The sequence below is a fragment of the Paramormyrops kingsleyae genome, chromosome 16 (assembly GCF_048594095.1).
Source record: "Paramormyrops kingsleyae isolate MSU_618 chromosome 16, PKINGS_0.4, whole genome shotgun sequence".
NCBI classification, from domain to species: Eukaryota; Metazoa; Chordata; class Actinopteri; order Osteoglossiformes; family Mormyridae; genus Paramormyrops; species Paramormyrops kingsleyae.
This window is the reverse complement of record NC_132812.1, coordinates 15,985,774-16,099,415: the sequence shown is the minus strand read 5'-3', so window position 1 is coordinate 16,099,415 and position 113,642 is coordinate 15,985,774. Positions and strand designations below refer to the sequence as shown.

Below are 113,642 nucleotides of genomic sequence, written 5' to 3'. Positions count from 1 at the left end.
TAAAAATGCAAAAACTCTTGTATTTTGCTTGGTTACTTATAGTTATAGTTAGGGCTGGGTAGGGCTTAAGGTTGTCATAGTAAGCGTTAGCATTTTTCCCACAGAAATGAATGACTGGTCCGCATAAAGATATGTTTACCCAACATGTGTGTGTGTGTGTGTGTGTGTGTGTGGGTGGGTGGGTTATGTATATATTACATTGCATTGATATTGCGGGGACCATATTATCAGTCAAACTCAATTCTACAAAAATTGTGTAAATGCGATCAAAAAACTAAAATGTCTAAAGTCTTGTATTTTTAGTTACTTATGATTAAGGTTAGGACAGAGTAGGGGTTAAGGCTGTCATGTAGGGATTACAGTTTTGCCCATGGAAATGAATGAGGATTCCCCATTTAGATAGGTATGCCAAGTGTGTGTGTGTCTGTGTGTATGTATTCCATAATTCCATAACCATATATATGCTGAAAGGCAGCTCATCCCTATGTACTGTACAAGTATCGAGAATGTTCTGGCACCTTCCAGAAAGTTCTGCCTGAAGCAGTATCTGTATAACACAGAGTTTTCAGCCGGGGCCAATGACCCTGCCCCTACATACACCCCTCATCCTGTGTAATGGTGTTTCCCTGCCTTCTGACCTATGCTGTCTGGGATTGGTCCAGCCCACCTGCCCCTAGACCCTGTACGGGAAGTCAGATGAGCATTTTGTGCTCACAGGTCATATAATAGCTGTGTGTTTAGGTGCATTTTCTACGCTCTTTAATGATTTGTTCTGTGGCATTAAATTGGAAAATGAAATTACTGCTTTTTGACTGAGTACCTGACTGTACCTAAATTAATACAGGTGCATTTGCAAAGAACACAAGCATTCAAAATACATCAGAATTGTATTTGGTATGCATTTAATTCAATTCCTTATAAGATATTCCCTAAGCTGTTTATATACATGTATGTATATATTTATATATTTATATATAGAACAGAAACATTCATATCAGCTGTAAAGAGTGCATTTTATAAAATATACAGTGGAAATTTTAAAAATGCATAAAAACAATTTTAAACATACTAGTTTTTAAAAGCAAAGACATTTTTTCTTAGCACAAGTTTGTCTAACCCATGTGCAAAACCTTGCAAATGTAATAATTTCAGTAAAAATTTCAATTCCTTTTCATTCAATGTTTTAAAATACCAAACGTTGCTTGCAGATCTAAATAGCCATTCCCAAAAGCGTATTAAAATCACAACACTATCGCTCAGCGTTTCCCAAAATGGTCCTCGGGGACCCAGAGGGGGTCCACGTTTTTGCTCCCTCCCAGCTCCCTGCCAGACATGTCCACGTTTTTGCTCCCTCCCAGCTCCCTGCCAGACAGTCCACGTTTTTGCTCCCTCCCAGCTCCCTGCCAGACAGTCCACGTTTTTGCTCCCTCCCAGCTCCCTGCCAGACAATCCACGTTTTTGCTCCCTCCCAGCTCCCTGCCAGACAGTCCACGTTTTTGCTCCCTCCCAGCTCCCTGCCAGACAGTCCACGTTTTTGCTCCCTCCCAGCTCCCTTCCAGACAGTCCACGTTTTTGCTCCCTCCCAGCTCCCTGTCAGACAGTCCATGTTTTTGCTCCCTCCCAGCTCCCTGCCAGACAGTCCACGTTTTTGCTCCCTCCCAGCTCCCTGCCAGACAGTCCACATTTTTGCTCCCTCCCAGACAGTCCCCGAGGACCGAATTGGGAAACACTGCATAGCTTAATACATATAAATAGTGCAGGTACCAGACCCATACTGATATTTCATGTAGAATGTTCTTAATATCGAAGTTTAGATATTTTTTAAAATACTTCCAGCTTCAAATTTATATACAACTTTATGTACCATCATAAATTTTCAATAAGTGACGGCTGAAAAGGTCAGTTCAATTAATGATGGGAGAAATACAGGTGACGAATTTAGGAGGCCCTAGTCACTATAAAACCACGTATCAAAATGACTAGGTTCAAATTGTCATGCCTGTAGAACTCTGACCGAACTGAACTGCCATTGTATCAGGCAGATTCAGACTTTTCATGCCCCTGCGACTATGACAAGACTTTCTGGGCATTTTCTGCTATGGTAATGAGTCTTTTTTATGGATTGTTCAGCCATTAGATTCAAGTAATTTCTAGAAATGAGACACTCTCTTCCCGTCCTCTGTGAGAGTGCAAATGAGTTGGGTTGGTTAATGTAAGTACCATGTGGCAGAAGTTTCAGTCTGTTTTTCTTGTCTCAAATTCTTTCGCTTTGAAAAAATTCACCGCATGATGTCCATTTCAGACAGTGAATTTCAAAACTGCCGTTAACCTTTAGATGGACAAAAACTCCCAATCCAAAGTACTGCGGGTGGTGTTAAAGGCTGGGGACATCATGCCCCCTACAGGACAAAGAAGGCAAGGACATGCGACTATCAATAATACCAAGTCAGTATATAACAATAGCATTATCAATGTGATAAAACAGCAGGGAAAATACAAATATGCTGGAGAAAGGTATAAATATTATGTACGATAACTCTCATGATATATCTACTAAGTTGAGGATGACATGAGCACTTATGTTACATATATTTATATGTTAAAATATATTCAAATGTATGTCTGCAGTCTGCTTTGTGGTTGGATGACATGTGTGTTTATATAGCACATCACGAAGGTCTTCAAGGACCATCAGAAAGGCTCAAAAAAGCATATCTTTGTCAAAAATGTTCTGCATATAGTTCATTGTTTTACATTACTTTAGGATTTTCTAAATGTACAAACGGCATACTAAAATTCCGAATCAGACGTCTTTCACCCTCTCAAAGGGAAGTGGAAGTGAGAAAAAAATATTTCAAAGTGTATTTTACAGGGTGTGAGTATACTGTACCCTCACTCTGCCTACAAGTATCAGCACGAGTATGATGCCGATATTCAAGAGTAAAACAGGCAAGCCATAATGAAATAATTTCAGACTAAATAACATACTGCAGAGTACAGATCATCCCCTGTCAAAAAGGGAGAGTGAAACATGTGGAATGTTTGTTTTTCATATAACAATTACATGAAAAAAACTTTAAAATGATAATGCAAAATCTGAAGTGCTATTCTCCAAGTATTAACCTAATCTCGATATCAGTGATTATCCTATTCATTTTTAACTCTACCAGTAAAAAAGGAATCTATTTACTTATTTTTGGCAAATGTCCACAAGAGAAAGAAAAGATAAATGCCTCATTGTCTGAAATTCTTAGGGTAATTTCCCCAGTTAATTCCTGTCAAGAAGAAAAATCGATATTATTGCTCATGTAGACCTTGGACAAAGGTGCAATCTCAAATGTAACCTGACGGATATCTTAGTTAACATGCTGTTTTTTTTTTTGTTTTTTGTTTTTAAAGAAAAGAAAGAACGAAAAAAGTGACATGTCAGTGTCTCCTGTGATATTGATTCATCATACATGTAGCAATTCACATTTACTGATTCTGTACTTTGGAATGTGGCGTAAGGACGGTAATTTGCAGCTACATAGTTTATGACTCTTTAGCAAGATTAACATAAGTGTATGTGTCCAGGCTTAGGCACAATATTGCAACGGTCTTTAGGAGCCTAAATTGGCTAAATATGTATTTTTAATGCAACTCTAATGCAATTCATAGTTTAAGTAATATATTTATAGTTTCATCAAAAAGAAGTGCATACTGATGAAAATGTATTTCAGTAACTTAATATTCAGTGCAAAAAAGACATGCCGATTTCAAATCTGATAGCCAGTCTTAAATATGTACATCATGCAAGAGAAAAAACTTTCAAACATGCATTTCTTTCCTGGACAGAGCATGTAAGGTCCATTGTGTTGATGGCAGTGTTGCATCGTAAATGTATGTACATCATAAATATAATTTATATACATACACTTTTTTTTTTTACATTTCAATGGTGAAACACCATTTAAGAAATCTAAAAAAAAAATCACTCTTTTCCTTTGCATATGACAATACAGTAGATTTCTCTACCCTGAGTCAAACTTAAGAGGATTTCAATTTGTTATGCTGAAAGACATAGGAAAAGACACACAGGAGGGTATATACACATAGATAAGCTAACTAGCAGGAAGACCAGGGTCAGAGACTGGTCTGTGGAGTCCCACCATTCTGGTGTCACTGAGGGCTGAATCTCCCAGCGAGGTCTCGTGGGTCGGAAGCTGGAGCGATTTGGACTTGTGCTGGTTGAGAGAGGCTGTTTGGTTCTGGTTCTGATTGTTTCTGTGCTCCGAGTACACAGCCTGCTCCAGCAGGGACGGCAGGTTCTGCTCTGAGGCCCTGTCCTTATGGATCAAGCTTAATAAGCATTCTTTGGATTTCTGGTGGGACTGTTTGAGGTCAAGGAACTCAGGACTCTGCAAAACACACCCACACACAAGCAAAAACGTCAGGTATGTTCTTGATGACGTCATATGCATCCCTTCAAATTGAAATGAGTGAGTCTGATACCGGCGATGAGGCGGCTATGAATCTATGGTCAGTGCTGATGGCTGAGACGGGCTGGACCCTGAGGGCGGGCCGGTGGTACTCAGGGCTGGCAGTAACTGTACTGTAGGCAGGGGGTCCGGAGGTGGACTGCCGTTGTAGGAGCTGTAGGATGCTCTGGATATCTGATGTCATCTGGGACTCCAACCTATTATAACAGATGTAAATGAATTGCTTGTATCTCAACAGTATATACGGGACTGTGCAAAAGTCTTAGGTAGCCAAACAAAATTATGTTTAAGTGATCTTTAGGCCGGTGTAAAACTGTGTGAGCTTAGCCAGTCCAAAACCTCTCCTGAAGTTACCCCAGTATTTGCAGCAATCGTCCATTACACACATGCTTTTTTTGACTTGAGCGCTACCCTGGCTCATGTGGCTAATCAATACCTCATTGACTTTTTAACCATTTAAATTCATTTAAAAACTGAGCTGGTGGTGAAATGTAACAAATACACAGAATGGCTGAGGTGCCCCTGAGAGGGGGTTTGGGAAAAAAATCTTTAGTTTTTATTGTGTTAATTTGCATATGTGCTTTTTGTTCTGAGCAAATAAACATTTAACACTCAAACAGCTTTAAACATTGTGTTGACTGGCTAAGACTTTTGCACAGAACTGTACATTCATCCATCATCAAAAATCTTAAGCACCTGTTCTACTAAGCAAATATTTATGATACTTTTGGCGATGACTTAACGTAAGATTTTGGAGGAAAAAGGGCCTTAAAACTAGGAATGGGAGCATCCACATTTTTTTCCGCTCCGATCTGATTCCGATACAGAACTGCCCATACCGATTCCAAGAGCTCTTTTTACTTTAACATTTAAGAACATAAGAACATAAGAACTATACAAATGAGAGGAGGCAATTCAGCCCATCGAGCTCGCTTGGGGAGAACTTAACTAATAGCTCAGAGTTGTTAAAATCTTATCTAGCTCTGATTTAAAGGAACCCAAGGATTCAGCTTGCACTATGTTATCAGGAAGACTATTCCATACTCTGACTACACGCTGTGTAAAGAAGTGCTTCCTTAAATCCAGTTTGAAATGTTCTCCTGCTAATTTCCACCTATGGCCACGAGTTCTTGTATTTGAACTAATGCTGAAGTAACTATTCAGTTGAACAGCATCCAAACCTGTTAGAATCTTATAGACCTGGATCATGTCCCCCCTCAGTCTCCTTTGCTTGAGGCTGAACAGATTTAGCTCAACTATCCTTTCCTCGTATGACATTCCTCTAAGACCTGGAATCATTCTTGTGGCCCTACGCTGCACCTTTTCTAAGGCTGCAATGTCCTTTTTAAGATATGGTGACCAAACCTGCACACAATATTCTAGGTGAGGTCTCACCAAGGAATTGTATAATCTTAGCATTACCTCCCTTGACTTAAACTCCATTAGGAACAATAGTGGTCCTAAAATTCAACCCTGCGGTACCCCACTATGAACGCAGGCCCACTGTGACATTATGCCTCTTATAACTACTCGCTGCTTCCTATCTGTTAACCAGTTATCAATCCAGGTCGCTACAGTTCCTAAAATACCTGTCGCTTTGAGTGTAAGAGCCTCTTGTGGGGGACAACATCAAAAGCCTTTTGGAAATCTAAGTAGATGACATCATAGGCCTTCTTATCATCAACTTCCTGAGTAGCTTCCTCAAAAAACTCCAACAGATTTGTTAAACAGGATCTACCTCTCCTAAATATAATATAATGAATATAAAATATATATTTATACTGTATATATTATTAACATTTTTCAACTATCTTAAATAGATAAAAAAAATCTTTAATTAGACATACATAACGTACTATACCACCTTGTTTGTACATCTTGTTTTAAGCGTTTTTGAGGCATGTGCAGTTCAATTTCAGTAATTTCCAAGTGAGTATTCTCAAGTGGCGAATGGTTAAAATGCCCCACAGTTTTTACCCAACTTGCAACAGCGTCACTTACACGTGATATAGATACCCTCATGTATCACAAGCTGTACTGAGTGAGCAAAAACGGCACAATCTATAGCGACTCCTACAGTAAATCATCAATTGCTTTTTTCATATTACTCGCGTTGTCTCGCACAATTAGGTGCGCTTTGTTAGTGTGATTTCTCGCTAAACGACACTTCCACCTGTCAAAACTTTGTTTTTACAAAGATTGCAAATCACCGCACTACTAGTTGCTTTTAAAAGCGTAAAATACTTCCAGATCGTCACCCAATTATAAGGTGTTCTTACGCTCCGGCTTCAAAGGGTTTGCGCATGACGTCACAGTAGGCGGAGGTCACTGCGCTCACACCCACAGTGGCAAAAAAAACTGACAGGCAGTACTAGCGTTCAGCTTGAATGGATCAAAAACACTAAATCTAAAATGGGAAAGCGAAAGCCGTGCGATTGTACAAATAGATTTAACGTGAAATGTGAGCTGTCTTGTTAGAGACTGCCAAAAAAAAAAGTAAATATCACACGTGGATCGGTCACGTATGTCCGTCCTAATCCGTCTAATATTCGGTGCATCTCTACTTAACCGTTGCTAAAGAAATATATTCAGTGACTTTGCAAAAATATCCATTCATATTCCAGCTGCTTATTCAGTTAATCATCCTGTACGAATTTGAGGTCTGTCTCAGGAAGCAGAAGGCACCACTAGTGAGAGGATACCCTGGACAGAACGCCAGAAAACATCCCCAATGGTAATCACACATTATGGGCAATTTTAAGATGCCAAATTGCCTAACTGATTGTTTTCGTTTTGTGGGAATAAACCATAATATCCCAGGCCTGGAATGGGATTAAAAATCAGATCTAGACGTTGAAATTCGTCACGCTGGAGTTTCCAGAGAAACCCATGCATCATGGGAATTACATACCTCCCTCCACACCCCAACACTGGGCAGGGGTGGGATTCAGCCCCCCAAAGCATTTCACTTAGTACAGCATATGATTTTCAGATCCCAGAATGTCTAGCTATGCTCCTGATTACAAAGTGAATTTCCATTCCAAGGTCCTGCAATTCATAATAATAGCACTAGGGGGAGGACTTGCATTTAACATCTCTATATTTTTTTCCTAATGGAGAAAAGAACAGCACATTGTGGACCTTATATACTAACAAAACAACATTTTTTTATCCCTAAATAAATCCCTAATCCAAAAATCCCTTAAAAAGATGTTTTTTAAACCAAAATATTCTACTGGCATCAGTGACAGCAGAGCTGCAGAACTGGATTATTTAACTGCACAGCTCGATTCATTAATTGCTGAATAATTCTGTAACTATCAAACAAACATTTAAGTAAATGCTTAAGCTATACAGATGAAGCTGGCAGTGCCTTTTATTTTGAACCACAATGTTGTGGCACTATTCAGTTTTTTTACTATTATTATTTAGGTTAATGTTTAGGGTAATGCGTCACCCATTCCTCTGCCAACCACTTAACTGGTACAGTGTCATGATGAGCCTTGAATTTGTCTCAGGACGTGCAGGGCAAGGGACACTCTGGACAGGATGCCGTCTCATTACAGGGGACTTGACACACCATAAACCTTTACTGTTGTCTTTCTTTTCTAAGTGTACACTTGGGGGAGCAAGAGAGCTAATACATTGTGATATAACTGTTCCATCCTGAACTGACAGAGTGCTACACAAAATCAATTTTTAGAACTGCATTAAAAATAATACATACACATCTGTTGACAGAACTGATAACAGAATAAGTCAAAGATGTGAAATCTACATGTCTAATTGTAATTCAAGTCTTTAATGAGGAGTTACTTAACGCCTTTGACTGTCTGTTTCTTAATAACACAGATGTCTAATTCAAGATGTCTGCTCTATTTTTTTTAGTGCATTTGTTTATTTTTGAATTAAAGCCTTTTATGCTTGAATGCTGAGTGATGCTTGAGACTGTCATCAGCCAAGCAGACCCAACCGCTTCTGAAACAAGAACGTCAGTGACAGCATTGGTGGTAAAAGCACCAAGACTATTTTCTCAGTTATTTTAGCCCTGTCTGTTTCTATTTTTGGTGGCTACTGCTCAAACGTATCAGGACAAGGGACTTGTTCCTGAAGAGGCTCGTCGAACAGAAGCCTGAGGTTTCTCCCGGAAGTCTTGGAGACTTGAGCGTGGGGTCAGACAAAATACACCAGAAAATGTGCTTCTGAAATGCAGAAAGACGGATTGCCGCCGATGTGTAGCTTCTGTGACATGATGTCACCTCACTGCTAAAAATAGCACTCGCATTTCCTCTAAAATAAGCCTCATCTGTTTATATGAAATTCATATAGATTTGGTAAATAAGCACCGTATGTTAAATTTACCGACGCAATTGATGTGCATAGAGCCACACGATATAGAGGGGATGACATCTACCTGTTTAGGTGTTCCTGAAGCAGGTCTAGCCGCTGCTCCACCTCCGCGTAGGTGATCTCGCTGTCAGTCTCGTGAAGGCCCTGTGCATCCTGCAATTTCACGGACTCGTCTGGAATCTCCTTTGGCTTCTCGAAGGCCCAGCGATCACCGTGTGAATCTCCTGCAAGCCGGACAAATATATAAAAAACAATGAAGAAACAAACAGCCAGGCATAAATAGGCTGGCCATTATTCAAGCACGGGGGAAGCAAAAATAGACGACTATTAATCTCCTCTAGCCAGCTTTATGGCGGCCTGCTGCTGGTAATTCATTAACTGGCGCAGTAATCTCAGCCATCCAATAGGAGACTAGTTTGCTCCGGGCAGCCTGGGAAATATCTCTGACAGGCACCTGCAAAAGCTCACTTCACCACAGCTATTGATGGCCAAGTGCTCAGCTGGACTGGAATACGCACAATGCACCCTGACGACAATCCAAAATTCTCTGTAGCTGCGGTGCCCATTTTGCAAGGCTGGAAAACGTGCATTTTATGCACCTTGGCACAGAACAATGCATAATTAAAATTCAGTGGGTAACCAGCTGCTGGCAGAAGAGTGAACTTTGAACATCCAAGATGATACGCAGCGCATTTTAGTGTGGGGGCTATGTCTTTGATAGGCTGTATGATGTCAGATGAAGTGAAATCTTAAATTTATGAAGTTCTGTTCCTTTAACTGCTAGCCAATTGCAGCTTCAATACAGGATATTTGCTACTATGTGAAATTAGCTGGTATAATGCAGTGCGACGAAACATGTTGATCATTTGGCTTTAAATGTATATGTGCCTAAGCTATATCTATATATGCCAAAGCATACTGGGTAGGCTGTTTGTAGAATAAATCACTTTCAATTACCAAGAATAATCTTTACCCATTCTTTTATCTGTAAAAAAAACTTTATTTGTCCCAAAACTGCATGCTAATGCAATTTTGTTTTCTCAGTAATAGTTCAGGTACATTTAACAAAAAATGCAATCTAATGAAAATTTAAAGCTTCAATCAGAACAATGGAAAACAGATACAGATATTCTACAGATACTGCCTCAGGCAGAACTTTCTGGATGGTGCCAGAACATTCTTGATTTTAGTGCATATGGATGTGCTGCCTTTCAGCAAAGGTCTCCAATTCCATAACCCTGTATTTTACATACTGTATACACATATAAACACACACATACACACTTGGCATCTAAATGGGGACTTTATATTAATTTCTATGGGAAAAAACCTAATCCCAACATGACGACCTTAACCTCTACCCAGCCCAAACCTGAAACATAAGTAACCAAACAAAATACATGACTTGTGGCATTTTTACTACTTTGCATTCACAGATTTTATTTTTTATAAAATTGAGGTTATCCAAACGGGGACCTGAACAATGTCCCCAAAGGTAAGGAAGTTTCAGGTTTTACCACATTTTGGGGACATTTTGTTCCCCAAATGCGATCTATGCAAACACACACTCATACACAGTATGACATCATCAGGAGGGAAATCAGGGAAGCATTTCCTCAGATAAGTTCTAACGCCAGGGAGGGATTAACATTGGAGGCAAAATGCATGCAAAGTGCATGCGAGGCCAGCGGAAACACAGAGGATTTCCCCAAAGCCTCCCTGCACTGGGAAGTCCCTCCATCCACCAAGACCACTATCCTACCAGGTACAGCTTTCCTCATGGATTTCCAGTTTAAGGTACCATTTTATCTAGGGTGCCTATTTTCCTCACACGATGTATGGACATTGCAGACTGCATGGCCAATATATTTTTGCCGTCAGGCATGAAAAAGTTATGAGATATTGCGCGGCCTCTCAGTAGCTCGGTGGTTTGGCTCCATCGTGATACATTTAGCCCAGTGTCTCAGGGTGTTTGCGAGCAATAAGCTTTCTCGCCTTCCTGCCAGTAATCACGTTATCTCCCCCAGGGCTGCATTAGAGCTGTCCGGCTGTGTTGCATGAGACCTGCGGCTTGGTTTAGTCCTACAGCCCATTTTAAACCGCTGAGGAGCCCCGATACACTGAAGGAATCTACAGCCCTTGCCGTATGCAAGTGGGAGAAGGTTGAGCGTTTAACAGAAATTATGTGGTAGATTCCCAGCCCCTAAATATCTTACTCTTTCTCTTAGAGTCAAGGCCAACTAAGCTCAAAGATGCTAAAAAAGGACAACTGTGAACTTTTACTGTTACCATCCATCTCCTTCCACCCCGTTCAACATCTCTTACCATCACCAAGGCCCCCAACCCACAAAAATCTTGGGCCCAAGCGTCACACTTGTTCGGGCGCTGATCTTGTCCCTTACCTTTGTACGGCTGACCTCTCTCTGTTGTACACTCTCTGGCCGGGACATCGGCGAGTCCTACACTGTGGTCCTGCACCAAGGGGTAACCCTGTATCCCGGAGCACACAGGGAGCGGCTCCGCTGCGGATACCCTCCTGCTCCCCCCCTCCTGCCTCGAGGAGGAGCATATCAGCTGGTCCGCCTCCTTGTCTTCTCCCCCTGTGGGACGGTTATTAGTGAGGCTTTTCAGGGAACGTGGTATCCTCAGCTCCCTCGGCGAGGACCAGCAGTGCAAAAATGACATTAAAGAACTTGGACGTGGACAAAATGGACTCAACGGGATTGTTAATACTCTGCCTTCCTCGCGATGTAGAAAGGAAAGCTCAGCCTAGCTGTCTCGAAACTGAATGGTTACACCACACTACAGAATTAACACTGAACAGCATTTTTAGCTACAGTAGAGTTAAAGACGTTTTTCCCTGACAGGGTTACTTCCTGTACCAATGTTCCTAACAGGTTAATCATTAACTTGTATAACAGCTAAGAAGCTCACGTCCGATTCATTAAACAGTGGTGTTTGTTTCTCCACCAGTAAATTGGTGCACACATCACAGCTCTTTTTACACATTCATCAACCATATTCAGATTCATTATACCTTTATTATAATAATTGCCGCAGCAGTTCAAACTTACATAAGTAATGTACATGTGCTGGATTTCATTTATTCTGAATATTTGGTTTCCATGCTCTCATGCACAGGATAAGTTCATAAGTCAGTTCAGAATAACGTTCTTCGTTAGATTATATGATGACTAAGTGTGTTTTGGTTTCCGATACTGTAACATATGATGAGGCAGCCTGATTTCAGGTCATTGGTGGTCCCATCTCAATAACAACAAAAATTGGACTGAGTGAGTTCTGTAAACTTGCTCTTCACTTAAGGATATGCCATGGTTAATTTCACAGCCTTATGAAATGTAGATCAAAATCTTACAAACACATTCCGAATTGAACAGAGACAGTCAGACCGTTTACATCTTAGCACAGAATGCATTTCAACTCACCGTGCGACAACTTCCGCCTGAAGGAAATCTTCCTTTTATATTTAGTGTCTTCTACATCCGAATCGCTTGATTGAGAATAATTTGTCTGGGAAAGCAGAAATAATTGACATTTAACCCAGTGCAGTGCAGAGGACCCAGTGCAGAGGACCAAGTGCAGAGGACCCAGTACAGAGGACCCAGTGCAGAGGACCCAGTGCAGAGGATCCAGTGCGGAGGACACCGATCCCATTTCACAGAGCTTTTTGCTGCACCCAAATTTCTAACAGATTAGTCAGAGCTTAGCTGAAAAACTAAATAAAATGTATTATATTGGAGTTGCATAAAGAGGAATTTTACTGCTTCACGGTGACCGATACTAATCAGAAGGTAGCAGGTGTGAGGCCTAGAATCATCGTAATGCTTCCAGTGACACATCCAGCTCCTTTGTGGGGGTTGGTGAAGTTTGCTAAACAATGCAATGCACATAGCAGGTGGCTGATAATTTAGCTCAGGATGTATGTTGGTGCTTTGGGGGTAAATCCACAAAGGGGTGTGTACATTTTGGTTCCCGTGTCTGGCTTTATGTGCTGGAAGTGCATGGCGGCTCAAAAAGAAGCAAATTCAGCATACAAGGACACTCAAAACACAGAGGCAATAAGGCACATACTTTACAGTGTGTGGGAGATACGTTTGTCATTTAAAAGATATATACACATGTAGCTTGAACTGCCAGTTTTTCATGACTTTTTTTCTATAAAAAGAAATGATGATACAGTTGTAATTTACAGTAATAAAAATTTAAATTTTACTGGTTTCATATTAAGTAAATGATTGCAGATTTTTATGTATTTTTATTGGTTTCCATTTAAATAGCATTGGTATATAGTGCAACATTTATTGTTAAAAAAACTACCAAATTACCAACATCAGAATTACAGATACACTGTAATCCTTATTTTATGAGTTTTATAAGTTTTTCTGTTGCCCAAACGTGCTGGGAAATATTAGCAATTTTTTGTTCAAGTGGTAAGAGATTTGCTATGACCAAACCTGATTAAATGCTGCTGGATCGCTGAGTAAATTGCTGAAATGCTTTCAGGGGGCTTCAAATGCAATTAACAACTGCAGAATTACAGATTTACTGTCATTCTTAGCTTATGTGTCTGATAAGTTTAACTCTTCCAGCTCCGACTTCCAGATTTGCATTATTTTAAATTGGATTATTTGATTCATGCATACATTTACACATAAAGAGAGAAGCGACAGCACTCCGTGTTCCCGGAATGTTCTTAATGTTGCACTTTCTGCTGATTTCAGTAGTCGTCTATTTAGAGTCTTGCTTTATTTGGAAAATGCTGTGTTATTCGGAAGATCAGCCTAGCTGTACATATGCCAAATCGACTCCTTGACAGCCATATGTCTGTGATGTGCCATTTGCCTCACTTGTACGTCACTTTGAACAATAGTGTTAGCTAAATAAAATTCATGTTAATGGAAATGCTGCAACTTGTGATCACGCAAAAGCTTTATAATTCACACCAGAGTAACATACCTTCGTAGTCTCATCCCTAAGGTTGAAGGTGAGCTCCAGATTAGTTAGGAAGTGGTCAGCAAACTCAGGATACATGTCAAGAACCTCCAGGAGTTCCTCCCGCTGGACTGTGTGCAGGTCGCAGTAACTCAGGGCTCTGACATCAGCGTTGGATTTCCCAGGTTTGGCATACAGATGGATCATCTCCCCAAAGATGTCGTTCTTCCCTGCAGAAGAGGAGCAACTCATCAAAGAGGTTCACCACTTATGGTATCTTATTCCAACTATAGTATTTTGATATTTATATATATATATATATATATATATATATATATATATATATATATATATATATATATATAAAGAAAATTTATATATTTTATTTAAACCATATTATGCAAAAAAGTGTCCGTCAGCATCAAAACTATATGATGCATCTATTTTACGTCATTTCAAAGATAAATCCATAAAATATAAAAGATTGATGTCGTCCTTCGTAATTGATAATAATTAAACACTGTTTGACAAATAAACTTGGTTTTGAATTAGGAACCTCTTGTTTGGTTTTCTATAGATTTAGTTTAAGGTCATCTTGTGTTTCCAAGGGAGCCTTCTCAGAGATGCTTGGTCTAGGTAAATGTCAAATGCCTGGCATTTTCATTAAAGTGAAATGTGAAAGGTCAGCCTGTCACATGACTTTGCATGTCACATGAGAGCAGCCAGCTGGCCATAACTGTTGCTGTGGGAGTTCACACCTGGCACAGCATGCAGGCATGCCGGAGCTTCTGGTGATCTCATTTTAGTCCACTGTGCTCCACTAAAGTCTCTGATACAGTACAGACCAATTAGAGTGGTCCAGGAAGGCACTCTGTGTAGTGCAATACAGACCAACCCATCTAAATCAGGACGGTCTTGGAAGGCAGTGTGTATAGTGCAACACAGACCGACCCAACTAAATCTGGGTGGTCCTGGAATGTGTAGTGAAAGATACTCCCCTAGTCACACTCCAGAGCCGTCAAAACACCATGACGATCCATTCCAGCATGCAGTTCATCATAAAGACCTATACAAACCAACCCAGCTAAATCGGGATGGTCCAGGAAGGCACCCTGTTTGGGGTAATGCAGACCAATCCAACAGAATCAAGATGATCCAGAAAGGCACTCTATATAGTGCAATACAGACCAGCCCAACTAAATCAGAGTGGTCTGGGAAGACTGTGTGTGGTACAGTACAGAGCTACCAAACTAATCAGGATGGTCCAGGAAGGTACTCTGTACTCTGAACCCAACTAAATCAGGGTGGTCTAATAAGGCACTCTGTATAGTGCAATACAGACCAGCCCATGTACATCAGGATGGTCCAGGAAGGCACTGTTTGGTTTAATGCAGACCAGTCCAGCTACATCAGGATTGCAGAATGGCTGGAGGTCCCTTGTGGAACGAGTTGAAAATCACAGACCACAAAAAGCTGAGTTCTGATTTTTTATTCCCACAAGGGTCACATACATCCCATACAGGAGCTGGAGTGACATACGCCTTGATCTTCGCTCTGGGATCTGGAGAATAAATGCTCAGCCCAGCACAAAACCCAGCAGGACAAGCTGCTGATGTACAGCTCTTATTCTTCTCCTCTACTTTTTCTCATAAGGAGAACTCCATCTGCAATGATTCAGAGTGTAGGTCATTTTATTTATTTCATTTTAACAGTAATAACGCATTTCCCGCTCACGTACAATCCAGTGACGCCGAAGAAGCCCGCTTCTGAAGATTCTCATTACACTTTTCCGAGACGAGAACAGCACGTCAGCAGATCCGCAACTTCTGCGGTTCCATTTCTTTGCAGAGCCCCTGCGACTGCGCACGAGAGAGTTTCAGTGTGTCTGCGTGCCGTGCTCAGATTTACGCCCGGCATCCTGTCCCGTTTACGCCAGCGGGTGGGCTGAAAAACCATCCACCACTTGAAAAATGGGCCGTTTAAATGAAACTTATCCCGTTGCAGCCGCCCGCGGCTTACCGCCTGACACGGGAGGGAGACACATCCTCCCCTAATCGCATTCCAGAGCCCTCAATAACACCAGAGAACCGTAACCATCGATTCCAGCATGCAGTTCATCATAAAGAGCTAGCAATTAGGCTCTATATATCTCCTTTTCCTCCAACACTCAATTTCTTCTCTTCTTTGCCGTAGATCAAAATCCCGCCATACGCTGTGACAGCTTTTATGTTGCGAAGATGCCAACCCCCCCCCCCCCCCAATAGCTGTGTAACAGGAATGTCAGGCCTTCTCCCATCTGACCAGTTAACATGTTTAAGAGGAGGATCCTCAGAATTCCCATCCTGCCACGGTGCTGTGTGAGTGGGGGCAGAGCCAGCTGGTAAAAATTCACGCCATTCAACGAGTGATGCGATTCAGCCCCTTTTAGGAACTCCGGCTTCCGGGAAGCGCGCTGAGTGATTTACAGCTGACAGCTGTTTTCCGAGGCCAGGGCTCTGAGTGTGTACCTCGCATGCCCCCCCCGCCCCGCCCCCCCGCATTCCCTCAGCCCTCCATCCCAGACCTCCAGCAGTGTAGTCACAACAAACCATCATCCGGGGACTGATGCAGCTTTTTAAAAAAAAAAAACACACGGAATGCCTGTTCCACAGCCAACCTCTGCCACTAGGTGTAAGCAAGTCCATTCATTCGTGTTCTGTAATCGCCGGATCTATTCTGGGTCGCGGGGGGGGGGGGGGCACCCCGCATCAGCAAGTAACCCCCATGAAAAAGGCACACCCCCCAGCAATATTATATTATATTATATATCATATTATACATACATTACTGGCCTCTGCAGGTGTATTACTTTAGGAAAAGTCTGGGCTTGATGATGTTTTATTGCTGCTGTCTTTTATACTTATCTGTTTATTATTTAAAGTGTATTGTGTATTAAGTATTCTGTCTTGAAGCAGAGTCCTACCAACAAAGATTCCGTTATGTGTACGCATTATGACAATAAAGAATTACATTCTATTTTAAGCTGCAATTAATGCATCACATATTAAAACACCTGCAATCACTTCAGGGATCTTATTCAAGAATTATGAAAACACAGGCAATATTCAAATGTGAACTAAAACTACATTAATTACTGTAGTAGCATTATCTCTTGATTTATAGATAAACGTTACATAAAAATTCAGCTAGCTTGGGAGATAGCGGCATACAAGTTACAAAGGGTATTTTTAAATGGGTGAGCCTGCCTACTCTGATCATGTAAAATCTATCAGAACCGTAGGCGGTCATTTTTTCTATCTCAGCCCCCTGAAAATGTTATCGTGGGAAAACTTGTTTGACGAATTTAATAGCGGGGTACCCGAGTGGGGGCATCCTGTAAGCCCCCTTACTCCTTGGGTCAAATTCTAAAATCGCCCCTGATCGAGTGACGGACTGGAACCACTGGTACCCACCCAATATGGCCACCACGATGTCGTCCTTCAGAATCTCAATGGAGCCCCGGGACAGGAAGTAGAGTGCGGTGAGGACATCGCCGCTGTGCACCAGAGTGTCACCAGGCGGGCAGTGGGTGCTCTTGAAGCGCATGGCCAGGGCCCGGAGGCAGCCCTTGGTGGCGCCCCGGAAGGCTTTGCAGTGTGTCAGCAGGTTCTGGTTCAGATGAAGGCAGATATCTGCCTGCAGGCACTCAGGAAATCCTTTAAGGACCTAAATACGAAACAGAGCCGGTGCATAGTACAGATGGCAACAGGTGAAACTGCTACTGGAGGCAGCTCAATAAATAACTATAATTCGATCAATAAGCAGACAAATATAATACAAAAACAGTGAAAAGCAGTGGGCATTAATAACTTCACACATTTTTAGAAATATCTGTCTTCCAACTGCTCATCCTGGGCAGAATCATGGGGGGGGCTGGAGCCCATCCCAGTCAGCACAGAGCACAAGGTCCCATGGCCAGAACACCAGGCCATCCCAGGCCACACGCACATGGACTCCTGGCATTTCAGAGACGCCAATTAGCCTGCTAGTGTGTCTTCGGACTGCAGGAAGAAACCGGGGCCCCAGAGGAAAGTCACATGACAGAGAACAGGCATGCTGTACACACAGGGGGGGGGAGGGGGGGGCTCCATTCCAACCCCCCACTCCTGGAGGCGTGAGGAAACAGTGCCAGCCACTGAGCTTATATTTATATACCCAGAAAAGCGAATATTTTAGAATTAAGTTCTAAGTTAAGTATCTTATTTTACTGCATACTAGTATTCATTTCCAAGATTATTCACCATGCAGTGTCGACAGATATGAAATACAAAATACTGTTTGGCTGCTTCTTTTGCACACATCACACAGCCTCTTTCATGCTCAATAAGTCTATATAAATGCACATGAAATCATTTCCATGCACAGTCAGTATTTACAAAGGACAGCTTGCTGGCTCTAATGAGGCAGGGTCATTCTGAGTCTTTGATGATGTGGGACTAAATACTGTAGCTGTGAAGGTAAATGAATAATCTCAGTCTTGCAAACGTAACAGCAGGCAGATGAAGTATGCGGGAGCGCGACCGTGTATTTCAGGGATTCTTCATGTGTTTCCATGCATATAATATGTTAACCATTAGCCCAAGCTTATGGTGATCAAAAATATAAAAAAGTTAATTAATAAATAATTAATAATCCATATGTTTGAAAAATAATGATAATTATTGTCTGTCCAACCCCTGGTGAAGGTCATGGGGATTTATTATTATGATTATTTTTATTTGTTTGTTTGTTTTTGTTTGTTTGTCTATTATTATTATGTTTTGTTTGTTTGTTTTTTGTTTGTCTATTTTTATTATTACTATTATTATTATTATTGCTAACTAATGGAGCCAGTTTCCAAAGAACCACCTACTCATACCTACTTCTCCACATCAGTAAAACTATATAAATCCAGTGCTGTAACCTAAACTCTACTGGCCATAATGTTTATTCATTTTACAAGAAAATGGTAAAATATTGCAGCTAAACCAACTGAACAAATGAACAAATTGATGAGCAACTTTCAGTGACTGTATCTTTACTCATAAATATTTTTATATTTAGTTAATACCGCTGTTCAACACTGCAAAGAAGATCTCACAGAATGCTGCTGTAGGTGAGAACTGTAAAACATTTATCCAAAGATAATGTAGCCGTGTATTAATGTGCCTGCTTCATGTATTTCTTTATGTACCTCTAGATAGGTACACATGCTTTGTAATAAGGCAAATAAGAATGCCTTACCTTCCCAGAGCATTTTTCCCGTTGTGACAGAGTGAGCATGAATACCACTTAATGCATTATAGCAGCAGTTAAAATGAGTGATGGGTTTTTGGCGCATTTGTTAAGCTAAAAAATCATTCTTTTCCAGAGCAGCCAGGCAGTGTCTGTATTCTGCTTTTTGTTCCTGACATGCTTAGTCAGCATGATTCATTAGCCTCTGATTGGACAGAGAGATAATGACACGTCTGAATGATATTCCATCTGTACGGGGGTCCTGACTTCTGCCAATTAAAACCAAGCTCCGTGAGTGTTTTCGATAGTCTCTGTGGACCCATGGAGCAAGAATTAGCTAGTAGCAGAAAATCTCATGAAAAGCTCATATTCCTGCATTTTTGTAACAGACCTGAAAAATTATGAATCGCAATAAATTTCTGTTGTGTTTCTCTGGTTATACAGATTGCTACTTTATAAACTCTGCTGGTGCTCCGTACACTTTTTAATTTGTAAATGGATATTAATCTGTCAGCTAGTACCTTCAGAGAGGTAAGAGGCAAGCAATGCATTCACATAAAAACAGCAATGATAATTATTTTAACACAAATACCTCCTGCTCTTACCAGAGTGGTGACGTCATTCCGTTTGGTGTGAATCAGGCATGAAAGAGACAAGTGTTTCATGAGTAAAGTTACCAGAATGGCACAAAGATAAGCCCATCATTGTAGGCTTCACAATCAAAGTTAATATTTCTGCTGCCATTGTGCTCTCAAAAAATAACTGAATTAATTAATCATCAATTTTATAATAATGTGAACATGAAATACACATTTAAATCAGTTATGCATTGAAGCACAAAGAAAATGGGAAACAGGGGGGCTTTGAATGGTGTAGTTTAGTGGTAATTAACGGGATTACTGTGATGGATGGTGCAATGGACGGGTTCTGCGGCTGACCCAGGCTCAGCGTCATTCACGCACCATATTCATGTCGATGCCGTTGGTGTAGGTCCAGGCGTGCTGGAAGTACTCCTCCAGCCGCTGGCGCAGTGGGTTGGGGATCTGGTGGAAGCGGATGAATTCCTTGACGCGAAGCATCTGCAGGTGGTACCTGGCCGTGCCAGAGTAGAGACGCTGGATGATGGCCGACACATTGCCGAAGATGCTGGCGTACATGAGGGCTTCGGGGAAGAGCGGAGGAGCCAGAGTCAGGATGAACATCGCTACATCGCCGATCGCGGCGCGTAAAACCGCAACTGCCATGCCGTCGCTGTCCAATGAATAGCACGTTTCTCAAAAACTACATTATTTTGGGAGTGTAAAAAAAGGCATTCCCTCAGAAACTGCATTACAAAATAAACCTAAAACAGCACATGAGACACCTTTAGCACCAGAAATAGAAACGTATCTTTACAGTAAGATACAAACTAATCTAAAGTTTATGCTCACAATTATCAAAATGATGTCTATTAACTAGCTATCCTGCTATCAATATTAATTTGTTAAAAGTAGCTATATAAAGTAACCCATACACATGACCAACATGAGTACAAAAGTTAACTAGTACGAACATAAATACTAATCAAATAGATGGCTTCATAAAAAATCTTTTCACTGGTCAGTTAGATGTCAAATGACATCACTAGACAGAGAAGAATGGGTGTGTTCCATCCATTAAAAATATTACAATCATCAAAAAGTGGACATAAATGGTTTTCAGCAGACATCAAACGTGGAGAGTTCAGGTTCAGAAAGTATGAATCCAGACGAAGATTTTGCTTCAGCCAGTTGAGCATAAAGAGTCACATTTACAGGGTACTCAATTGGCTGGTTGAAACAAAATCTTGGTCTGGATTTGTACTTTCTGAACCTGAACTTTCCACCTCTGTATGATATGCAGCCGTGGGTTTGTTTAGTAGAGGTGTACGCATGCAGAAATGCAATGAGGAGATCCAACGAAAAAACCAAACGTACAGCCAATTAACATGACGCATATGGAGAAGACCTTCTCTGAGTTGGTGTTAGGGGAGACATTCCCAAACCCAACGCTGGTGAGACTGCTGAAGGTGAAGTAGAGGGCCGTGACATATTTGTCCTTGATGGAGGGCCCGGAGTTGGGGTCACTGTAGTTGTAGCGCTTCCCAATGGACACGCCCAAGTTGTCCAGCCAGCCAATCTTGTGCTTCAGGTACGGCTTCTCCACGTTGCCAATGGCGTACCAGATGCAGGCCAGCCAGTGGGCGATGAGGGCGAAGATGCACATCAGCAGCATCAGCACCGCCGCCCCGTACTCCGAGTAGCGGTCCAGCTTCCTGGCCACACGCACTAAGCGCAGAAGCCTGGCTGTCTTCAACAGTCCAATCAGCGTGGTGGTCTGAGGGCACAAACACCATCAAAATGAGCCTGTAATCACACACCAGAGACTGTGGACACTGGGAAGTATCATTGCTCAGCCCCTGACATGATGCACAGCTCTTTGGCTTACAGTATGTTCAGTAACGAAGGAGGATGAGCGAAAAGCCAAGAGCAAGTGCCCATTTCCTGAAGTGTGACAGCTTGCGAACGTAAATGCAGAGGCACAGGAACAAGACTCCGTAAAGTTACATTTATACCACATTTTATAACAAAAAAGGTTCAAATATACAGAATCAGCAATAGGCTTTCTGTCATTGTAAACAAAATAACCCATTTGTGTGCAAATCCCATTAGGGTCTGCAGAATACCCTTTATTAGTTTCTTAGCGTCACACAGGTTGCGCTGATTGTTAGCTAGCTGTCAGACAGTTAGTTCCCAAAGTGGAAATGATGCTATCGTGTCCCCCGGAGCCCACATAAAGCAGGAAATGTTAAACACGGGGCTCAGGGAGTGATTCTGAAGGCCTGCCCTCCTGTCCATGTCGCTGTCCCTCCTGCACTTCAGAGAAAAGATAGAGAAGAGGACAGTTCTACCTGTTTCCTCCGATAATCAGCCCCTGCTGCTTTACAATCAAATACATGAATAGGAATCAATCAACAGAGCAAACTGTTCAACACATATACTGATCGTTCCTTGGTGGCAGTGGGCAGGCAGCCTTTAATAAGAGCAGGTTATCTGTCAGATACAGCTGTGGCGTGCAATAGCACGTCAGTAACACCTGTTTCATAGAATTTATAGAAGAAATAAAGCACAAAACGAGTGGATGATAAAACCGGGTTTCACTCTTGACATCTGCTGTTGACAATTACTCTTAAAAAGGGGGAATGCATCTTATCAATCTGAAGACTGTAGTGGAAATGCACATGGTAAAGCGATGGGATTGTGACGGATTTACCGCCAGTCACTGGAGCTGATATTCAGGCATAGAGCAGATGTAGAGCAGAATTCCTGGGTGTCTTACTGCTTTTACAAAATGCTTCCTATGACTCTAGAACTTTATTCTGTTATCATCTATCCACCCACTTATCCGGTGCATATTTACTACACTGTATTTTTCAATAAGCAAAATATATGAATGGGTAGATTCACTATATATCATCCTGCCGCCAAAATATACAGCATAATGAAGAAGCGGAACCAACTAATGTGGAAAGGAACCGTAATGGTTATCTATGCAACATGCCAGCTATTAAGCAATCAATCAGTCGATATGCATTACTCCAGTAATAAATATTTGAATGTTGTAGAAGTGCGAGGAATTGTAATAGAATGGATTTCATGCTTGATTAATTTGAAAATTTGAACTTGCGTGTTCTTGAAAGCTTCTACCTGCAAGAGTACACTTTTCACTTAGAGGTCCTGGCAGGATCACGCCAGTCATCATTAAGCCGGAGCCAATTTCCCTGAAAGGACAGCCAAAAAATGACTAAACAGCCTGCACTGGAATGCTGTGTCTGTATGCATATAAATAATGGCCCATTAAGGCAGTTTTTCCACTCTTGTGCCAAGAATGGATGAGGCCTGAACAGGAGCAAGTTTTATTTTAGTCTAATTCAGTCAGGATCTAAGAGTAGCTATTAAACGGGGGTGCCTTAGCAAAAGCAGACGGTTGACGACTGGGCCTAGTTAAATGATTAGTTAGTGACGGCAGAAGAGAAATGCCATCAGACATTTCAGGCAGTCTTAATTGCAGACAATGTACAAGGACTAGATACAGAACAATATTCAGATACCTGGGGCATGGTTCTTTGGGCCAGAACTATGCTAGTGAAATTGCTGCTGACTGTGTGAAATGAGGGTAAAAAATGTGATCGGCTAGAGAAATTAACTGCTGAGTCGGCAGTGTGATTTTAGCTGTAGGGTTCCTTGTCCACTCAAAATGTTTTCATGTCACTCGCGGACTGCCGAGCTTGTGGCAGCTACTGTAGGACACCAGTTATAGGATGAAATGGGGAATAGGGGCAGGATACAGTCGATATGAAGGGCACCAGGGAGATCCCAGTGGCAGCCAAACGAGAGCTGGACATTGTATGTCATGGAAACCGTGCATCTCCCCACCATTTATCCGAAGGAAAGACTGGAGCTGATCCCAGGTAGAGCAGGACATTAGGCTGAAGGCAGAAGCACACCCTCAATGGCATGTCGATCCATCATAGGATGCATGCAATCACACACTGTGGGCAATTTAAAGAGGCCAATTAGCCAATCGGCATGGCTTTGGACTGTGGGAGGAAAAGCCACATGACTGGGAAAGCATGCAAACTCCAAACAAATGGAGCCGAAGTGAGACTCAAGGCCGTGACACTGATGGTGCGAGGCAATAGTGCTGCCCACCAAGCCATGGGGCTGCCCTATTCGCTGAAAATAATTACACCGAACTGAAATCCCTTCACTGATATAATGGAAGAGAAAAGTCATTTGCAAGGCCAACCCCCTGTCCTTGTCACCAGAGGCTGATTACATCACTGGTCGCTCTAACAGGACCATACACTACACTACCATCTGTAATTTGTGTTAACAACAGCAAGGCACCTTCTTCTGAGGGTGACACAAGCAGAAGTTTGCTGAGCCAGCTGGCCGTGAACCAGCCTTACTTTCCTCCTGTACCTACTGCTAAGGATTTTATATTTCCAGTCCCCTGGCTAGTCTCCATAACCATTTTTGAGGGAAAATAACATTATCTTTCTATGCTCTTTTTAAGCCTGACTCATAATATTTTTTTCTTTGTTAAACATTTTGGGATGAATATACTTGGGATTCAGCTGAATTAAATGTAATTTTATAGATGATGCATATATATATATATATATTTTTTTTATTATTTTATTTTATTTTTTTTTCCCGATACTTCCAGTCAAACACCAACAAATTTAATTAAACCTATTTTAATTGACTTTTGTCATGACATTACGGTTTCGAAGACAAAAACGCACACCTGACTGGGAGAGGGGCTATGGGTTTTCTGCTTTTATCTGTCTGTATCTATATTTGTCACTGCCACTCAAGGAGCACTCGAGAGACGAGGGACTCCACTGCACGCGTGTCACGAAAGCGGGACGGAAAGCCGACTAATCGCAGCTCTGATGGAGGAAGATCCTCCTGCCTGTCAGATCTCAGCTCCACAACAACCGGGGGGAGTTACTCGTATCCGCAGCTACCGAGGGTCTCCCACGTTGAGAATCCTCTCCAGAGAGCCACAAATGAAGCTGATCTTCCTGATGGGGGGGAACCATGACCAGACACACCACTCTGCCTTCCCACTCCGTGGGATGATCAACAGCACTGGAAGCTGCGCCTCATTTAAATGTGGTATCGACTGCTGTTCTGTAGGCCATTAAGTCACATTAACATTCCATTTAATACTCTGTTAGCCATTAGCGTTGACTTAGATATAAGACCACAAAATTAAATTCTCTGTGTTCAGACTTTGATTAAAGATGAACAGTTTCCTTTTAAGGTGACTGTTTCGATTGATCTATGCTTACTTCCTCTGACCCAGATCCAAAAATGAGCAGGTCGAACGGGATGGCAGCCACCATGTCGATGAGGAACCAGCCCTTGAAGTAGTGGATGGCGATCTTCCCCGGGTGGCTGACCACCTCGTCGTTGAGGTTGACGTAGGTGGTGCGGAAGTTGATCAGGATGTCTATGATGAACATGATGTCCACCATGAGGTCCACCACGTTCAGCGGGTTGCAGGAGTAGCCGCACTCGCGCCGTTTCTGCTCCTCCCGGTCATTGAGGAGGAAGGCAGCGGAGTAGGGCGTGAAGATGGCTGTGTAGATGACCAGCAGGAGGATGAGCCAATCCCACACGGCCTTGAAGGGGCTGTAGTGGAGTATGGTGCACTTGTCGATGCGTGGGGTCTGTAGTTTGTACTCGGGCAACACGTCTGCACCTAATGAGAGCACCTGTAATGAAACAGGTAGACATTTTAAGCTATTTGCATTTACTTATTTAGCAGATTGCTTTTTATCCAAGATGACGTGCCATTGAGAAAGTTCTGTCTCGGGAGCAACTGGGGGTTAAGGGCTTTGCTCAAAGCCCAAACAGTGAAATCAACTCTACCAAGCACAGGATTTGAACCGGTGACCTTCAAGTCCTAAGCCACAGAGCATACACCACCCCGAGCTATTTTTGGAAGAGAGAGAGGAGAGGTAGGGAGCATGTGCTAACTACAGCATGTTGCCATAGCCATCACACAACAAACCACCTCAGGGATGAGAACCCATGACCCCAGCACCACACCAGTCCAAATGGAACAGTGTGAGTTTTTTCCCCCATGCTAGAGTGCCAATCCTGCCACCGACCCCCAAATTATTCCCTGTAAATTGGAGGCCCACCTTGCAGGGCTGGATGTAGATTAACTTCAAACCCAGGATGAAGCAATTGCAGGTTATGGGCCTTGCTCAAGAGCCCAATGGAGTAGGATTACACCTGGCATTCACAGGATTTGAACCAGCAACCTTCTGACTGGTGGCACAGATGCCTAACCTCAGCCAGGAGGATAAATCATGATTAACATTTCATCCATCCTGCCATTCATTAATTGTGTCCATTAATCTAGCTATGGATGTTCTGACCCCATACTCTCTGCCTTCCTTCCCACCAGCTGGAGTCCTGATTCAGTCCCATGGAAGGGTGCCATTGTGGACTGACTTACAAACTGCAACATTTTGGGTGCAGACTTCAATCTGCCACCCATCACAAGCCAGTATGGAGATCTGACCCAGTTGACCTTGATTTATTTTTTCCCTACTTTGGTTCCTCTCCTCCGTTGTCATCTGACTTTCTTTCTTTTCTCTGTCTTTCCTTTTCCCTGTTTTTTGTATCATTTTCTCTTACTGGTGTTGCATTGCATCACAACACACCCATATGAAGCACCTTGGGGCAAAATTGTTGTGAAAGGCGCTATATAAAAATAAACTGAATTGAAATTAAATCATCCATCTTCCAACCAGTTATCCAGGAGAGGGTTGCTGGGACTGCTTCATTGGCAATTAAAATATCACATTTTCTGAATAGTTTTAAAATATAAGATATAAAATATAAGATATAAAATTTATTGATATATTTTCTTTTTAGGTGTTTCTGTTTGTATTTCTCTAGTGTGTTCAGTATGATATTGTGCTTAAGGAACATATTTTCACCTTTACAGAAATCAAAAAACGCCGATCACTACTTTTGGTTTGGGGCAAGAGTTCAGATTATACTATGGAGTCAGACTATCTGCTTGTTTGCTGTAATTATGTCTATGCTTTTTAAGTGAGCAAGCAGCATAAATATTGCACAGCTTTATTACAGTCATCACACAATGCGTCTTATAATATACTATAGCAATTTTAGTGGAAATAGTGTTACAGTGTTACTTAAATGTGTTACAGCCATATCATTTCACCAGTTTTGCCTGTTCTGTGTGTATCCACCCTAATATACTGTAAAGCGATTGTGAATCTCAATGCAGCCTCATAACCCGCATAACACAAACTTGGGCTCACCAACTTTGCTCAGACATGTCTGCATACACGTATTCTTGTATGTAACAGTTTCATTACCTTGTAAATAGTTTGTAGGGCTTGCAAACTACCCCAACGGTTTTGATGTAGCCTATTTTAGTTTTATAATGGAATAATATAAACTTGCCATAAGATTTCTTGTGCGAGCGGGACAGTCTGAAAGTGCGAGTGTCACACTAGATGCGTGACAGTTGGCAACTCTGTGGACTGCTGTTCAGATTTGCTAGTGTGCCAAACATATTTAAATTCAGAAGGTAGTAGGCTATATGGAGCACTGTGGATCTTTTTGGCTGTGAACAAGAATGCGGATTACTGTGAAGTGTAACATATTTAACAAAGCAAGGGCAAGGGATAAGCTTATATGCCCTGTTTAGAACAATTACCATGGAGGTTTTGATTTAGTGTATAAATTAAAACATTTTCTGATGAGCAGGACGAGCAATAAAACCACCACTTTCTTTCACAGTGATACTGAGGTAATTACCATGGTAAGTGGCTGAGATGTTCGCCCCTCTGGCTGTCATTTCGCCCCTCATTTAGATAGCAGGTTATTACCGGAGCAATCCAGGTAAAGTACCCAGCTCAAGGGTACGGCGATAATTACGAGATGTGTGGGGATGCAAGGCAAAGCCCAAGAGCGCGTCAAGGCGTCCAGCCGTCTCTTTGCACGCTTCTCGGGACGGTGCGAATTTCATTTACATTACATTATATAGCAGAATTGCCTTTGCGTTACGCTTGTATTATTTTATTTAGCGGCTTCATCAAAGGAAGTATATTGAAACCAAACCGAAACTACGCGTCAGCAATCGCACACGAATATACAAGCGGTAGGGAATAGATAATGAGTTACAAAATAAGTGACAGTGAGACGCACGTGATTCCCTTTGTTAAATTCATGCTGTTTTATAAAAACTTTGCACCACGTCACACTTCAGGGTAGCTTAATCAGGCATGTACAGTAAGCAAAAAGTTCCAAAATAGAAGAAAGTGTATAGTAGAAATTTAAGTTGTAATGCAAAGTAAAGCTTGCTGAGTGAACAATTTATGAATCTAATAAGCATGTGGAAAAGTTGAGGGGAAGCAATCATCTAGAAAGAGACACTTGTGGGCTTGCATTTTAAAAATACGCAAAAATACCCTAGGGCAGAATTACATGTGAGGAAAAACACGTCATGTTTTGCACGTCATGTAAAAATAACTTTATTAATATGGGTCAGCAAAACATTTTTAATTACAAAGTAATAGCATCGGCTGTCATATTAATAAAAATGAAGAGGAATTACGCAGCAATGCCTTCTCTGCATGTATTACCAGGAATAACCTGTCGCTGAACAAATGTTGCCATTAATGCAAAGCGATTTTTTAAAAAAAATTCTGATGCATACAGTATATTTTCAAGACATTGTTTTTTTTTTTCATTAAATTTAGAGCCTGGCCTTTGAGACTGACGTACTGGATATAATTTTATATAAAATTTTAATTGCATCCAGACTGACTCAAACTCTTCTATATTTCACACTGGCGAGCTAAGTGCACCTACGGGTGGACTGAAATTAATGAAATGAATGATGTTCATGGGTATCTCTATAAGACTTGGGACCGTAAATGGTTGTGCCATTGAACTATTTCTGGGGGCAAGCTGTCCTTCAGCATTTACCTGCCTCTGTCACGTACCGTAAGTCCTCTGACTCTGTCCTCCAAAAAATTTTCAAGGCTGTGTCAATTTCATGCGTGTGTATATTCAGCACATTTCGGAAATCGGGAGTCATGAATTATACATTTGTTTTCCTATAGATTTCAGCCAGGACTGTATACAGTACGTGTCTTTTCTCGGCCAGGGGGAAGCCATTCTGAAAAGATTAAGGACCACATTCCTGAGTTCGGGACATTCCTGAGTACAAAAACCTGCCACCCGCTAAAGCATTTTCTCGGTTTAATAGGTTGTCATTGTCAAGAAAAAAAAACAAGCGTCACAGATGCCAAAGCAGTAAGGAAAGCCTCACTTCTAACTGCCTATGCAGACACTAAGCAGTAACACTAATCTGGAAAACAGCTGACGCGGCTTTACGTTAATGATTATATTATTTAAAGGCAAAAAGAATGGATTAGGGAACATCTAATATATAGCTCCCTAATGATGAGAAATAGCAGGTAGGCCTACATACAGTAATTAACTTGTGAATGCGACACATTCTACCAATATATTTCAAGTCACGATTTTATTTGGCATCGACATCTAGTCATTGTTTTCAGACTTGGCTACCGCAGAATAAATAATAATATGAAGTCCCTAAGCGGGTGTGGAGGCACAGGGAAAATGTCAGATTTGTTTGTGAAATCACGTAGCAGTCCATGAATGAACCACCAGTATTTTTGGAAGGGTGGGGGGGCGGAACTTGGAGAATGTTTTTTCTAGATCGCTCTTTGTATTGTGAGAGTATATTATGAACATAGTACATGAAGACGGTCTCAAAACAAAAAACGATTTGATACAAGTGTTCCTTCCCCCACTGATGGGGCATGGAAATGCTCAAAGCAGCATGTGGTTGGGCTGCAGTGTCTCAGCATCTTTTCACAAATCCCATCCACACACATATGTACGGCTGAGGGTGACGCTTAGGGTCTGAGCACAGGGTCGGCCCTTTATTTGGTGTCCCTGGAGTATTTCGGGGGGTTAGGGGCCTTGCTCAAGGGCACAATGGACACGCCACTATTCTGTACAGGAATTTTGGTTACTTGTGATTTATTTGTGAACGGGATGATACACAATCATAACTGTCGTTTAAACTGAGTGAAGCCAGCAAAAAAGAACGTGGCATGGAGATAATTCAGCTGCATAATGAATCAGAGTGCGGCACACGATGTGAGCATGTGACCGGAATGCCACAGTGGGCGGTGGCAGTGAGAGATGCTACACGAGTATCAGATTAGGACAGAAACTCATGGTTTCTAGAGGTACAACCAGCGTGTGGCCTTCATCGAGAGGCTCATCCATTTTACGAAGGATAAGTGAAGCAGCCGCACTCTGCTGTAACCTGGTGAAAATATCTGCATAAAGACGGGATCAGACCCTTTGCTGAAGCAGCCCTGTAGAATTAAGGAGAAATCAGCTGATGAATGTTGGAACAAGAAGGGACATAAAGTATATCGTTTATTTAGAACTTAGACAGGTCAAGCCACCTAACTTCATGTTTTTTGGATTGCAGTTGGAAAGTGGGGCACTCAGGGGGAAACAAAAGAACTAGAAAACCGGACATATAGAGACTTTACCACTTATGAAAGCACCTAATGTGGTCCAGTGTGCCATGGGGAAAACACAAGCCACCAATCATCAGCAATGGCTGGCTGCATCGACTCCTGGTAATTACCAAGCAAAATGTATGTGACAGAAGCCACCCTGACAAAAACATTCTTCACTTCATGAAAAATGATGTATAAGGGGAGATTGAAAAAGAATGAAACCACAGTTTTGGCTGAATAATCACAGGCTTGCCGGCGCAGTGTTACCTGTGTGACTTTGTCTGTGACATTGTGTGTTCTGTCCTTGACCTTTGGGGCGATGATGGTTTTTTCGGAGGACGGGGGAGAGACGGTCTTCTTGTCGTTGTTCGTTTCCGAGAAGTTCAGGGCGATCAGAGGGATTTTGTTGATGGTGCTGTACTTGTTCAGGTTGGAGTCAGAGGTGGAACCCAAGAGACTGGACTTTATATGGCTGAATGGACCTGGAGAACACAAAACATCGGGAAATGGGCACTGGGACAAATAAGAACATCCTCTGATTTAGCGCAGAGGGACTTTGATGTGGAGGCTAAGAAATACCCTCTTCACCTATCTGTCCCTGAATCCTGTTCCCTTCTCTTTCAACAGCCATTAGCAGGACTGCTACATTGACAACTCAAATTTGAGGCTTTCAGTGGGGAGTAGGAAACAACAAATATGTGTTTTAGGTACACAAGCATCTTAAAATTTAAAAAGTACATATTTAGTTTGTCTAAAAGGGGTTGGGTATGTGTATTGGGAACACTTTGAGCAGAAGCATACAGAAATGGATGTGAATTTAATTGAAAACGTGCTCTGAATTTGAATTAAACAGTAATATTACTTCAGAATTATATGACTTGAAAACAACAGTAAGACAATCCCATTGGCAAAGCTTGCAGATCCAAAGGTTTATATTCAACTGCACAAAAAGTCTTCTTCTAGGGCAGTGTTTCCCAACCCGGTCCTTGGGGACTCACAGATGGTCCACGTTTTCGCTCCCTCCCAGCTCGCTGCTGGACAGTCTACATTAGGGGTGTGCAATCTTATCCACAAAGGGCTGGTGTGTATGCAGGTGTTTGGGGTAACCTTTAGGTCAGCTGTTCAAACCCATGTGTGAGGACTCTTCAGCCAATCAGTCCTCTAATTAGTAATCTAATTAGCAAATTGTGGAGAAAACCCACATACACACCGACCCGTTCTGGGTAAGATTGCCCACCCTTGGTCTATATTTTCACTCCCTCCCAGCTCCCTTGGACAGAACAAAAATGCAGACTGCCTGCGGGTCCCCAAGAACCAGAATGAGAAACCCTGTTCTAGGGTATAGAAGAGGCGTGGACATCAACATCAAGAACTGTTTTACGGTACCAGGTACTGTCAACACAGGCGTTCATAACGGGGGGGGATGGGATGGAGGAGCAGGCAGCACATGCGGTTGTTGGAAGCAGTGGAGGATCTCCTACCCTGAGGCCCCACAAAGCCCTGCTTCACTGTTTTTAAGCAACCAGAGTATGTGGAGCATGAGTGGGGGAAGGACACACAAACAACGACGTCCGATGCCACTAAGGACCGCATGCTAAGTGCTTCAAACGATACACAGAGTAAAAGCTCAGGCCATACCCCCTGCCATCCAGGAACGGGACACTAGTGTTTCAAGGAAAAAGAAAGGAAAGAGAGTAAAAAGAAAGCTACCAGAAAAAAAAATAACTAAAAGCAAGCCGTTAGCACTAGCTCCGCATCGATGAAGAAGGCTGGAAGAAGAACTCGTGGGAATTTTACTTACACAACAATGTTCTCAGGGCAGAAGGAAAGATCATTAGTTCAGAGAGATAATCACTCAGATTGTAGAGCAGGTGGGTCCAAGCAACTAGAGAAGGCGAGACCAACCAATCAGATATCTTGGTCCCACATCTTCCAGTTGGTTGGACAGTGTTTCCCAACCCGGTCCTTGGCGACTCACAGATGGTCCACGTTTTCGCTCCCTCCCAGCTCGCTGCTGGACAGTCTACATTAGGGGTAATCTGATTGGTTATCTCTCTGAACCATTTTTCCTTTTGCCCTCAGAACATTTTTGTGTAAGTAAAACTTCCACAAGCAAAAAGAACTGTGGCAAAATTCAATGGGGTCCCGGGGTGTGAAAGTACTATTACTGTATTACTCGTGGGGACGCTATGTGGTGAGTGTGGTTTGGTACAAGCAAGGCTCCAAAGAGTCAGATGAAGGATACAGAGGACTGTCTTCTGTATTTACAAAGACGGACAAGCTCATGATGTTCCTGATGTTCTACTAAACACTGATACATTTCCCTTAGTCTACAATGCTCAGTCACACTGAGACACCAAATGTGATGATTTCCAGTAACGTTATTCTATCTTAGGTTTTCTGTTCTTTGATTTCCTCAAATTATGGGGCAAATTATGGTGTACCTAATTCCGAATTTTGAATTAATAGTAAATTGGAAATATAAATGAATATAGTCAGATCTAGTGTGAACCTGGGGGAAGGTTAGTTATTTTCAGTAGAGCCACTGGGCCAATCTACACCATAAGATCTTAACACATAATTGTTTTTAAAAACGTGACTTTATTACATGGTTACTTTTTAAATGTGGTTACTAATAAAAATGCGTTGTTGCATCATAATCACTACATTAATAGGTAAAACTGTTTTCAAATAGTGAAGGGATGAAGTATTTCTTGGCCACTTGCACATTATTCAGTGTCAAATGGCTAGTATTATTTAATTATTCATGAACAACATAATACAAGGGAAAGTTCTGCACATGACAGGACATGTTTAGTTACACGGCTTGCAAGCTGCTGTGTTTTTGGACAAACTGGGGGTAGCTGAATTTCTGCATTCCAGAGATAACTGGTTCCTTTTATGTTTACGTGTTTATGTGTTTACGTCTGAGAAAATGGCATCATAAGATGGATTACACTAAATAAAAAGAAAAACACCTACAAAAAAATCATACCAATGTCGTTCCTTTCATTTTGTCATTGTCACTGAAACTAAAGTCAATTTTTTTTTCAGACACAGTATTTTTGCTTTACTGATTTTGGTTTAAAAAAATCTCAAGCAGACCTTGTTTTTCTCATGTAGCTTTGAAAAAAGGGTCAAAATAATTACACTGGGGTAACGGGAACTTTACTTCAAGAACAATTTCGTCAGGAAAGACATAAAGACGCATGAAAAGCCTCCGGGAAGTTTCCTGAGAAATGTCAGGGTGTCTATCAGTTAGACGCAGCAATGCGGAGAACAAGCATCCGCTCTACTGTCAAGTCACTGCGCAATAAATTCATGCAGCCAGCCGGCCAGAAAGCACGTGCAAGAAGCGTATCTTTACCTTTGATATTGCGACCGTTGTCTGAAATGGAGAAAGACATGGTGAGAAGGGAAGGGAGGGGGGGTAATAGAAAATACTAGAGACAGATAAGATGGATTTCTCAGTCACTTTATGCGTCATATATTCTGTAACAGCCTCGGAGATAATTTATCGTAACAGCATGACGCCATTATGCTGCCATCCTTGAGGGTGATGTAAGTAATAGCGCGAAACCTTCGTCATTTTACGATAATTGGCAGGTCACATGGACAGCACTGTCTGTAGAGGTACCGCTGTCATAAATCCACGGGAAAGGCTTATCTGATGCTCTAGGAGAGAATGTGGACATGGTGTGTCCCTAGCTACCTTCGCTGGCGTGCCGGTCTCTGAAGGTGCTCTTCGAGTTGGAGCTGAACCCTTCCATGTCCTGGACGGAGGAGGCTCTTCGTATGCTACACATGCTCTGACGTGAAGAGGAGGGTCCCAGGCACAGGGGAGAGGGGGGCTGCTCCAGGTACAGTCTGTCCCACTGCCATTTCGGAGAGGAGTGGTCCAGGGGACCAGACTCGTTAACAGCAAGGGGGAGCTGTCCCGAGGCGATGAGGGCTCGACTGTCATCGGGGTCGGAAATGCAGCAGCTCTCCTTGGTGGGAGATTTAAGGTCCTTTGTGATGTCGACGTCATCGCTGAGCTTCGGGGAGTCGATCGTGACGCTGTCGGGGTCCTCCTGAGGAAGCGACTGCTTGCTGACGCCCAAAAGTCTCAAGGCGGGAAGCCGGAATCGGAAAAACCTTGACTTTCCTGAAGGGGAAAGACAATGGATATTATTAGCAAGTGGATGAACACTATGTCCAAAGCCCTTTTCATAGCTTACACACCCATTTTGTATAGTGGCAAGTCTTGTGAAGTAAAAGGCATGAGGTGAGATGTTACCTGCAGTTTAGAGTCACCAGTCCTCCTGAACAAATTATAGGGAACATGGGAGTTAGGAACCGAGCGGAATCATGCAAGCGCTCAGGGCTGAAGCGGCCATCTGGCATGCCAGCCGTTTTCATGGGGGGCCAATGCGTGTGTGTCCTCCCACCCCCAGTCAGCAAAATTCATCATGGGGGACCCCAATATCTAGGGCCAAATTTTTATTCCAGTCCAGACCTGAAAATGCTATAGATAAAGCAAGACCTAAGGAGGATTTTAGCATGTTTTTTAAACTGAAGGCATAAGAGGAGGCATAGTTTGCACACATGGGTCAACCTTACCATTAGTAAATGATATGACAAGGGAGGGACACTCTGGGGGCCAATTAGCTTTTGTCTGGGGCCAATACCCTTGTGGCTCCACCCCCATATACGCCCCAAGCAGGACCTGACTCATATCCTCAGGCTCCAAAGCACAGAGGAATGAGACCTCAGTTAAAACAAAATAGTGTTGGTGAGTATAAAGCTTTAGAATTATAATCACATAATAGAAAAACACATATTGACTAAAACAGCCTTAAATGGTTATATTTCTAGACATTTCTTTAGATGCACGGATCTTATTTTCCGGTTTGACCTTTCGAACAAATGCAAAGCTTTCGCCAGGAGGATGAGCACTTGACACTTGAATTATTTACTTCTCTGAAAAAAATGCACATATGATAAAAGAAAATAAGAGGTTCGACTTTTCTGACTTGTCGGGAGAAACCAAAAGAACCAAGGACTGTACTATACTGGCGTAATATCCTGCAGATGGAAAATTAGTCAAACCCTGAAATGCACTACTGACAAAATAGCTTATTGATTGAAGACATGATTATATGTTTAACATGATTTCCTCTTCTTAAATATGGTAATGAGAGAAATTAAATATGCTGTTTCTTAATGTGCAGACGTCACCACAGTGTAGACAGCAGGGTTCAGGCTGATGGCATCTTTTATCTGCCAAAGATATATCTGCATCAGAACTGCCATCAGCCAGTTTTGGAACATTTTCTACCCCTTTGCAGTTCGACAGCTCAGCATAGAGTGACAACCAGAGGTCAACACCATGGCAAATTCGGAGGGATAGAGTGACACTTTGCTTTCCCGTTTCAACCATTCCTTTCATTTATATTTATTTCATACATTTATCATTTCTTTTTCCATATCTTCTGTTACAGCAATTTCTTCTATTTACATTATATTTATTCCATAAATAAGAGTCAGGATCGGTCCCTGCCCTGTCTTGTCTGTCATTGCCCTGCTTGGCCAGTAGATGGCGGTGGCCATCCCATTCCTCATGTTTCAGTTGCCTTTAGTCTTTAGTGTTGGGTTGATTGTAATGGCTCACACCTGTTCCCTGTTTACCCTTGTGTGTATATACGTGCATGCCCTTGCTTTGTGCCCCGGGGGGTCATTGTCTTTGGTTTCTGCATGTTCTCTGATGTGTACAGGTGACTTGTTAGTATTGCAGTGATTATTCTAGGTGTTTTGCTTGTGTTCCCTCTCTTTGCCCTCACTTGTAGTTCCACCCTGTGTCACTCCTCGTGTATCTAACCTGCCTTTGTTTTGGCCCTTTGCGGTCCCTTTTGTTTTATGTGTTTGAGTTACTTTTGTCAGTAAGCCACACTGTCCTATTGTTCCTCTGTTATGCCCCACGTGACAATATGTACCTCTACAGTACCTACTCATATGTCTACATTAATGTTTGCGAGTGCCTTTGTCTTGTTTTGTGCTGTGTAATCTTGTTGGATGTTATGTTACACTTGGTACTTCGATCAAGAATTATTCAGTACTGATGTTAAAAATAAGGCCAATGAAAAATGTTGTCCTTTTCTTCTCTGTTAAAGAAGTGATAGTGGACTCGGCAAAGACAGGGCCGAATCTCAGGCTTGAGTTAATCCATAGCGGATGCATAGGTCCTGCTTATCAAATGTAACATTGATTCTGAAACGAACTGCAGACTGAGAGAGATCACCAGGCCTGGCAAAAATGCAGAACCGAAACTCAAGGCAAAATAAATGCTTCGGGGACATCCGACCCCTGTACAGGTGCACGTTAAGCGCCGAAGGCATCTGTAAAGCTGCCTGCGGACTCGGAGAGAGCTATCGCTCCGCCGTGTGCTCATTAGACACGACAGGAAGATGCTTCCTGCAATACATCACGAAGCAAGTGTCTCTTAACACGCCGCGGGGGAAGGAAAAAGACATGAGAATGCATTTTGGGGGTATGAGCCCAGAGTCTGATTAGATAGAGGAACATTCTATACTTTCTAGTCACTGTTTATTAGCCACAGTTTAGCCGAACTTTCCTGTTCCATTTTCCGAACCTCTTCCAAACAGCAGACCCGCCGATTTCACACATATCATCGCCACTTTCCACTTTATGTCTGGGTGCCGGATGCAGTAGCATGCCCCTTTCAATTATGCATGCTAATGCCCCCTTAGCATACAAAGCTAATTTATCGCTAAACTGTAACGCCTCGTCTCAAAAGACTCAGCTAGTGCCAGTTGAGTGTTCTAACTGAAAAAGGGGTGATTTCCCAGATAGCAGCTACGTAGCAAGCCTTCTGCGCCAGGAAACTAAGATGCCTGTAATGTTGCATGACTCATTTTGCCGTAAGACTGCAGCTGCAATGAAAGTGTGACATTCTCAGCAGTCATGTTGCTGTGGACAATATACTAAGGATCTAATATGCTTTTTTTAATAGTTCAATTCACAATGCAGCCATCATGAACTGACGTGAAACAGGCATATGCCATTAAGAGCCTTCTGGATCTTTCTGAACGTGACCAGCTCTCTTTTCATATTAACCTGAATAAAATCTGCAAGTCACAAACAGCTGATGGGCAAAATATATATATGATTAAACACTTTGCTGCACATAATTACACAAACCCATTATTTAATTACATTTTTATACAAGGGCAGGTGCTGACATTATAATACAAAAACTGGATTCGAGTTCTTTTAGAAGTATTAATAGAGGCAACTCATCAAATAAAAAGTACAACAATACACGATGCTATATTTAAATGAGATAAACACAAAATGTCTTAAAGGCACCAAGGCATCATGGGGAGGAACTGGGTGTTTGGGACTTGAATGTTTGTTCCTTAGGGTGGGCTGCTTATCATGTACAGCTTACATGCTAAGCAAAGTATGTAGGAATAAAATGTTTAATGACATGGATCTGCTGACAACAGCACAGCTCGGTGTTTTTCTTCTCTAATCAGTGGCCATCAGCCTCCTGGGCCCTCAGCTCACACAACGATACCCTCACTCATTACATATGCGTACATCCCAAAGTGAAAGTGAAAGGCAGGTTTTTACTGGTATATTTTAGCCAATGTGTGAGTGCGGCTCACGCCAGGGCCTCAGGCAGGGCTTATCTGCTTCCCCGTGTGCTAATTTCTCCTCTCCTCTCTGCAAATCCCTCTGTCACAGAGACAAGCAATTAGTTCTGATTAGCTGTGTTAACAGCACGTTCTCATTAGAGGCTTCCCCGCGCTGCGGGTGCTGGATATGGATTCGTCCTGCACTCTGCTTCAGCGTGTTGTGCTGCGCCGTGTTGTCCTGTGGTAGCAGGTTAAGCAAACTGTGCGTTGAGTCACTGCATTGGGCTTTGTAGTTCTCTTCTGTGCCGCACCATGCTGCTCTGTAGCGGGAGCTTAAGTGTGCAGAGTTTCCACGGTGTTTCTCACACTAGTGCCTTTATTGATAGTGAGATGTACTCCCAATGAGTCCCCAAGTAAAGGCTGCACATCAATGCACTGAAATCCAGGGGTCCACTGGACCCTACTTGCTTGGACCCCACTGCTTGGAGGCGTGTCTAAGCAACTAGAGGAGGTGGCATCAAGACATCTGATTGGTTGGTCCCGCCTCTTCTAGTTGCTTTAACCCATCTCCTCTACAATCTGATTGGTTATCTCTCTGAGCCAATCATTTCCCCTTATGCCCTCAGAACATTTTTCTGTAAGTAAATCTCCCATGAGCCTTCTGGGATGCAGGTCCCAGAAGCGAAGGGTAACTGCAGTTCTCTAAACTCTCTGTTTACGGTAGGGCCACGTAGGCTGAAAGCCGGCCCAGCGCTGCCTCACGCTCGCTGCTGACTCACGCCCAGCAGAGTGGGAACTCCGCCTCCACTCAGTGTTCAGCTGGCCTGATGCAGAAGTGAACTGAGAGAGCAAAAAAACTGCAGGGGAAACCCCTTGGCTTTCCGACTTACATAACAGCTTTTAGCCTCGTGAGAATAGCTGAAAATGTCCCGCATTAAAAAAAGATGCAGCGGAATAAATATTTCAGATTATTGCTTGCTACCATTTATAAAACCATCACAGCCAGGAACAAAAATCCCTTATAGCCTGGCAACATTTTGCACCTCGATTTTTCTGAACCTGTTCTCCAGACCATGTTAAGTTTTGCCATCCGATAGCAGTCATCCTAAGAGCTCTGCTCCATCCTCGCAGGCGAAAATAATGCAGCAGCTTTTAAAGTCTTTGGTGTCAGATCACAGCGTTTATGGAGAAAGTCGTGTCAGAGAGATTCTAGCGTTGAAGAGGGTAGAACACCCACTTCCAGTTATTTAGGTGATTTGAGAGTAAGGCATGAACTGTGAGTGCCCTCCAAACTTAGACTATCCATTTTACTTGCATGCAAAATTATCAAGGCTGAAGGTACACTCACGCCGAGTGTGACGGCGACAAGTTGACCTTGCAGGAAATAATGAATAGTAAGGAGAGTCCAGTTTTTGGAGCTAATACTGTACGTAGCTTCGCGATCACCTGCGTTTTGCGGAAAATCTACAGAAAGCTAAGCATGGACCTTCTGGGCTGGGTTCTGTTGTACAGGAGGGGGAACAGAAGGGGTTGGGGACACAGATGGGAGCTCGCAGACCCCACTGGGGAGGCAGGGGAGGGACTTGGCCTTGTTACCAATCCGCCAGAAGGAAGCAGGGGGGAAATGGGTTTGTGAGGCTTGGGAAGCAGAAGTTCTGATGAACTCTGGACCAGACCGCTGCCACGTCAAGGAGAGCAAGGGACACAGTAAGTTCCTAGCTTGGGTCTAAAAGCACACTAACAAAGTCCAGTCACTTTAATGATGAAACACTGCATCACATTTCCTTTTATATGGCTCTGCTTCCCACAGCAGTTCATTGCCTGACCTGCTGACCAAACGGAGTCATTTCTCTGACCAAAGCATTAACCACTATCATGCTTGAAATAGTTCTTTTGTCACAAATAAGTCTTTTTCTACAAAAGGAATTGTTTGCACTTACGTTTACCTTAGGAAGCAATTACACTGAGGAGAAAACAAATGATTAAAGACCTAAGTTTGAGCTAATTTGTTCTTGTAATTACATTTAATTTTCTGGATCTTGCAGTTAATCAGCAGGTACTGAGGACGAGCTATTGCCAGTCCAACTGATCTGTTTATTCCAAAATTTCAGTTCCATCAGTACAAATCTGCATATTGCTCAGGCATATCTTCTGAGAATCCGATTCTTCTGGTTGGGATTGAGGTAAGGATGTGTGGCATGATTTATCCTGGAACAGACTTAAGTCCATCACGATACTTAGTTATAATTGGAAAAATCTCATTCACATGCACACAGCTGGGGTGAGGATGTGAACTCACACTCTTACAGCTCCTTTGAGAGGACACTAAACGCAAGCCACCATTACCCCCTTGAAGACTTTCATCCAGATTTAATTGGTTTTAAGAGCCCCCAAGACAAATGTGGGCACGGTTTCGAAATCAAGTGTGCCCGCCAAACTCATGGGAGTGCGAGCTTGGCGCGGCAGCACCAAGGCGGCACTCACTAAGCTCACGTCGCCCAGGCGATGGCTGGTTCAGCTGCTCCAGCTGGTCACTGCTCCCCTCGTCGAGCACGTAGTCAAAGTTTAGGATGAACATCATCACCGCCCCTTCCTCATTCTTCACGGGGATGATGTGAGTGGTACAAAGGAAGTCAGATCCTAGAAGCGGAACAACAATTGCAGATTTGTCATATTAATACATCCATCTTCCATAACCAGTGGCGATTCTACCGACACTGGGGGCCCTAAGGAACAAACTCCATGGTGCCCTCCAACACACCCCGCCTGGCCTGGTAAAATTTATCACCATTATTTTAGCGTGAGGCCTAAATTAATAATATCAACAAAGAGATTTTAATAAACACAATTCCTTTATTTTCACTTTATTGTAGAAAAACAGAATACACAAATAAAGCAGATTTGTCGCTGCAGTGTAGTATGTAATCCAGCCAGCTCGGGGGGGGGGGGGGGGGGGGGGGTTTAATATAATTAATATATTAAACTCATATTTAATATATACCCTGTTTAACTGGCTCCAGACCCTCCCATCACCCTGTACTGGATGAACACTTGAAAGTGGGATGGATGGATGGATGGATATACTTAACCTAAATAGGACAATCTATCAGTTGAATATAACAGTGTAGACATGCTTAGCTGGCCAAACTGAATGTGTTTTTGGTGAAAAGGAGCAACATAACACTTGCAAACTTAAACATATGTCTGCACATCATACACTGCTCAAAATGATATGGACTGGGTAATGTGTTAGGAACAAAAGGATGCCACATCGATTGATGGAAATGAAAATTATCAACCTACAGAGGCTGAATTCAAAGACACTCTGAAAATCAAAGTAGGCTAGTCCATTTTGCTGAAATTTCAGTGCAGCAACTCAAAATCGTGCTCAGTAGTTTGTATGGCCCCAACGTGCTTGTATGCATGCCTGACAACGTCGGGGCATGCTCCTAATGAGATTACGGATGGTGTCCTGGGGGATCTCCTCCCAGATCTGCACCAGGGCATCACTGAGCTCCTGGACAGTCTGAGGTGCAACCTGGTAGCATCGGATGGACCGAAACATAATGTCCCAGAGGTGTTCTATTGGAATTAGGTCAGGCAAGCGTGGAGACCAGTCAATGGTATCCATTCCTTCATCCTTCAGGAACTGCCTGCATACTCTCGCCACATGAGGCCGGACATAGTCATGCACCAGGAGGAACCCAGGACCCATCAAACAACAACGAGACAGTCGGTAATTCGCAGAGCAGCGAAGTCTGTGACCCCTAGGAAAGCCGTAAAACCCATAATACAGTCGTGTTTATGTCATATGTTTTTGTGCTTATTAATGTAAGTATTTCCAAAGATTAATCTTGTGAAATTAATCTTAATCCCACAACAGTAATAAAATAAAAGCCTCGCTTTAACATAAATAGTAAAAGAATAGATCGCTTTAATCGCTATTACAGTTTGGTATGGGCACGCGGTCTTATTATTATTATTTAGAAAAGATACATTCCTTTTGTATTTGTCGAAAACTGCATTTTACTTCTCATTTCAAATAAAATGCAGGGCAGCTAATTTTAAGTTCAGAATGGAATAATATAGATTTGCCGTAAGATTTCTTGCTTGAGAGTCTGAAAGAGTTAGCAACAATGAACACGTGCATTATTTGTTTCACCTGAATTGATTTGTATAGAAAATAACCGAATACAGTTGTTAAAAAGCGAAAACTTCGACCAACATGAAATCATCAATAAACAACTAATATTTATTCAACATTTTATAAAATGCATACTACATTAAAAAATTTCCAGCTTTACGGTTTCAGGACAGAACAGTCACTGTTATGAACATTATGGCTTTTTGGTTGAGAGTGTTAGATTCGCTGCTGTTATTAACACTAATAACACATTAGGCTGCATGCATGCACCGAAGTAGGCCTTGTTCTTGTTTGTTCATTGCCGTGGGTAAATGTGCGGTTCTAGTGTTATTAGGGGGGCAATCAGCGTTACCTGCGAGATCGCTATTGTTTTTCTTTTTGCTGCAATTGCATGTATTCATTATTACTTTAACTTAACACACCACATCTTTAAATTCTCATTTTTGCATTAGAATATAGACCAGTTAATATTTTGATGGTATCTTATGTAGTAATGCTGCGTCATATGTTTTAAATTTACTACACACCGAATATTGAACTGAAGCTTGACATAAAAAATCATCGAATGGTAATCGCAATGTCTGTCAGAAAAATCACGATTAGATATTTTCCCCAAATCGTTCAGCCCTATAGGTATGTATATATAGAAGTATGTATATATTTATATAGTATGTATATATAAAATTATTATTTTGTGGATTATTTACCTGCACATTACAACCCATTAATGTTGGATACAGAGTTATCCTAAGTCATATACAATATAACACACCAGTGTACTTATGGGAATATGAATTGCATTTCATCTTCATTATGGGAAGGTAATAGGCCTCCTACTTATACACAGGTAATAAAACGCCTGCTATTAAAGATCGCAGTTGTGCGTTGTCGTGAACACTTACGCGTACAGTGGGATCGCTTAAGGCGAGGAGGCTTACACTGGTGATGAACTGATCTGAAGGGCTAGCCCTACGGGAAGCTGGAAATCCCCATTCATGCGCACATTCATGAAAAGGACTCAGGATCTGAGCCTCAGCTACCGGCGCTACTGCAGCAGCCACTCGACAAATGTTATTTGCGTTCTTCTGTAATTCTGACACACTTACATAGTAGTCTGTCATTTCTGAATATCAAGGAAAACCCACAGGCTTTGACAGATGTTTCCTGCGGCAGAATCCCTGTGCTTTATAAAGGATCCATAACATGCACAACGCAGTAAACCCAAAATAAAATAAATGTACGAAATTTTAAATTTAGTCTTTAGAGAGATACGGATGTAGCCTATTTATAGATCTTATGAGCTTATGGTATCCAATCGTGTAGGAGATTTACATCTGGATTACATGCTACGTCTGCTTTATAGTTCAGCTTCACAAAAACTAATACTGGATATGCTTTGCATGAGGGGAAAATACAAGGGTAACAGCCAGGGGGCCAATGTCTAGAGACCTCATCACTGGTGGCTTTATTGCAGAGACAACGATGAGCAGCAGACAAATAAAAATGTAATATTCTCTAGGTCCACCTTATGTGTTCACTAATTAAAGTAACTAGGTAAAGTAAGAAAGATATTAAAAATCCTTAAGGGAGAGCCATGATGGGGATTTGCATAAATACTGTTTTACTGTTTGCAGCTCTTCATTAGATTCTTACTCCCCCACCCCATTCTGCCTAATCTTGACGTCCCTCGAGATCCAGTGGGCGGGGCTTTACCCAACCTGCCAATCCCAGACAGGTACGACATAAGATACAAGCATGTATTTGTCCTTCAATGGGCACTCCAGTCAGAATTAAGTTTTTTGCTGTTCCTACACATAAATAATTTTGAGTTTTCCATTATAGCGGAAGTACATGTGACAGTAGCAATGCTAGTTATAGCACAAGTACCAGTAGCAATAAGAGTAGCAGAAGTAGTAGTAAGAGCAGTAGTAACACTAGGAGTGATCGTAGTAATACCAGCAGTAACACTAGCAGTAACAGTAGTAGTAACAGTAGTACCAGGAGTGGTAATGATATCAGTAGTAACACTAGCAGTAACAGTAGTAATTACAGTAGTACCAGTAGCGAGATTGGTGGTAATAGCAGTAGTAACACTAGCAGTAAAAGTAGTAATAATAGTAGTACAATGACAGTAACAGTAGTAATAACAGTTGGACCAGAAGTACCAACAGTACTAAAAATATAATAGAAAATTTCCTTTTCCAGATTTTTGGTTCGCAGTAATGGGATTGTTTCCTCGCATTTCCCTTCCCAGAGATGTCCACCCTCCCACCTCCATCTTAGATGTGGCAGCTGCAGTTAATTCAGACGTTTTGTATCCAAAGCATTACAGTATATCAGATCAACTAGGTCAGTACAGAAGTGAGAGCAGAGAGAGCAATGATTAGTGGATACTCTTAACTCAAGCTAAAATGACATCCATTTACTTCTTGAAAAGGCTGTTATAGAACATTATATATATATTATATAAATGCACAAAGGACTGTACTCTACTACTTGAATCACCAGTCATTTGCAGAATAGATTACTACATAGATTTGTAAATCTACAAAAATATAAGGGAAAAAACAGACAGCAGGTAATTGAATAACCATGTTATAAGATGTATTTTAAATGTACTGTATGACCAAAGGCTCATTGGATTCCACTTTAAAGTCCCGGCTGTGTCTGTGTGGAGTTTGCATGTACTGCCTTTCCCCACTTGGGTCACCTCTGGGTCGTCTCTTTTCAGTGTAGTGGTGTCACTAAATTCCCCTGCTAACGTCACGCTAACGGCCATCTAGGGTATCCCCCTACCCCAGCCCTTCTTGGGATGGTCTCCAGCTTCACTGTGGCCTCTACTGGATTAGCAGTTATGGAGGACAGATGGACACACATCCAGAATGGTGAGTAAATTAGCATTTTGGCTTCTGTGGTGGTACTATCTTTTCATTCCGGTCTGCAGTACAGAAATGGGGAGAGCCCATGGAGAAACTGCCAAGAGAGTACAGTTTTTTTTCCATTGCTGTACTGTAGCTGTGTGGATTTTTGAGAGATTCAGACTCTCCCCCATTCACTCTCTCTCTCTCTGTCTCTCTCTCATGCTGTTTCGGTCTCTCTCTGGCTCTTCTACCTCCAGGGAGGGAATGTGATGTGTCAAAAAGGGCAAATGAAAATAAAAACACCCAACAATGCAAATCACAAGGGCCTTTCCCCATCCTCTAAGGGCTGACTTCACATAGAGCCAAACAGTGGGGCTTGTTATTTAGCCAAACATCCACTGACTCAATATAACTGCCAAGTGCTGGGTGGGTTAATGGGACTACTGGTCCCTTCAAAGAATCTGTCTGTTCAGCTCTACGGAAGCTCTTTTATCATATAAACACCAGATACAGCATACTACTTCATCTTATGTGGCATAGTTCACTTTTATCAGCCTGTTTCTTCTAACATCAGTCAATAAAACCTACAGGGTCGGCATTTTTTGTCGCCAGAATGCACTGTTGTCAGAGTGCATAGCCTGATGACAAAGGATCCTCACTTCTGCCATAAACCCCACACACCAGTCTTGCTTTCCACCTCAACTCTGTGGAGCAGTGTTTCCCAATCCGGTCCTCAGGGACTCGCAGTTAGTCCATGTTTTTGCTCCCTCCGAGCTCCCTGCCAGACAGTCCACATTTTCGCTCCCTTCCCAGCTCCTGGTAGCACTGTCTTTGGGTCCCCAAGGACCGGATTGAAAAACTTTGCTGTAGAGTGCAGAGTGAATGATGAAGGACTGAACGTTGAAGCCTACAGACTACAGCACATGAGGTACTAATTTAGTCTCTCAGCTAAGAGTGAGATAATCGGGACGCCTGGTTTCCACTTTCTGAAACGTGTAAAGTTCACTATGTGACGGAGGGAGGGTGTGAAGGTTTCAGAGGTGCTCCAAAGTCACGTGATGCACCTGGTCATTCATTAGAAGCTGTTTTACTAATGATATAAAATTCTTCTGTATTCTCTCCTAGTCTGGACATACCAGACCACACACCCCAGCTTCATTACCTCCCCTCTTCCCCTGGCCAAAATGACTACCCTCTGTGTTTGTTCCTCTCCCCAGTTTGTTGAACCCCAAAAGTGCCCTTTCCATCATCACCATCCCTGTCTCACGTTGACCTGCTCACTGCACACCGACCACAGCACGTCTAACCCTCACCTTCATAACTGCGTTGAAGCCTGAGCATTTCTTAACTTTCATTACACCTCCTCCTTGTGGGCCTTCATCACATTAAAGGAAGAATGTTGCCACGGAGACACATCCGGGATTCAGTTTGATCTTAGATGTGCAGAAAGATAGAGGCAGAGCTGTTTTTCTCACAGACCAATTAGAACTGTGTCCTAAATACTTTAGGAAAAAAAATCCAGTCAAAGGAATTCTCATATAGTAACTTTAGCTTGTGATTTCTTTAGACTTGTATCTAAGAACAATTTGCCGCATCCCATACACATACCTTTCCGATCATACGCCCACAGTATGGATCTCCAATGTCAAATGAATAGCCAGGATTGCTGGCAAGATATCAAAAGCATATGTCCTATGACCGAGCCAGGGTTAGCTTTTAATAGATCAGTAGGAGTCACGAAACGCGAGGACTGGCCTTGTGTTTTCGGGAGCAGGTTTCAGACTAGAGCAGCTGTTAGTCCCCTTTGTGCAGTCACACTGGTAACTATCTTCTTACTTGCCAGTTGATTTATTAACTGCTCAGAAATTTTGGTGCAGCTATTAAATGTTGACCTGAGCATAGTTTCGGTGTAAATGCAAATACACGGCTTATATTAAGCCATCTGCGTACTGTGTGCTTTAATAAGATTCCCCTCCATGTTCCTTAAGTGAAAATCAATGGTTAACACATTAATCGCTATATACCGGAGGTGGTGCAGTTTCCTGGCTGAGACAGACAAGAACGGAAAAAAAAGAGCGTTGTTTGTGGAACTAATTTAACAGAGCAGATGGAAGAGAAAAGCAGTGCAATAAAAAGTGAACAACGGGGCACTTTTCATCCTGCCGCCCGCTGAATGTCACCTCTATTCAAATGCATAAATGCACTCGCCTGCGCTTAATGTCTGCAGAATCAGGTGAACGGGAGACAGGCACCCCGATTTAACGCCATTTTCCACAGTACTAATATTCTGGAAGGCTGTTGCAGAACATCCCAGTCTTGTCGTACCGTTCTTGTTCTATACATCAAACTGGCTGTTGATTGCCCTCAAAGCAATGCACTAGCTACCTGACTTAATTAGCTTGATGCTAATTTCTTTTTATTACATTTATGGTTTATTATACACACACCAACACAGTAGTGTGTGTGTATGTGCGTATGAAATACAGCTAGCTAAATGCTAATGGTTCATTTGTTTTGGACCCCGAATAAAATAGTGCAAATTATAATCTCTTTTTCCCCCTCTATGATACCTGCTTTTATATGAAAATGATACACAGTCTCCCATCAGTGAACCCTGTCCACGCCGCCACATGGATTTCATCCTACTACTGCCTCCCACCCATCTACCCATTTCTCCCGTGAGCTCTGTATATACTGGAAGGATCTGTTTTTGGACTACAAGAGCAGAATTGCCCATTTCTGTGACCAGGAGATGCTGCGGAACACATCTTGCCGATCACTCTCCACCTGTCTGAGGTGAAGCACATACTCAGATGTAGACAAACACACCAGGATGTCAAAGCCGAGGTCTCATAAGGTCTTATCAGCTTAAACATTTCCCTCTCAGCCTTTCCATCCTCCCTGAGGGTGGTCTTGGGTTTCACTGCACTCTTATAGAAGAACTTCCATTAAACAGACACATTAAACAGTGTACATTTCAGATGCAGGCCGCGGACCTGGACGGGGATGACCGATTCGTAACGCCGATGCACTGAGGAGTGGCCTTAGTCCTTTACCGCCTAAACCAAGCCAGCTTAGTTACCATTCTGTTCACTGATGCAGAATTATGGGCTGTAACGTCATGCTCTTTTATCCATTTGGATGAAATTAGTCATAAGCTTCACTTTAGCCAAAGGGAATTAGAGCGTTTAGTCCTGGATTGTTGAGTGTAATGTAGTATAATATTATGCACTACATAATAAAATTAAAAAAATTAATCCCATAACTGTTAAGTGAGTGAGTCTATACTAGGCATCACGGGGAACAAGGCAAGGCACCATCCTGAATGGGAAGCAAGATCTTCTGTGGACACACATTTGCGCACTCTGGGTAATTTTCAGGCACCATTTCATCTAACTGCATGTTTTTGGACTGCGGGAGGACAGAGGAGAATCTGGAGGAAACCCCAGAAACCTGAGGAGACCATGCAAACTTCACACACACACACACATGTACAGTAGGTATTCATGTCTTTGTGGGGACTCTAATCATTTCATTGGGAAAAACCATCATCCCAGCAATGGTGACCTTAACCATAAGTAACCAAACAAAATACGACTTTCAGCTATTTTAGTTTTTTTGATTGCAGTTACAGATTTTTTATGAAATTGAGTTTCCCCTTGTGTGTCACTGAGCAACAGCAGCTTTGCCCGATCAGGATATATAAAAGTCAAATATATGTTAGCTTTATTATTATGTGGCTCAGGAATACACGGTACAGACGCTTCTCTACTTACGAATGAGATACGTTCCAAACAGCCGTTCGTAACTTGAAGTGTTCGTAAGTCATTATTCAACATCATTTTAAGGGTATACGCAAGTACAAAGAGCTAGGATGCTGGGAGTACGCACGCTACGCTGCTGCGCGGCGGGATTAGCGGCCAGAAGTTGTATTAGGCAGAATTGGTGCACAGATAAAAAAAATTGATGTTGCGGACAGGAAACGGGAGCCCAAGGAACACAATTTGGACGTTCAGTCCTCTTCCTTCATATGTCTGAATGTTCGTTAGTTGAAAGTTCGTAAGTAGAGGAGCATCTGTATATTCAACAAAGTTGCAACTATGCAGGGTCTGTTAATATCATGTTGATGTTCAAGGATCATCCAGTCTATGGAAAATAATTATTGTTGAGAAGATTGTGTTAAAAACCCACAGAGGCACTTTACTCATCAAATAATTCGTATTATGTACATTACAGCAGGTGGGTAATTTGTAAAGAGTCTGATATAATTAAAACAGCAAATCATGAAACTGCTGATTCGTGATTTTTTTTTTGTTTTTTAAATCACCAGAACCATCCAAATGCTTTATAACAAATGATGACTGAGCGTTGCTCCAAATTCGGGCAGGGATTTGCTTAAAGACACTCTGAATCCATAGCAGAGAAGCCACGGTGCTATTATTAAACCAGACTGAAACTGACCTAATCCAGCAGTAGAATATGATGCAAAGGATAATCAGAGACTCTTCTTATGGAGGTACTGTGCAGAAACCTACCGACAGCCCCCAGAAGTATCTTGTAAAGTACAACCCCATTTCCAAAAAAGCTGGGATGCTGTTTAAAATGTAAATAAAAACAGAATGCAATGATTTACGCTTCCTCTGGGGCTAGAGGAAAGGGATCAACGGGCTTGTTATCAGCGCACAGTTAAAAAAACCAGCATCCGTGATGGTATGGGGGTGCATTAGTGCCCATGGCTTGGGTAGCTTGCACATTTGGGAAGGCATCAATAATGCTGAATGATATATACTGTACAGGTTTTGAAGCAACATATGCTGCCATCCAGACTACATATTTTTCAGAGAAGGCCATGTATCTTTCAGCAAGACAATGCCAAACCGCATTCTGCACGTATACAACAGCATGGCTCTGTAGTGAGAGTCCGGGCGCTAGACTGGTCTGCCTGCAGTCCAGACCCGTCACCCAATGAAAACATTTCACTCATCATGTAACGAAATTTACAACAAAGGAGACCCTGAAAGGTTGAGCAGTTGAAATCCTATATCAGGCAAGAATGGTACATTTCATTTTCAAAACCTCAGCAACTAGTTGTCTCAGTTCACGTTTACATAGTGTTGTTAAAAGAAGAGGTGATGCAACACAGTGGTAAACTGTCCTGGCTTGTTTGAAATGCCTCGATGGCATCAAATTCATATCCAGCATATATATGTCATTAAACAATAAAATATCTGTTTCAACATTTGATGTGTTGTATTTGTACTATTTGCAATTAAAATATTTGTTTATATGATTTGCAGATTATCGCATTCTGTTGTAATATATGTTTAACACAACGTCCCAACTTTTTTGGTGCCGGGGTTGTATGAATCGATAACTGGCATCACGTGTCACGCTTTTCTACGTTCAGCCAGTCAGTCGCTCCAGCAAACATATAAACAGATGGCTGCACTTACATCTGCTCTGCTTTCAGCTTGAGTGAAATATAATTAGACTTAATTTCCACCACCGCTAATTAATAAAAAGCTGCTTTGCCATTAGTCACGTGCTACTCCTACAGCCTCAGGCCAGGCCCACTGCACCTCGCACCCCTTCACCCCTCGCCCCTTCACCCCGCACCCCTTCACCCCTCGCCCCTTCACCCTGAGCCCCTTCACCCTGAGCTCCTTCACCCCTCACCCCTTCACCCTGAGCTCCTTCACCCCTCACCCCTTCACCCCTCGCCCCTCCACCCCTCACCCCTCGACCCCGCACCCCTTCACCCCTCGCCCCTCCACCCCTCGCCCCTCCACCCCTCACCCCTTCACCCCTCGCCCCTTCACCCCGCACCCCTTCACCCCGAGCTCCTACACCCCTCGCTCCGGCTGTTGCTCCTTTAAAGACGAGGCCCCATTTTTGTTTTATTTTCCCTTTTTAAGAAAACTGGCCAGAAATCGCTGAGGCATGGAGGTATGAAGATGTTCCAGAGCATGATGTGTGTAAACAGAGAAGAAGTGTGTGTGTGTGTGTGTGTGTGTGTGTGTGTGTGTGTGTGTGGATTAGGTTTATATTACATTGTGGGGAACAAATATCCCCCGCAACGGAATAAAAATCTGCTTTTTTGATATTGTGGGAACCATTTTTCAGGTCCCTGCAAAGATCTGTGAATGCAATCAAAAAAACTAAAAATGCCAAAAGTCTCATGTTTTGTTTAGTTACTTATGGTTAAGGTTAGAGCTGGGTAGGGGTTAAGGTCGTCATGTTGGGATTAGAGTTTCCCATATAAAATGAATAGAGAGTCCCCACAAAGATATAATTACAAACCAGTGTGTGTGAGTGTGACAGAGAGAGAGAGAGAGAAGAGGGGAGACAGAGATCAAGAGAGACAGAGGCAAATGATGTTAATCAGAGTTGAAAATCCAGTGTTTTGAGCCATTCAGCTGGTGTGCCCAAAGTGAGGAGCTGCACCGCGATGGCAGTTGAATAACAGACACCGACAGCAAGGCCTCCAGACTCTTTAAGCTGCCATCTGAGACTCTGCACAGACGCTGCATACATATGAAGGAGGCAAAATGGACTATGGGGTGTTTTCCCTCTAAACCAACAAACCCACGTCAGCCCCATTCTGTCAAGAGAGCTCTCCTTGAAAACCAAAAAAAAAAAACATTAAACAAACAGCAACCTAATTGGTCTCTCGTCTTGCAACCTGCAGCATCGCAAACAAGAGGAAATTTTCATATTTCAATAGCGGGAAAGGTTGAGCGCAGCCACCAACGTGGCGGAGGGATTTGGTAAGAGGCCAGGCTGAGGTACCCACAACAGGCAGCAAAATCAGCAGCTGCTGAAGCGTTAAGGCACTGTGAGGAAGACATGTTCCATGTGCAGAGAAAGCATTTCCGACAGTTACTATACAAAGTAGTCAGTCACGGGAAGAGTGAAAGGCTTCGCAGTCAGTTCTGCTGAAATGCGGGGCAGGTACAGGCCTGTGTGTCACTCTGTCACCAAACAGGATCTATTTTTACCCATGGTGCCATTCTATTTCCACTTTTATCGTGTAACACTGTCCGGGTGTCCAGACAGCTGCAGTTCCAATAGTTTTTTTATATATTAAAATGATGTTTGTATCGCAGGGAGCCTGGAGCCGATCCCAGGAAACACAGGGCACAACTATGATGTCAGCCCATCACAGGGCACAAATATGATGTCAGCCTATCACAGGGCACAAATATGATGTCAGCCTATCACAGGGCACACAGACGGTCAGAAGATGGATGGATGGATGGATGGACGGACAGATGGATAGAATGATGAACTGTTGGACTGATATGTCAGGAATCTGTCAGAATGCCTTGAAGCTGGTATATGAGTTAGGGATCTCCATATAACCTTGGATACTGGGTATCTCTCTACCCATAACCTACTCAATACTCACCCTCCCCCCACTTTTTGTCTTCTGAAATTAATTAAAACGTGACTGTGACTTACTGTTTACCTCGACGTGCCTGAGGGATGATAACCAAACCCTGACATTCCGCAGAGGCACTCACGTTGACTTTTGTGTCACTCTCTTTCATTATTTGTCTTTCGTATCCTCTGTTCTGTTGATCCCATGCGTTCCCATCCCTTAAAAGAAAAACCCCCCGACCCAATAAAACTATTTATCGCATCCCTTCCCAGTGTCCCAAGCTTCTCTTCCCCATCCTGACCTGAGTGATTCCGACAGTAACCAATAAATATTTCTTCCCCACCCCCCCTCGTAATCATATTCACCGTCTAAATTGATTTCTTTTCAAAAACCTTTGATTGATGGACCCTGTTTGTTGTCCGGCATTGTTGAGAAAGGCCGCAGAACTGCAGGGCTTTGCATCGTTTCCAAAGCAGCAACAAATCATTGCAATAAATCGTCAAGACTACCTTTAAAGGCTAATTTTAATATTTGTTATCTGCTGTGGTTATGGCTTCATGAAGAGAGTATTATATTGAATAGCAAGGAACCACAGAATGACATAATGTCATGTTTCTCTCCATCAGGCATCAATAATTATTAAAGGGCCTGATAAATACAAAATTATTAAATCTAAAACAAGACAACTGAGTGATGCACATATCTACAGTATACAGTATAGCCAAAACATTATGACTACCCCAATGTGAAGCGAATTATGTTTTCTCATAGAAACGGTATGTGTCAAGGAACACAGTATATATGACAGTAACCTAAGTTCATGGAAGTTTTACTTACACAAAAATGTTCCCAGTGCAGTACGCAAAATGATTGGTTCAGAGAGGTAGCCAATCAAATCGTAGAGGAGGCAGGTCCAGTGTCTCTGTCTTATCTGTGGTTTGTACCGCAATTCTTTTATCAGAAACTTTTGTCCAAAGCGACACACAAGTGAGGCAGATAGCACATTACAAACATGTGGCTGCCAGGAGGGCCGAGCTTGCGACAAATACCCAGGTACGAGAGCAAGCAGTCCGGGAGCAGGAGCTGCATACCAAATAAAGCACGATGCTAATAACGCAACTATTCAAACCAACATAACATTCAGGGAACATATTATATGATGCATACTGTGCATAAATAGATTTAATCCTGAGTATATATACCTATTAAATACCTACAGCAAATGTAATGTATTCCTTCCACACCCGAATGCATGTACTCAATATACAGCATAGCAGCTATAGATAGCGGCCGGTGGCTCCTGGCCAACCAGGGAGGGGACGGGGAGCACATCTCACGCAGAGCTGCCACGCAGAGCTGCCTCTCACCACAGAAATAAAGGCGAACTCTGACCCAGCAAGCGGACTGCCCTTCTAGTCCCTTCATTAGCTATGAGAAAGAGCAGGAGTACTGCGTGTGCTATACCCCGGCCCGCTCCACGCTGCACTCCTACCTGTATTAATAGACTTCCCTTTTCAATTTGTAGGTTCTGTCTTGTCTGTTTCTAAGGCTTCATTCTAAAAAGAATACCGTCCCTTTTTATCCGTAAAATGTTTTTGTCTTTTGAATTTTTTTTATTCAGCATTATTTGAAAATGAACTTGTTAATAAATTGATTGATTGATTGATTTATGTAACTCAAGTTAGTATGTTATATGTGCACATATATTTGTGAAATATTTAGGTTGGAAAGTAACAACAGGCCAAAATGAGAGAACTCAACGTGAAGAGCAAGCATTCGCAAGCAACATTTTAATGTTACTTTATGATATTTCAGGTCATTTTTTGCCATCATGGTCTCAGAGACAGCCGGGCAGCAGGCCCTCTGATTACCGTCTGCAAGGCAACAGACGCCTTAATCAAACAATTTGCTATCCTGGAACAGGTCTCTGTTCGGCTGCTTTTAAGTCTGTGAAAGATCTTAATAAACTTTGTATATCTGTCTATTCGATGGGTCCAGACAGACGAGTAGCAGCAGAGCAGCATTTTACTTCATGAGCCTCCTTTTTGCAGTGAGACAGGAACAGAGTGACAGGACACCACAAAGCTTTCAGGCAAAACCAGAATAGTTTCCATTTTGGCACCAACCAACACAGTCACGCGTTGCTGTACCAGGAGTCTCACACTGAACACCGCGAATACAGAACAGGTAGAACACATCAGTGCAGTTAATCCATGTTTCTTGAATCTCCCTCACCAGACAGTGACTGTGACACACACACACAGATTTTCATGCATAAAATTTTGTGTGGCAGACATTTCCGGAATAATAAGCCTTTTGCCTACTTTTTTCAGCATTTAGAAAATAATTGCAGATGAAAATGATAAGAGACCAGAACTGCAACCATAAAGAAAAAAATATTCCTTTGCTGTCAGAGGCGTTCATATTTAATAGATGCGATTTTCATAAGCATGGTTCCTTCTTGCGTCAGATACTTGGCTTTAGTTGCGTGGATGATTTTGGCCAAAGTAACTAGCGGTCTTTAACCACTTACGCGCCCCTGAAGTTCTCATCGTTCCAGCATCCCTCAGGTTGAGGAGACCCGCTGCTTCTCCATTAACTTCCTGTCCTTATTCATGCTTTACCTTAGTGTGACATTATGTAACAGGAACAGGAACAGCTTTTAGCCTTAGGTGTTCTGGGGAAATATCCAGCCACACAAAAGCTTAAACTCTCGGTCCAGTCAGTTAAAGGCATTAGCTGGACAACAAACTGACTTCCAACTGCTTATCTAGGATGGGGTCACTGGGAACTGGGAACTGGGCAGCACTGGGGTGCAGGAACACTGTGGACAAGATGCCAGTCCATTTCACAAACTATGGGCAATTTAGAGATGCTAATCCAGGTAACTGCATGGAGTATCTGAAGGAGTATCTGAAGGAGTATCTGAAGGAAATGCATGAAGGGTAAAACCACATAAGGAGAAAAGGTGGGATTTAAAACTCCAACCCCAGACCTGTGAATCAGCAAATTACTCAGTGCCCAACCATGTACTCCTTATTATACAAGGCCTGTATCGCGAAGCCAGATTTCTTACTTAGCTGGATAACTTGTGGGTTTTAAGGGACACCAGTTAAAATGGACTTTGTTCACTTACATTTACCCCAGACTGCTTGAAATCTGTCAAGTTATCTGGCTGAAGTCATGCTTTATGATACAGGCTCCTGACTAAACAATAATAATAAAAATAATAAGAATATTAATAATAAGAAGGGGATTTAGGGGATATTAAAGGGGGGGAGGGGGGCTTTCATTCATGCTCAGGCACCAGCCCCCTCCCCCACGCACAGGTGTGGTTAGTAGAGCAGCAACGACTGAGATGAACTACGTAGATCTACAGTACACCCTAATAGATCTTACATCCATCTGAAAGACACCGCCCTGTCTGATGTTTGCTATCTGCTGCCAAACTAAGGACACCAACCTGTGCAGTCATTCTATATGAATAAAAATGACTATCGCTGTGACTCTGATGATGCCTACACCTTGGGAAGGGAGACGACTGTTGCCATGAATAAGACAACGGAAGAGCACAATTCTATATTTGCAGCTGGGATTCTGTTGCTATGGCAACGTTATGCTGCACCTCCAATAATTGCATAGCGCAACTTTCCATTTTGCTGGAAACCTGCATTAAAGCAGCCGATGAGGTGAGAGGGCAGGAGATTCAACTGTATAAATGAACGTGTAAATTTGCTATAACTATGCAAATCAGGCGCAACAAATGAAAGCTTGCGGCAACGAATGAAATAGCCCATCAGTGGTAAAATTGTGTGTACTGAGGGTGAGTTCATCAGCGGACAAATCAGTTTTTACTGTTTCAGAGGAGCTCTTTTGGTCTTGGAGAGCATCCTGAGTCATGGTGAGACTCTTTTACAATTTTGTAGTCATCACTCTCAGTTAGCTCTCCATCATTGAGCGGAGATGTCATGCCCTGCAGGTGCCGATCCTCCTATGTGCCACGCCCCCTCATCTACCTCGTGTGGAATCCCTGTGTTACCAGCTGTTTCTAGTTATGTTGATTAGTCCTGTGTATTTAAGTCCGTGTTAAAGTATATTTCCCCAGTCTGGTCATTAACGTTGTGACGTCTTATGTTTCTACTGTTCTTTGTCGTGTTAATCCCTAATAAATCCCTCATTCCTCCATTCGTCGATGCTCTGCTCCTGCTTACCCGGTCCGTGCCCCGCAGTTCATAACAGGGGATGCATAATTAAAAAAATTCATCTTAAACCACAGAGAAAAGCAGTTTAGTTAAAAATAAAAGGCCTTTGGTAATTAACCCAAGACAAACTGGAAAAATTATTAAGAGTACATGTATTGTTGGAAGAACAAAGTAATTGGATTCATATCGTCCAGGTTTTCCGCCAAAGCAACAACTTGTCATTGTAACTATACATATAGTCTTTTTTTTTTTTTTTTTTTTTTTACAGGTGAACATTTATTTTACAGTGGGTGGCTCAGTGTGTAGCTCTGTAGATTCATACCCCAAGGTTGGGAGTCTTGATTTCCACCCACCCATGTGATTGTCTGGAGATTTTCATGTTTTGCCCATGTGATACTCCGGTTTCCATCCTACAGTGAAGTGCTGTTTTGAATTACCTACCTACCTCTGTGAGTGTGTGTGTGTCTGGGTGGGTGGGTCATGTAAAGATTACATTGTAGGGTCCACACAATGTGTTGAGCACCTGCTATTCTAACGTTGTGGGCACCATTTTTTTGGCCCCCACAAGGAAAACCTTAATTTCATAAAAATAAATGAATGAATGAATGCCTTTTATTGTCACTATACACATGTACAATGAGATTAAAAGCAGCTCCTCCAGTGCAAACATGCATGTAGAACACACAACAAACAATACACAATTAGCGCAAAAAGTTCTGTGGCGCTATATACATATGGAAGAATAAATAACTGTAGGTCATTGCACATTATTTAAATATTACACAGTTATAATGATCACGTGCAATGATTAGTGGATGTTGGACACAGAGCGATGATATCGTACAGTATACCGATATTGCACAGTTATTATCAATACCATTTAGATACTGGATATTGCACAGTTGATGGATAGAAGGAAATCCAGGGGTTGGGGGGTTAAGACTGTGTAGTCAGTGTATGTGTAAGTTTAGAGTGGTTATGGCTTTTGGGAAAAAAAACTGTTCTTGAGTCTGTTTGTCCTTGCTGTGATGAGCCTGTAGCAATCTGCAGTCTGTGACTGCAAACAAAAAACTATGTATATATACCACAGATATATTAGACTGTACCCACAATGTTATAAAAACCTGGTGAATTTTATAAAAATCTGTGACAGCTATCAAAAAACTATAAATGTGCAAAGTCTTGTATTTTGTTTGGTTACTTAATGTTAAGGTTAGAGCTTGGTAGGGGTTAAGATCGTCATTGTTGGAACAAGGGTTTTTCCTGTAGAAATGACTGTACAATTCCAACAGAGATATGAATACAAACATGTGTGTGTGTGTGTGTGTGTCCTGTGATAAACTGAACCACCTTCCAGGATATCCCCTCCCTTCTACCCTTTGGGATCAGGTCACCTCATGACCCTGCACAGGATGCCCAGTTTTGGATGACAAACAGATGAAAGAATTTATTTCATATATTAGCTGTCAAGCTGAAATGTTAAGCTATATGTCTGCGGAATTATAATTTCTGCTTCCATTGGTGAATCTAGTCCAGCACGACTGCTGAACTTCCACTCATTCAGAATGGTTTTCTGTGAGCAGTTTCCTGCAGAAGGCTTTCTGTAAACCTGTCCCCCTGCCAGCCCCTCTGAGGACATCCAGTACAGGCTGGAATGATGTCACTTAGGGTTCCCAGACTAGCGAGGAGGCCCGTGATTGGCCCAGGACAGACTGACTGACATTCTTCCAACCTGGAGCAGAACATATGTCTTGTATTTTCATGACGGACTGGGCATGGGCCTTCCAGAAAAGACCTTGTTGTGTCACCGTGACGAATAATTAGGTTAATGAAATTACATAAGTCCGTTCATTAAACCGTAGCACTAGCACAGTCGTTCTGATTAGTCTGTGAATAATTTTGCATTTCTTAAGATTCTTCTGCATCTGCCTGCTTGTAAGGTTTCTGTCTGATGGCCTACTATCCAGGAAGGCCATGCTGAATGCATGAGCTCAATGCAGAAGATGTGGCCGCAGTTAAACAAATGTATCTGTTTATCTTCATGATGTCCTCCACTCTGCACCTACAAGGGCTCTCCTGGGATTCGAGGCCAATGGAAACCAACAGCAATACTGCAGAGAGGTATTAATGTGAAGTATATTATCCCACTAATGCAGCTCAACGCACACAAATGTGTTCCCGGTCTGATCTCACTGATCTCACATCATTTGTACCAGCAGATGCTTCAAGGCAAAAACCTGAATTTTTCTGTGCACCCAAAGCGTCAAGGACAAACCTCTCGTGTGTGAACTGCTATTCTACATGCCTTCAGATTTTAACCATTTCATTTCATGCTGAGCACAAGTAAAGTTTAAAGCTTTTTCCACAGAAATGTTATTTTGTGTTTGAACATACCTGGTATCAGTTATATACCTTTATTACAGTATGCATGAGCAGGGGTGGAACGCAAGAATTTTCGCTACCAGCTAACTGGCCTTCAATATAAAAAGTGTCCGACATGCAATTTTTTTACTAGCCAGTAGGCTAGTGTTCAGTTTTTCCTTCCCGCCCTTCATCTAAATTACTCACCTCAGGCAAGTAGGCCAGCTTAATTTCCAGCCCTGTGTGAATACTTACTGTGTACTCTGATATATACTGATATAACAGCAGGTCTGCCACTAGTATTTGTTATATACTGTTATAAACTGATATGTGTGGTACATAAAAACAGTATATCTGTACATATCTAACCATTTCATTTACTTGTATATACTGGTACACAAGAAGTCTTTGATTTTTTAGTACCCCATTTTGCTCTCCATGGAAGACCCTGACACCTTTACTGTATAGAGAAGTGAGCAAGTCATAGTGATCAGAGAACAGGGTCAGTCAGCGGGGTGAGACGAGGCTCGAGGGCACAACAGTGATGCAATTACTCGGCTGACCACAGTATTCAAACCCATAGCCATCCGGATGTATCCACACATAGATATATTGGTATGAGCGCAGTGTCTGATACGTGCGATAACAATACTATTTATGAATGTAGATGGAATACTGAAAAGTACTTGAAGTGCATGAATATACCTGGTATCTGTTTATAGTGTCATAGTGTCCCGAGAGAGCCCGACACTCTAAATATAACATGCGTTGTTTTGTTTGCAGCTTTTCTGGTTATATGCAACCATGCACCTGCAGCTAGGTAGGCTGCGAGCCCTCAAAGGAAAGTCTCGAAAGCTCACCCCCCCCCCCCCAGCCGGCTACACCTGTCACGCTGCATTTGCCGCTGGCGACGTCTGGGGGTGAGACGTAGCGGCACGGTACGAGAGGGCACGGTCCGGGCGGGCGAGAAAAGCCAGAAGAGCGGCCACTCAGTGGGCAAACACTCCTGGAAAAGCTGCAGACATTGATGATTAAAGCAGATGGCTCGCCGCTTACTGGATCGCAATCAAGGTGTTCTTTCCCCCCGCCACCCGAGATGGAAACAGCCCACTCGCTAGAATATCCTATCTCAATTTTTAGAGCAAGCATATTGAGCGTCGCATTCCCCCATCTGCATTGTTTCCAGTGTTCTGACACGCCTCCTGTTACATATTCATCAGCAGGACCAGCACATGCCTTCGCCGCCATGACAAAATGGGAAAAAAGGGGAAAAGCACTGGCATGTCCTGTAGCACAGCACCTCACGCTTATCTGGGTTGGGGTAAACACCTCTTTCTCGTGGCTCTTGTTCCTATTTACCGTGTCCGGTAATGTCAGGAGTCTCGTGCGGCAGGATCAGCAAGCAGCCTGCCACTGTCACCTGAGCGTAAAATGAAACGGACATGATTCCAAGAGCCCTCTTTTGGCCGCATACTCTGCAAAAAAGAACTATGCCAGAGATGGTATGAGGAAAGGCATCCCGCTTTGCCCAGAGCGGAGGTAACAGGATAAGCCGGTGGCAATAAAAAATGCATGTGGCATGTTTAGGGCCAGCGAGGCGGGCTTCTCGGCAGGTCAGCCGCACGCCGGAATCCTCTGTCATCCAACCCCGCCATAGGATGCAGGAGGGCAGAACAGTGAAGGGGGGGGGGGTGAGTGGGGAAAGCCCGGCCCCCACAGCTGCTCATGCGTTCAGCGAGAACTCCACTCATCAATGATTCATTGTTTTTGCCAAAAAGACCGGATTCATTATTCAGGATGATAATTCTGAAATGCTCAGGAAGGGGGATTCTGACATGATGTGAGGCCAATAGCTATACGCGATCCTGCACTTCGGCTCGAATTCAGCCACCAGTAAGTCTGAGCATCCTCATTCTGTTCTGCCCGCAGATGAGATCTGCCGCTAGTATCTGTGTGAAATTAGAGACTGACGATACAGGAGGTAACGAGGCCCTGTGATTGGCAGTGCTGATAATTTTCAGATGCGAGCGTCATTCCGGCAAAAGGAGACATGGAGGAAACTGAGAATCCTACAGGCTGCTGAAGCTTTTCGTGCAACCAGACCAGATGTTGTGCAAAAGAGCAATGAAGGGCCAGATATCCCTCTGTCTCTATGCGTGCGAGTGAGTGTGCACCATCTTGAATGGCCTTGAATGGCAGTATCAAGTACTGCTTTGTCAGGGAACACAGAACCAGACAGCTCTGCAAATATGCTGATGATGTGAAGTGATCTTAGAAGATCAGGAGAAAAAAAAAACAAGTTGCCTTTGCATCAAGAATAAGAACTCCAGCAATATAGAGAAGCAGGTGAGGTTTCCATAATTATAATTATGGCACAATTAGGGGGACAGATGAGGCCATAGCTCTCAAAGACGTTGCGACTGAGCGCGTGCGCGGTTAGGCTTAGGAGGACATAGCCGTCCCTCCCGGAACACAGTAAACACACGCATGTCAGCCATCACCTGCAGGCCAGAAATGCCTTCATTTCAGCTTCGTATAGACCTGCTGCAAGGATTCACACCTTCTTAAAGGAGTGCAGGAGGTAAGGACACTTACATTGTTCCTGAATGTGATAAAAGGATGAATGACTTTGTCCAGCCCCATTCTTGAGAAAAAGGAAAGAGCATTTGACTGACTCTTAGCATTTTGAGGTTTGGAAATGTACTATACTCACTTGGGTAATGTGTAGTGGCAATTTGTCTTCAGCTCTCAGCCAGATTCTTCTGATTTATGCTTAATGATGGCCAGACAATTGAACACCAGTCTCTCTCTCTCTCTCTCTCTCTCTCTCTCTTTATCTTTCGCTCTCTTACAACAATCCCTGTAGCTGGCTTCAGTCTCTAAATATAAAACCTACCTAAAATACTATCTGTCCCACAGACGGTTCCAGTCAGGTTTAGAAGGCCATCAGGACACACATATACATCTGACTGACATTTTTTTTGAAGCACCTCTGTCATCAATAACGATCCAACGTCCGTAATGTTGGAAGTGGTGGAAGAGGCAGAACCCCCCCCCCCCCCCCCCCCCCCAAGGGGAAATGTTAGACTTCATTTGTAAAAAAATAACAATAATAAAAAAATCCTATAATTGTGAAATTGGTAAGTTAGAAAGTCAAACAACATTCCATCCTGATGCAAGAGGAAGGAGAAGCAAAGTGAAGTGGTGGCAGTCAATGCTGGGTAAGCAGAGGAGGAAGCTGGAGAGGAGGAAGATAAGCGAAGGAGGGAGCAGGCGGCGAGTGGGGCTGCTGTGGGGCTGCTGTGGGGCTCGGTGTGTGGGGCTGCTGTGGGGCTGCTGTGGGGCTGCTGTGGGGCTCGGTGTGTGGGGCTGCTGTGGGGCTGCTTTGGGGCTCGGTGTGTGGGGCTGCTGTGGGGCTGCTTTGGGGCTCGGTGTGTGGGGCTGCTGTGGGGCTCGGCGTGTGGGGCTGCTGTGGGGCTGCTGTGGGGCTCGGCGTGTGGGGCTGCTGTGGGGCTGCTGTGGGGCTCGGTGTGTGGGGCTGCTGTGGGGCTCGGTGTGTGGGGCTGCTGTGGGGCTCGGTGTGTGGGGCTGCTGTGGGGCTGCTGTGGGGCTCGGTGTGTGGGGCTGCTGTGGGGCTGCTGTGGGGCTCGGTGTGTGGGGCTGCTGTGGGGCTCGGCGGGTTAGGATGCTGTGCCTGTGATCAGAAGGTTGCCGTTTCAAATCCCAGGGTTGGCAGAGTGATTTCATTGCTGGAATCTTAACCCCTAATTGCTGCAGGGACTGTCTGACCCTGCTTTCATAAAAAATGTATGTCACTTTGGATAAGAGTGCCTGTCTAATAAAGACTACGCAAATTTTCAAAGGAAGGAACTCTTGAGTAAAACTCCCACACCATAAAGAGGTAAAACTTAAAACTAAGCTGTTTTAGTCAATTGAGATAAAATCATCTACTTTTAAAAAGCTAACAGAGACAATAAAGAAAATATGCAGTGAAAAATTTTGAGGAAATGTCTACATTGTACTTTACTAATGGTTCGCCGAACAGACATTGCAAAGAAGTGACACGTATTAAACTGTTGAAGCTGGGCCCACACTGGGAAAATCCTCAATGAATTAACTCTTACACGCTCCTACAATAATTATGTTACTATGAGAAAATTCACCTGACATGTGCCTTTGGGGTCAATTTGAGCCCAGGGTAGGCGTGAGAGTTCAAGTCATAGACCTTTCCTTAGAACCCGGGGATATGAAAATCCAATGGGGCACGGAGGGGGTTGTCACTGCCATGACAACCGGGGGCTCCACAGGGATCGGAGCGCTAACTGAACAAGCACCCACATGCACATTTTCATTCTGAAAACTCTTCCAAAAGGAAAAATTATGCATCCATCTATATTTGAACCACTTATCCAGAGAGCCTGGAGCCCATCCTAGAAAAGGACACGGCAGGGGAACCCTGAAGAGGAAGGCATTCCATGACAGGGCGCCCACACAGAATGAGCTATTCAGAATCACCCACTGACTGCATGACACCAGACTGCAGGAGAAACCTGAGTAGCTGAAGGATGCCGGAATACGGACTGGGAGAACATGGAAACTTCACAAAGATCGGGGCCTGGGTGGGATTCGAACCCACAACCCACAGTGCCTACGGGAGGCTTTGTTATACATACAAGTAACACGCACATATTTAGAAATTCTGGGCCCCCTGACAAAACGTCACCTTGAAGCCCCAACTAGCGTGGGGGGAGAGGGGGGTGATTGATTTAAGGGCCCCTATTAAGTTCTGGGCTCCCAGAATCTGCAGAATCTCCATGGCCCTCTGACGCCACTGATGATAAAATACCGTCGCATGATTACGGATGCTTCATGATTTGACAGCGATTCTGACAGCGATTGGTCGCATCTTGACTTGACAAAACCTTGGCGTCATAGCACACCCACAATGATTTATCTTCACCGTAAAGCGGGACTGTAAATCAATATCATGTACGGCATTTGTGTCCTCATTAAAACTGTGTTAGCGATGATGCAGGTGAGAGTCTATTCTGATGGCGTAAGTGTAAAAATTCCTGAAGTAGCACTTCTCTCCTCCTTGCCCCAGTCGCTCCATTAGTAGCAGCCCACCTGGCTTCTCCGTGGCCGCACCCCCCAAACACTGTCCCTTCTGTGCGGGAGCTGAGCATACAATACCCCCCCTCCCTCACTCCTGACCAATAGCAAAGCACCCATTCCGGCCTGGGTGTAGCCTGCCTACTTCTGCGGTGAACTGAATCATATCTCTGTGATTTGTGTCTTATATCCTCACCACACCCCTCAGTCTCAAGGTAGCATTTCGTGGTTTAATAAGAAGCCATCCATCTTGTTGGCACCTTACGTCCCACTTTTGTCATTTGGGAAAATTTACGCTACTAGAGATCAGATTTTGGAGAACGTGTGAGGACATGCACAGGCTCCGTTGGGGCTAGAGGAAAACGTTGCACTTTTACAGCGCCTCCAGTAACATTAGCTCTTGAATTTCCTTCAAAAGCACAATACTGAATTAAATTCGGGTAAACCAATGTCAGAGATCGTAGGAATTCCTATTGCTTCAGTTCAGCTTCTCTGCAACTTAACACACTGTATCTATGGCTGCTGATGCTGGCGTATATGCCATTTTTATCTATTATGCTTGTCCACTGATGTGTCTATTCATGCTCTGACCATCCATGCTCCTTGCCTTACTTCCCACATGTCTGGATGGTGCCCAGTGTGGAGTCGTGGGTGTGACTTGCGAACTGCAACATTTTGGGTGCAGACTTCAGTCTGCCACCCATCACAGGCCAGTATGGAGAACTGACTCGCTGATGGACTTTGGCTTTGCCCTTGCCCACTCTTTCTTTTTCAATAATGTTAGCATACCCTGGCGGGGGGGGGGGGGGATTTGTTGACCTTGGACCCCCCTGGAGTTTCTTTTCTCCCTACTTAGAAGTTTCTGGTTTCACTCCTCCATTGTTATCTGGCTTTCTTTCTTTCATTTCTTAATCAATCCTTTCCTTTCTTAATGATGCTGTGATGCATCACAACACGCCCGTGTTAAGTGCCTTGGGGCAATTGTTGTGAAAGTAGCTATATAAAAATAAATTGAATTGAACTGAATTCCCTCTGAGAGCTTTCCAATGAACCTTCTGTAAGTCTGTAAATCTCCAATTTCCTCTTCATGTATGTTCACACGAACACCTTCCATTTTGGACCATAGATGTGTGACCTGATCCAGTGGCAACTGGAAATAGATTCACCACCTGCCCAATGTAAAATTTTATTAAATTTTTATTTCAAAGGGAAGTGCTTCCCCACTGATAGCTGTGAAATAGAGGAAAAGATAAGATAATTTTTTTAATATTGTTGAGCCGTCTTCCTGTGACAGAGCATGCGGAGCTGTAATGTTTGGTGTTCCGCCAGTACATCTGCCACACCCCTGATTACACCCTGTTATACAATCTCTTTGTTACTTGGCAGCTTCACTGGTCAATGTGAGAGGTCAGCTGTCTCACTCCTAGACAAGAAATACGACTCCTTTGATTAAACCTTTCTCTCTCACCACTAGGTCACGCAAGTGACCTCAAATAATCAAACCACAAATCTCAGGCACCTGACAGTCAGTCATTCTGTTGTAAATCGCAGTTTTGCATGTAACTATGATCTGTTGTAGCTTCTACTCCTCTAAGCTGCCTGTTTATATGGCAGAGTCAAGCACCAAGGCTTCTAGAGCAGTGTTCCCCATGTTTTTGCTCCCTCCCAGCTGAGTGGGAGCAAAAATGTGGACTGTCCGGGCAGGGAGCTCGGAGGGAGCAAAAACATTGACTGCCTGTGGGTCCTCTAGGACCGGATTGGGAAACACTGCTCTACAGCAATTGGTAGGGTACAAGGATTGAGTTTCTGAATGGCCACGAAGAAAGCAGGGTGTCTGAGTGTTGAGAAGGCTTCAGCACTCACCATCTTTGCGGTGGTAGGTGATTTCCACCTTCCTCTCCTCAGAGCCTAGCAGGGCCTGAGCCACTTGGGCAACGGTGTGCCTCTTGGTGAGCTCGCCGTGGAGGAAGTCGCAGGTGCACGGCTTCTGCATGACGTCCGGTCTGGAGAAGCCGGTCATCTCACAAAAGCCATCATTGCAGTAGATGATCGCACAGTTCTGAGCTCTGGCATTGGCTATGATAAACTTCTTATCTGCAAAGCAAATGGAGAGGATGTTAGGACTGGATGCAGTTTTGAAAATCTGTAAAACTCTTGTTATTAGATATGGAAAAATGCAGCCCACACAGTTATGCAGTTATAAATATCGCTGAATTAAACCTCCACTGCTAGAGAGTTTGCACTGAATTGCGTGTGTTTATTTTTATCCATGCGAGGCCCAGATCGTAATATTATAACGACAGCACGTCTTACCTGCGTTTTATTGCACTGTTAAATAACTTAATTGACTTGTACAAACAGAAACTGTTATACTTGTCAGACTGTTACGCTGTCAATGCGTGCGCCTATACATATATGCACACATATTAACACAGTGTTAAATGTATTAATACATTGCTAAATGTTTTTCAGACATGCAATTGATCATATATTTATTTTTTATGTATTAATTACAACTGACAATCAATGTGTTTTAATTTGCCCGGCTTTAAAGCATTATTAATATTTATAAAGAAGCAGTAACAATGGGTTTTCCACGAAGTACAAAGAAAGACGATCAGTCATTCATCTCGTAATTGCGCCCGACTACATCTATTGTTGATTGTCTCAGCACATAAAAAGTACGAGCTAATACTGTCGATGCTTCACTTTCCACAAATACTTTTCTAACTGAAGCATATAAGATGTACACCATGTGCAATACTATATAGGTTTGCATGCTTGCATAATACTTACTCTGCCCCTCGAATTTCCGTATTATGATGCCCAGAAACGTGTTTTGTGGCGCAACATGACCTCGGCGAACAGGCATGATTAAAAAATATCTTCCCTTGTCCCAATGTAAACACGCTATCGCCGCGATCCCGTTCGTAAGTTACAATAGCTGTAGCCTAGCGATCACCCCTTTGTCACTATTCATCCTCGCTGCACGCAATCTTCTACTTTCTGCGACCTTTTTTCTGCTTCTTCTTCTAAGCTATTCAAATACTCTCTTTCCGGGGTGAAAAACCTCGCCTTGTAGAAACACCTCGCCGACACCAAAAAAAGGAATCGGGGAAAAAGATGCGGTAGGATTTAGTTGGATAAACATTTCAAATAGCGCCGAAAATGGATGCGGTGCGGCTGTCCTCCGGAGCGATGTGGCTGGCGGTGGCGAATGGAAGACTGGAGGGGAGTGACGTTACCCTGTGGCTTTATCGCTCTCAGCTCCGGTACCTGGAGCCTGGGGAACAAGATGTGTATCCCGGAGTAAAAAGAGAGAGGGATCAGCGTGTGGATATTGCTGATTCGCTGCTCTACACACACTCACACTCCCACTCCCTCTCTCACACACATACACATTCGCCCGTACATACATTCGTATGCACACACGCACACACACACACATATACTGTATATATAAACACACACACACACATATAGTTTATATTTACTACAATTTACTATACATAGTTTCAATATAGGTTGAGAACTGTACATCCGTATAAGTCACAAAAGATATAGCCTTATATATCCCAATAAATAAATTTCCTCTAGTATGCCTTTTGTCTTTTGCTAAGGGCTTCATTTTTATGCCAAACAGAAAGGCAGTTTGGAGCTGTGGACCTGTCCATGGTTCTGAAGATGTTCCATAAAGCAATGGGGGAAAAAATGTTTGCAAAAGAACTGGGAACCCTTAAGCAACAGCACATATGAATATTGAATAGCATATGAATTACGACCATGATAAGTGGTTGGAAAGATGATGGATGGATGGATGGATAAAAAGTTGAAACATAATGGTAAAAAAAAAAAAATCGAGGACTGAAATTTTTGCTGATATTTTTGGTAAAATCTGATTTTTTTTCCGCAAATCTTCATGAACAAATGTTAAATGCAGGCCTATTTGTGCCTGCTCCAGTCAGATATAAAATTGCATGTTCAAATTCACACTTCCTGAAGTATGAGGCCATCGTAATGCAGTGCTCTTCATAGCACTGAAACGTCTGTCTCTGCATTTTATTGCCCATCTGGTTCATCCAGAAAACAAATGGAAATGAAACACAGATTTGAGGAAGACAAGCACGGCCCATAACTGTGAATTTACACCACATGGATGTCCCCCCCACTGGAAAATATGATGTTCCCAAATACTGAATGACGATAAGCTCACATCGCAATGACAAATGTGACAGTGCTGAAGCTTGAGGCTGCTATGACCCACGAGATCCGAGGCTTGTTTGATTGTACGTATATATCATCTATCAGCAATAAACTGGGGCTTCATAACAAAGTACTTAAACATATAGTTGAATGTTTTTTTCGGTGTGAAAAAGAAAAAAAGTAAGTCTTATATGTACTGTGAGTTAGAAAGTACGTTTGGCAGACTGGTAATACATCTCCCATTCTACTGTGATATGGGAGCAAGATATGCTTCATTATTAATCACCAGACAGGGCAAGGTGCAGTCACTGAACAGCATGGGTGTAGACTGAGGGGTCCCTTATGTGCGGTTTATTGTGTTTTACCAAAACAGTGTAATAGTGGAAGACATGGTGATTTTTCACCAAAAAATACTTCAACAAACAATGAGAATTTTCTATTACTTGTAATCATTCCATGCAAAATAACTGATATTCATGCAAATATTTTTAATAAAACAATAGAGTTTCAATTTTATTGGTACCAAAATGTAACTGCTGGCAGACTTTTGAAGAGGGGAAAAAAAACATTGGTCACCTTATTTCCTCTTTGTTGTCTAGCAAGAATGGCTGAGGTATAACACTCCCTTAAAGGTGAACATGTACTGTACAACAACCAATATTACATCTCTTAATTTTTGGAGCAAAATAAAATAGGTTATGTATCATTTAAACGAGAATCTTTCATGAGTTTAAATCTGAGTCGTAGTGTCTGAAGAACGAATATAAAAAGGAGTTAAAGTTTTCAAAAATGACAAACGTGATTATTATATTGCGCAAGATTGTTTTAGCTATAACAGCAGCATATCCTCTACTTTCCTCAATAAACAAGAGGGATGAATCAAGCATTGAATCAAGACAACACACAGATGAAGAGAGAATTCATGAAGAAAGATTGTAACTTGTTCAATGTTACCAAAATATACTTAACACTACTTTCCAGTCCTCCAGTCTCCTGCTTAAAAGGAGTTACTCTGTGATACATTGATAAACTTGCAGGGTATGTGTGTGTGTGTGTGTGTGTATATATATATATATATATATATATATCCACTTAATTAATTGCCTGACTTGTCAGAAATGCTTGTTATTAAGGATATGGTCACTGGCTTAAGAGACTCTGCCTGGCTCCTCAACAGGGGCAGATAAATCAGTGTGCTTCCTCTAAACATTCTCATAAGTAGGCTGAGGATTCAAAATCATTTTATCCTTATCGGTCCCGTTTTTACAGCTGTCGCTCACGCTGTCATCGGGGTCTGTTCCGACCCTTCCTACAGCCATGTTCCCTCTTTCCGGAATAAGGAGTCCAGATCTCACCCGTGTCATCTGGACAATGCAGCGCGGAGCAGCCGGCCTTCCGGAAATCCCCCAGCTGAGACGATTTGCTGGCACCCAGTGGCTGCCTGCATCAGACTAGACTCACTTGGCAGCGATATAAAATAAGAGGAAAAACATCCCCCCTCCCCCACCCTGTCTCAGGTGGTGCATGCGATATCCCCCGCGGCATCCTCCCTTACGCGCCGTCCAGTCACCTCAGCTGACCTCGTACGGTCTGGAAAACCCCACTGGTGTAAATCATCCCACGGATGCTGGCATGAGAAACCCGGCTTGGACACGGTTTTCTGAATGGCACCAGAAATGACAGACGTGTGGCTCGTCAGAGGCCCCGCTGGTGACGCCAAATGCCTCAGTTTGAATAACATGCAGGGAGGCGTAAAGGGAGCCACTGAGCTCCCATAAAATAGCCCCTCACTGCCCTAATGCAGTGCTTCTTAAGCCAGTCCTTCAGCCCCCCAGACAGTCCACGTTTTTTCTCATGTCAAGTCATTTAATTTATATAGCACCGTTGAAAAGATCTAGTGGCTGACCAAAGTGCTTTACATCAATAAAAACAGTACGCATAAAAAGCAATGGATAAGCAAATTGCATAAAACAAAATGAAGTAAAATATCACATATAATAAAACAAACATTACACTTACAAAAATTGTAGTAAAGTACACAGCACATTTATCTCAAATGCCGCAGCAAATAAATGAGCTTTTAGTCTGGACTTAAAACATTCAATGGTGGGGGCAGATCAGACATGGAGAGGGAGGCTGTTCCACAACTTGGGCCCGGCCAGGGAGAAAGCTGTTCTCCTCCTCAAGCAGCTGGTTGGGATGGAGAGCAGCAGCTGATCGGTTGACCTCAGGGCTCTAGGTGAGCGGTACGGATGTTTGAGGTCACTGACATAGGCTACTGCTCCCCTATTCGACACTTTTAAAAACAAACAGTAAAATTTTAAACTCTACTCATAAGTTTTGCTCTTTGCTAATTCCCTGAGAGTTTGGAGGGAGCAAAAACGTACACCGTCTGTTGTCCCCAAGGACCAGTTTGCCCCAACAAACTGTAGCGCTTTTAACTTCCAGCTCCTTCTGGGAAATTTTCTCCCAGCTTAAAATAAAGCAATCAAAGGTCCCAGTCACCGACAAAACCTGCTATTGAGTCCTACATGAATAGATTCCTTTCATCCCAGCATACTGACAGGCCAGAATTTAAGGCTCAATTATCACATGATAAAGCTATAAACAACAAGAAGAAAATTTGATGAAAACATGCACACTTTTTATTGTCCCAAATACATTAAGAATCTTCTTTTCTGCCCTGTAAAGTAGGAATCAAAAATGAAAAAAATAAAGTAGATGACCTTTTTTGCTGTAACTTTCATAAAGTTTCTATCAAGCAGTACAGTCTGGAATCCATTTACATAGTTTTTCAGACTTTTCTGCACTGTCTCTCCAAAGTGTGCGCACAACATAATCATTGTCAGAAACATAATTCTTCAGGAATATTGTTTTTCATGCCACCGCCACAACATATATTTGTATATCTGCCAAGTATTAAAATGTTTTATTTTTTTTTTCCTTTTGCTGGACTTTTTTCCTGTGACATCCATCCATTTTGTATAACTGCCGACACAACCCGGACGGGAACCCATCCCACACTCACCCATAAAATCACGCACTACTGCCATCTTCGAAACACCTGTTCACCTAACCGCATGCTTATCAACTGAGTGAGGAGACTGGGAATCCTAGGAAGAAGCAGGACTAAAGGATGTAGACGCTGCAGAAGCAGAGTCAGGGGAGTGTGAGGCCATAATTGTACCCACTCTAATTTACAGCCAATGGCCACTTCATTAGGTACATACCCTATGCAGTGCCAGACCGAGGCACAGCGACAGGACAGGCAGGGCAGGCAATGGGCTGGGGCCCCAAGCTTGGAGGGGGCCCCCGAGGCCCGCCGGTTACATAGCAATTTGCAGTGAGAAATCTGCTTTACTTGTGTATTCTGTTCTTCACAAAAATAAAAATAAAGGTCTTGCATTTATTAAACTCTATTGATATTATACGTTTATACTTCACAGGAAAATAAAGGTAATATATGGGGAAGGCGGAGTTTGGGGCCCCATGGAACCTTCTAAATGGGGCCCCCAGAATCGCCTCGGGTGCCAGGAAGGAACCCCTCCCCTTCTGTCTTCAGAACTACTTCAAGGGCAGATAAGAACTTGGACAAGCCTTTTGTACCCCTCTGTTATACTGAGCTGTTTATTTTTTTCCTTGCCATTGTTAGCCTTAATGAGTCTAGCCGATCTCCTGTGAACTTATTAGCAAGGTGATTTTTGGCAACAGAACAACTTCTGATTCGACATTTTTCATTCATCACGCCGTTGCCTATAAACCCCAGACACTGTGCTGCATGAGAATCCCAGGAGTCGGGCTGTTTCTCAGATTCTCTAACAACCACGTCTGGCAAGAGCAGTTATGCTATAGCTGAGCCACACAGTACGAGAACCACTTTACCCTGCCTGTACACATCCCATTGCAGCCAGAGTAGGATATTTGCTTTAATGAGCAGGTGTACATAATAAAATGGCCACTGAATGTAATTTGTCCAATAAATCAGTTACCTATACCAGCACTTGACTAGCATGCTGTCCAGGGTGTACCTCTTACCCAGCACCCGTCGCTGCCTGGTCAGGTCTCAGACCTCCTCCTGTAATCTTACGCACACTTACACATCATCCACCTTCCAGCTGCTGTCCTCACAAACATACACAAACCCTTGTGAAGCTATACTGGATAAACAGCTAGAAAACAGATGAATGGATTGATATATATTCACACACCTTCCTTCATTCATTTTCACCAGCTGATGCAGACGAGGAATCCTGGCACGTGTCTAAGAGATGCAATTAATACAGTTGGATATTATTAACAATAGACGTTAAGTACCTCAGAACCACCACCACCACCACCCCGTCGCCCCCTTGGCACCCCCACCCATGGCCCCCACCACTCAGAACAATCACCCATGCAAGTAGTGAGCCGGTGTCCACGGCGACTCGGGTAACCTGAGCACACGGGCCGGCAGAGAGGACTTGGCATCGGACCTCGTCATCTGCCGTCCTGCAAAAAGCAGGTTCATTGTTGGGGGGTGGTGTTCCCTCCCCCAGATGAAGCCTGTCCCTTTCATTGCACAGATGAATGTGACTGTGAGCCAGGAGGGTCAGCGGCTTGCTTGTCCCAGCTTTCGGAGCGGCACCAGATTTATTGACCCCACCTGCACTACCCACAAACAAAACATTCATAAACATGTCCCTGGCCCAGCAAGGGCAGATCAGACCAATTATTACATCCACGATTACAGTGGCTGCTTTCTGCTGGTCCCTTTGTTCTAAAAATATAACTACTAAAAAAAAAATCCAAAACAACAAACTGTGACAAACCAACCAGCCGATTCGCTTCTGTTTATCATCAAGTAATCTGGGATAAACTAAGCAGTAAGGACACATAAAATCCTCTTTTCTGCCTTTTTTTTATTTCAAATGGGTCCCATTTTTATTGCCATCGATGGTAAAGACTAGCATACAAGGCTTAATGGACTCACTGAGAAATAAATGGCTTTTAAAATAAAAACAGTTTTTTTTTCCCCCCCAGAAAACCCACAAAGAGAATTTGCTCAGAAAATCCCAGAAAGCTCTCAAATGAGAGGCGGTGCTTGTGTGTATAATTTTATGTCCAGACACTACAGTTTAATGTGAAAAGACCTTAAGCTCCCATTCACATGGGAGAGTCCACTGACAGATATTAGGGGCCCTTGGTGCGAATGGCGGATATCGTACCCTCTGCTCGCAGTTTCTGTCTGGCACTTCCTCCACTGTACCAAACGCCTTTCTGGCAGCGGACAGGATGGCCACTGTGTAACGCATTTACAGTATCCTGAGGGATTTCGGGGAGAAGAGGATGCAAACGCCGTAGATCCATTGCTCTTCACATCCCTCCGCGTTCAGCTTTCACCAACAATATTAACTGAATCTGTTACAAAATAAACAATTAAAAATTATATGAATAGGCAGGCTGAAGCTTTTCTTATTTGTGATTAAGAGAGGCTATTGTAAAAAAAAAAAACTCATGGAGCTCAATGGATGGATTACAGCCAGTCAGTGTGCAATCTGGGGTAACCATAGAAACCCCCCCCCCCCCCATCCCTCTGCATCCTCCTGTGCTTTGATCGGTTTTGGTCAGACCGTCGCAATGGAATCACATACTGTTAGACTTCACATGTCAAGGTGGTCATTTATACTGCTGTCACTGCAGGTGTTAGCCATGCCTATTGATTGCGAGCGAGGCTAAGGTTAGGATTAGGCTAATCGAGAGTAATGTGAAGCATCTAATACATTCTCAGCTTGTAGTGAGCTTGCCTCCCTCAGTGTCAGCTGGCTCCAGTTCTTTAATTGCTTGTGAAGATAAATAGTTTGGTCTAGGCAAGGAAGCATTTCCCCCCCCCCATCTCTCCCCTCCTTCCTCCCTCCCTCCTTCTCTCTCCCTCTCTCTCTCTCTCTCTCTCTGAGCTAAAGGTGCAAAGTAATTGTCGCTATTTTTGGACTGCGATGAGGGAAAACCAGTCGTCATTCAAAGATTTCCATCTCGGTCGTTACAGCGAGGAGAAACAAAAACACTGTGAGTGTGAAAATACAGCGAGAGTGCGGAGTGAAATTAAGTTGAGAGTGTAGGTAAGCCCTGAAAAGGCGCTCCCTCGCTGCCGGGCAGGTAGGCAACCCCCGGCCCAGGGGACTCTTTTGTGGGGAGATTGTCTGGACAACACAGCCCACTGGGGAGCCACTCAGGTGCTGAACTCTGCCTCTGTGCACCAGTTCGCTAAATCAAGCAGCATTTTACTGCCTTAATGGGCTCCTACACATCTCCATCGCTCAATGCCTGCACACGATCACCCACAGTCTTATTCCTAACCGTTCCTGCACACCTTTGAATAATCAGTCGCCATATCTGCTTCGAAATGTCAGATCTCAGGTCAGATCTCAGGCTTCGAAGGACTGGAGTAAATTCATCGTTAGTCCAGCACCTTTCAGTAGAAGCTCTGGTCCATTTCGGATGTCAGTTTAGCCGGCTGAGGGAAACCTGGGCAATGACAGGCTAATCAAGTAATGTTATTGAACACCAACCCAGAAAGTGCAGCTAAGGTAAGCTAAGACAGGCAAGTCAATTGCCGGCATCTCCACAGGGCCAAAGGCATATGCTCCGTGGAATATAATCTGGTTGCACCTCCCCTGTGTGCTTGGGGCTCATGTAGAGCTGTGTCCTCACTGTACCCAGCAAGCCTGTCAGTTTTGGGGCAGAATGCCACCGGTTTCAGTCGCTTGTATCCAGTCCAGCTGTTCACAAGTCTCGATACATCTGTTGGACGAGATCTGTTGTTGCAGGCAGATCGGGAGGACAGCTAGATCTATACTTAGGCTTATAAAGTGACCGACGCTATTGGCAGGGGAATCCTGAGACTGACGTGGCGGCTTAGACGTCCTGTCAAGGTGCTAATAATTTCACATTTCATAGTTTGATTCCTCTGCTGATGAGCCATATGACGCTAAGCAGGCATTGGCACAGAGGTTGATCCCAATTAGCACACGTCATAATCATTTCCACCTCCTGTTGTAGATTTATCTTAATCAGTGGGTTAAAGCTCCTGTTTTAGTACATGTACTTGGCTTCATCCAAGGTAATGAAGAGATCTGTAGGGCTTCACTTAATAAGCTCCAGAAGTTCAGATCCATTAATGGACCTATTCTTCCCAAGTTCACCTTCATGCCCATTCAGCCGGGATGAAACAGTTGTGACACTTTTTTTCAGGTTGGTTCCACACTGGCTCTTCAGACGTACTTGTTAATTTGGAGAGCTTGTATTCACCTAAGCAAGCGCAGTAATAAACTATGCCACAGGAAATCACAGGAGATTGTCGTAATGCAGCCACCTAGTGGATGTTGTGTCACAGCACACCCAGGATATAAATATGATGACATATGCTGGTGTATTGCTCTCCTACATCCACTAATGGGTTGTCATGACAGCCGGAATAATCTATAACTAATGTTGACCATGGCTTGATTGTAAGACTAGAAGACTATAATCCTGGGAAGATGTTTACCTAATTTCTAAATAGCTGGAAACAGGACACTCGATATCTTTGAAAAGGATCTGAAGTTTGAAAAAGAAACCTGCCTAGCACTCATTAACTTTAAAGGAGTAATTCAAACTAAATTGCTATCAGTTACGGCATAGTGTTTGTGGAATAAGACAAGGTTAGCAATTATACAAGCAATTTGAAAGGAAGAAAGACTGTCCTTTAAATACCCTCATAACCTGTGATGCAATCATCTAATGGGACATGGAGAACCAAAGTATGGATGACCTCAACCATTCCATCTTTGATCATGGAGTTTTTTATAAGGTCTCACTAGGTAGCTCATGGGGTTAGCTGAACTGGGACAGCTGATGATCAGTCAGGGACTGAGACAATTTCTGCAGTATCTTTGATGACTTTAACACACCAAAAGATTGTAATAGAGTATCTGATGTTACCGGCAAAGTATTTCCTCGAAGTAGGACTACACTAAACTCAAATCTGTGACCACCTGCCATGCCAAGTAGCTTCTCTTTCCAGGAGGCTGCAAATAAGGCAGAACTCTAATCCAATAAATTATTATCCTTTATCGATAATGATTATGCGGCTTCACGACAAGAAGTCGGTCTCTCTTTGTAAAAATTAGATATAAATTGTCGGAAGCCACTGCATCTTTTTCCACATTAGAGCTGTACAATTATCTGCTCTAGTCTAAGCATAATTGATTCCTCGAGAGGTGGTACAGGAGTCCACATGGTGTGCAGTGCAAACGATGGTGAAGTGAGCGTAAGGCCAACCAACGAGCCAAGGGACGGCTATGCCAGTTAGCTCTCCAGATGGCCAGCGGCAAACACTGATTACCTCGCATCGCAGCCTCTAATTGTCCTCCCCCATACATCAGTTTTCAACACCGAAATCTAGTTAACCCAACTGACTTCCCAAAAACGCATTTCAACAATATCCAAGAAATGGATGTTCAAGCATTTTCCACGTTTGAGTCTAATTTGCTTCACGGCACCCAAGATACAGTCTCTAATAGTCTCGGTAAAACTGCGGCACGATTTCTCTTCATTTCGAAATTAAATAGCTATCGCTCACAAAGGCAGCTCTGATACCAGAGTTCGGGTTTCCATTCATTTTCCATTTAAAATCACCTCTGATTTCCCCCCAAAGTGCCAGCAGATACAGATGGGAGTTCCACTCAGCTGGATGTGTAATATATGTTCATGCATGGTTGCTCTAATAGGATGGAATTGACCTGGATGGGTCCAGGCTTGTACTTAGCGGAATCACATGAAAGCCAAGGGTCACTCTGCTGACCCTCCAGCTGTTTAATCAACCTTTGTCAAAGAGATGAGATCCAGCCAGCATTTTGGCTAAAAGAAATTCTACACTCCCTTTAAGTGAATTGTTCCCCTCTCCCTTTAACTGAATTGTTTGCATAAACCATACGTAAGTCAACAGCCTCGGATGACCACAGCGGTTTCTTCATGTGTTTCGCCGCAGCGTCTTTCACCTGGATTTCTATGCCACTCGAAACGTCTTGACTGCCCCCTGTATGCTCCACGGGAAGGAGATTAAACTCCCCAGCAAGCCAGCTGACATCAGCAGATAACCTGAGGAATTAAACTGAAGAATTTAATGCGTACCCCAATGGTCACTGGTGTAACTCCCAAGCGGAGCCCTGTCGATGCGTCCTTGAAGAGGGATGATGACCTGGAATTTATTCACTACCAGCAATGAATAATTCTGCTGGAAAATGTACTATTGGTGCAGTCCCTTTGTGTGGTGATTCACCATACAGTAGTAATTGCAGATTAGATAGATATATAGATAGATAGATAGACAGGTTCACAATGGAAAATGCTATATATATTGTACATATTGGATAATACAAACATAATACAGACTGAATCTGCAATGACCTTGAGAAACAGCAGCATCTCTGTATTATTTCATGTCTCATTGATCACCTTATCTGTGCTCATAAGGGACCGTCAAAAAAAAACTTATCTCAAGTAACATCTGTGGTGTATAAATAATGGACAATTGGTATAATACCTATAAGGATGTTATCAGACCTGGCTTCTATGTTACTTTAGCCTCAAGCACATTAGCGCTGTTTTTCCACCATGGGAAGGGAAAGTCAGTCACGGGGAAAGCAGACTCAGGAGACACTAGGTGCAGATAAGAGCCCCCAGAAGGGGGCAAGGTTTACTGCAGGACATGTGGGAACAGTACAGCAGGAAGGGCCAACATGGAGGTGAGAGTCTGTTCAGGGCGGTCATGCTCCAGCGAGCCCGGCGGGGCCCTGACACGGCCATCGTCCCTTTTCCACTCGCAAAAGCCACACATGTCCGCCTCAGCCCCCCCCCCCCCCCTCCCCGGGCTTTAAGATCAGCCAGGAGGGCACCCTTCACATGCCAGTTGAATCCCCGTATCACAGAGAATGGCGGTGAGGCCTTTTATTGCTGTATGCCAGCTTTCCAGCAGTCATGCAGCCTTTCACTGCCACCACCTTGTTACAATTATACTGAAATAAGGGATCAAGTGGTAGAAACAATATACATGGTAAGCCTGTTTTGACCTTTCTCTGGTATGGCTGTCCTGAAGAAATCTCTCCAAGAGAAAAGTGTAGTACCAGGACATACACTCCTACAACCAGTGCATGTTTTACTGCTTTATTTTATTTATTTATTTTTTATAAACTTACCCAATAGCTGGCAGCAAAAATTTTGCCAATATAGCCAAAACCCAAAAATGATAGCTATGGATCTGGCAATTAAAAATGATAGGCAGGATTCGTTCCACCTTAGGAACATTCATATCAGTAGCAAATGCTTGTTTTCATAGTTGGGGAGTCGGAGCGGTTTGACCTCACACCTCCAAGGCTGTACCCAGCTGAGTGTGTGTGGAGTCTGCATGATCTCCAAGGGTTGATGTGCTTTCTCTGGGTACTCTGGTTTGCATTCAACATGCTCTGTTAAATTTATACAAAAAAGCAAGAAAAGAACTATAGGGATTATGGGAGATTTATGAGTAGAATAAATCTGAAAGCATAGAATGAAAAATGCTGTAGAAATGTTCACACTGTAGACCTGGTTTGCGATGTATGTATTGTATGTAATAGACTCCAGAATGTGATAATCATGGTGCTGTGAATACAAGGGTCCAAATTTACAATTTGGCAGCTGCGCAAGCAGTAGAGATGCTCTAGTAGGAAGTGGACGAAATGAAGAGAGTTTTTAGTCACGCAGAGGAATTACAGGAAGAAGTGAAAATAAAATTCTTTGCAGAAAAGTGAGAGGCCATGAGGTTGTTCTCCTGCCTGACTGAAAGCAGCAGTGGTGACACAGTAGCTGCAGAGATCCCTTTAAAGTGAAACACAATGATGTAACTTTGTCTCTGACTTTGACATTGATGGACATTGATGGGTTGTCTGGACAACACTTTCCACCAAGTTATCAGCCAAAGGCACAGCACACGCCAACCTCCGGGACTGCTAGGGTCCTTTGTTCCCGTCCCCCTCGTGACGCAGCTTGTGAACCAGCGCGAGGACGACCGGTGGCACGAGGCCCTGGCCTGCCAGATCCGTGAAAGCTCTACACCTCCCAGCTCGCCCCTTTTGATCTGATCTGATTTTCATGGATTAAAAATAGTCAGAACAGCTATTTAAACTCAATACTGAGATGGAACTCAGTAGAAAATACCATGCAACACCTGTCACCTAAATCCCTCCGTACTGGGACAGATGATGCCAAACAACTCCCCCCCCACAAACAAACACACAGGTTTGTATTTATATCTTTGTGGGGACAGTCCATTCATTCCTATGGGCAAAACCCTAATCCCAACAATGACAACCTTAACCCCTACCCAGCCCTAACCTTAACAACAAGTAACCAAACAAAATACAAGACTTCTGACATTTTTTTTTTTTGATTTTTATAAAATTGAGTTTCCTCTTGTGGGGAGTGAAAAATGGTCCTCACAATGTGATAATAACTAACCCCCGAAAAACAGTCCCCACAATGGTCCTCACAATGTAATAATACATAACCCCCGAAAAATGGTCCCCACAATGGTCCTGACAATGTAATACAACATAACCCCCAAAAAATGGTCCCCACAATGTAATAATACATAACCCCTGAAACATGGTCCCCACAATGTAATAATACATAACCCACAAACACACACATGCACACACAAACACATGCATACATACACACACAGATACACACAAACATACAGACACATACACACACACAGTGTTGATTGTCTGGTACATTCATTGCCCTGAGATTATATGGGTTTGAGTCAGCTCTTAATACAAGGACATTTCATTCAAGTGAATGTAGATACTCACTGGGTGGGAATGCGTGAATGAAAACCTCATATAGATATATTATGGATATTCATTCACAAATTCTAATGCAGTGAGTATATCCAAGAGCAAAGTGTAATGTTTCTATATGTATTAGTGCATTTTAACAATTTATCTTGAAATCTATCCTGGAAACAATATAGGTTTTCTATTTCAATCAGGGATCACAGTTAGAGCTTCAATCCCTGTATTGTATTTTTTTTTATTTTTTCTTATTTAAACAGAACCTGTGTTCTGTTTCACCTAATGTAATTTTAACTAATTTACCAATGCAACCAGCATTAATCATTTACGCTACCTTCTCTGAAATTGGAAGGCAGGGTAACCTGAGGTTACATTTAAAAAGTACATTTTGGATATATGCACAGTGTTTGCGTATATACAGCACACGTATTTAAGATTATGCGGATGAAGTAAGTAAAAAAAAAAATAATACAACCAGCAGGGGGCAGAATCGCCTGATGTCAATATATCATTCCCTAGCAAAGACAGCTACGTAAATATGTAATATCATCACCAAAACACTCAGTAAAAAATAAGGTTTATTTCTCGGATTCCTTGCACTAGTACTACTTTATAATAATAGAGTAATGCCGCGTAATTGCTCAATTGTAAAATCCGATAAACGTGATATGAACTAAACATAAACAAAAAAGTAATGCTCTGCTTAGATAAATATCAGGTATATCGCGTAACTGCCGTTCCAGAGTAGACTGAGAGGATCAAGTGGCCCAGTCTGCCAGTGCTGATCTCATTAACATGCAATGGAAAGGCCATCTCCATACCTGCCCTGAATCCCATTAGCGGTCTCACCTCCTTCCACACTCGCATAATGATACCTAGACTATGGTCAGTCACTGTGATCCTCTTATCTCCTGGGCCTGCCCGTACGAGCTGGGCTTTCCCAAGCACACCTTCTCGGCTAAAGATTACTTGGTCATCAGGTGTGAGCCACGATCTCATGATAAATCGGACTTCATGTCCTGCTGTAATGAGTCCTTAGATGGACTTCCATTCTACTCATTAAGTCATAAAGTATAATATTGGTTAGTTGTATTTTCATTTCATTAGTACCTGACCTCATTTATTTTTTTCCAAAATTTGAATACTAAACAAAATTGTTAGACTTGTTTAATGCCGTTTGAGTAATTAACCCTCATGGTTAATCTAAACTGTCCAACTGAACTTGGTTTTAAAAAAAGTGGAGAAAATGTACCTAATGGACAATAATAACCGCTAGGTGGCAGTAATTGAAAAGAAAAGCATTACCATGGCTACGCGGTCTCCTGTGTGGCTGAAGATGGCCAAATTTTACGGCACTGCAGAACAAAGTGTGATGATTTTCCATACAACCGATACGCTGTTAGAATTTTTTTTAGAAAAACGGTATTCTAAACAGACACGGAGTCATGTTCCGGGGCCTACATTTTAAGTAAGGAGACGCGCACAAAGTAAATAGAACATTTTTCTATTTTTCAAGATATTGCGCATATTAAAAAGTTTATGTTAGAAAGTACAAAACAAATGTGTATTATTGTAGCTACAGACTATGGCATAATTCATTTTATTGTGTCTTCTGCTTTTCTGTCAGTTCAATCATATAATTGTAATATGCACGTAGCTAATGTAAACCTTTATTATTTCTTATCTAATCTTATGTACAGGATGCCAGACCCAAACAAAATCCTCACAGGTGCTCTTAATCAGAAATATCGTGTGTTTTCATAAAACCAGTAGATCACGGCGGCCATATCGGCAGCGGCTCACCAGACGCAGTATCCGATATGTTTTGGTGTTTAACGTGAGCCTGTTGCACGGAGAAAGGGCGTCTGAATGAATAATGAATTGAGTGAAATCAATGAATCTGCCTCGCGCCACGGTGTCAGCTCCGGCACAAACGGCGGGTCCCTGCTCGGCGGAGCCGCCGCGCGGAACACAAACGGTAATCCGCTCGCGCTCATTTCCCGCGTCTCTCCAAAAGAGCAAACACGTGTAAGTGACCGTGTCTTAAAGGGAGGCCGAACAGGCACCAGGAAATCAATATGATGTAAATTATTCAGAGGCAGGGGAATGTGCCAGCCTCCCACTGTCGCGAGCCCAAAGCAGGCCGCCGCACGGCACCTCGAATTTTCTCTCCGTCTGACTCTCATTAGCATCCACGGCAAGGCAGGGATCATGCCGGCCAGCCGGCCGGCCTCTCAATCTCCCGGCTGGGCCCCGGAGCTCATTAGCACATGCGATGATGCATAAGGGCTGGTTGTTAGCTGTGCTTTGCCTGGCCTCTGTGTCGGATGGCGTAGACCACTGGCGTGGCTCTGAGTGCTGGTTTTCCACATGGGGCTGAGGGGGTTGAGCAGGACGAAGAGACGGAGAGCAGCCACAGAGGAAGTTGAGGGGCTTCGGCGCGGTTCAGAGTTAGCAGGTCAAATGGGTTTCATTCCGAACCCTTGGAGCCAAAGAGCAAACTCACAGGAGCTCTGCCAGGACTCTGCTGCCCAATCATCTCCCTTCAGCTAGAGGAGGTTTTGATGTGGGGTATTTGTCTTTTATGTGGACTTGATCCCCCCCCACCAATGCACACACAAACACACCCACCAGCCATGAATGAACAAGATCGCAGGCTTCTTCCTCCCATGGGCTGCTGGGAAAATAACATCTCCAGTGTAGAAGGCATTGCCCAGCAGTGTGGTGATATCCAGCCCAGCTGTCTCCAGAGTCTACCGCTACCGTATCTCCCCCCCCCCCCCCCTTCCTCTTCCACTCTCCAGCAAGCTGATGAATTTAATGCAGCTTTACCCATGAACCGCTATGGCCTCCAACACGCTAAGAACAGAGCCAGGCTTAGTGTCTTATCCAAAAACCACCACTCATTTTTTCAAGACAATTAAGTACTAAATTGAGAAGATGACCTTTTTTTCAGTATACATTGAATCTCATTTTTTTTCATAATTGTAGATTTTTAGCTGGCAGACATTTTAAATAGACTTCAGCCAGAAACAAGGGGACGTTAAGAAAAGACTAGATCCTAATTCAACTGAACACCACTGTCAGGACTCTGAAACTTAGGCAATAAGACTAATTCTGAGAAAGTTGCCAAAATCATACGCTTTGATCCTGTGTCACTTATAGCAAAAATTACAAGCACTTTTCATTTAAACAATGACCTCCCACTCCACAATAGGATCACCAAGAATGTAAATAAAATTACATTTTTGATGCATTTTGATAGCTTGCTATGAGTTTCCATGATGTATTGTTTTGTGGAATTTTTTTTATCGTAACACATGCTTCACTGTGTGTTAATGTGGTGATTATATAGTAATTTCTATCAATGCCAGTTGAGCACTGCACTGTAAGAGGCACACAGCTACATTTACTGCCAAATAAACCCTCTTAAGAGGTGGAAATGAAACATGATAGATGATGAAATGCCCTCATATTGTTATGAGATTGTCAATGGCAGCCTAACAGTATGAGCAGGGAGAGGAACAGCTTACATACAGAGAGCCTAATGATGCTATTTATGTCTTACAGCTCAAGCATTTTGGTGGGAAAGGGAAGCAAATGTATTGTTACACCACATTTCTGATACTAGCTAAAGTATTGTAAGAATCTTGGCAAGTCCACTAAGGAGATATGAGCATTAATTCTGAGAAACAGGCATTTTCAGCGTTTTCTGAGTAACAACTTGACTAAATTAAAATGTATATAAAAATGGTAGCTGAAATACTGTTTAACATTCTGTAACAACTAATTACAGCTAATTATCAGCCTTACATGTATCTTGTTCTCGCTCGCATTCTCGGTGTCTCTATATATACTTGTCGATGTGGGATGTGAATGAAAATGAAAGCTGTCCAGTCAAACCGACAGAAGGGCTACTGTGTGATGTGCCACAGATGTGTAATCGAGCCCTGTTTGCGTATGGAGCTGTGTAGCTGCAGGCCAGTTGGATGTGTCATTACACACACACACACTGTGCAACATTAATACTGCTGAGTGTCCTTGTGTGTTTTGTACAGGATTTTCGAGTAACAGGCAAAAGCTGAGTAAAGGCATTCACTGATAAGCAAGTTGAATTGCAAAGAGTCTATAGTTAATATTTTATAGCAGTGAGATGAAATGCGCCAGAAAGCAGAAAAGGACCTTTCTCATTTCTTCAGTCACGGAGGTTGCATTTAACTGTCGATCCTTCATACCTTCCTTTGAAAACACACTACTGTCGAATTTCTTAACTCTATTACATATATTGATTGATTATGTGATATTTGTACAGTGCTATACACTGTATGTTTTTAGCTGGAAAATTCTTCCTGATCTCAGTGTTGACATGGGTGAACTGACTGTTTTTGTGTTCATTTGACAAGGTAACTGTCCTTATGTGGAGCGTCGGCATGTGTTCATGTAAGGAAGATTACAATTAGGCCTAAATAAAGAATTAATGAAGGAAAATACTTGCATTAAAATCAGTTAGTTCCATACTCTGCAATGACAGTTAGAAGTACTCTCCAGGCGAAGTTAAACTCATTTCAAAACTAAAAAGCCCAAACTTTAAACAAGGTTCCCATTCAAAAACTGATTTGTCACACATCGCATATTAACTAAGTATGCTTGTAGTCATAGAAACACATAGCTAGCAATGTCAATAAATGTTTAGATGTGAAGTCTGCAGAATCTCTAGGGCAGTGGTAATGTTTGTTCCTACATACTTCTGTGTAACGCTTGCTCTGGGCTTTAAATGCCACTTAAACGTCTATATTATGTCAAACGCAGCAGTGAAATATTTATAAATTGAAAATCCCAATGTTTAGTTCTATTTGACTTCTTCAGACAGGTGATTTACGTAACAGAAATCAACAATGCTGCCTGACTGCTGTTTCTGAGGCTTTTAAGTACCCAGAAAGCCTTCTTATCATTTAATCTTTATGGGCTTCCTGGTATAAAAGTACATTTGAGATAGACTAAGCAGTCTCTGCATCTTCGCTCATATGGGAACCATCACTCTACACACGTCAGTCAGGCAGCCAGTGGCCGTTCACGTTTCTCAGCCGTCTCTCCAGGTTGCACGGAGGTCATTATAATAAACACAGAAGAGGTGCCATGCCCTCCTATCCATGTCCCCTCATAGCACGGGCCTGCAAACTCTGGCATCAATACTGTTGCACGACGCAAACATGGACACGTGGCCTTCCAATGGTGTAACTAAGCAACATCAAATTTCAAGTGAGATGTGATAAAACGTTTCTTCTTACCCGATAATTGCTTCAAATCTTTACTGATATCTGCAAAAGGATCAGAATACGCATTACCTTTACCCCTTTAGCCCTGGTGTATATTATTCCAAGGCAAAGACTGACTATATGTAATTCACATTATACAAATTTTACATATGGCTGCTATCAAAGGTAATCAAGCATTCATACGCATATTCAGATTGCATCATCATTCTTTGCTTGCATTCATAGGGCTGATGGGAAATGACAAGGCAGGCTCACGATGCCCTCAGCGTATTGGTCGGCTGTGAGGCACCATTAAGTGGCAGCTTGTGTTTCAGGGTCCACACCTCACTTTGCTATTTCGCTTGTAAGACAAGCATGTGAAGAGTAGAACAGAATTCCATTGGGCAGATTTTGACTGATGACCTATTAATAAAAGCTCGGGTTTAATGGGAGGGAGATTACCATCCTTTGTATTGTAGGCATGCAAAATATAGCTCAACACATGCTTCCCTTGCTGTACAAGCTCTTCATACTGGAGAGGTATTGTGTAGAATCTGGATGTTCTTTGATGTGTTTTCTGTCAGCACTACAGAAAATCCAAAATTGTTTGACCTTCCACAGTATAATTATATAATACAAAGATCTGTCAGATCCAGATGAAACTCCCACCAGACATCAGTTTGTAATCTGTGAGTGGTACACACATCAAAGTAGGGATGTGTCACTAGGAGAAAGTTGGGCTACACTGCAGATCCAACATACCTGAGGACTGGAGACAAATTTACATCCTTATACTGAAAAATACAAACAGGTGGGCATTTGGCAGTTTAATGAGCATGTATAAATAAATTCATGTTAACATATACTGTACAACTAGGGCTTTTCAAATAAGAACAGGGTAACTTTCGTATTAAAATGTTTTTATAGAAAAAGCATCCATCTGTTTTCCATACAGACATGCTCTATGTAGGGTAGCAGGGGTTTATCACAGAGGTTATGGGTACAAGGCAGGGAATTACCCAGGATGGGGCACCAACCCATTGCAGGGCAAACTCCACACATGTGGAGCTGGAACAGAGAATCAAACCCAGGTTCTGGAGGTGGGAGGAAACAGTGCAAACCAGCCTGTCACCATGCTGCCTCTGAAAAACATGCATACAGTTATTAAGTTAATAGTGGCCGACAGCAGCATGTCTAAACGTTACAGTGAATGCAAATGTCTAAACAACTTAAATTACATAACTGTCGATGCCTTTACAGTCTAACATTGAAATGCGTCGTCACTTTTCAATATATTCTTTATGGACAAAAGTATTGGGACATGCCTTTTAAACATTAAATTCAGGCATTGCATTCAGACCCATTGCCACAGGTGTATAAAACCAGGCAACTCCATACAGTCAGGTTTACAAACATTTGTGAAAGAATGGGTCGTTCTAAAGAGCTCAGTGAATTTAAGCGTGGTATTGTCATAGGATGCTTCCTTTACAATAAGTTAGTTCTTGAAATTAATTCCCTGCTAGACATTCCTTGGTCAACTATAAGTGGTATTATTGCAAAGTGGAAACATTTAGGAACAACAGAAACTCAGCTATGAAGTGGCAGACCATGTAAAGTAACAGAGCGGGTCGCCGAGTGCTGAGGTGCATAGTTCATAAAAGTCGCCAACGCTCTGTTGACTCAATAACTGCAGAGTTCCAAACTTCCTCTGTCAATAACCCCAGTGCAAAACCTGTGTGCCAGGAGATTCATGGAATGGGCTTCCATGGCCAAGCAGCTGCATGCAAACGTCACATTACCAAATGCAATGCCGAGCTTCAGATGCAGTGGTGTAAAACACGCTGCCACTGGACTCTGGAGCAGTGGAAACATGTTCTGTGGAGTGAAAAATCACGCTTCTCTGTTGTGCCACCTGTAAAGCTTTGTGTGCACAGTTTTGGGAAGGATCTTTTCTGTTCCATCATGACTGTGCCCCAGTGCACAAAGCAAGGTCCATAAAGACATGCTTGGGTGAGTTTGGTGTGGAAGAAATTGACTGGCCCACACAGAACCCTGACTTCAACCCCATCAAACATCTTTAGGATGAACTAGAATGGAAATTGTGAGCCAGGCCTTCATGTCCAACATCAGTGCCTGACCTCACAAATGTTCTTCTGGATGAATGGGCAAAACTTGCACAGACACACTTTAAACTCCTGTGGAAAGCCTTCCCAGAAAACAGACAGCTGTTATAGCTACAAAGGGGAGGGGGGGGGGCAACTCCATAGTGATGCCTATGGATTTAGAATGGCATGTCATAAAAGTTCCTGTAGGTCTAATGGCCAGGTGTCCCAATAGTTTTGTCTATATAGTGTATTTACACATGGTAACCAGCAACAGTTATATAAAAGCCAAAAAACTAACATTCTAGAAACAAAAATGGTAAAATCAGTGACCTTGGTTGGACAACTATTCACCACGTAAATCTTCAATTTGTAATAGAGACATGAAAAGGCACTCATTAAGAAATGGCTATAAAAAAAGATCAAAATTCCCCATGGAATCCTGTTCAGAACCATATTTATTTAGTGGCACACATATGGGGCCACCAACAACGGACTAGACCTTGTTATCACACCAAACTGGATGAGAGAACCTGCCGTATGGTTTCAGAGGTTAACATTTCAATAAGAACTTGGAGCTGCAGGTATGTTTCCCACAAAACTGTGAAATCATATCATATAGCAACGATTTGACCAGCTGAGCAGAAATCTATGCTGCAGGATGAGGTGCCAGGAAGAAAAGTTTTAGTCAAAAAAAATCCAACTTGAAGCTCATTTAAGGTGTCCGAGACACTGCTTCAGAGCCTTGTGAGAAAAGGATCTACAGTCTGATGACATGAAGAATGAAACATCTCAACCTGAGTGTAAAATGGTACGTCTGGCAGATGGAACATCGACACCCCTACTACAAAGTGTTGTAGGAGCATGGTGATTTTAAGGAGGGCTTTATCTACAGCAGCCACTGGGAAGCTGGATGGTGTCAAACACAGACAGGCCCGTGAAGGAGGCCTGGCAGCAAGTTTACCTCTCAACACTACGAGCCAAAGCACACTGGCAAAGAATCAGTCTAGCAGGGGAAGATCAAGGCAAATGTCCTGGGGGGGTCCAATCAGAACGCTGACCTCATTCCAACTGACAACCTGTGGAGTGACTTCAGGAACCCAGACCAAGAGCAATGACCAAATATTCCCAAATCTAGACATGCAATACTGATGCTACACTTACCTTAAAAGTGTTTATGATAATGAGACAAGCAAAATATTATATTATATTATATTATATTATATTATATTATATTATATTATATTATATTATCCTTTATTGTAAGAAAAACATTTGTTTATTGTACAGGATGTGCTGTGTTAAAATATATAAAGTGGCTTGATTGAATTTTTACAAGGTATGTAGAATTCAGTATTTTAATCACAATTAGCTTAAAATGGTGTTAAAAAAACGAAGATTTATTAAAAGCAAATTAATTTAGGTCATGACCTGTTTGCAAAAATAATGCAGCACAATTAATAAAATATTACATATATTTATCTAATGAACAGAAGTTTGAATATAGCTAGAATAACATACCTGTGAATATAGAATCACATCACAATAAGTACACAATAAATGTAAAAAAAAAATCAATCCACAAAAACACGGTAAAATACTTACGATACACATGAGATACAGTATACAATCCTCAGAATATATCACATTCGAGGCCTTTTAAGTGTGTTCCTCATTTCTTCATTAGCATATTTTCACATTCATTTGTCCATACTAATGAAGAAAAAGTTCATTTTTATCTGATGACATACCATATAAGAAATGTGCGTAATGTAATGGCACTAATGCATGTGTTTAGCAGTGTGTCATTTTGGTAATAGATTTTACTGTGCACCTAATGACGCTGGCGCGTTTTTCAGATCTGCCGCCATAATCTCCATGACAGAAGACATTAATAACAGCCGTCAGTGAACTCTCCCTCCTTCACAACATCTCTGATTGAAATTTCACACATTACAGTGATGAGCTGAAGTACTACAAGCTGTGAAATTTGCTTATTGGTTAATGACTTTAGATTTGATTCCTGTGAGATTCAGGCTGTGAACAAGGTGCATTTATAATCTCCAGCAGCCAAATCCAAGGTTTTCATGCACAAGCAAAGACTTTAATTGCATGAAAAATGGTTTTAGCAATGCATTCAATAGATAGACTTTATATGTTGCTTTATGTGTGGATCCCATATGTTGCATTTAAGGATACAGAACTACACATTACATTTTGAACGCAGTGCTCAACTTCACCAAACTATACTCTAAAGAGAGTTATACATCTACTTGAGCATAAAAGAAAAGGTCCTAGATGGCCTTGAATCTTTTACAAGCAGTATATACATTTTTCCAAGATAAAGATTCACATTATGTAACGGGCGTTATGCAACATTAATGTCTCTGCACTATTCTACATATGGAGTGTTTCGGTCCATATTCAAGGAGAAACACTCCAGTATCTTGCTTCCTGTGTGAGTATTGGAGCCACTGAATACAAAGGAAAGACAAAAAGGTGATTTCTGGCATTTTTAAGAAAATAATTGACATGAAAATTCTAATCCAGTGTTATGTTCACCTTATTTTTCATTTCAATGTAGAAGCAAAATGAAGCAAATGAAAATATTAAAGGAAGGTTAAAGTAAAACAAAAATCCATATATTCTGAGAACTTCTTTTCATTGTTTTTTTTCCCATAATCTGCACCAGATCTTCACTAAATAGGCCCAGAATGGTGCATTATGTTTTATTTTCTTTAAGAAGCTGGCTGAAGTCAGCTTAGGTGGGGTCCTATAGCAGTGCGCCTGTATTTTTTCTTATTTTTTAAAATTTATGGATTATTTTTTATTAACACCCCTAGGGAATAAATGCACGATGTTTTCCTGGAGATGCTGAGATATCCCTCTTACTGAATTGTGCTCATGCTCGCCCAAACAAGTTAAAACTTAATAATAAAATAAAAGCGAGGTAGTTAATTGAAGGGTAATGTCTAAATGAAGCTGTAGAAGTGATACAGAAAGCACTGAACCTAGAAATATGGTCTGATGTTGTTGTGCTCCCCCCGTGAGCCCGCCTGTTGTTTGCCCCTGCCATGTCCACTTCACCGCAGACCCCTCCAAGGTCACATGCTGCCCGCTGTGCTCAGTGGTGTGGAGATGGCGAATGCGAGGCACTGGAGGTGGACTACCTGTCCAGCGCAATTTCAGCAGCGCGGCCAGCGGTCTCCAGTCCGAACGAGCCGCAGGCGAAGATACGCCGTCCAGGCTCACTTCCCCAGGGATGTTCCGTCCGAAAAACACCAGCCTGTCTTGTTCACGCCACATAAAAGCACACCGAGATTTCATTACCGAGGCGCCGCGCGCAGGAGTGTTCGCCGTTCTACTGACACGACGACTAGCACCAGGCACTCTCCATTTCTGGCAAAAATCAATCCTGAGTGCGATTCCCAGGCCCAGGCAGGGATCCCACGTGCGGCAGGGTGATGAAGCGCTTCCAGTCTGAGGAGTTCATGCAGCACGTGTCTCCAGACGGTGCAGAAGGTGAGCGTTTTGTCTCACAGCTGAGTAAACATGCACAGGACATCGACAGTCCTGTTCCTGGAATTGATGTCTGCTATGGTTGGTTTGTACAAAAGCAAAGAAAAAGAAGCATTGGAGGACCCACCCCCCCACCACCACCACTGTCTTTGAGGTGTCACTCTATCATTAGGGCTATTTTTTTACATATGACCTATAGGTATTCCTGATTTCCACAATCAGAATCAGGTCAGATGTGGCAGCGATCTGCTTTTGTTGCTACCAATGTACCAAATAACCTCAGGTATTGGTTCTGCAATTTTGTGCTGTATGGTCTCTGAGTCATTATCATATATATTTGGCAACCCGTGATTGCAGTGGTAGGTGGCAGTGCATTAAGAGGAAGGGAGCAACCATTTGCATTCAAACGAGGAATAATGCACGTTTGAATTAAATGCCTTTCGGAAACTCCTTGGCGTGCAGCTTGAAATTAGCTGTTTTAGTATGATCACATTGCACAGTTCACCTTTTTAGAGAGAATACGGTTCATGGTGTGATGCAAGTCATCAGGGGTCAGCGGGGGCGCCGTTGCAAACTTTGGGCCCTATGAAAGTATATCTTATTGGGCCCCCAACCCAATAGTGTTCCAAATTTTTTAGCACCCCTGCCTCTCAAGGGGCCCTTGGAATCATTCTAACTTACAGAACCACTGAGGGTCAGCATTAACCTGCCAAGCCACAGGTATCAAAACAAGGCATGCTAGATGACACTAATTTGACAAATAACGCAGAGGAAAGGCATGTGTCATTTATGTCCCAGGGATTGTCAAAGGTATGGTGCCAGCCCAGAGGACCGGACAGAGAGGTGTCCCCATTACAGGGACATACTGTGCACAAATGGTTGTCTTCGCTGCGGGGAACAGGACAGCAGGGGGATGGACAATCCACATCGGAGATGAGCCCTGGCTGTGGGCCAAAGCATTAATCAGGGAGTTTGGTGGTCACAGGGTGGGATGCCATAGTCAGATTGCTAGGAATAAATGCATCATAACATCTGGCATTGTTTGTTTTCAGGGCCAGTGGTACGAGCGTGATGGCCAATTAGCTCCTGGGTAAAGGAAGATTAGGTCAGAGGTGGACATAGACCCAGCGCAGAAACGTTCCCCTCTAACAGATATACAAACAAAAACATTGTTGGTTCATGTGTCCTATATATACCACTGAGATGCTTACTCCTTTGGTCTATGATATGGAGTTTGCCCTAAAGCGCAAGAGAAAGAAGTGATAGAATAGTGTAGGACACCCCCTGCAACGGCCCATGCAGTTAGAAACTTCAGAGCAGCTTAGCATGAGAGCTATTCACGGTCACGCTCTGCACACAGCTAGGCCCATACTGATGTACGCTACTGGCCTTTAAACAAAGTGCAAGAAGAAGCAGAGCATTGAGCAGGAATTCTCTAAACAACAAATTCCCTTCTTTATGCAAATAGAAATAGGAAAAATATTATGAAGCACTTATACAGCACTTATTTAGCTCCTTATATTGAACGCTCTTTGTCATGTAAAAAAGCGGCCCGCAATCTTTTGAAAAGCACCGCATTAAAGCAATGGAAATATTGTACAACGTGTCAATGAAATCCCTGGATGGTTTTGCCCATAACTGCATTGTGCACTTCTATAATAATGGCTGTACCTTAGAGAGAAACACTTTCCAGAGAGTATGCACCACTCATACACGGGGACTGTCATTGTTAGGCATTACAAGAACCTTGACACAAACTTGTGAAAACATTTGAAAGCAAAATGGGAAGCAGCAACCATATTTGATTAGCTCATTCCCCACCTTAGCCTTCCAAAATTGGATTTAAAGGGTGCCCATTTGTAATCCCCAAGTCTGCATGAACCGCATGATTGACCAAATGGAACTAAAGGTAATTAAGATCCACTCAAAGTTAATTTAGTCTGTAATGATGTTTAATAAGCAAATGGAAATAGTTTTATTTCCAGCAATTCATTAAACTAGATAGGAATTCATTTAACTACAGATATTAAAATAATATACTATGAAATTACACAAGGCTGATACGAATCGTTCTCAGAGGCTTAGGAGACGCATAAAGGTGGTATGTGACTATGTGCACCATTAATGTATCCTTAATATTAATGTTAATCCATCACAAATATGCCTGTGGCCTTTGGTTGCTGAATTAAGGGTTTTCAGCACATAGCTTTTAATTAACCATGAAGTGACTTTATTTGTTAAGCCAAAAAAAATGTGGGAGAGAGGAATGAAAAAAAAAAACTATCTAATGATTTTCATGCAAGTCAATAAAACAATTTTTAATAAGTTAGTATTGTCTTATCTTTTAACTGAGAAAATACTGACATCTTTGTGGTTTCTGTTTACATTACATAACTGAATGTATAGCAGTGAATTTATCCTCTGGTGCCAGAATGAACAGCGATTGGTTCATATGTACCTCATTTTAAAAGAAAATGTCTCATTGGCTTTATGCTGTAAATAAAGTAGAAATATATCATACTGAACATGTATGAAAAATATGCATATTTAAATACAGTTAGTCCAATGTAAGATAAAATTCATTATTTATGTGTGTGTACATATATATTATTCTTTTTGTATTAGGACTGTTAAAGACCTATTGAGACATTAGGCTATTCATTTACACACACACACACACACACACACACACACACACACACAGGAGGGCCACAGAACATGGATGGATGGATATCATCTGTCTACTTTTCAAATACAAGGTCACACTTTATATGTTTGTCTCAAGTCAAGAAAGAATGGAGGAGACAGGATGCATTTAAATTTTCTGCAGTGAAAGGAAGCTCTTGTTCTATAGAGACCAGTGTTTGATTTAATCGTCACTTTAGCATGTTGAGCTGAGATAACCATAATAGCATCTATGTGTCAAATACATCACACAGACTGCTCAACACATCTCAGCTAATTGTTTTTTAAAGAATTATTAAAACCCTTTTTCTTAGTAGTAGATATTCATTGTAATTTGTCTGCCGTCAATAAATAATGCCTTTAATACGAAATGCGATAGGTGATTATTTGTTGCAGGCATGTAACAAATGTTAATATCAGGTTTGTTATTATTTATTTTTTTAATATTGTAGGTTTTCACTGCCATTTGCTTTGGGACTAAGTTTGGTAAGTTAGGCATTTGAAAAAATAAATAATTATGCCAGGGGCCTGAAGTACTCAGTTCCTCTTCGGAACAGCGTGAATACAGTTTGCTGTGCGGTCATAATTAGCTTCTGTTGTCATCTTGGTGAGAAAATCTGGTCATCTATTGGAAGGCATAAAAAGAAGAGAATAGGAACATAGAGTGAAGTGGCCCGGAGCGATGACAAAAAAGTGATGACATTGATATAAAAAAGGCAATCGAGATAAGTAGGGAAGTAATTTATCTCAAGCTCTGCTTTCAACAAATTGACCAGCCATTCGATCAAAGATAGAGCAGGAGAAATTAGTCCAAGTCCTTTAGCTATCTGAAAGTTGTAAAAGACGCCCAAACAGTGAACGAGAAAAAAATTGGAAGATCGTTAGCTGCACAGAAAAACACATGAATCAGGAAGAGACGTTCATTCGATTTTTTGGTCTTGGCAAAGTCAAGGGATGTGTACAACTAGATTTGAACAAAATGAACAATGAAGGTGTTTACCCTTAAAAAAAATGCAACAAAAGAGGGAATGAAAGGTTCTGAAGCTTGTTTATTTTTATGTCTGCACGCCATAAGCTCAAAAGACCTATTTGTTTTAGTAACATGTCTGGCTGCTGGGGTAAGTGTATGAACTGATTAAAGATAACAAACCTGAGCAAATCTTTAACACCATCTAAATACTATTAAAATGGAAGCACATGCAAACGTTGTGGCTTCAATATGTTATTTTGAAATACATTTGGACATTAAACAATAACAGTTCATGCTACTTGCTAATGTTTTTAGCCACATGTTACAGCGTAAGCATCTAAGCCAACAACCTTCAGGCTCTGAAAGGGGAGAGCAGGGGCATCTGTCTGAATAGTACCAGTGAAATAAAACAACTCCTATCAGAAAGAGAACAGATTAAATTCGTTTTATGAAAGTGTCGTTAAGAAAGTTCTGTCTGCTACGAATGTGGTGTCGGATGATGTTTGACTGGGCCCAAATGCCATCACTTACCCAGTTCCTGGACCCGGCCATGATTGAAAATGTTCAGGCTCACGGTGCAGGACACAATTTTTAGTGACAAAACATCCAGTCGTCATTGCTGATACTGATCTTGGGGAGTGAGGACATTTAAAGGTTTATAAAACTGCAGATAAGCATACAGTCCACAGAGAACACTCCTGCCGTTTAGTCAATGATTTTTATAAGGAAACAAAGAGAGTTCAAGGGGTTTCCTACTGTCCCAAAATGCCCTGCATAATTAAGTTTGGAGAGAAGGAATTCCAGAACTGGAAGACCATAACTATAATGAAAAAAATTAACAGTGGAACAAGTAGTGGATAATAACAAGAATCAGACAAGGAATGTGAGATCCTTTTTTTTTGATTACTTAATTATGGAAAGGGTGTAATTACTGTTTATAAATAGGATCCCTCTGTCAAGCAGGCCAGTGTTGTCAAGAGCTGTATTTAGACTGAGATATCACACAGAGTAACAATGTTTCCTAAGGCGACCAAGTGAAATCTCAGCTTGCTGACCTCTGTTTCCTCTCTAGTTATTATCTTCTGCATCCCATCTTATTCCTTCTGGTCCAGAGAAGAACCCTCTATGCCTCGTTCCCCAAGACCATTACCCTCCCAAACGTTCCACCCGTGTTGCCCCAGAATGGACGTAACTGCATCATCAGCACTTTTAGACAAGTACACCATTTTTACTTTTAAAGTATTCTGTTGTGCTATTTTACTTTTTGCAAACACTGTACATGGCAATAGGCCTATCCATATTCCCACCACTTATCCTGGTCAGAATAACAGGGGGTTCTGGAGATGATACCAGGTAATAGAGTGGTACAACCTGGACTGGATTCCAGTCCATCACCGGACACATACACATCATTGCCCATTTAGAGACGTCAGTTAGTCTGCATGCCTTCAAACTAGGGAGTGATACATACACAACACTCAGCAAATGTGCAAATTCCACACACTTCCAAAGAGGGAAATAATTTGAATAATTAGGGAATATTTTGATTTTATCGCTCATGCAGATCTGACTCACACAAATATATGTTGAATTTTATATCCAGATTTATATATTTAATTTGTTTACTTAAGCTTCATTTTCATATTCTGCTTCATGGGTACAGTGCTGGCTCTGAGGTTAGGGATTTCTGCTGGCAATCGGAAGGGTACTGGTTTGAAGCTTGTGAATGTCAGGTGTGATTCTACTCTGTTGGACCCTTGAACGAGGCCCTTAATCTGCATTTGTTTTGTCTGAGGTATGACATTAATCTACATCCAGGTCCTCCAACTTTCAGGGGGAAAATTTGGGGATTGGTAGCAGGATTGGTACTGCAGCCACTGGAAAAAGAAAAAAAAAACTTCCATTTCATTCGAACTGCCGCATAGCTGCACTCGGGTTCGCTTCCCCGAGGTGGTGTGTCCTGTGGTGGGTGTGGCAACGCGCTGCATCTGCGCATGCCCCGTAGCTTACCTCTCTCATTTTCATACCTGGCGTTATTTCTATTTCACGATCAGATGGGCTGAGTCCAGGCGTCTTGTATAAGTCAATAGTCAATCCTAAAACTGAGACTGTCTGCAACCATTTACGCCCTAGGGGCTATTAAAACTTATGAAGTGAGTCTGCTTAGCGGCACCCAAGGGACCGTTCGGTGTAACCATAGAAATGGCCGACATAAATTACACCGTCCGCCCAAATTCATGTGGCACGCATTGTAATACCATTTTAAGTGTTATGAGAGCTAATGCGCAAACAATTTAGATTGCTGGTCATGCCAAGAATAGCAATGAAAAGGACAACTGCACAATACCCTCAAACTGGACCGTGACAGGCTAATTATTGTGCCTTCATTGTAAAAACTCTCTGCATAGGTCACCTGGAAACTGTAATTAAAAATGCATTATAGATTATTTTTATTGTGGCAATTTAATTAAAGAAAAAAACGAAAAGGGAATTATGTCCAAAGTAATAATAATAATTTTGGTCAAGAGCGTGTATTTAAGTGTTAGACTGCTTCTGCTGCGCGTGTAACGCTTTCAGAGTAGTTGTAGCACGTGGTGATAGATGTGACCTACCCGAGATTTAAATGAAAGCCAATTTAGTCCATAATGTCAAACATAAATTAGATCCAGTACTACTACGCACGAGGTAACTGCGAGGCAATTTCGAAAATGACTTACATCATCAAGCAATTTCAGCATATTAAGTATTTAAAGATAGTAACAGCTTGTGCCACCCAGGTTGCGATTACGCTAAATGGGATTTCTTATCGGTGTTCAAAGAGTACTTGGGATTATCAGCGTTTGGATGAGGCGGACCATCCCCGATTAGTGCCCTTCACTAAGAGGAAAAGCGCAATATTCCGCGCAGGAATGTGGTGGCGCCCAGACCGACCAGTCGCCTGTCTTAAAGGGTGGGAAGTAACACTGCTTTGTATTCAAAAGCTGGGATCTAAAAGGCATTTTAATGTACTTGGCTCTGACAGCAGCAGATCCCTCCTCCCAGAAAACACACGTACAGTATGTAACTGACGCGTCCGCCGCATCGATCCCCAGCAGCAGCAGCCCGTAACTGAATTCAAATGATATGTTAATGCGCATGGCAGACATCGCTGCCCTCTTTAGCATATGCAGCCTACCAATTGCCTCGGCGTGATAATAATGAAATTGTCAGGTTGGATGAAGAAAACTTGCATTCGCATTTAAAGGTCGCTTAAATATAGCCCCCCCGAAGAGAACAGAAAATGTGCTTTATACCTTTGATCAGTTTGTCCCGGGAGGTACAACATTGTAAATAACCCATAATGTTTTTGCTTTCGGATGCTGATGCAATTATTTATTGATTATTATATATTACTATAAAATGCTTACAGTTGGATGGCAGGCTACCTTACACTGCCAGGACTGGGAGATGAAGTCTCACTTCTGCTCAGTGTGTGTGTGTGTGTGTGTGTGTGTGGGGGGGGGGGGGGGGGGTGTACATATTTCATTGTGGGGACCATTAATGTCTGCATAATGTGATAGAATCCTGTTATTTTTATGTTGTGAGGACAATTTTTTGGGTCCCCACAAAGGAAAACTATTTTTTTTCTCAAATTCTGTGACTGCAATCAAAAACACTAAAGATACCAAAAGTCTTGCATTGTGTTTGGTTACTTGTGGTTAAGGTTAGGGCTGAGTTTCCCCCATAGAAATGAATAGACATGACAATGCCAAAGAGAATTCCTAGCATGTAATGACTGGCAACGCAAAGTGCAGATTCTGTCTTTATTCCAGGCCTTTGACACACACACACACACACACACACACACACACACACACACACAAAGCTAAGAAAAGCCCCCTACATCCCGAGAGCAGCTCTTCCTGGGCGCGGTCTGGGGCAGGGACAGCATCACGCCGAGTCCTTGTGCCTGTGCCCTCGTACTGGGTGTCCCGTTGCTCTCTTCCCCTTCGCGGTGTCATTGAGGCCGGCGACAGCAGGGGACGGCTTGGGCGTACGTGCATCGTCTCACATGTGTCTCAGACTGCAGACACGCCGTTCTGGGCATGGCGGCGAAAACGCTTCAGTCGCGCGCCTCTGAAAAACGTCACACCTTTCGAAACTTCTGCAGTCTGTCAGCTAGTGAAACTTCTCTCGTTGCTCTGTACGTCAGAGCATGCAGATTAACATCAAAAATCCACCATAGCACAGGTATTGTGACAAATGTGTCACCACAACATCACACTCAAAATGAGAATGAAATATTAATTACTGTATATTTTGCCTGAAAAAATCAATCAGGAAAAATAAACAACAAAAAAATCTGGTTCCTAATAAATCCTTTAAATATTTTGTATATTTTTCATTGCACATTTGTAATATGGCACTAGCAGCACTAAAAACATTTTAAGCATCTGTTTTCCAACAGGAAAAAATCCCACTAAACAGATATGAACTGAGGGGTGGTTGTGTCACAAAACTACCCCTGCGGGGGAGCGGCTTTTGTAGTGCGTGGACTGCAATGCTAAGAGCAGCCGAACACGACGTCCTTTTGGCCGCACATCATGGTGCACCAGAGATCAGAGCACTGAAAGTGTCGACATGTCTCTAATAAAGAGCTTGCTGGCTACCAGCATGCAGTCCTTGTCTCCTCTTCCTCAGACAGGGTCCAGAGCGACTCCCGGCCCAGGATGGATCTGCCAGGGTGTGTGCATGCGCTTCATCACTGTCACACTCATCGCACGAGGCTTCCATTTCTCTCAGAGCCGGGAACCAGCCACTGACCTGTGCTATTTTTACTAAATGCCCCCCCCCCACCCCCCACCCAGACACACACACACTCACTCCAAATAAAGAGGTGCTCCTAATGTCTGGGCACTTTGATAATCTATCTTCAAACTGCGAGCTATTCATAAATTTGTCCTACTGTCATTGGTTCCATTCATTACGATGTTAAATGACGCCTTGCCTTTAAGCTCAGTGTTTGAACCTTGTGCTCAGTGATGATTAAATGTACGTTTGTCCAGTTTAAGAAATTAACGAATCATGTTACGTCAATCATGCCAGCTGATTGCGGATTCATTAACATGTTACTTGTACAGCTACATTGTATTCCTCACTTAACGATGTTTTAAATAAACATGACATTATTTTATAAGACTTGATAAACTGAAAGTATATTAACTGTCTAATAGAAGTTAATGAAATTCAGGTCAATGTTTTAATGTTTTATTAAGCTATATGACATGTGCAACAGTGTATTATTTAAATTGTAAATTGAGTTTTCTTTCAAGTACATCTTGTTAATTATCTTTATTGATCTAAAGTTAAGCCATAAAAATATTTATGCCAAAAGATTATTGCACTTTAATCACAAGATATATACTCTACTATTTTTTCATCAAAATTGCTCATAGAAAGGTCTTAGAGCAATTATTGTACTGTATTACATCATTACTCAGGAGTAATGGAGAAGTAAAAATTAAATAGAACAGCAAAAGATCCTATTGATTGTTCATCATTCATCCATCTTCCAGTTGCATATCCTGGACAGGGTTGGGGGGGATTTTGGAACCTATCCGCGTCAGCCCAGGGCAGAGGTACACCCTGGATGGGACACCAATCCATCACAGGGTTTAACACAGGGACACACTACAGGCAGCTTAGAGATGCCAATTAATTTAACTACATTCCTTTGGGCTGCAGGGGCAAACCAGGATACACACAGGAAAGCCATATAGCGCAGAGAGAATTCAACAACACACGGGAGGGATTTACATACCCAATCCTAGAGGGATGAGCCAACAGTGCTACCCAATGAGACCTTGTCCTCATCAAATAATGCAAATTAGTCACACACTTGTTCAACCAATAGCCGTAGCCGAATGACTTCCCTTGCTCTGCAGTCTTACCAGAGAGTTTCTTCTCGAATAGAGGCTTTTCGAGGCCTGAATTTTAACTGTGAATTAGGCTTGTCAGAAAAAAGCACAGCAACATTTTTGTTTAATTCCACCAGGTAAATGATTGCTCATATTAAAGACTTAACAGAGGAGCAACTAATGCGGAAGCTCCATCATTTATTAATCCAGGGGTGCCAAAGGTGTAGCGCGCAGCTTTTAGCATGGTCTCTAATGAGACAGACCACCACATAGGGGTGGTCGCGTTTCAAAGAGGGAGAGGCATGCCAGTCTGGGCCAATCTGTCCGCAGCGCGAAGAGACAGGTGATGGTATACATCTTAATTATGAACACCATTAGGGCTTGGTGGGGGCTCTTCTAAATCAGTTCTCATTAGCATCCAGCTGAAATCTCTGTGGTGATGGAGGCAGGTTTGTGCATGTAATCAAGCTGCAGGGCCACAGGAAGGAAGAGAGAGATGGAGAGAAACGAGTAAAGGAAAGTAACTGAAAAAGATGGCTAAATGTCTCAATGAAAAAAAGCAGCATATGCATTTGTTTGCTTCAAAAGCATCGCTTGCATTTTACTTCACATATGCTAGAAAGTCACAGAAGATAAGGAGCTTCGTCTAGGTTGATGTAAAAAAAAAACATTTCTAATTATTAATATGCCTCTAAAAGTGGTATGTTGTTTCTTATTACGAAACATTTATACCAAATCTCTTTTTTAAATAATCACCACAACAAATATGAGAGGTGAGCAGACAAATGACAGACATAATGTATATATACAATGCGGGACTGACACCTTTGATCTTGGGATGAAATTTTTCAAATTATGTTGGTCATTATGGAGAGATTTTGAGGAGATTCTGGAATGACATGGATGGAATGACACAAGATTGTACTGCTTGACAGTTAGCTTGAACTGTTTATTCCAGAGAAGCATTGTGTTAGACAATCATTATAATTATTATTATTCTATTCATTATTTTTAGTTTTTACTTTATTATTCCCATAAACTAATGCATTTTTATTAGATATCTATGCCTTATCAAGCACAATTTATTCTGTAACAGCACTGTTACTCTGTCAAAATTCTCTCAAAAAAATGTTTTTGTTTCATATTTAGGTAGATTTATCCTATAAAAATACATCATAGGAAAGAACCGGCAAAGGATCCTAAAGGATCCCCAGCAAATCCCACCTGCCAACGTTAACTTTCAATTCACCTTGTGCCGGCTGCCCTTTCCATGCAGCATACGTGCAAGAGAGATGAACACGGAAGACGTTGCCCCCTGCAGACTGGACAGGACCTGACAGGAGAAGGAGGCGCTGGAGGTGGGTGGTGCAGCGTCCCTGTGCTGGTTAGTCCCCTCTCCCTGCGACACCTGGGGATACAGCTCAATACCGGGTCTCATTTTAAATATTACAGATTATTACACCTCAACCATCACTATCAAAAGACGATAAGAAAACACTTTCTATTTAATTTGATTTTTCTTAAATAATCGAAACAACAGACTGATGTTGCCATCAGATTAAAGTGTAGCCTTCGTCACCTTCCACAGACAAATATTACTTTTATTAATTTCGATAATGGTATTATTCCACGCTGCAGACTTACACCTCAAAAATCAGGAGCGATCAAGTCCATTGCATGACAGGTAATTTGTAATACAAGGCAGTCAAATTAAACATTTAAATATTCCATGCAAATAATTTAAATGTAGCTATTTGTATTTAGCTGCAAACCATTTGAAATGCCTTGCTGGCCAGTCACAGATATTAAAATGAATTATATCTAATCAGGATTTCAGACATGCCACATTAACTAATAGGCAGTTATTAACATTTCAAGCCAGAAGAAATGGGTTTGCCTACTAAGTTAACAGTGACTGGGCTGAGTTGTCAGCTGATTATCTGATCATGGTAACGACAGTGGAATGGCATATTTATGCTAAAATCTCTGTCCCTAATACAGCATTCAGAACTGCCCATTATGTCAAAGATTATTAATCCCAGTCTTAATTCAAGCAGACATGTATTGTGTTTTCAGATTGGAAGAGCATTGCTGTATTTTATATATTTCATATATTATCACATTTTTTCATTTGGGGCTTTAACCAGACGACAAGGTAAAAGAGTCGGGTTTCAGGTCTTGAAGAGAGGGATTCAAAACTTTAAAAATAAGAACCAAATGCTGTAAAGTCAGATCAATCTGCTCAGTGCAAAATGACAGCATTACGGCTTTTAGCTTTAAACTTAATTTTAACATTTCACTTGGATGGTATTTATCTATTCGTTTAGTTCTGAATAACGCATTGCTTACGCATAATGAATCACAGCTGGGCAGTGATGCTGTTGTGATTCACTGTATCCATAGGTTACGATCAAATGAGAGGCAACGGTGCTTATTTCCTATAATGATACTGAAGGAGACAGAAATGATTTACATGATTAAAAATATAAGCAAAGCACACAGAAAAAAGAGGAAAGGGAAAAGATTTTAAAAGATTTCATGAAAACGACACATTCTACAGTGATTCTGAACCAGTTCAGAACTGTAAATATATTGTAAAATCTTACTGCTGTTGTTATATTTTCATAATTTAATTAATGACAAATATGTACAGTAATGTAAAAGCATTTTCGTAAAGACTGCACTCCAGTCCAGGGGCAAATCTGTCATCAGCTGTTGACCCTCCTCTTGCTGAGATGTGACGGGATTCAGGACCCTCCTACCAGAATTCACAAAGACGTAAAAATAACACAGACAAGCAGTAAGGGAAAAGGAAGAGTCTGCCTGCCCAAGAAAGACAATTAATTTAATAATAGCACTGAATTAGCCCATTATCTTGGCATATTTTTGCTGTTTAATGTTTCCTAAGCCTTATTTATGCAAAGCCACCTCTTGGCCTTACAGGTTTTTGGGAGAACGACAGAGCGAGTCTCTGAGAATAATCAAATATATCAAAGTTTTACACCCACTTCCCTATCCAGACTGAATACCACCATTAACAAAACTAAATAGAGGATTTATTTTTCATAGTATTATTCAAGCCAAGAAAAACAAGTCGCTTTTCATTTTATCCCGTTATTTACAATCATAATATTAGGTTAAGTCTGTAAGTGGTGATTCGTATTATTTACGCAACAGTTTAGGAATTGTAGCTATAAATATGTAGCTATATAGAAAACTGTATACTGTAAACATTACAGTCACATTTCTCATCCTAATGATCTGTCTGGTTGACAATAGCATATGAATACGGCCAGAAGCATCATTGATGTTCTGGCCAAGAGTTCTTTCTGTTTCGGTGAAGAATGCACTTAACAGGAAGCGTCTCACACATCTCAAACTATTAAAATGGGCATAAACTCGGAGTTCTCACCTCTACCTGTAGCTTATGTCTGTAGTGTGTAAGTGATAGAGAGTGTGATAGAGAACCACACATCTACAGCGGCACTTTGCTATTAATCATTTAATAACTGAACAGCAGGAGGGGGCACTGCAGCTGACTTGTTTACAATAACAGGCAGCATAGATATTTTATAAATAAATGTTGTTGTTTTTTTCAGCTAGCATTAGCCTTATGTTGCCAGGGAGTGTCACCTCATACACAGTCCAGAATGAACACACACACACACACGTTTGTAATTATATCTTTGCAGAGACTCTCTATTAATTTCTATGGGGAAAACTCTAATCCCAATATGACGACCTTAACCCCTACCCAGCCCTAACTTTAACTATAAGTAAGAAAATACGAGACTTTTGGCATTTTTAGTTTTTTTGATTACATTCACAGATGTTTGCGGGGACCTGAAAAATGGTCCCCACAACATCAAAATAACAGGTTTTTATTACACACACACACGCACACACAAACAGAGAGATGACACAGATGTTGATGTAATCCTATTCTTTTAACCACAGGAGTTTTTTTCCCCTCATGTTCAGACTTGGCATACATCCGGAAATTACCAGTGTGTGTTTGTACCAGGAGGTGAATATTTTGAATATATGAATGAAGCAAGCTTGATGTAAAGAATTAACAGGAGGTGAGAATGGAAGTAGGCCTAATTGCAGGTTGCAGTGTTCTGTGCAGGTTAATAGAACAGACAGAAAATTTCTGTCATGATTATAATCATAATAATAAGTGTGAAATATGTGGATTTTGATTGGGTGCCTTTCATTCCATAAATAGAACATAATTTGAGTATTTGAGTCCATCCATCCATCCATCCATCCATCCAGCCACTAATCCAGAAACCTGAACTGCATAGACCACCTGGGTCACTATTATTATTATTATTATTATTATTATTATTATTATTATTATTATTATCCCTATTTTTGCACATTGCACTTTCTAAAGTGTTTCCCCTAAATGTCTTCTAATTTTTGTCCTGTTCTTGCCATGTTCGGCACTTGACCACAAATAATTCTGACATGTTCACACATACTGGCAATAAATTGAGTTCTGATTCTGATTGTTGTTGTTCTCCTTCTTTCTCTTCTTCTTTAATATGAGGGGTACATCATGCTGATTTCCTCGGATAAGCGGCATGGGGGGGGGGGGGGGGTAATTCAGATACGGTGTAAGGAGAATCAAAGCCCACTTGTCATATGGCCTCGGACACAGCCAGATGCCAGACCCAGGCATCACCGGCGAACACCCCCCTCCCTCTCTCCAGGGGAAACCGGAGATGGTCCCGGGTGCGGGTGAGGTCACTGAATGGCCATAACTGGAGTAGGGCGTAATACAGAGAGCAGAAGCTGCCCCAGATGCGAGGAACCCAAAAATCCCAGCGAGGACCGTTGCTGTGATACATAGGGGTGATTCAATTAGACAGAACTTGGTTATAAAGGAAAGAGACCTTTGTAACCCTGCATGAGACAAACAGATATGGAGTGACCATATAGGCAGCATTCTTCCAGAACATTCTATCCTCTGTCCAGGTCTTCAGAATGAGAGGTACAAAGTAAATTGATGCAAGATGATTCCACACAAATGCAGTGTTCAAATTAATTAAGCACTTAATATCTCACCATTCTGAAGGTCAACAGTAAAAATTCTGGAGAGGATTGGCTATGCATCATATTAACTACAGTGGTGTTGAGGACCCTTAAGAAGACACGTCAGTGGCTTGGAGTGAGGGGTAAGCTTTCGGCCACATTCGGCAGAAGCCCGTGTGACAAAGGGGTAGCAGAGCACCAAAAACACTCCTCACACTTGATGTTCACCATTAGGTTAAACAGACAAGCAACTCTGAATCAGCTGAGTGCAAATGTCAGAGTGGACAGTTTCATCAAGTATAATCCATGAGGATCCTGACACAGAGGGACAGTGTAAATGGACTGCAGGGTGTAAATCTCTTATTACGCTACTAAAGAGGTGCAAAGAACACAGGCAGTTGAGAGAAGTCACATGGTTAGATGAGGCATCTTTCATTCTATTCTCAACAAGCGGATGAGTGTGTGGCACATCAGAAGACATGAAGAGGCTCTGCTATGGTGCGGTTCAAGCCCACTCATCCCCTCAGAGGTCAGACTAATGCCAATGAAAACACATAATTCTGGTGAACCTTGGTAGGTGAGGAATGCTATAATGAAGACAATTTACTGGTCCTTGAGTGGTCCTTGGTGAGCATTAAAACAATGTAAACTGCCTCTCACATGCCCACCAATGTCAGTCCAGCTGGATATTTATGGGGAATCTTGCAGTGCGGCGGAGAATGGGTTTTCCGCTTCCTTTAACAAAACATCAAATTATGGAATTTCTAATAGCACCATATCCTTATAGTACAGCTCTAGTAATTTGCAGAATTCATGCCAAGGTGCAGTGGAACTATTCAGGTGGTTCCTGGTGCCCCTACTGAGGCACTTCTATCCATCCATCCATAAATCCATCCATCTACCTTTCAACTGACTGCCCTGGATACCGGGGACCTAGACCCTTTCCGCGACTGTGCAGGCCACATGGACGGTGTACTCCGTGACAAGCCAGGTATTGAGACACTTTGTCCTTTGAAAATACCTACAGACAACACCAGCAGCACCTCGCATCCCATTCATTATTTTCTTCTTTGTTTGCTTTCCGTCATACACACTTATGACCGGACTGTCTTTCTCATTTCTGTGTGAATGCCGCACAGCGGCTCTCCAAGGACCCGTTAGTGGGAGGTTCTGTCACAGCTCAGTGACACAGCAGTCCCTGCTTTGCTTCTCACAGATGAACAGCCTTAGAGAAGGTCCCGCAATCCGGAGCATTTAGAGCGCCGCTCAGTGGAATTTCTGGCTGGGGGAGGCTAGTGCAAGTGACTTTGATTTGGCTCAGTTTCTTCTCTCCCACATGTTTAAATTTGGAGGCCTCAGCTAAACCTCTCCCATGTTGTTAAACCCCAGGGCCTCAGCTAAACCTCTCCCATGTGATTAAACCCCAGGGCCTCAGCTAAACTCTCCCATGTGGTTAAACCCCAGGGCCTCAGCTAAACTCTCCCATGTTGTTAAACCCCAGGGCCTCAGCTAAACCTCTCCCATGTGATTAAACCCCAGGGCCTCAGCTAAACTCTCCCATGTGGTTAAACCCCAGGGCCTCAGGTAAACCTCTCCCATGTGGTTAAACCCCAGGGCCTCAGGTAAACCTCTCCCATGTGGTTAAACCCCAGGGCCTCAGATAAACCTCTCCCATGTTGTTAAACCCCAGGGCCTCAGCTAAACTCTCCCATGTTGTTAAACCCCAGGGCCTCAGCTAAACCTTTCCCATGTGATTAAACCCCAGGGCCTCAGCTAAACTCTCCCATGTGGTTAAACCCCAGGGCCTCAGCTAAACTCTCCCATGTGGTTAAACCCCAGGGCCTCAGCTAAACTCTCTCATGTGGTTAAACCCCAGGGCCTCAGCTAAACTCTCCCATGTGGTTAAACCCCAGGACCTCAGCTAAACCTCTCCCATGTGGTTAAACCCCAGGGCCTCAGCTAAACTCTCCCATGTGGTTAAACCCCAGGGCCTCAGCTAAACTCTCCCATGTTGTTAAACCCCAGGGCCTCAGCTAAACTCTCCCATGTGGTTAAACCCCAGGGCCTCAGCTAAACCTCTCCCATGTGGTTAAACCCCAGGGCCGCAGCTAAACCTCTCCCATGTGGTTAAAAGCCCAGGGCCTCAGGTAAACCTCTCCCATGTGGTTAAACCCCAGGGCCTCAGGTAAACCTCTCCCATGTTGTTAAACCCCAGGGCCGCAGCTAAACCTCTCCCATGTGGTTAAACCCCAGGGCCGCAGCTAAACCTCTCCCATGTGGTTAAAAGCCCAGGGCCTCAGGTAAACCTCTCCCATGTGTTTAAACCCCAGGGCCTCAGGTAAACCTCTCCCATGTTGTTAAACCCCAGGGCCTCAGCTAAACCTCTCCCATGTGATTAAACCCCAAGGCCTCAGCTAAACCTCTCCCATGTGGTTAAATCCCAGGGCCTTAGCTAAACCTCTCCCATGTGGTTAAACCCCAGGGCCGCAGCTAAACCTCTCCCATGTGATTAAATCCCAGGGCCTCAGCTAAGCCTCTCCCATGTGGTTAAACCCCAGGGCCTCAGGTAAACCTCTCCCATGTGGCTAAACCCGGTGGACTCTGCTAAACCTCTCCCACCGTGGCTAAACCTGAGGACCTCAGGTAAACCTCTCCTACATGGCAAAACTTGAGGGCCTCAGTTAGAACTCAAAACCTCAAAGCCTTAGCTAAACCTCACCTAAGGGGTTAAACCTGAGGATATTGGCTAAACTGCTCCCATGAGACACAATGTGAGGGCATCAGTGAAACTTCTCTCATATGGTCATAAGACACTGACAAAGCCTTCTGGGTAAAAGTCAGTCCTGGCCCAAGTCTAATGACAGTGGTGGATTGGGAAGATGAGGGCTTTGGAGGTGTGTGACAGTTAACATGTCAAGGTCACCTTAAGAGAGTTCCTCTACATTTAGGAATGCTCCAGATGGATTTAGATTTGGGATATCCTGAAAATAATAATATGTGTAAGCTTAATCCCAACCTTTTGAATGTGATCTCATGGTTTTTCTCTCAATCTTTCAAAAGGAGTGAAATCTTCACAATGATATAAAAAAATATATGGATATAACAGCAATGCCCTATTAGTATTGCACTCTATGGAATCATAACCCCTAAAAAGCTCAGAAGTACAGAGTGCAGCCTGTGCATAAACTGCAGAGCTGCTAGCAATCTGCAGGTCATGACAGCATAAACCTGGAAGGTGACCTTGAGATTCTCTACTCATGGTGCAGTGGAGTAGAATACAGTTATTATTATTATTATTATTAATAATAATAATAATAATAATAATGTAGAGCCTTTAAATTTGAGTCTTTAAATTGCACATAGTGTGTGCTCCATGCCCCCCGCCCCCCCGATCCAATACCGGAAAAGATGATGGATGGATGGATGGATGGATGGACGGACAGTGTAGACACTGTAGGGCTTGTACACTAAAGCAACTAAAGATAATTAACTCGTAACTTTTATGAGTCAAACTCATTCTGAAGAAACCTATTCAATATAATGAAAAGAGCAAATATAAAGCCGTGTGTTACATCAGTCATTGCTGTGAAAGTGGCAGTTATCAATAAGAAGGTTCTCAGAGGTTCGTAATGCACAGGAAGATGCCAGTCATAATGGGGCCCCTTCATCTCCATTGTGAAGACACTTTGCCATAATTATGCGACCCTCGTTAAAGAAAGGTGTTCCGGCTAAAGCCCAGGCGACAGCTTACCGCCAAAGGTACCGTAACGCCGAGGATTCCTCACAGCCAATCAAAAGCCCATTTCTCAGCGGTTAGAGCGTTGCCCCTATTTTTATATCAGCTTGTAATAGTTATGACTGAGCATTAAAAAAGCATGTGTTGGTGCATGAGTGGGACGATGAGAAGGAGAAGAGCTAGAGGAAGTTTGAAAAGACGAACACAGTCAGGGTACGATGAGCTTTACCTTTTTTTTGTGCTATTTCAATTTCAAAACGTCTCATAGCACCTCCAGTCACAGCGGGAGCAATAACAGCACGCGGATCGCTGATGTCATCACATTCCGACACGCTTAATCTGATCTGACCTTCATCTTCAGCCGTCTCCTCTGGCTCCGCCGCCGAGTCCTGCGGTTTACGGCCGCTCCCCCCCTCCTCACCTCAAAGGCCTCGGGCTCTCCTCTCCCAGGACCCCTGCGCTCCTGCGTGCTGTTTCTGCTAAAGGCCAGAGCCGCGGCACCGCTGCGTAGCATAGGTGTGCAGATCGCGATCCGCATCCATCGCAGGGATATATCGCTCCTTCCCACTGGTCCGCCACGGACATTAAGCAACTGGATCCCGGAAAAATGCCCTTAGTTCACATTCCTCTTATTAACACTGATAGTACTTAAAGATTGGTGGGCCGAAAAAAACTAATATATTTAAGAAAAGGCAGCCTCAAAATTACAGAGCAGAATGACAACAAGGTCAACAAGTGCTCAAAGCAATAGGTGCATCCAAAACTGAGTACTTTACTATGTAGTAGGTGAAAGGTACTATGCAAAATGAGCAGTGTGTCTGAATCCTCAGTATCGATATTAGGATGACATACTACATTCTGCGAAATTCTGAAGTATGCAACCAATGGTTACTTTGCTACCCCACAAGAGCACTAGAGCTGCAACAATGACAAAGAATATCGCTTGTTCAGACACTGTTGTCAAGATGGCAGAGGAAGAAATGTCAGTCGGAAACGATACCCAGTTATGTAAGTTAACTTGAATATGTATGTTTTTCGTGGATGGTTTTCAACAGTTTTAAACTTTCGTGGAGATCAAGCTATGTGATTGATAAACATCCGGGACAGGTTATATGTAAGATGGTGACCGCATTGTGTCTGAGTGCATAGATACTGTTCTCTTGCATGAATACAGTACATGATATTAATGGTCAAGTTGTGGGCTTCTAACAAAATTCAGTACATACTGTGTAAGTATTCAATCTTAGACATACCCGATGTCTTCACTAGTTGATTTTTTAATACCTTTACTAAATGTAATTGGCATTAAAGTTCCTCATCATGTCTTAAGAAAAATCTCTGAGTCACCATGTTAAGTTAAAAAAAGACTGTCCTGTATTTAAAATGACCTGAGATGAATAACAGCTCTCAGTATTAAAGTCAATTAGGGATTCTAAATAGTAATTAAGATATTAATGAGAAATCAAATTGCCAGACTTTATATCACACTAGTGGTATGTCTTAATTAAGTGCTGTAATTAAAATGTTAAGGCGGATAATTGCCACAAAATTAGAACACAAATATAATGTCATTTTCGGATGAAGGGAAAAATGATTTAGATTTAACTTTACAAGAGCGGAGGATTTCGAGCGTTTTGTCGGCAGCTGTAATGAAAGCATTTACTGTGTCGAGGCTGGGATCCTTTGTAATGGCCACATCATTAAAACAGTCTCCTTTACAAACATTCACGGACGTGACCGTGAACAAGGCAACAGGGATGTAGATAAATCAGCACGGGTCGGCCACGCAGGAATGGGAACCTTGCGCCGCAACAAACGTCTGTCCATATTACCTCAACTTTGCGTCAGCATAAAGGTCAAGCTGTCGACGGCCAAGGTGACCCCGCGGGCTGCCTGGATGCTGAGGTGGCTGTTCCTCTGCGCGCGTCACTAAAGCGCTCTCTCTCCTCTCCTTGTGTGTGACCATGCTCTCTGTCCCCTCCTAAAGCTTCCCGACCTTCAGCCGCAGAACCCGAGACCCCCCCCTCCACGCATGTGTCGGCCCTTGACGGACAGGTGGGGGAACCTGAGAGCCAGGCCTGTTTAGATGTTTAATGGAATGATGCACAGCTAGTGGCTAATCGCACACAGGCGTCGGCAACCTCACCGGAAACCCTGACCTTCCGGGCCTCTCTGATCTAGCTGCATTCGGTCCAGGTCCAGCAGGTCCTGCATGCTGAGATTGGAGTGGAGGGTTCGAGAGCAGCTGTGCTCTATCGATTGTTTGGAGGAATATTTCAAACCCTAAATAAATACAACTGCAGAAACATCCAGCGCTGTCCCTGCGTCACTCTGCTTCAGCATAAAGATGGCCTGATTTCATGAAAAACCTAGGAATTAAGTTTTAATTTTGGACTCAGGTATGTCTGACAAGCTATCAATGATCCCTGAGCAAAATGTCGCAACAAAATCGAAGCAGATGGGAATTCAAATGTCTTATTAAAAAAATGAAATAATTGCACTGATATAGTAAAACTGCATATTTGGAGACACGCTGAGGGAGCTACCATTCTCAGAGGGGACTTTGGTGTCATGATGGCCAGAGGACATCACAGTGATGGAGTCTTAGGATGTTAAAGCAGAATGACAACAAGGTCCACCACATGGATAAAGCTATAGGTACATCCAAAATTGAATACTTGTTTATTATATAGCAGGCGAAATGTAGTATGGAAGGTGAGCAGTATGTCTGAATCATCAGTATCGATAGAATAGATAGTGGTAATGAAAATACCATGGATAGAGAAATTGGAACCTAAGCTGCCTGAGATGGTTCTAAGTCCCATTTACCCTGTAGACAGACAGACAGACAGACAATGCATTTTCTGTTGTATCTACCTATTTCCTTCCAAAAATAAATTGAAATCAAGTTTCTGGCATTTTTAATCACACAACAGAAGTCAAAAGCATTTCTTACTATGGGCCACAGTAGGATGTCAGATAGGCTGTGCACTGCCTTGCTGGAAGGCACTCCAACTACTCTCTGTAACACCAGGGAAGTAATTAGTTTCAGAAACATAAAAAAAAACATGCCCAACAAAACGTTGTTATTATGCTATCAAGAGAAACTTTTTTTTTTTCCCAGTGGAAATGCAAACGATTGACCAAACTTATTCAGGCGCACACAAATGTGGGGGAAAAAAAGAAGACGATATTACTGTGTTTATGTATTATGTTTATACATGAAAGGTTATGAGACAAGTTAGACTTCAAATGGCGTGGCGCAAATGGATTCATCGGCGGCCTACTGATGGAGCTTTTTCCAGTGGACTGCAGAGAGACGCTGTAATTAAGGTTGTTATTTTAATACATGGTTGAGACCACCTGATAATGAGCCGCACTGGCAACAGCCACATGTACAGCTCCAAAACTGGGGGGGGGGGGGACGCCATTAATATGCGCCTCTCGCTGGACACTCAGCACTGGCCACACCTTTCATCTAATGGAGATGTAATTTTGTCACCAGTCCCTGGGGACCGGGATTAAATATGGCGAGAGGGGTCCGGTCATGCCCGCGACCCCGACGGACATGGCCCACATTTTATGCCGCGAGATGCAGACCTGAGCGCCGGTCCGTCCGTGTGGAGCATCATTAGTGCCCATAAGACAAAAGTTTAGGTGTTACTGCCAATTAGCATTCCACTGGCTTTATCCCAAATTCCCCACCTGATTCTCACTTCCAGGGAAAAGAACAAGACTCCAGTAACAAAGGTCTGGGAGCCAGAACTCGGTATGGAGAAAGGCGACAATGAGCGGAGGGGGGAGGAAAATGGTTAAAGCATTCATTTAGGGCAGAGAGACAGGTCCCATTAACATTTAAGAGCATTTGCACAACTTGGTTTGCGAGGTTATGATGCAAATGAGGGAGAATTAAAGTGGTCGGGGGGTTTGTCATTGATGGATTGCGGTCTGCAGCTTGCACACTTCCCAGTGTCCATCAGAGGAGATTACTGTGTAATTAAACCTTATTTCTGGACTCTTCAGTACATAATTACTTTGTGAATGCAACCATCATCTAAAAGCAATCAGAATGGTTTAGCATTTAGCGCAGTGGTGATTTTCCGAGCTTGTGTCAGATACAGGCAATGTGCGGGGAAAAAAAAACTGGAAAAAAAATTACAAGAGGAGGGAGAGAGAGAATGGGAGAAAAAGAGCATGAAAACTTAGTATGCTTATTAAAGGAAAAATTAGGCTTTTAATTGATAGGACAATTTGCATAATTTGTTCTATTTATTCTGCTGTTGCGAGCTTTGGGCTATTTTCCTCTCATGTAAATAAATGACACATTTAAGGCCACTTAAAATGATCACTGGGAGTATTTAAATTTATAGTGAAGAAAGGGAAAGTGACAGAGGTCTGTGTCTCGTCCTCGCGAGCCGCCCGATCCGGCCAGACCACTGCTGTGGTACCACAGATAAGCCCTGGGTTCATGCAGATCCTCTCAGCTTCATCGAAATGCA

The 113,642-nt window shown here is 42.6% G+C and overlaps 1 protein-coding gene across 1 annotated transcript; it reads right to left on the bottom strand.

The window, feature by feature from the left end:
* Positions 1 to 879: 879 nt before the first annotated feature.
* Positions 880 to 67,141, bottom strand: LOC111852688 (voltage-gated inwardly rectifying potassium channel KCNH7-like). Its single transcript, XM_072700594.1, has 17 exons — positions 66,684 to 67,141; positions 65,751 to 65,981; positions 40,311 to 40,466; positions 33,899 to 34,333; positions 33,554 to 33,574; positions 31,825 to 31,848; positions 30,454 to 30,668; positions 24,916 to 25,341; positions 20,990 to 21,389; positions 19,997 to 20,196; positions 17,234 to 17,486; positions 13,806 to 14,011; positions 12,275 to 12,359; positions 11,231 to 11,428; positions 8,893 to 9,052; positions 4,492 to 4,675; positions 880 to 4,397 (listed from the first exon to the last, which is right to left on the bottom strand). The coding sequence occupies exons 1-17, from the start codon at positions 66,757 to 66,759 to the stop codon at positions 4,101 to 4,103; spliced, it is 3,567 nt and encodes a 1,188-aa protein (XP_072556695.1). The 5' UTR covers positions 66,760 to 67,141; the 3' UTR covers positions 880 to 4,100.
* Between the last annotated feature and the right edge of the window lie 46,501 nt (positions 67,142 to 113,642).

Excerpts from the sequence above, each read along its gene's own strand:
- LOC111852688 (XM_072700594.1), bottom strand. The coding sequence starts at position 66,759 with ATGCCTGTTCGCCGAGGTCATGTTGCGCCACAAAACACGTTTCTGGGC. Across the intron at positions 40,467-65,750 it reads CACCTACCACCGCAAAGATG|GATCTGACTTCCTTTGTACC; the intron begins GTGAGTGCTGAA and ends TTCCGCTTCTAG. Across the intron at positions 33,575-33,898 it reads AGACCGGCACGCCAGCGAAG|ACAACGGTCGCAATATCAAA; the intron begins GTAGCTAGGGAC and ends TCTCCATTTCAG.